This window comes from Pezoporus occidentalis, unplaced genomic scaffold (genome assembly GCF_034315485.1).
Source record: "Pezoporus occidentalis ecotype Australia unplaced genomic scaffold, CSIRO_AGI_Poc_V1 ctg214, whole genome shotgun sequence".
NCBI classification, from domain to species: domain Eukaryota; kingdom Metazoa; phylum Chordata; class Aves; order Psittaciformes; family Psittacidae; genus Pezoporus; species Pezoporus occidentalis.
Genome location: NW_026914007.1, coordinates 400,013 through 544,191, shown reverse-complemented (window position 1 = coordinate 544,191; position 144,179 = coordinate 400,013). Strand labels below are relative to the sequence as shown.

The 144,179-nt window shown below is 39.0% G+C and overlaps 2 protein-coding genes and 2 non-coding genes across 7 annotated transcripts; all 4 read right to left on the bottom strand.

Annotated features, from left to right (window-relative positions):
* Positions 1 to 76,506: 76,506 nt before the first annotated feature.
* TRIM66 (tripartite motif containing 66) lies at positions 76,507 to 133,168 on the bottom strand. Of its 4 annotated transcripts, none has more exons than XM_062619835.1 (19): positions 132,799 to 133,168; positions 115,140 to 115,243; positions 109,735 to 109,882; positions 104,729 to 104,861; positions 103,972 to 104,088; positions 102,244 to 102,358; positions 100,792 to 100,938; positions 100,536 to 100,653; positions 98,318 to 99,207; positions 97,125 to 97,283; positions 87,774 to 88,046; positions 87,334 to 87,562; positions 84,095 to 84,155; positions 83,208 to 83,382; positions 82,143 to 82,450; positions 80,463 to 80,586; positions 78,883 to 78,957; positions 77,524 to 77,676; positions 76,507 to 76,914 (listed from the first exon to the last, which is right to left on the bottom strand). In XM_062619835.1, exons 1-19 carry the CDS (start codon positions 132,962 to 132,964, stop codon positions 76,645 to 76,647), a joined length of 3,765 nt encoding a protein of 1,254 aa, XP_062475819.1. In that variant the 5' UTR covers positions 132,965 to 133,168; the 3' UTR covers positions 76,507 to 76,644. The 4 variants fall into 4 exon arrangements, with proteins under 4 accessions (XP_062475819.1, XP_062475820.1, XP_062475821.1 ...); XM_062619836.1 differs by having other exon boundaries at positions 104,729 to 104,819; XM_062619837.1 differs by lacking the exon at positions 132,799 to 133,168 and adding an exon at positions 130,945 to 131,011.
* Positions 133,169 to 138,768: 5,600 nt separating this feature from the next.
* RPL27A (ribosomal protein L27a) lies at positions 138,769 to 141,748 on the bottom strand. The gene is made up of 4 exons (XM_062619834.1): positions 141,628 to 141,748; positions 141,007 to 141,082; positions 140,053 to 140,227; positions 138,769 to 138,948 (listed from the first exon to the last, which is right to left on the bottom strand). The coding sequence occupies exons 1-4, from the start codon at positions 141,731 to 141,733 to the stop codon at positions 138,820 to 138,822; spliced, it is 486 nt and encodes a 161-aa protein (XP_062475818.1). The 5' UTR covers positions 141,734 to 141,748; the 3' UTR covers positions 138,769 to 138,819.
* Positions 139,600 to 139,726, bottom strand: LOC134164276 (small nucleolar RNA SNORA3/SNORA45 family). The gene has a single exon (XR_009965086.1). It is a non-coding gene; the product is annotated as a small nucleolar RNA SNORA3/SNORA45 family (small nucleolar RNA).
* On the bottom strand, positions 140,542 to 140,673 carry LOC134164275 (small nucleolar RNA SNORA3/SNORA45 family). The gene has a single exon (XR_009965085.1). It is a non-coding gene; the product is annotated as a small nucleolar RNA SNORA3/SNORA45 family (small nucleolar RNA).
* Positions 141,749 to 144,179: the final 2,431 nt, after the last annotated feature.

Here is a 144,179-nt window from a genome sequence, read left to right as displayed (position 1 = left end):
TGATTGTACCTATTAAAGTTTCATATGTGAAATGAGAAATAAATGGTGTTGCATTTTTAAAGGATCAGATTACTGTTGATTAAAGCTTTGTCTACACTTGAAATTTCCCAGTAGAACAGCTCTACTGGTGGTTGTAATAACAAGAGGACAAGCAGAGATAGGCTGCTAGCATCCGCTATTTAAATTACAATGTCATCCAGACCTGATCTGTAATGGGTTACAGAAGACTGTGGTTATAATGTGGCTGCAACAGTTAACACTGCCAACCTAGCTACTGTTACTGAGTGTGTAACAGAAAAAATTGGAACAAAAAAAGCCAGTATAGGTAGATGCCGTCAGAAAGTTGGTGTTTGTCTCTAAAGCTGAGATAGATTGGAGTACTTATCTGTAACATGGTACTCCAAATGCTACTCCGAATTTGCACCTTGCCTGAGGAGTTAAATATCAAGCAACAATAAATGAAGGGGAAGATGAAGGACAGATCAAGAGAGGGAAAGATGAGTAAAATTATTTGGAAGTAGAGGAAGGAAGCATTTGAGGATGGTAAACTTCATAGAAACAGGAGGGAAGAGAAACAGGCCTCTAGAGGAAAGGAGAAATAAGAAATTCCTATGCAATCTACTTTTAATTTTTCAGTAGCACTCCTTCAAGTAGCAAATACAGTGAAGAGACTAAAGTAAGCTCTGAGGGTTGAAAGGGAAACACAGAGAAAAGCCACATCAAAAGAAGAAACACAGAAGAGATTTGTGGAAGAAGAAAAAAAATCTTTTGACGAATGAAAAAAAAAAATCAACAGAGAAAATGTAGGTATTGAAAAGGAGTGAAAAAGGCATAAAGAAGGAAAAAAGGAGGATAAAAAAAGCAAAAGGAAAATTACATGCAGCTTTTTGTAAGAGCTCTGTTTTGCTTAACAAGAGGTTTAATGCTAGGGGTCACTGACTTTCCAGCCTTTGGGAAGATGATGTTCTACTCTTCAGCAATTCCAACACAATGTCAACTGCTTGGCACCTCCCTTCCACAATCAGGCAACATCGCCTTAGAAAAAAGTCCAGCCTGTATCCTAATTCCTCACCCTTTTCTTCCCTTGACACTACTCAGCTTTGGGCAAGAGGCAGTTTACAACCCATTGATCTGACAGGCTGCTGCCCTCTTTATATTGATGTGGACTATTGTACAGGGGGGTTGTACAAGGGGATTAGGTAAATTGTACAGGGGGGTTATACAAAGGGGTATTGCTTAAGTTACATAGCTTGCTTAACAGATACATCGCTCAGCAAACACCTATTGTGCTTTACCAGGCAGTACCAGAACATAACCTCCTAATAAGGAAAACAGTTACTTAAGTTTCAGCAAAAACCATTTGGACATAGACCAGACTCATCCAGGCTCCTAAAGAGCATGCGTGAGGACCAAGGATGGAAAGTTCAGGTCTGAGGAAGACTTGTTTACTTCATCTGAAGACCCCTACCCACGACCAGCAGGAGGCACTGCGCATGAGCAGAAGACCTTTGATACGAAGCTGGGATACTTTAATACGAAGCTGGGATAGGACATAAATATGTATAGGCATATTGTGTAACCTAATGCATACGTAGTACTTTAGAGGATAAATGTAGAGGAAAACAACCCTGAGGTGCGCATGTCTGTGGAGGAATATCCCCCATGCGCCTTCAGCTGAATAAACGCATACCTACTTTACAACTTTAACGAGTTGTGGAGTCTATTCCGACATCAGTGTGAGCTGCACAGCCCCCCACTGAACATCATCAAAATGCACTGATATGTCAGACAACTGGACACATGTGAGACTTCTGCAGGGCAACATAAGGCATACATCTGCTCTGTGCCAAAAATCATGAGGAGCTGTGAAAAGAGACATGCACCTAAGCAAAACAGAACAACATACAAAATAAATCCAGGAGCACAGAGGAAAGGAGAATGAAGTCAGAACAGGTGAGATCAAAGTCTAGTCTGTTAAGGAGCCAGCCACAAAAGGTGTGCTCTAACCAAAGTATCTTAAGATTGACAGGTGGGAAATGATTTAATATCTCAGGATAGGAAAATGCACCCATGACAAGTAAATAGCTCACTCTCTAAAGCTTAATTATACTTACTGTGTTATGTTACTGCTGTAAACCTTTGATGTGAAGTAGAGCATTTTCAAGCTTCCTTGCTTCAAAAGAGCAGGGGTGGTACAAAATGTCAGCATGTCTGCTGGGCTTCTAAAAATTCTATCTGTCTTACAAAAAAGCACATCTGAAAATAGAATACCAGCACCCCAACACTGTGCCCTGTCTGGGGAAGTTTACTGCTATGCAACTACAGTGACCAGGTGGGACTGCTGGGAGGCTGGCTAATGATGCAGTCACTGTTTTAATGGTAAATCCAAGTATGCCCTTCAAGCGACTGCCTCACTAAATGAAAAGAATGAGCAGTGTTGGTTAGTAGGCCTCAATCTGACCTAACATTTTGGTGTCATGAGAACCAGAAAGCAGTCTGGACTTAGTAAAAGATTTGAACCTCATCAAATAAAAAGAGCATAACTACTTGCTCGTATGTGAAGTAGACTACTGTACAAGTGCACAACAAAAAGAGAAAGAAAGGACAATTTCCTCCTTAAAGTGAAATTCTTACTGAATTCTGTCTGAAAAATATAGAAATCTGTGACTTTCTTACACTCACTGTGTTTTGTAGAGCACACCTACTGTGCCTCAACAGACTCGACTTTGATTTAACCTGAAAAACAGAAGCTAGAAGATTAACACTCCTCAAAAGGTGCCTGATTATACAGACAGCTATGTTCTTCAGTGAGAATGAGAGTGATATATTACCCTTTTAATACTATATGATGTCAAAAAGTTAGTTTACTGTAAATAAGATCTCTCCAGGTTTTCACATATGTACAGAGAAATATTTTGGACCTGTAATGGAAATACTTCACACCTAAATAAAATCAAGGCTGTAATGACTGTAAGAGGAATGTCAAGATTATTGTGGAAATCAGAATATATTTAAGTAGGTGGTGTCTCCTCAGACTGACATGCTCAACAGAATTGCTCGAATAAGCCATAAAACGAAATGCACATATATTTAAGGAAAAGTTTTCAAACAACCTGGAGTATTTTGCTCACATCATATGCCACAATGCCAGTTACTGCCAAGGCCTGTCCTTAGAGAATGGTTTTGTCTTTTGAACAGTAAATCACATTGCAATTTATACATATATGTAATAAACCTAAGCTTAATGGTAGCTCATCCTTTTTAAAATTAAGATTAATTAACTTGTAAAGGGCATTACTCTAACACATGTTCTATTTAAAGAATTCAATCAACACAGCAGAAATTCAGTAGCAAGAACCATAGCTATTCCATTGTACATAAAAATACATTTCCTATTCATCAAGCTTAAAACAAGTTCAGCTTAAAAAATAAGCAATTGGCGGCACCTAAAATAGCAGTAACAAATTCCATAGACTGAAGCACTTGTGCCATAATGCCTCAAGCAAATTTATAAGCAATTTCCTAGAATATTCTCAGAGTGTAAAGCATGCAGTTATCAGGAATCCCTGTTACAGATTCTGGCATCATTTCCCCCCCCCCCCCCCCCCCCCCCCCAAATGTTTTTGACAAAAGTAAAGAAAGTAAATGCAAGTGAAACACAGCAAAATGGATTTGTGAAAGCAAACTGCCTACCTGGCATGGTGCCTATTGTATAGAATAAATAAATTAGATACGTTTTTAGGCAATTCCATCGTTTTTACTCTGACAAAAAGACTATCAGCGGATGTCCTCTTACAGGTTAGGAGTTCACACTGCTGTTAGATTTTCTTCAGTGCTAAAGGAAAGCTAAAGCTTTCTGATTAATGCAATAGGAGAGTAGAGAGGCAAACACTTCAGGAAATACTTGCCTGTCTTAATACAGTCTGCTCATTTTGGCACAAGTAATAGTTGTTTACTCTTAAGTTCAAAGTTAATGGATGTCCTATGATTTCTTTATGGCTCTGAGTGAGACAGCAGATTTCAGGAGGGTTTTATTTCCCAGTTCCTGCGTGAAAGGCAGTAAGGTCTTGTCCAATTCTACCTCCTTTTCTTGGCAATCCTGATTCTGCTTTAAATTTTATACTGGAGATACTGACCTACCTGCAGGGGACTACAGTTTAAAAAAAAATGAAAATAAAGTGTACAACATTATAAACACACTCAAAAGGTGGGAACAACACACATAAAAAATGTAGTGCAACAGAGAACAAGTACAAAATATATTGTAGTGTAACTCTGCTGTACTCTATATGTAAATATGTAAAAATAAGCTCATACAGAAATAAAAGAGCTGCATTATAACAGATATTTGTAATAGAAAATCCCTCCTACAGTACACAGAAAAACTTCTTTTAAATTTTAAATCCAATCTTTCTGAAATAGAACTTTATTGCTTTAACAACTGTACATAACTATTTTCTTGATCTAAATCTTCACTAACTAAGCTTCTGGATCAAAATCACAGATAGTAACTCATCAAAATATTCAGACACAATCTAAAATTCTGTCTTCATATTGTAAAGATGATGCTTTTTTTTATCTCATTCTCTGGTCTGTTTTCATGCTTAAAATTCAGCCAAGATAGGACTAGTGGTCTTCAGTGGATGAAATTGAGCTTTTAGTAGAAGATTTATCCCTTCAGAAAACAAGACAAAACTAACAAAACAGCTGAATGTTCCTTGGTACAAATCTTTATTTGGTAAGAATCAGGGATTTTAGTAATAATCATAATAATGATTTATACCTGCTGAAAAGCCAAGCCCTTTACTTCAGTACAATGACAACAATTTCTTGACTTTCAAAAATACCGTTCTCTAAATGCTCCTGCTAAGACAAATAATATTCAGTACTAAGAGAAGCAGTCCAAAATTTTTAAAATGTAATATCACACTCCTCAATACACAGGGAGAACCCCAAGTATATAAAACTGGTCATCTCAAAAGGAAATACTAGTTCCTCTGCACTATTATTTCCTACCTGAACGTAAAATAGTACTATATGAGGGAATACAAACCAGGCAGTCTTTAATTACACATTGCTTTAGCTCTCAATTTAAACAAACTTTCAATAAAATGTTAACAATGGCACTCGATAAGGTACTCACAGCGCTAAGTCTTGAGGGTTGTATTATTCAAGTGTTGCATTTGGCAAAACAGTTGTGATACTTTTTTTTGTTGCCAATCCGTGAAACAAGACTGAAGAGACTGAAGCAATCAGTTGATACACTTTGGAGGCTTAAAAATCCCCTGGAGAACTAACACCCGTGAAGTAATTCTGAGCATGGCTCTATTCGGGAGAAAAGAGAAGTCCAGATGAGTGACTGTATGTTTATCAGTAAAACTCTTACACAGTTAAACTCCTGGAAATGTTCTAGCACACTTTTACCCATGGGCGAAGCCACCTTTTGTTTTCCCTTGTAGAACACAGAGAAACAGACTTCAGGAAAAAAAAAGGTGTGTGAAAATTGATCCAAAACAGGTCTATGAGAGGCTCAACTCGAACTGGCAGTTACAGTCAAAACTCAGGAAAGCAACCTTGGAGCCATCACTGAGGGCTGTCTAGCATCACTGATATGGAGAAGACCAGATTCATTTGACCTTGCTGAGATGGTATTGAGAAGATGACAACACATACCATTTCCCTAATATAAAAAACCTTCTTGCCTCTGCATCTTTAGCCCTGTACACAGTTCTGGTCACCACATCTCAAGAAGGACATAGTGGAGATAGAAAAGGTACAGAGAATGGCAGTTAAGATAATCAAAGTGGTAGAGCATTTGTATATGAGAAGAGATTAAGAAGTCTGGGACTCTTCAATTTGGTGAGAAGGTGACTGAGGAGGGAAATGACAGATTTTATTTAATAATGACTGTGAGGTGCTCACTGTATCCCTGCACTTGAAGAAGTAAGTGCCTTCTGATGAAAGTGCCTTCTTTAACACAGAAACAAAATTATTTCTTTACTCAGTAAATAGTGCATTTCTGAATCTTGCAGCCATGGGCAGCTGTAGAGGCAGATGGTATCAGCATATTCTAAAAGAAATCAGACATATTCACTGACAACAGGTCCATAATGAATACTAAAAGGATTATGTTGGGATGTATCTTCTAACAAACCTAAGGACAATTCTGGATGCCAGGGTACTACATGGGAGGAAATATCTAGGCTTGTATATTCTCCCTAAATAGTATTTCCTGTTGTCACTGTCAGAGTACTGAGACAGATAATCTCACCCAGTAAGTGATTTTTTACATTCTAGGATTTTGTCCTAGGATAGAGAAGAGATTCAGAGCAGCCCTGTGGAGAAAGACTTTGGGGTGTTGGTTGATGAACATGAGCTGGCTTCAGTGTGCACTTGCAGCCCAGAAAACCAACCATATCCTGGGCTGTATCAAAAGGAGCGTGACCAGCAGGTCGAAGGAGGTGATCCTGCCCCTCTACTCTGCTCTTGTGAGACCTCACTTGGAGTATTGTGTGCAGTTCTGGTGTCCTCAACATAAAAAGGACATGGAACTGTTGGAACAAGTGCAGAGGAGGGCCACGAGGATGATCAGGGGACTGGAGCACCTCCCGTATGAAGATAGGCTGAGGAAGTTGGGGCTGTTCAGCCTGGAGAAGAGAAGGCTGCGTGGAGACCTCATAGCAGCCTTCCAGTATCTGAAGGGGGGCTATAGGGATGCTGGGGAGGGACTCTTCATTAGAGACTGTAGTGATAGGACAAGGGGTAACAGGTTAAAACTTAAACAGGGGAAGTTTAGATTGCATATAAGGAGGAAATTCTTTCCTGTTAGGGTGGTGAGGCACTGGAATGGGTTGCCCAGGGAGGTTGTGAATGCTCCATCCCTGGCAGTGTTCAAGACCAGGTTGGACGAGGCCTTGGGTGACATAGTTTAGTGTGAGGTTTCCCTGCCCATGGCAGGGGGGTTAGAACTAGATGATCTTAAGGTCCCTTCCAACCCTAACTATTCTATGATTCTATGATCCTATTTTGCTATGATATGCTATTCAGCTATTTGGAAGAAAATGAATCTCCTGGGGTGGCAACCCATGTAAGCCTGCTAGGCATGGTGATCAACTGCCAACTTAGTAACAGGAGCTATCATCTCCATGCAACAGTATGGGAGTATGGGAAGGTTGGTTAGGGTTTTTCTCCCTACCACTATCTAAAATATTTGTGCAAAGTCCTATCTTTTCTCTTGTGTGGGAAAGAAGGAGGAAGAAAAGGGAAATAAAAGCAAATTCCATCACAGACATTGACACAAGTAATACATGTACATACATGGTCCATATGATGGAATACAAATCACAGCATTTGCACTTTATCTGTGGAAGAAGCACTGTGAGTGATAGTGATGAATGATGTGAAAGGAGATATGAAACTATAAGAAATTAAAGTCCTCCCTGAGAAAGGAACTGCCTGTGGGCAGCGTACTCAGAAAGAAGAGGAAATGGAAGTCTCCTGCAGCTCAAACTCCAAGCCTGTGCTAGCACAAAAAGGAGCAGTAGCACTACCATCACCACCTCTAATTCCTCAGGGCCCATTTCTGAGAAAGGGTAGTTCTCAATGTCTTTTATAAACTGTATCCTGTGGCACTCCAAAAATAGTCCCTAATCCAGTCCTTCAAAAGGGCCAAATGCCAAATATTTCTGGGCATGCTCAGCAAAGTCATTCATACTCATGGAGCCTGGAAGTAGGGATGGCAGTTTCCATATCTCCAGTTAGAGTGGCATGAGGCAGAATTTCTGGAACTTTGATTTTGGCATATAAAGTGTATTTATATCCTTTTTTGCGTATAGTCCTCACACTTCTAGTTCATACAAGAATATTCAGCTTTAATAAACATGCATTATTACACCATATCAAGTGCTCATCCTTTGCTAAGTAGCCTCCTTGAAAGCAGAAACCATCCAATGTAACAGTGATGCCTTCAGACTGCAGTACAGCAAGCTACCCCGTGGCTGATAAATTTGAGAGCCCTAGAGGACACAGCTAATGCAGGGTCCTTAGTATCTGCATTGTGGTTTTTCCTTGCATCAGCTGAAGGATCAAGAGAGGTATTATGAAAGCAAATTCAGGATCTTGAACAATCATCAGAAGAAATCAAGACTACCTTAAATGTTAAACTTTAGACTTCAGTATTAATTGGAGGCTTACAATTTTGCCATTTCTGTACATCTCCCTTTTTGCCCCTCTCCCTTGGAGATAGTGGCACAAGACGGCTGCTTACATTATTGAGAGAGTGTACGCACAAAAAATTGGCTATCTTGTGAAAAATTCCTCTTCAATGCCCCTACATATTGCTGTCTTAAGATCCTGTGTTTTTCTGCCACATTCCTCCTCCCCCCCTGCCATCCCATATATGCACATACTCCCTACACCTGAAGAGAATGAACAGGAGATGTTACCTGTTATGGGCTTGATATATGTCAAAACGGTTTCTTATAGCACACAGTACTTACGTGACAACTGTTTGGTGGAGAGTTCACCTTATATCCAAGTATTTGTTTCTTCTCTTACACTGCATTAGAATTTTTCAACAGATACCAGCAATTTTTCTCTGCACTAGTTCTCACTCCACATTTCATAATTCACTCTCAATTCAACTTATGATTTTCCTTGTTGTATTTTACAGCCTGTTTTGCTGATGTGGTGGATTTGTTGCCCCCATTCTGTTTCAATTTCTGCACCAAGTTCTGTGTTATGATTGTTACCGATAGAGCTTTCTTATACTTCACTGGTTTCATCCTGTTGACTTGTAGTTTCAGGGTTACTTGATTCTTCTTCTATACTGCATTCCTCACCAGCATCTAGATTATGATGCCATTCCTTCATTAATTCCAAAACTGGTTTTGGACAACTTGTGCTTCACCCTAGGTGTAAGAGTAAATTTCATTAAAGTTTTACTTCAACAAATGTAGGAACTATTATTAAAAAAAGAACACTAGAGCAATTCCCTGTTTGTTTTAAGCCTTGCACTTTAATCTACAGTCAGACCCCCCCCACCCCCACCCCCCCCCCCACAAAAAAAATAAAGTTTTCCAAACGCCGGTCTTCCCTTTGGCAAGCACTACTACTGCAAGTAGCAGTGCCCCTGCTTCTCCCCATTTCTGTATCCATCAGCATTTCTTTACATTACTGAGCAAATAAATGTGCCTGGACAACAGACCCATTTTACTTTGTCAAAACCAGAATGGGCAGTGCAACAATCTGTGTGTCCAGAAGGAACAATTTTCCTAAAACTGCTTGGGCTTCTGTCCTCTTAGCTCACACCGTATGATCTGAAATAATTTTGGTTTGCCTCCTTTGACCATTCAGTAAACTGGCACTTATGCATCTGGAAGTTTGGAGAGAAAGGACAGTGCATATTATATGCAAAGGTTATACACAGCTTTCCTGTTGCTTATTTTTAAGGAATAATATTTTGCATTAGTGTTGCCAATCTTCCGGTGCTCTTACAGCACTTCACTAACAGCAGGGATACTTTTCTAATAGTAATTAATGGTACGTAGTTACTAGGTAGTTTATCATTTGCACTGTACTGACTGGTAAACTGCAACATAGAAAATATGACTTTTTTCTGAAGTCACCCAAGAATCCAACAGAGGAAAGAGGTCACAGAAGAGACTGTTTTCTTAGAGCTCTTTCTCTCATCTTATTAGACTCTCAGTTTTTATTTCAAATTCCTATTTGGTTTTTTTGTGTGTGTGTGGGAGCTGGTACTTAGAAAGTATTTCCTTTGTTTGAAATGTGTAGCTATGTATGCAGACATACCAAATGATCAAGGCGTAAACACTCATATCCATCAGAAAGGTAAGTTTCAATTTTGCAAAACACCCTCATCTGTTGGAGATGAAGTTTTACATCTACAATTATGACAGCTATGGACATAACTGATGAGACGCATTTTAACTACCTCTTTTGCATGAACAATTATGTAGTTAAATATGTAGCTTGCAGTGATTGCACCTACAAAATCAGAGACTGAGTTTAGGCCTTTTTAAAAGATCTAGGCCTTACAAAGTGCCAGATAATTGTACACCACATAAAAGAGAGGAGGGAGTTTATTTCCTGACAGTTTTTAAGAAAATAAGGCCATTTAAGTTAATTATCCATGTTGGCTCATTTGAACACCTGTTGGGTTTAATTCACTAGCACCTGGTGCCAACTGCGGGTAGAAGGAGTGGAGGCTTACTAATTGACAGACTATGTTGTTTTTCTTCTGTTTCCGTTTCAACTTTTTTTTTTGTTCAGTTTTTAGGAAGCAAGCTTTAACAGTATTCGAGACAAAAATGAAGAGATATGCAACTACTTATGGAAAACACAATACAGTATTTTCTACATGAGCACATCTAACACAGTTTCAAGGCTGATGGGCACCTTTATTCTGTTAATCTCAGTGACACATACACCAATTGAAAAACACCAAGGAGAAGGACAGGTTGAAGTGATCATTTTCAAGAGCTCTTCAAAGCATCAGTCTGGAGTATTTTAGGGGACAAAAATTCACTTACCATACTGGAGAAAAAGAAGATTTTATGTAGCACCAGTAAGCTGAGAGCAGGAAATAGAATAGTTAAATATTTGATTCATTATCAGACATTAAGAATTCAGTGAGCATTCCACTGAAACTATTAAAATGATGCAGAGGTAAACAGAAGAACCGTCAAATTAGGTATGATACACAGTAAATGGAAGAACATGATGTCTGGAAATAGTAAAAACACTTCTGATACCATGGGGAAAGTTGACAGTCGGGGAAAAGCCTTGATGCATACAGGAAGGGCCAATGTAGCTACAGCCAAGGCAAAAAGGAGCAACTGTCTTGTCTTGATTTTTCTATACAGAAAAAAAAGCTAGAGACAATGCTTATGGTTTAGTTGAGAGAAATCATGAATATAACCATCAACTAAAAAAAGAGATTGATCAACAGAAATGGAGAATTTACACATAACTATAATGGAATAAACTTACATGGACAATGATAAACTGAGAAATAATTACACTAATATAAACAAAAGAGAAGTTGTGTATTAGAAAAATATCATGTAGTACAGCTGCCATTTATTTTCTTGAGATATGACAGCAGAATGAATTTCTTTGCTGGTAACAAAAATGCTGAGGTGGTTTCAAGGACCATATTTGTGCAGGGTGAAGGCATATGTGTCTTAAATCCACTTGTGTAGTATACATTCTAGGCCTTATCATTCTTGTCAAATGCCTGCTCTACAGAATCACAGAAAGTGATCCTCTCGCAAGCCATCCAGCCCAAATGTCATCACTTCAGTCAAGGGAAGAAACAGCAATGCCATGCTGTCACTCAGCACAAGCCTTTGCATCTAGGCAAGTTTATACTGTATATCCAATCTGGGTCTCCTGCATCTTCAGCAGGCAGTGTGACCACTAGGCTACCACACAAAAGGGTGGTATCTCTGTCAAGTTACTAAAAGACAGACACGATTTTTTTTACTGCATTCTGCCACTATCTTCTTTGGCTGTAACCTGTCTCTGAACTGGCAGAGGGAGGTCTAGATACACAAAAACATCCAACTCCAGAGAGATGAGAAAATTTACAATGGAATGTGAGAGGCTGCTTTGTTAATGAGAACTGTAAACGTATCTCATCTCAGAATCATTATGCATCCTTAGGCATCTCAGTCCTTCATTAGACCTAAATTTTCAAGTCCTTACACAACTTTTGAAACATGCTTAAATAATTTGCAGAACAGGAACACGTATATATATGCTTCTTACTGAACTGAGGTTGTAAGTCAGGCAAAAAAAGGATTTGGGCTTTAGGCATTTCATTTGCTTGTAAAAGCCAATATGCCCCCAAAAGAAACAAGAAATCTCGCATGCTGTACACATAAATTTTACATTTAAGGTCTTGCTTTTACTTTCCAGTCAAGCGTACTAATGTACCTGTAAATTTAATCAGAAATCACAGCAATGACACAGAATTATAAACTGGAGCTCACCTCAATGTGTGCAAAAGCTCTTCCAAAAAAAAAATCAGTAGAGGAGAGGAAAGAAGAAAAAAACACCTTCTGTTAGAACAGAGCTAAGAAAATACCAGATTCTCCTAGTGGGAAGTGAAGAAAATGAGGTAGAGTATTCTTAGAGTTAAAATATACCACAATCCGCACAATATATAATATTAGGTAGAAAAAATTAGAGCATACTTTTAAAATCTAGCTTAAAGTAATGGGAAATTACAGTATCAAACCAAAATATGTGTATCCATAAAAATATTTATTGCAAAAGAAGATTTACCCTATATTTCATGAATATTATACTTAGTATATAAGTAATACACTCCTACAGATTATGCAGAAACCGCACATAGTGGTGATACAATCTCTGTGTTTCTTAGAAACTTAAAAATATTCAGCTATCCTGTCTTTTTTTGCTCTCACTTTTTAGCAGATGTGAAAAGTTAAAATGTGTCTGGAGAAGTTCTAACCGGTATAAAGATCAGAATAATCAAAACTAGTAATAGAACTGCATTAATTAGTATTTCTGGTAAATGATTAATCATCAACCCTTTGCATAGCCCCTGGCCAAAACTATAAATGGTCTCAAACTGACAACACATGAACCTCCAGAGGTATCCACTAACTTGAGCTGAGCTTGAGGTAATTTGTTTAGCTGCAAGTACACAGTAACTTTTAAATTAAAAAATTTATTGTTAAAGTACTGGTCTGGAATATGAAATCGCCATGCCTGCGTTTGAAATGCCAGGTTTAATCACGCAGAATGACTTGTGGCTTCCTAAATTTTTGGTACAGATGGTAGGGATTTCCTGGTGGGAGACTGTGGTGCCAAATGCATTTACTCCTATGCAGAAGCTCATGTGTCACATGGTACCAAGGGGTTAATTTCTTTACACACAGAATTCTCTACATGATAATGCACTTTCATGTTCCCCATCTGGCTATTGTAAAATCACAAAGGCTGTGAAGGCACAAGCATGAAATAGAAACCACTGTCCTGATTTTCAATTGTACTGAGTGTCTGCAACTCCCACTGAAGTAAGATGGGAGCCACAGGTGCTCAGTGGTTCTGAAAACCAGGCCTTCTTGGGACATCTTAAGGAGCATTTGTTAAAGAATTCTGTATGGTGTCAACATGTCCCTGTTTTTTCTGTAAGGTTTTACTAGTGGTGGAAAAACATTTAACTGCCACTTCAAACACTGCAATATGTAATACATAAGAAAACAGTAAGCAGCATAGGAGAATGAAAATAAGATAACTGAGGGCTTCAAATGAAACATGCAGATGGAAGGTAGAAGATACAGACTCTCCTAGACAGTCTGCCTTCTGAAGCTAGACAATTATTTGCCACAAGTAAATTTTTACATGAGTTTAAAAATATTTGGACAAATCAGTGGAAAAAAGTCACCACTCTCTTCTGGTTCAGGAAACCCTGAGCAACAAATGACTGGAGGCTGGTATAATACTTCAGTACTGAATGCTTTTCCTGTTCTTATCCTCTAAACACCTAACAAAAATTATGTGTAATAAATAAATAGGGACTGCCATTACTGAACAGAGATGGGGATGTGTTTAGTAGTAAAAAAGCTAAACAGATCCATCAGCATTCAAGAAAACAGGCATATTATTTGAAACCATTTTTCAAGAAATTCAACAGAACTGCACCAAGACACTGGGCATCACATATACACAGTACAGGCCATGGAGCAAGTTCAACCAAGTACTGTCTGCGAGTAGAGCAGCTGCACACTGTGTTCACACACAACAGTTCCAAAGCATCTAATGCTGGAGCTACTGATCACAGGCAGATGGCTGCCAAAATCTCCCTTAGACCTGGAGGCACAGCAATCCAAGCCTTAAAACAGCACTGAAAGTGAGCTCATGCTAACATAGATATATTTAAGAGACTAAAATGCCTCTTTGCAGTTCTACTGTAATAGAAAACACTGACTGGTCACATACAGGAAAGGTTGAAGCACAGACAAGATCACTGTCTAAGCACTGTATCATCCAGAAAGCTTTCCCTTAAGGAAGCATCTAAAAACTGGTAGGAGTAGATCAGCTGGAGGAACAAATGGATTCAGTGTATTTCCAGATACACTGGAAATGGACTTCCTTTCTGATGGTATTTATTTCTGACTGAATAGTGTCTGCAGAAGCTGTCCATAAAAACAGATTTTGGAGCAAGATCCCTGGCATGAGGGAATTTTGTCATCAGTTTGCCATGGCCAACTCTCAACATTTAGAAAGATTCAAACATGATGAAAAAATATAAAATATAGTTCTACATTGAAAAGCCATAAGATCACATGGATGGTGATTCAGTTCCGTGAAGCAAGGACAGTATGGTACTCATAGTATTGCAGGGCAGAACCAGATGAAAATGGTCTCATTTTTCAGACCATTGTAGAATTACACATTTGCTTGTGGCTATCCTCTTACACACTCAAACTCTGGAAAAAAAGCTTCTTGTTCATCTCTACTCAATTAGCAGGAAGGAAGAAAGATGTACACTACTACAGACAGACTCTTTTGTAGATGAAGGTGTGAGGCAAAACCAGTGGTCCCTTTTGAATTAACTATTTCTCCTCCCACATACCAGAACATTTGCTAGTGATACACAGGTATTTCTCTTTGTATACGGCATTGAAGCCAGCTATGGAAGAAATTAGGGTTTGTTATCTTTAAGTTGCTGATATATCCGTTCCTTCTGCTGTAATTTCAACTACAAACTAGTGTAATTTTCATCAGACAGGTGAAAGTTCAGTATTCTCACAGCAGCGTGGCCTGCAAACCGGACAAGGAGCTGGGAGCTCACGTTTCCTTTCCAGCACTACAATTTGCTTGCCTTTGGAATGGCTAGATTTCCCTGTAGCTCAATATTCTGTTCCTAAAAAAAAATAATAAAAATAATCCCAAAACTTTTATTATAGTACCAGGAATGTTGTGAGAATTAATTAAACCTGATTTGAACCCATATTTCCATATTATGTCAAAATATATGGGGAACCAGGTAAAGTTGGTTTGGGTAAAGAACACGGTGTAAAGCTTCTCCTAGGCAACAGGCTCATCAGAAGACTATGAGATACAAGCAAAACATGTTAGTAGGGGTTGGGGGCTTTGGATAAGGCTCCTACAAGTTGGTTAGGTTGTGCTTTTTAAAATTTTCACCCTACAGGGTGGCACTGAGGCACTACAGCATCCTTATGTACCAAGCAAGAGTTAGAACACAAGGTGAAGAAATTATACTCTCCCAAAACTCACCGTTATCCACTGATAATCAAGTAATTAATTACCTGTGATTTGGTGAGCAGGATCAGTTTTCAGAGGTAGTTTTAATACTTGTTTTGCTAGGAAGAAAACCCCACAACTTGATACATCTCATTTCTGCTCACAACAACTTTTCAACTGAGTGCTTTAATTCAGCAGAGAGTATTTTACTTACCTATGAAATTATTTCATTGTATCGTTTGCATCTATTTATTTAACACCAATTTTGCTTTTCAGAAAATGTGTATTACTTAAAAGCGAAAAAAGGAAAACCAAGCTCAGAACTACTACATCTGTGGAATTTATTGTAATACAGTAAGCGTTTATTCTGTGAGAGCATTGTGTACTTACCAGCCTCACTAACTTTTCCAGACCAGATTTTTGAAGTACAGGTCTCTCTTTCTTACTAATTCAAAATGCTCTTCTTCTAAGCTTCTAAGAAAGTTAGGGTCAGTGAATGCATACCTACTGTTTTTCACTGGTGAGGCAAAAACTGTGAATTATGGGATCACTGTGAAATTAAAGGCTTGCAGGACTGGGAATGCTTCAGAAGAACTCAACAAAAGTGAATCAAGTTCTGGAAAATGCATGTCTCGGGTTTAAAGGGCAAAGGTTATTACGTTACAAGGTGATTTAGTCTTGGTCATTAGATATCCACATAAGGAAAAGATAATTGATATCCTATGGACTTTTAAAGTAACAGCCAAAGTTTTAACAAGATACAACTACTGAAGTAGAAGATAGAAAAAATTAAACTGAAAGTCTAGTATTCTGGTACTCTGTAACATAACCATCTGAATCACTTGGCTAACTGAAATCTAACCTATTGCCACCATGTGCAGTATTTCCACTGCAGAAGCTTTGTTTATTGCAAATACTTTATATTTACCATTTCCTTTCATTTCATATCAAAGTAATATTTTCCATTAAACAATTCAACAACTGAGTAATAAAAACCATCATTGATTCTTAGGCTGGTAAGCTAAAACTCCACTGAATTAATAACAGTCACAAGACCTGAAACAACAGCAACAAGACAAAAGAGACCCCTCAGTTTCAACCATGAAGTCCCAATCAGCTGCCTTTGAAAAGTAAAGCAAAAATATAAAAATTTGGATCAAACACAGGTCATTGACTCAGTATAAAAATTGAAAAAAAAATTTTATTCTGTAGTCTTATTTTATAGAAGGCAGTTTTGTCGTACTTATTAGCTGCTTGTATCCCTAAAGTCAAGTGTACTGCTGTTCAAAATGTGATCAACTCTATTCTGAATACTTACAATCTATGAAATGTGTTCAGTTCTGAGTCTAAGGTGCTATTCTTCATTGAACAGTAGTAAATTAAAGCAAGTGTGATTCACAGGAAAATATAGAAGTGTCTGATATCCTTTTGCTGCTACAACAGATGTCTTTTTCAGAACAAAAACATAAAGCAGAAAATACTATGGCAAAGCATCATTTTTAATTTTCACTTTGTGCTCTGATATCAGACTGCATCTTCTTTAGTTACCTAGTGTGAACCTTGCCTTATTTGGCCTCATCTAAACTGTTGCATCAGTACAAACAGGGTAATAAAAAATCAAAGAAATCAGAAATGTCAGAAAAATTTTAAGATGCACCTGTAAGTTCACATGTTGAGAGTACATAGGTTCATGTAAATATACCTTGGTTGCACTCTTATCCTGTATCTGTTTCTAGCAATTTTGAGTAAAATATGTGAATAAAAGCAGTATCCGCATGACTGTAAATTTAATTTGTTCTTTTTATATCATCTGCTTCCTTTATGCCACTTGCATTCTTAATGATGTGGTAACAATAAAAGAAAGTAATATACGTTAAACTAAAACAAATGCATTCCTAAAAATGATGTTTCTATCAAATCCAGTGTTAAATTTGCTTTGTATTTGGTTTCTGTGACTACTAGTGTTTACCAACAGAAGTATTAACCAGAAACATCAACTGTGAATGTTTATCAGAGAATGTACTTTGAAAGTAAATATTGATCTATGTTCTACTAATCACATAACAAGTGAAAAAACCTATCATGTGATCTCTGTTTTCAGTCAAAACTAACCAAGTCAAATTAAATTTCTAATAGATTTTACATCATACTGTTCATGCACAACTGACATGCAAAAATTACAAAGCAAGTACTTTTGAGAAATTAATACACCTATTTGTGGCCATTTAAAAAAAAAAAAAAACAAAAAACTAACTTCATGGAATAAATTATTTGCATCAAATTATGTTTTTAGTTCTAAGTTCTCCCAAAGTTCTAGTTCTAGTACTCCCAAAACACAGAAGTAGCTACTGAAAATGTAATTGTCACATCCTAGTGAAGGATGTCTGTCACTTTATATCAAAGTAAAATACCCTGGAGTTTCATTCACATGGCTTTAATTTTTAATTTTAAGGTAAAACATAAAATTAATATTTTAGTGCTTTTTCCCCAAAACTTTTAATCTCAAAACGTCTTCAACAAAAATTGCTGTTTTCTTTTATCCTCCAATTCTTGCTCCCAATATCCGTCAGGACTTAAATCCACATGGAACTCAATTTAAGGAACAGAAAATGGGAAAAATGCATTCATTTCAGGACACAATACACTAAGTGTTGGCTGGTGACAATGCCATTATTCTGTTATGCACAGATAGGACTAAATCCTCTCCAGACTAAGGCAGTCACAGGCAACAGATAACTTCAACTGAAGAAATCAAGTGAAGTAGGTGAAACTTTTCACATGAAACCTTGAAAATCTGTGCGGATATTTTCTGTGCCTTTAGAAAGGAGCAAAAATTACCACATTTTCTTAATAGGTTTCTTACTGCTGCAATGCAGGAAGTAATTTATTAGGCATCCTAGACTTCTTTAGTTGCAACAAAGGCTTTTGAGAACTATTGCAGGGGCCAGAGTCTCTGAGCACACTTGGAAGAATGAACAGGAAATCCAATAGCATAGATTGCGCAGGAGAAAGAAGCCCCTGACCCTTTACTATTAAAGAACAGCATATGGGCTGAACTCCCTGAGTGTAACAACCAGGAGGACACTTGCCAATCTTTCAATGTGCTGGCATACTTTTCTATTTTAATGGATTTTCTCTTTGTTGGTTACTATTGTGTATGCTTCTATTAGCATATGTTAAAATAGAAATGAAATGGGAAGTGTGAAGTACACCTCAGTTTAAATTACATATAAAAATCCATCACGCCGGCACTGCCCCATTATGCAGAGGCAACTCTGTACATTAACTTTCATGGAAACAGAGTTCGGGAGTCACCTCAGGGCTTATGCTCCCCATATAGGTAGTGACTGAGCCTGTCGTAGCAATGATACCCTTGGTACCAAGATGGAGCATGCCATCTGCACTGCAAAAAGAGCTCTGGCAGCTAGAAAATTACCAGGGAAGCATTAGCTGTAGCCTAGAAGGGTCAAAGTTGTGATGCCAATAATGCTGTAACAGTATCTTGAAGCCCATTAGAGGAGCACCAGGAACACAAGCTATTATTCAGGGTGGGAAGAAAAGTAATTTGCAAAACCAGAATTAAAATCAGAAGATGATCTTACGGGTTTTGTATTACTGTTTTCAAATTAAGCAATAAAAATGAGTGTGAATTGTATTCTATTAATTCGTACACAGTATTCTCATTCTTGTGTAGTCAACACAACAAGGGGTGAATTAATGTTACTTAGTTCTGACACTGTTGTGATTACAAAATGCTAATTTTAAAAAATATTTATATTGCTAATTAAGGAAGAAGGTCAGAAGTTCTAAGCTCTGGCTGCAATCAACACAGTTCACTGCTCTGAATTTCAGAAGTTCTAAGCTGTGAATTAGGCTGATTGCAGGCACCACTCTGGGTTCTTATTAACCAGTCAAAACATCCAATTTCTACCTGCCATTTTTAATATATTCTATTGTATTACATTGTGCAAATCCTACCACCATGATACAAACATTAATATCATGAAGTACAACGATAAAACTCATTTTGTACTAGCATAAAAAGTACATATGGATTTCAGAAATAATAAAAAAAAATAAAGGCAATAAAGCTATGAACACTTCATCATGCATGAGAAGAAAAGTGAGCTAGTTGTATAGAAAAGGTACTGAAGAACCAAAACAAAGTAGAAAGAAAGACCAAAGAAAGAAAATCCAAAAGAAAAGAGGTTATGAAACTGTGTGCCTATGTCTCCATGCTTATCTACAAAGTCTTAAAAACTCAGCTGAGCTGTGTGCAACAAACGTAAAACAATCACGGGACAGAAATAATAACAACAAATGCAACAGCACGTGGCGGTGGCCTGAAACACTTCCATTTAAAGCATCAGGTGGGAGCAACTGAGAGAAGATGATGACTGAAAGTATTTTTCATGGAAAAACCATATACAGTATGAAAGAAGAAGAGCCCGTGCCTACAGTGAGGCATTTTAGTTGCATCATATGAACAGTAATTTATGCACTTTACTACAATTTATTTTTAATTACTGGGGTATCTTTTTGTATTTTTTAGCTAGTATGGGCAGGATAAGATTTTTCAGAGAGGAATTATTATTTTGTAGCTAAGACAAATGTTATGCATGATGAAAGACTTCAACAAAAATATGCAAATACTCTTACAAGTGTAGAATTTCTTCCTCTACCCACAGCTGACTAATAAGCTTTCAAGGATAGAGATAACTTGTACAGGGAGACCTGGCAGCCCTCAAACACCTCAGTTACAGAATCACCACAGGTAGAGGTGGAAAAGAAAAGCCCCTATCCTGATTGCACGGCTTGTGCAACCCAGTTGAGGATTTGACCAATAATCTGTAAACCAATTACTCAGTTCTCATCTGTAGATCCAGCCAACAATTGGAAGAAGCCTAAATTTTCAGTTCAGTTTTATAGTGTTTCAACTGCAAAATTCTGTCATATTCTGTTATTTCAGGATTATAAAGAGGTTCATAAATACTCAAATTTTAATACTGAACTGCATCTTTTACTTTATTTTTCATAGGCATTTGTCATGTTTACATACAAGCAACTGTAAGAGTTCAGTCCTTTGTGAAGGTTTAACACATATTTTTTGTTTCAGTGCAAAATTGTAAGCACTTGTATTATAAATGGGCCTGTACATTTTATATTACTTTTACAAGCTACTTACAGCATGTACATAATGACACCTGTGCTCCAAATGTCACACTGTTGACTGTAGTCATAGGCACTGATAACTTCAGGGGCTGCCAACCAAGCAGAAAAAATAGTATTAATAATAGACAAAAAAAACTTTTAAATGCTTAAACACAAAGCATGAAGAATGTGCTGATGTGGTATAATTTATTCCCATATGTAAAGAGGAACCAGCAGCAGATGTTTAAATGAATAATGTACAGACCTTAACAATTCATGCTGAAGTGTCCTTACTTTTCTCGTTTAGCTGTTAAGGGGGTGGTGACATTGTGACATTAGCTGTATGATTAAACCTAGTAGTCTTTTTCTCCACAATAAGTTATTAAAGCAGTATTCATAACACACTGACTTAAAATACTGCAAGATACCATACAAACTTTTCTTTTTCTCCCACATGTATGTGTAGTACATAAGAACACAAGGGTTCTGCAAAACACCTCTCTTTGCACATATTAGCTTGAATACATCATACGATGAATGAGCAAAATCAATGCCAAAATGCTCTAACAGTTTTCAAACCTATTCATTTATATCCTAAATTAAAAATTCACAAATTGTAATCTGTTCACCAATCACTTTATATTATTTCAGTCACATATCAGAAAGATGATGCTGTGGGGCCATTTTAGCAATATTTTAAGTACTACATCATGGGAAATGTGGTTGTGAGTTCACAGCAAAATCTATGGTTTGCACGTTCAGAATCAATGGAGGTGACTTACTTAGGCCTTATAAGGCACAGAAGATAAAATGCTTCAAGCAATAGGAGATTGACACAGACTATTTTATTTGGGGTTGTCACACTGAATCAAAAAACTTGTTTAACTGTCATCTCAGGTTTTTATGTTTTAGGTAGGTACCAATCTTCTAATTATCATGTTAAGGAATGTAAAATGGTTAACCTAATGGCTTGATAATACTGCAGCAGGTAAAACAAGATTTTAAAGGAGATTCTTACCATTACTATTGGCAAATGGGGCAAAACCTACAGTATAATCTCATTTTTTAATGATTATTTTAAGAACATTTTAAACCAGCAGTAATTCAACCTATTAACGCCCTGGGAAAACTTACAGGCTCACATAACTTTATATCCCATTTGCATTTCTGACACAAAATAAAATGACTGAATCAGGAAGTTGCTATTGTTTTTATAATTATTTTTTTTCATTGCAATTGTGAATTTCTGCAAGTCTCACACACAAAAAGGGAGCATATGAAAGGTGGAAACAAGAAAAAAAGGAAAACATAAGCATTAAGGGGGAGAATCAGAATGGAAAAATGAGGAGCAACTAGCAAGGGATGTAACTGAAGATGAAATAATCTATACGTATGAGAGCAGTAGGAAGACAATGAATAAAGAGGCTGGTATTATAGTCAACCATGAACTCAATTGATAGATGATGCTCAGAAGCAAATGTACTTAATGTCGTCTTACATCAGTCTCAACCAAAATGTCAGCTGCAAGAGGTGGATAGCACAATCAATACCAATGACAAAGGGGCAAGACCTCAGTTTTCTACAGAGAAGCAAAAGGTTAGTGAGTACTTAGGCTGGAAACTTTAAAATTGGCTGTAATGGATAAAATTCATTCTAGAGTACTTTAAAAACTGACAAGACTTTTCAGAGCTATTAGCAGTTCAAGAACTGTTAGTGAAAGGCAGGTAAAATACCTGAAAACTGAAAAAGATAATCACTGTATCTATCCATAAGAGGGTGAAAAAGCTGGCATCAAAGAATTACAAATGCATCCCATTAATTTTAATTTCCAGGAAAATACCGGAAATAATAAGCACCTAGAAGGAAACAAAGTGGTAAGTAACAGACATTATGCACCTGTCAGGAACAAATCTCCATGCAGCAAAGGTTGACAGGCTTTGGGATTGGAGAAGGAACACTAAATATCATGCACCTCTGTTTTAGTAAGACTTTCGGTACTGTTTCATGTAACATTTTTATTACGATACTGTCTACATTAAAAACACAGGAATAATGCACACGTTTATAAGAAATGCTTCTCGAAAACTATCTGTAACTTGTTAATTGTCGAAGTGGGAGACTGCTCGCTGTAGGCAGAATTAGTGTAAAACTGCCACTCTGGCACAAAATCTCTTTGTGCACACATGCCTTTCATGAGGAGGCCAAGGCCAACGTTCCTCCCCTTCTCAGGAGTCACTTGTATTGTATACATAAGCCTAAGGTCTGCAGTGTGTACAAAACAATCCTTCTATTCAGCCTAGCACTGGTGAGGCTTCAACTAGATAGTGTGCTCAGTTTTGGATACTACTTTTGATATAAAAGGTACCAAATGGAGCATGGCAAATCAATCACAGAGATCAGAAATGCTGGGCAGGACTGAGAAAATTCATCCTGTTTAGTCTAAAGAACAAGATACCAAGGGAATAGTGTGATATCAGATTGCTGAAAATAGGAAAGTGGCTACCTGTTCTTCCTGATGGATAGTGCGATGAGTAATAGTCTGAAAATATGAAGTGGACTTCCACCCTTTTCCTTAGCCCCATGTACAGGCACGCACCACTTTCCTTACATCAACTCTAGCAATTATGTGGCTGCAGGTGAGTTCACTTTTCTCATTATATATTTTCGGTTATTAGAACATAGCCTGTAGGTGTAAGTTTAAGCTGATTGTCAAACTGAAGCTTCAGGGCAGAGAGGAGGAAAAATTTCTAGGCAGATAATAAAGCATCAGAATACTGTGCTTGGGAAGATTGTGGAATCTCCATTACTGGAGGTCTTTAAGCACAATTTACACAAATATTCATCAGAAATGACTTAAGTATAGCTGCCTCTTTCTTTGGACAGAGAAATAAATCAAATGACTTGAGAGCCCTTCCGGTGATGAGACTCTGTATTTCCGTCATGATTAGTAAATCGGAAAGTAATTTTATCCCATGCAACCCCCTCACTTAAAGAAGCATTTAATACTATTAGTATTTCATCAATCAAAATGTCAGAAGGTCTAATAATTTTCCTCTAAGAAGGGCTTTTGCTTCAGTGTATTATAAGCAAGCTGTGAAATGCATTGTTTGTATATACCATTGAGGAAAATAACTTTATAGATGTCCTAAAAAAATCTATGTTATATTGGATAATGAAGTATACTATAACATGTAGTGTAAGTCAGAAAGGGGTAAAAATCTTTGTATTATAGAATGCAAAGCATACATTCATTGCTGAAATAGGGAAATTAAAACTCTGAAAAGCATGTCCTTTGGACAGGCTATGTCATAATTACCTACTTTCATAGTTTTTTTCAACATCAAATAATAATCAGTGTCATACACTGGGACAGACACATTGTTTGGGTATAAATATTCTAAGAAAAAGAAATGGTTTAGAATTTAATCCCATTGTTTAGCTGGAGATTTCTGACAGTTTCTGCAGTAGGTCAGAAGTTACAGATCAGCTTTACTAACCAGAGGGAGGTACTTTGAGTCAGGTGTCACGGTTTGCTTCAAAATGCACAGTGACAGAGAAAAATCTGACCTTGTAACAGCAGAATATGTTCCTTGTACTGAAGTTCATTTATGAATAATATAAGGTAGACTGAGGCAGTTTGAAGAAAATATAATGTAGAATGGAAATGCAAAGTGAGTGTTGTCTGCACGGAGCACATGATAAAGGTTATGAGAAAATTAGAAGAAATTAGTACTGCATATTATCTAAGAGATTGTAATGAGTACCTGATGGGCTAGGGGAGCAAAGAAACAGCACAGAAGTGCCTGACAATGCACAGTACAGCATCATCAAGGAATACCGTCAGACAAGAACTGGGACTCCTCTACAGCAACATCTAAAATCTAATCTACCTTCTTTTATTGTAGTAGACATGGAGTTAACTTCGTGAAGCCTGTAGGTATTCATTATAAAGTGACTCCTTACATAACACAGTATGCCATTGCTTGCCCTCTAAAGTACAATCAGCTGGAATAACTGTCCTCGCTGTAAGGACCTGCTTGCTTGTCTCCTTTAGGAACTTGGTAGTGAGTGGAATGTGAGCAACCCCTCAGTTAGCTGACCCAAACTGCGATTTGCAGCAGTCCTCAGCTGGTGCGCAGTTGTACCTCTTTTCATAGGAGTAGTTGAAAAGTATGGAGTTCTTCCATCTTTTATGCAGAAAAGGATTTGAAAAGAACTACTTACCTTGCATTAAAAACAGTTCTTTGAATCTCTGATACCTTTGGCCACCAATGGAACACTAGCAGAACCCGTGTGCGCTTAATTTCAGATTCTTTAGTCAGTAATGTCTCCTGTCAACTTCGTCTAGGCTTTAAGTATCCATGAACATTCCAAGGTGGGCCTGAAGGATGGCACAACCTTAAATACTATTCAAGCTCTTAAGAAATGAAGGATTCTAAGGGTTTCAGACTTCCAGAATAGCAAGAGAAAGAAGGAACATGCGTAGACAAACATACCCCAGAGCTGATTTTAAATAAATCACAGTTTGTTTTCTTCACAGCCCCATTTATCTCCACTCCAGTTCACTGAACCAGGAGATACAGACAATAAAGCCCATGAGTATTAAAAGCAACCTTACAAAAAGGCGCTACTTGTCACCTGTCTCAGAAAAGGGGATATAAAGAGCCTATAGAGCTGTTCTGCTTATCTACCAGAAATATATACCTCAAAAGACTTATGAAGTCTGACTGAATAACAGCACAATGAAATACCATTATTTCCAAGAGATCTTAGGTAATCCCTAATGTTGTTTGACAGAGGCAGCATCCAAATTCAAATGGTGATTCCATACACTTTCAACAAAAGCTACAAATAGCTCGAGATGACTTTTTACTGTAGGACAAAATCTGAGCTTGCAAAGCATGTACCTTAGCTTCCTTTCCTTAGAGTAGAGCTCAGCAAAGGAAAATGAACTGTAACTGAAATTCAGAATGCACAAATATGAATTGAAACCTGCATATTGCTCTGTCTGTAGCCAACAGTGTAAAAGATAACTGCCAAATGAGCCCAGACCCATTTAAAGAAATTGGGGGGTAGGGAAGAGAAGACTATGCAGCTATTGATTAGGTCAATACTGTGAACAAATGCAGTGGTAATCTGTGGATTCACTGCTACATAGAAGCTATAACTTATAAAATAGACACATCAGAAACAGATGCTGTGAACATATACATTTATATAATGCAAAATGCATATGAAATGTAAATTCTTATAATGAAGGACAATTTATTCCAGAGCAGCTGCATAAGATCTGATGAGCCCCACTAAAAGGTAAACTAGATGTGTTGGGGGAGGGGGGCATCATTCCATCCCAACATACCCAGTCAGTTGCCAGCACCTATAATAAATGCCTGGAGCAACGTAGAGATATCCCAGCCGCTCCAGACAATGAGCCGGCTTCAGTTGGAGCTCGGCTCAGATGCCTCTATACAAATGCCCGTAGCATGGGGAACAAACAGGAGGAATTAGAGATGTGTGCACATCCACGGGGGTATGATATAATAGGCATCACAGAAACATGGTGGGATGGCTCCTACGACTGGAGTGTTGGAATGGAAGGTTACAGGCTCTTTAGGAAAGACAGGCCTGGCAGGCGGGGAGGGGGAGTTGCCCTTTATGTTAGGGATAGGCTGGAGAGTATGGAACTCTGTCTGGGGACAGGTGAGCAGTCCACAGAGAGTTTGTGGGTCAGGGTTAAAGGGAATATAGCTATGGGAGACATTACTGTGGGGATCCATTACAGACCGCCTGATCAATAGGACTCTGTGGATGAAGCACTCCATAGACAGATAGGAAAAGCCTCACGCTCGCAGGCCCTTGTTCTTATGGGGGACTTCAACCACCCTGATATCTGTTGGAAGGACGGTAGGGCCCGGCATAAGCAATCCAGGAGGTTCCTCGATTGTGTGGAAGACAACTTCCTTCTGCAAGGAATAGAGGAGCCGACAAGGAGAGGTGCCAAGCTTGACCTCGTGCTCACCAACAGGGAAGGGCTCGTTGGAAATGTGATGCTCCAGGGCAGCCTTGGATGCAGCGATCATGAGATGCTCGAATTTGAGATCCTCGGGACAGTGAGAAGAGCGTGCAGCAAGCTCACTGCCCTGGACTTCAAGGAAGCAGACTTTGGCCTCTTCAGGAGCCTGCTTAGTAAGGTTCCATGGGATACAGCCCTAGAGGGCAGAGGGGCCCAAGACTCTTGGTTGATATTCAAGGATCAGCTGCTGCAAGCTCAGGAGTGTTGCATCCCAACTAGAAGGAAGTGCAGCAGGAGGGCCAGGAGACCTCCTTGGATGGATAAGGAGCTGCTGAGGAAAATTCAAATGAAAAAAGAGGCTTATAATAAGTGGAAGCAAGGACAGGTGGCATGGGAAGACTACAGGGATGTTGTCCGAGAAGCTAGGGACTAGGTTAGGAAAGCTAAGGCTCAGTTAGAATTAAACTTAGCTAGAGGTATTAAAGATAACAGGAAGGGATTCTACAAGTACATAGCAAATATAAAACAGACTAGGGACAATGTGGGCCCCCTCAAGAAGCTCTCAGGAGAACTGGCTACACAGGATTTGGAGAAGGCTGAGGTTCTGAATGACTTCTTTGCCCCGGTCTTCACTGGCAAAGGCTCTGACTGCACCACCCAAGTCTTGGAAGGCAGATGCAGGGACTGTGAGAATGAAGACCTTGGGCCCACTGTAGGAGAGGAACTGGTTCGAGACCGTCTTAAAAATCCGAACGTGCACAAGTCCATGGGTCCTGATGAAATCCATCTGCAGGTCCTGAAGGAGATGGTGAATGAAGTTGTGAAGCCGCTGGCCATCATATTTGAGAAATCATGGCAGTCAGGTGAAGTTCCCGACGACTGGAAAAAGGGAAATATAACCCCCATGTTCAAGAAGGGGAAAATGGATGACCCGGGGAATTACAGACCAGTCAGTCTCACCTCTGTGCCTGGCAAAATCTTGGAGCAGGTTCTGCTGGAAGGCATGCTAAGGCACATGAAAATCAACAAGGTGCTTGGTGACAGCCAGCATGGCTTCACTAAGGGGAAATGCTGCCTGACCAATTTGGTGGCCTTCTATGATGGTGCTACAGAACTGATGGACAGGGGTAAAGCAGTTGATGTCATCTACCTGGACTTGTGTAAATCGTTCGACACTGTCCCACACGACATCCTTGTCTCTAAATTGGAGAGACATCAGTTTGATGGATGGACCACTCAGTGGATAAAGAACTGGCTGGATGGCTGTACACAGAATTGTCAATGGCTCAATGTCCAGCTGGAGACCAGTAACGAGTGGTGTCCCTCAGGGATTGGTGTTGAGGCTGGTCTTGTTCAGCATCTTTGCTGGTGACATGGACAGTGGGATTGAGTGCGCCTTCAGCAAGTTTGCTGATGACACCAAGCTGTGTGGTTCGGTTGATACCCTGGAGGGAAGGAATGCCATCCAGAGGGACCTTGACACCCTTGTGAGGTGGGCTGATGCCAACCTTATGAAGTTTAACCATGCCAAGTGCAAGGTCCTACACGTGGGTTGGAGCAATCCCAGGCACAGCTACAGGTTGGGCAGAGAAGAGATTCAGAGCAGCCCTGCGGAGAAGGACTTGGGGGTGTTGGTTGATGAGAAAATGAACATGGGCCGGCTTCAGTGTGCGCTTGCAGGCTAGAAAGCCAACCGTATCCTGGGCTGCATCAAAAGGAGCGTGACCAGCAGGTCGAAGGAGGTGATCCTGCCCCTCTACTCTGCTCTTGTGAGACCTCACTTGGAGTATTGTGTGCAGTTCTGGTGTCCTCAACATAAAAAGGACATGGAACTGTTGGAACAAGTCCAGAGAAGGGCCACGAGGATGATCAGGGGACTGGAGCACCTCCCGTATGAAGACAGGCTGAGGAAGTTGGGGCTGTTCAGCCTGGAGAAGAGAAGGCTGTGTGGAGACCTCATAGCAGCCTTCCAGTATCTGAAGGGGGCCTATAGGGATGCTGGAGAGAGACTTTTCATTAGGGACTGTAGTGACAGGACAAGGGGTAATGGGTTAAAACTTAAACAGGGGAAGTTTAGATTGGATATAAGGAGGAAATTCTTTCCTGTTAGGGTGGTGAGGCACTGGAATGGGTTGTCCAGGGAGGTTGTGGATGCTTCATCCCTGGCAGTGTTCAAGACCAGGTTGGATGAGGCCTTGGGTGATATGATTTAACTAAGGTGTCCCTGCCCATGGCAGGGGGGGTAGAACTAGATGATCTTAAGGTCCTTTCCAACCCTAACTATTCTATGATTCTATGAAAACATTGTTATCAGTCATAGCTGCGTCTTTCTCTGAAGTTGATACTTTGGGTCTTGGAGATAATTGCATGGGGTTAGAAATATAAGTAGTTTAAGCTAGTATGACAATTCCTGTGAGAAGAGAAAAAAAAAACAAGGGGCTTAAGGAGTCTATGACTCTTTATAATTTGCAAAGAATATAGTGAGTTGTAGCTCTTAAAAAGACCAAAGCCTTGAGTTTACCCATGTGTACAGGAATCCCACAGATTGACTGAAACATGTTTACACTACTGCCAGTTTTATGTACACCTAAATTGGTCAGCCACCTAGTAGAAAAAAATAGCGCTAAAACTAGCAAAAAGATGGACTTTATAGTGCTTTTGTTAAGTACAGAACTTGCTTTTTCGGATCAAATGTTAAAGTCTGAGCAAAAATAGTGAAAATGAGACTTCCGTATAATGATCTTCAGCTTCTTCCTCCCATATTCTTCCATAAAGATAACCAAGTTTGTGTCAAACACCACCATTTGTCCTGTAATTCCTTTGCTGCGCAATTTGTTCCACTACTAAAGTGTTTTTTTAAATGTAATATATTTTGCCTTGACATTCTAGCTCACATTAAACTAAGTATCCTCTAAGGACACAGGGCAAATCCCTGATAACCGATGTACATTTTCTGTGAATAAAGCAGGTTGGAAGGCCCAAGTACAGAAGATAGGAGATGCTACTTTGCTATGGGCAAGAAGGAACAGAGACAGAAGTTAAAAGCTCAAGATAAATAAAACCAAGTTGATGATAAATCAGAGTGCTGCTTGTGAAGAACCTGAAGGAAAAGCTAGACTGTCACATGAACATGGAAAACTCAACTGATGGTTATAGCGTACTTTCGGTGGATCCATTTCTCCTCACGACTGTTGGGACATGTAGCAGCAGGAAAGACAAATGTCTGGAAATGCACCTCCATCATCTCCACCAGAAAGAGATGATGTCTCAAACCCAACTAAGCAGTGGACCTTCCCCATTTGCCTTCAGGGCAACATTTCAGAGCCAGCCACTTAGTGCATCAGCAGCTTTGGAGCACTAAAATTTGCATCTCATATTATATTGCACAAATGCGTTTGTGCTTCTCCATTAGACTGATATTTATTGCACTGTCTCTCCAGCTATCTTTAAGAAGAAGAGGATGCAAAATGAAAATTCTACTTGCTTGAGGCAGTTTTTCACTTGTTGTTCTGTTGGTCTGAACCAGGCTTCAGAGCTCATCACCAGCTCCAACATTTAATGGAAGGTAATGGCTAGAAAACCTTAACTAAAACCAGAGTGTCACTTTGGTTTAAGATGAACCAAATTAATTTTAGTCAAATGGTAGTGAACAAATTAAGAATGAGACAGAGAATTTACCCACATTTAGAAATCTTCTCTTGTCCAGTTATAATCCTGAAACCTGGAATTCACTCAAACAGATGTTATTGCGTCCACTTTCTCCCATCCTTCAAAAAAAACCTTTATAGTAGGATTGCGGTTTGGTGTTTGGGTGTGTGTGTGATTTTGTTTTGTTGGGGAGGGTAAAACAAAGAACCAACCAAACCAAACAAACAAACAAACTAAACCAAAGCACTTGGCTTCTCCTTTTTGTTTTACCAATATCTACAGGTGAAAACTACTTCCCCAAGTTTACATTGGTTAACACATTACAAAAGAATAAGATGATTATATTTTGCTTCCTTGCCACTTCAAGCACCAAGTGTTTGAGTTAGCAGTGAAATGAAAGTGCAATAAATGTTGCCAAACTATGTCTCTAAAGGTTACCTGCAAGGAGACAAAGCTAGAAGTCTGTGTCTTTCAAGTAATTGTCATGCCATAAGGAACACAATATCAAAGTCCTGAAAGTAAGAAGCAAAGAAGCATTGACTTAAAATTCTAGAGTCATGGTGTACACATATATTGGTGAAACATTAAGCATTTCAGCACTCCAAGATACCACAATACAGCCACTGTACTTTTTTCGTTAACATGGAAAAAATGGAAGGCGGGAGGGTATTCTGTAGCACCCCCTTGCAGGTATTTTGGATGTCCTAGAATAGGTTGTGATTACCTAAACTTACTTCCTTCTTCCCTTTCCTTTCCAATGGGACAAAACCATAAGGAAGTCTGATATTCAAAAAGAGAAAACAAATAAAAAATCACCCACAGCATCTTTCACTCATAATACTACACATACCCACAAACAGCAAACTGGAAACCTGGTTCTTTGCTTTCTGAGGGTCACCTTTCCTTATTAAAAAAAAATTAAACTCTGCCTTCTTTGCTGCAAAAACTGGTAGCAGTTAGGCCCCATCTCTTGGCCTTTTACTTAAGGCTCCATGTGGGAAAGCATTTTAGAGGGTGTAAAGTAATGCTGGTTTTATTATTTTTAAGTAGATGAGGTTTTATCCTGGTAGTAAAACCTTATCTAGGTGTAATATTTATGTGAAGAAGCCAGTTTCTTCAGTATACTTTCATACTTTTCATCCCGAAGTCTGAGAGACCATACATATCTGAAGATGCTCCTATCTCTGAGTTTCGGAAGGAATATCATAATGCCTACAGGTGGCTTGAAACTGAAGGTGTATATACTTATAAACAAAATCATATCCAAACCCCATGCCAGTATGCACCTGTGCCGCATACTAGTGTATCATATGGAAGAATCTCTGTTCTTTCACAGATTATTCTCCCTGCATGTCCTGTCTAAAACCAGAACATCATAAAGATTCAGGAAGACTTTTTCACAGCCAATACAGGAGTGTATGAATCTGAGCCTCATTTTTAACATCAGCTGTCTCAAGCCTGAAAGGTCTGAAGCAGATAAATGTTTTTCTTACCTGTTTATCTATTTTCTGCTGGGTGATGGACCTCCCATTTCCTTTTATTGCACCTCGCCATACCAGCTTTAGGGTTTGCTTTCTTCTTTTCTGCTTCTTCCGTTAAAGTTATTCAAGAGTTATTCTCCTCTAAAATAAAAATAATAAGAAAAATGGGGAAAGATCTGTATTCATTCACAGAATGGAGGCCAGGAAAAATGCTCACACCTGGAAGGAGAGATGATGGAGTGTGATAGTTGCTATTCCAAATGGATACATAAAAAAGGGCCGTGAAACAAGAATAGCTGGCCATAGTGGTTTATATTGGTGGAAGTGGTGAACTACAAGAACCTGTTGACAGATTTATATCAATGTCTTTCCTAGCTCTAGCATTTGCAGGAAGAACAGTACGAACTGAAGGATAGAGTGAAATACAAAATTATGCTTTAAAACAAGTGTAATGTTATATGAAGATATGTAAGTTTTAAGAAGCACAGCAGACAGAGATCTGCACCCTGTCTTTCTCCCACCACAAATTACTGAGCTGTTCACACTCTTCAGGGTTTGAGACACTTTTCAAGATGGAGTTCTCTACTGAAGATAGTACATTCAAGATTCAATAATTCAGTTTTACAAGGCTGCTTTAGTAGATGCCTACATTTTCACAATAGCTACTACTAAACCAGCAAATCAGCAATGGATAATTAGCATATAATTTATTAAAAATCTAAGACTTTTTTTCAATAAAAAAAAGATGCAAGTACATGGCACATTGCATTTAGGTTGTAAATATTTATTAATATCAAAAGAATGCTATAATACATCTGGATTTCAATCAAGGCCCAGTCAAAATAGGCAGCTTTTTTTTTTCCTAACTGTCTAACAGATTTACATTAAATTGACAATATTCCTAACTCAAAACTTAATTACATCTCACAGCACCTGCCAGCTTCCTGCAACTAATGGCCTGGGGCTATGCTAATGTAGGTCTAGATGAACAAGGTGTAGTTCCTTTAAGGAATTTTTCTTTTTTTTTTTTTTTAATTGACGTAAAATTATACTTATCATAAAAAAAAAAAGTCCTTTTCAGCAGTGGCACTCAGCTTCCAAAATAATTCCTTTTCTCTAATAACACCATTTAGGAGCTCATTTCAAAAGCTGCTAAGAGGTATCAAAGTCAGGTCTCTCAGTAAAACCTGGATATTAAAACCAGTTCTTGAAGCAGAACTGCTACAATTGTCACCTTACCTTTATGTTTAATTTAATTTCATTTGCTTTATCGATGTCACTGCTTTTAACTAAAATGTTTTCCAGTTTTAGATCTCTCTGAGCAATATCTGCCAAGAGCAAGTAAGAAATAAAATGTTATCAGCTGCAGTGAAGATATTCTGACAGAAATGTTTTAAACTCTTTCACCTGAGTAATTTCTTTGAGCGGTTTCAGTGCATTTTACTCTGAACTATGGGAAGCCTGTAAAAGCGTCTTTCCCATTTCATCCAGGGAGTCATATAAGTTTTTCAGATTTTCAAATCTCATTCCTCCCCACAATCCTGTAATACAGGAAAAAGTTCATAGTGATTTAGTCTTTAATGTCACTAGATCATCTGATACCATCTAACAAAAAGTAGGCTTTATCTTCTATAATTATCAAATACGCACATATTTTCATACCTGCAGTATATTTTCATATCCAAAACTAGTAGAAGTTTTTTCCCTTTCAGTGACTACACAGAAGAAACAAGGCTCTAAACAAGGTACTATTCCATAAACCCATATATCTCTGTAGAAAATAGAAAAGGTGGATGAAGAATTCCTAGAAGTAGTAAGCTGTAACAGAGAGATTAAACATTTCTGTGTAAAAAACTACCAAATTATTCACAATTCTGAGCCATCTACCATTTCTGCAGTTTTGGATGGACAAGCTAACTGTTGTGGGCTGTGCAGAACTGTAATGCTTCCATGTGATGGATGAAAATGCTGATGTTTACTGAATCTAAGCACTGTTAAGAAGTATCAGAAACAATCAATTTCCACTTTTTAACCTCATATAATAGACTATACACTTAACTAAATTAAGTTAATGTAATCATGCAAAGCAGTTGCAACTGACAAAAACATAGCTGGTACAGAAAGAGAAATGAAAGTAAAATGGTAGCAGTTACTGCATCTGTAAGAAAAATTTCAAAAAAAGCATTCATGTAGTATATGTATTTTACTCTTTCTTAACTGGATTATTTTTATCCCATGAAATAAATAATTGGTAAAGAAAACAATCAGTAACTGCTGTTAAATGTATGAATACTGAAAATCAATGAACATATGGGAGAGACATGCACTATTGCTGAATCGGACTGTGAACAATGATGTGCCTTGTTTCAATTTCTGAGCAATGTCCTTCACTACCACAAAATTTTTCTTGTTCTCCATCCTCACACAACTCCATTACAAGATACATCTGCTAATACTAATAAAGAGAATGTAATGATTTTGTTATTTCTGATTTTACTTTCTTTTAACTTAATAATATATATAATTAATAGCAGTGCTCCTGCTGCAGTGGCAACCTGGAACCCCAGTACCTTTAGTATTTCAAGAACAGTAGGCAAAAAGACAATTGACTTGCCACAAATATTGCCAATATTTATTACAAAAAGCTTAAAGCCTCCTCCATTATCAATGCATTACCAATGGCTTTACTGAAAGCCTAAGAAAGCACCAATATTTAAAAAATATAAAATGCTACTTTTCAGCAGCTAGGAATGAAAACTATATGTTACTCAAATGAAACTTCTGACGAGTTCAATACCCCAAGAAAGAACCCTACAGTTACAGCTACAGCAAATGGTATTTTATGTGTGTTACTGCAATATTTATAATATGATGCTGTCATTATAAAGATTTCCACCATTCTTCAGTTTTATTACAACTTCTTAAAGAACAGACAGATAAAAAATTGGAAGAGTGCTTATGGGCTGATGTTTCCCCCTGTTAGAAATGCTATGGATACACAAGAGGACCTCTTTCCTTATAAAGCACTATGGGAAGGAAGCAGAGGAAAGAAACAACCCTGTAATGTTCATGCTGACTGTATTTAATTACCGTTGCAGTAGTTCTGAATGGTGTGGGGGAGAAGGTGGGTATGTGGGACAGAGAAGAAAAAGGAGAGAATTAGAAGAAGAAAGAAATGAAAACCTGGGCAGTGGTACTTGTCTCTACTTATCAGAGACTGGTAAACCAAGCAGGCTTGTTCAGGTATTTCCCTTGACATAAACAGGTTTTGTCCTCCATTGAACTGCTAGTTTCTGTTTCTGGCAGCAGTAACTTAGCAGGAATTTAGAGAAAAATGAGATAAAATTTTGTTAGAGGAATTATTAGAGGAAAATAAAATAAAATAAGAAATATTATGTTTCAAACAACAGCAATTTATTTTTAATAAAGCTGTAAGATGTATTAAAGAAATCAATGGGGTTTAGATTCAGAAATATGACAATGATGTAAATCCTAGTGTATTTCAGTACTGCTTCTATTGATCTAATAAATTTGGCCTTTAACTTCTTAAATTTTTAAATACACAATTCCATGAAATGTTCTGTAAGCTTTCCAGTTTGAGTAGTGTGAAATTAGTTGTGACTGTATGCAACTATTTTCAGACCATCCAAACACACTGCATAACTTTGAAACAAAAATTAAAAAGACTTTACTGAAATAGAATATGTGATATTTAGTAAGCATCTAAAATAAACACAAAAGAAAGAGGTTGGGGCAATGAAATTAAACAGAATGTAATTATTCACATTGGAAGCTGACAAGGTCTGTGGAGATAATACCAATGAGCTCACAAATACATGACAAGACCAAATGAGTAGAAAATTATTTGCAGGACACTAAGCATCCCAGTAGCCACTGACACCGTGGTGGATTTTGATGCAGTATCAATGAGATCAAATAATTCACTACATGATCTCTACATAAGTAGAGATCAAATAATTCACTACATGATCTCTACATAAGTAGAGATCAAATAATTCACTACATGAAGGTATTGCACTTGCACATAATCATGCTACTCAGTATTGCCACAGCTGCCATGTGCTAACAGTGACAGAATTGGAGAATTTCTCTAACCTGTTAAATAGACCAAAAGTTTAATTATCATTGACAACTTAGCAGTTTGAAAGGATTAGAATATCAAGAAGAACAAAACAACATATCTGAACTTTCTTTTCACCTGATAAGTTCCAAGTTCCAGGATTCAACGTGCAGTCACAAAACCTTAGGCATGAAGTTATACCGCTCTATTCATACTGACTTGTGAATGTAACGCTTGGTGTTCCTAATCTATACCTTACTTGATTTTTAAAAATTTAAATAAATACTTAAAAAAGAAACAGTTTTCAAATGCATATATTGTTTCATCAGATTTGTTAGTTTGGCATCTAATATGCACGCATCTGTTCAATCATTCTTTCATGAAGCCCTAAATTACAAGTTTAGGTGATACTGCCTGAGTATCTTAAAAACGTACACTGCTTCTAGTTTCCACTACATGGGCAATGACTAAAACACAAAATACCTGAAAAAGAGAAATCCTGCATCTAATATGATATCTTGGTGCTCAAACAGACTGGGAAAAAAAGAATCATCAGGTCGTAAGAAAGCTAAGAGTATTTTAAAGAAAACCACCCATCTACATGATATTTACTTTTTCTGTGACTTTTTTGATGACCCATTTTTTGCCAGTAGTTTTGCTTTTTACTTCAGTTACAACCCCTCAAAGGTGTCTTGTCCTAGTTTGCTTCCAAAAGAATAGATTTCATAAAGAAATGGATAATGATAAAAAATAGCTTTAAAAAAGTTTTAACATAATATACATATTATCCATGAATTTAAAGTAAACTAAACCTTGCAATCAAATGTTTAAAGATGTTTTACTAGCAGAGAAGCAACCTGATTTTTCAACAAAAATATTTACTGATTTTTGTACTGAATACATTTTGTCTTCATGCAGGCTTACTGTGAGTTTCAAGATCAGCAACTTGTAGACTTCAGTACGAGTTTTCTGTTTCACTTTGCAAAGTACCATGAGCTATCACCACACTAACCATGATCCCAGAGGAGTACCAGGTACAAAAAGATATGAAGAACAATGTGGTCAGTGTACAAAGAAATTGCTAGCGTAGTTTTGACCCGATACAGCAACATAAGTACAAACATGACTTCAGAAACAGCGTATTGATAAATTCTAATTTATGATAAGATTAAAGTTCAGAAATTTGCTTATTTGTGCAAATGCCTGTACACAGAGCATGCTGAGCACAATTTGGTGCCCATTGCAAACACTCCATGACTGCCGCTGGCAAGCAGACCCCTGCCAGGGTTAGGTGGAACCCCTGAATCCACCACCCAACCTCTCAGTCACCTCACTCATCTCTATGATCTCACCCCCCCCACCTGTTATTGCCTGGAATTCTGTCATTGCTATCTAGGAATTCCTCTCTATTTCCCATGAATTTCCCACATGCTTTCTGGGAAATACCCCTTCTGCTTTCTAGGAGGGCCCATCCTCAGCCCAAAATGTGCTTTGTAGGAATTTACCTCATTCTTTCTAGGAATGCACTCCACTGCTTTCCAAGAATACACGTCTGTTTTCTAGGCATTAACCTGCAGCTTTCTAGGAAATTTTCCACAGGTCCATAGCTTTGTATGTGTTTTCTGGGAATTCCCCTTTTGCTATGCAAGACTTACTAGTGTGCTTTCAGGGAATTCACAGGCCAGCTTTCCAGGAATTTCAAGTGTAGGTTTTAGGAATTCTCTCAGTGTTTTCTACTTTTGCAGATGTTCCCCCCACACACCCCACCATGCTCTCTTCCTTTCTCTACCTTCCACTTTTTAGGGTTCCCATCGTGCTTTCCACGATGCCTAAGGTCTTGGGAATAGCCATTAGGCAATTGCCATTGCCAAATTCTCAATTACTGCCTGTAATTGAGAATTTACATATTAAAACCAGTTCATAATAAAGTGGCACTCCCTGTATTTAATACTGAAAAAAAAACCAAGCATTTTTCCTATAAAAAGAGTGTCATTTAATCAAACTTTCTCATGCATTTTCATAAAACTCCTGCAAAATCTTGAGGTGGAGACTGTTTAGATACCAGCAGCCAAATAGCCAGCTAGAGAGTTACTACATGTTCGGTTGCTGGGGTAATAAGGGTGACTATCCAGTGTCATCGATTACTGTTCTTGCAGTAGTGACAAACGTCTGATCCTGCACATCTCTAACTTCCTGTTTGAGACTTTGTGTGTCTTCCTCCTAACCACATTTTCCTCATAATTCACAAAAGCAAACAATCGGTTGTATATTCTGATAGGACTAATTTAGGATGGTAGTTACTTTTTACCTATGTATATGTATGTGAATACGAAGTGGTGTATATGTAGAAATGTTACTTGAAAAGGGACCCATTTATGTTAATAGCCAGAATGATGGATTTTATTCTGAAATTTCAGTTTCAGCGTTTTTTTCAGTTTTCTTTTCAGATATACATAAAATACAAACTTCTCAAAAAAAAAGCTTTTAAAGTTTTCAACCAAGCAATTTTAAAGCCTACAATACTAAAGAATGCATTACAATACAAGATAAATATGTCTCGATCAATGTGTAAACTACTGCAGGAATGATAGGAAAAGAAACATTGTACATTGATAAGAATGAACTACAGAGAAAAATAAAGACAATCCACTTCAAAACCAATTTCTGTTTAATTTTTTGTGTACTATCATTTGTATAGTATTCCACTTAATATATAGTTTAAGAGTACCATATTTAGAAGACAACAAGGGTACAATTGGGTGGTAGGAAAACCAGAAAATTGGCCTCCACATGCAAACTCTGACTCCTAAAACAGAAGCTTGATTTTCAAAATATGATGAATGTGCAAATTTCAATAACTTTGACTGAATCTGTCCATTCCTCATATTTATCAAGTTAGTCGCACTTAGAATACTATTCAATAGAGCTGTAAAAGTATGTGACCTTAGAGGTCAATTGCCTGGGGGTTGAGGCAAGAAGCAATCCAAATTCAAAAAGGATTATGTATTCACTGAGCACGGGACAGATTAACTAATTGGGTGTCACCTGATTATTGCTGACATGGCTTTAATAGAGTTGTACTTACTACTTTATAGTTTTCCCTTCACAGTTGCCCAGACATAAGTCCTTGTACTAATTTACAACTTTAAAGCCTAAAACTATAACTTATGTTAGGCTACTTGTAGTAATAGTAAAACCTTTAGACTAGTGGTAAGAAAATACATCTACTGGGCGTGCAGGTAAACCTTCTGTATGAATTGACTCAAGAATTAAGGCATGATATCACCACACGAATATCACTAAAAACCATTAGATCATTTCAAAACATTATGTAATTCATCCCATTTATTATATTACTTAAATGTCTTTTAAAAAAAGTTTTTAAAAGTTTACTATTTAAAGTTAATTTATTCAAGACATTTTCCAGTGAAGGATTCTTCTAAGCAGTGAAAGGCCTTCTGCTGTGGAATTCCTGTCATGCCTACTTGGTGTAACTACTGCTCTGTTTTTCCATTAATTTCTTGGAAACCAGCACTTTCTATGACCATAGAAAGCAATGTCAAGTTGCCATTAGCGACAAGAGTTCAAAAACATTCTCTGTAAAAGAGATTTTACTCTATTATATGATACTTTAAAGAATTCATTGGGAAAGATAATCCTTGCTTTACTTCAGAGAAATAAACACTAGTAACTGTAGAATATTCTTGAAAACACGCCTCAAAAATACATAGCAAAGAAAGATCGATCCAATTCCAGTTTGCTTACCTCCTCTGCACAGTCTGGATCCTTTAAAAAGTGAGGCTATTTGCTGTATTCTCTGTCACTAGCTACTTGGCTGGATGCCTCTGCTAATGCACCTCCAAAACACATGTGATCATAGTTGCAATGGGGGCAAAAAAATACATTGCTTGGTTCAAATGAGGCTGAGTACTTGGTACATTTTAGGGTTTCCTTTCAGTTTCCAGCCATCTGTTCTGTCTTACGTAGGCCTTGCCCAAATTAAATAAAAGCACAGAAACTGTCCACTGCTTGAAGAAATAGGCTAAAACCTGAGAGACGAGGGGGCTGGTGGAACACAAAAGCCTTGTGTTCTAACTTCAGCTGTCTGCCACACTGAGGAGGAGGTAGATGGGCATAACACAGCATGCTGGTTTGGACAGCAGATCTGCAAAATGAAAGAAAAACAAGAAGTAGTCAAAAAATGATACTTTAGCTTGTCTAGCTACTGACTGCTAGATGCATTAGGAGATGGGAAAGAAACCAAAATATTTTCCACCAGAAAGCACAAAACTACAGTAGATTTTTTTCTTCAAAGCAAATGTTATACAACACATTTTTAGAGGATTTCAAAATGCTTCTTTAAAGCTGCATAGTTGTTGATCTGGAGTGTTCATATAAAAATTCATATAAAAATGAACTTTTGCTACTAACTAGCATCATGTGAGGACATACTTCAGCAATACTGCCAAAACAGTGATAATGAAAGTGAGTATTTCCAGCTACTCTTGCAATTCCCCTGGAGAGCTACTGATTTGTACACAGTTCCTCAATGTCTACATTTCTCAAAAAGAAGCTGTGCAAAAGGGCTCAGAGGGAGTTAAAACACGCTAAAGAAGGCATGCTTATCTAAACACTTTCAGGCAAGAAAGCTAGAGCTCAGTTCCTTCTCGGAGGAGAACTGAGAAGAGGACATATATGAAAGTGCTAGGGGATTAACTAGGGAACTATTAACTACCTTTAACTCTGGGAAAACCACAGAGTTGAAGATGTCCAGCTTTATAAAACAGTTATTTCCAGATCGCTAACCTGAGTGAGGCACTGAAAACTGCTTTTAAGTGCTGATACTGGTTCACCTCCTGCAGGAAAGGGACCTGAGTGCCTACATGTGATGTGCCAAGGATGATGGCATTTTAGAGACTGAGAGACAAAAATGAGTGAAAGAAGGATCCAGATTTCAAGAAAACAAAACACATTGGCTTAAGCTGAGAGTGTACAACCTGCACTTGTGCAGGAAACAAGGACTAAATTTGCAGTAGGCATTCTGCAAAATCCCTGCTCCAATACCTCTCATGCACAAAGAGAGAAACTCAGATGTCATTTGAACACATAAGCCCTTTGGTTCTTCCCTACCCTTTCATTTCCCAGATCTTGGACTTTTCTTTCTGAATGACAGATTTCTTATTAGAAAACAATAGTACAAAATCCTTACATGCAGGCAAAAACTACTTAAAAGAATGTTCTTCTCTCATATAGTGCTTTTATAATGAGAAATATCTTCTATTCTCAGTTGATAGCCTACATTTTGCAATTTATATTAGATGCGATTAATACCCCAATTTCCATATTTAAGTCTCTGAAAATATTAGTACTCTTATTCCTACAATCTAAGAAGATTTTAACTGTAATATAAAATTATTAGGATCTTTGATTCTCTGAAACTTATGAGGAAAAAAAAAAGTGATAGCTAGCACAAAGAAGACATAAGCTTAATGATATATAGAATTATTTTTTTATTTTTGAAAGATATTCCAAAAATACAGGAGAAGGCTGAAACCATGAATTTATTTTACATTTTGCTTCTGGGCAGAAGTTTTACATTAAAAAAATTCAGAACTCCATGAAGTCATCTGTTGACAAATCAATAAACTGAAGGGTATATTTTTTAAGTTATTATTAAGACTATGCCAGAAAAAGGAGGGATTACTTTTCCAGAAACCTTTGTGAGCCCTTTGTCTAGCCACAAGAAAGTACTACTAGTTCAAAATAAGTAACAAAACAAACAAGGGAGGGATCCATAGCTGCTTTAAATCAAACTACTGCTAATAAAAAAGAGAAAAACCTTATTCTACATTAGCTTTTGCTTGAGACTTCCTATTCTTGATACTTTAATCTCCTTATGAGAGTCATGTGGCCTTTTTCAGACTATTAAGGGTGTCAGTAACATAGGATAAGACCTCAGACAAAGCCTACCACAATGTCTCTCTGCATCTAGCAGATTATTTTATAAGGTTTATTAATCACTTAAACTAGAAACTATAACAACAGGTTTAATTAACCAATTAAGGAATGAACAGATAGCATGGCAAACACCCCTATGGATAAAACAGAGAGGAAGCCAGTGTACAGCAAGGAGAGACTACTCTGGAATACACAGTACAGTTGTTAAATATCTTTTGGTAATAAATATCCAGACTCTGAAATGCTCCAGCAGTGAATTATCTGCCTTAACAACTCTAGTTAACTATGACAAATGCACATTTTATACAATTAAAAGCTGCACAGGGGGAATAGACAATTATTAGCTTTGTTTTTAATAAATAGGGACAGTACAATATGCATGTGTTGCAAAGAGGGAAATAGCCGAGGAGGAGATGCTACATGACAGCTTTAGACAGCAAGAAACACTTCCCTATCATATTTGCAGCTTGCTTTCTTTTCCATTGTGAATTGACAATGTGATCAAAAAGCAATTTAAAGTTATTTTTCCTTCCCAGCCCAAATTTTTTTTTAGGTGCTTTTGATCAAAGTTAAAATGGTGAGGGATACAAAAGGAATGCAAGCTCACATCAATATATGTAGTTGCTACTGGTCAAGGCAGATACACTAATAGACATGGTATCTATTGTGAATAAAAAGTGGTCACACACTCAGAATTCACACTTCCAACTTTCTGGTGTTGAAAGGTAGGAGCTGCATGGCCTATACACTATAATCTAACATCACAAATCTTCTTTTATTTCAGTTCTTCAGTGATTTTTTGCATCTTCCATACCTGAACTTGATTAAAGGACAAAACAAACCAGCATGCTGGGTTTTAAGCCTTACTGATTGCTCATTTCTGCTTCTGGTATATCTGCTTCTAAACTAAGTCAGAAATGAAATCTTCTCTCAGATGTAGTTTCTCCTCTGAGAGCTAAGAAGTTACATCACCCTTCTTCTGCAATTTTCCTTATCTCCTAAATTAAGATAATGTCACTTACCACAACTAATGTTGTAAAATATTAATACATGAAAAATAATTTGTACAGGAAGACAGGTACTGCAAGAGCTATGATTTAATACTGTTGCCTCCTCCTGCAATTTTACTTACAAAAGAGCAACACCTAGAACACACAAAAGGGGGCCAGGACCTCATTGTAGCTGGCAATGTGTGCACACAAAGGTCACTGCCTACACATAGCTTGCTACAAACTGCTCTAATAAAGCAGTGAATATCTTTTCATGTTTTGTAGGTTTTCCCAAAATCTAACAGTGCACCTGAACTACCTGTCCTCTTGCCTCAAATATAAACTCTAAAATTAGTTGTACCAATTAGTTAATAAATTAACATGTAATGATTCATAAGAAGTATGGTTTTGCTTTAAGTTTAAATAAAAAAAAAAGTAATTCCCAGAAAATGAAAGGTGAATTCCAAGAAAGATTGTGATAAAATTCCTAGAAAGGAGTAATTTCTCAAAAATATGTAAAAAATGTCTAAAAAAAAAAAATAGTTAAAGTCTTAGAAAGCAGAGAGGAAATACCTTGAATTCACAGGAGAAAATATCTGGACAGCACAGAAAAAATTCCTACAGGGCAGAAGAGAATTCCTTCAGAGCACAAGGAAAATTTTCTGAAACACACAAGTTCCCTTGTTACATACACCTAGAAAGCAGAAGGTGGGGTTTTCTAGAAAGTGTAAATGCCTAGAAAGCTGAGGGGTGAATTTCTATAAAGAAAGCCAGGAATTCCTAGAAAGCACATGGAGACTTTCCCAGAGACTCACACAGTCAGGTCTTTCCTACACAGCAGCACAATCAAACTTTAACAATTGCATCAGTTTTTGTAGAGACCAAAGTGCTAGGTTACAGTGTCACCCGTTCCCCTCAGTGATAAAATAAGAAAAATAACTTGCCAGTGCAAACAAAGATAAAGCCTCGTTTAGCTCAAACTTCTGTAGAGACATTCTCTTCTAAGACCAATCTGTTTGTTTTCTTCTGCAGCCACTAAGGGTTAGACACACAAAGTAAATGAGGCAGAAGGTGGGGGTGACCTTCCCTACTGCATGTTGCAGGTGCTCAGAGTCTGAACATGCCTAAAATTCTGTTTTCACACATGCCCCCAGCTGCCCCTCTTGTGCCAGGGATAAAAACAGCTCAAAAGTTATCTTGCATCTCAATCCAAATCAGGTTTCCAGTGCAATCTGCCCTGGTGGCTGCTTGGCTACAGATGCTGAGAGAGCACCCAAAGCATTTCTGTAAGAGTGCTTTCACCCTTGGGAGCCCTGCACCCACAGCAGGCTGCTGTGCCCCGTACAGCCACACAGGCCACAGGGGAACAAGCTCCCTTATCACTGAAAGACTCAAGTGCACATCTTGCACTCTGAGGAGTGTGACATTCTAGGCTCATCGGGGATAAGGACAGCCTCTACCAGCTCTGCTCTTGTGACCTTATAGTGTGCATCATGCCTCCTCATTTGGCCACGTGTTAAAGGAAAGTGAAGATCTCCACAAATCTTTGAGGGAAATAGTTCAGGGCTGCCCTGCAGCTGAAACCCAGGGAACAAAAAGGACCAAAGACACATCCTTTCCTGCAGAGCAAACACTACTTTAAGACGTATCTTGCCTTAAAAACAGACTGAGATCTTAAGCTGTCCTCTATAACTTAAACACCTACAAGTACTGTGACATAGCACTGACCATGAATATACTTCAAATATTTTGTTGATCTAGCTCTAAATATACCAATGTTGCAGAGCTTTAGAAATATTTATAGATAACTACTTTCCTGTATCCATACCTTACTCATACCGGGGACAGATGTTCAATTAAACTGTATTACCACGTTAAACCAGGTACTTTTTGGTATAAAAATAAAGCCATACCCAGTTTTTTCATGCTTCTCCTTTCCTTTCCTATTGGTTTTGTTTGGCATTTCTGTATTATCTCTAAATTACACTGAGGATGCATAAAAGATAAAGTGGACTGATTTAGTAACAGTGCCCTGCTTTTGGTATGGATAGAATTAATTTTCTTCCTAGTAGCTGGTACAGTGTTGTCTTTGGCTTTAGTATGAGAACAATGGGATTAAAGCATGACACAGAGGTAACAGAATCTGTTTACTACTTACTTACTCACTTATTATGAGTAGCAGTCGATAGCTATTAACAAAGACATTCTCTGACTTTCATCAATTAGCACCTGACATTCAAAAATTTAAAATTCTGGAATAGGAGACTTTGAGAAGGACAAGTAACAGGCACAGGAGTCCCACTAATTTTCATTGGGCAGCAAAATAAAGGAGGAAAAATCCCACATTAGGCTCAACATCAAACTGGTTAACTGGTCTTATTACATTAAGAAAAATAAACCAAACCTACTGAAGGGTCTGCTGTGAAGAGTTCTGCTTACAGGTCTGAAAAGCAAGATTCCAGTGTTAAGAGAAAGTCTTCACTAAATAGGAAACATTCGTGTCTGTGCCACTGAAGACATCTGTGCTATAAAATCTGCTGTGAACAAGCTACATTTCTGTTCCGTACAATCCTGACAACTTAGTGCCTGCTACGAAGACAGATCTCTCCTTGACAGTATCGGAGGTGGAAAAATGACTGCAGGATTAGTTCATACATTTCAATAGTTTTCTTTTATGGCCACTTATCAAAAAGTATTCTAGAACATGCTCAATTACTCCATCCATACACAGACACTCAAACATATTCATATTGGTTTCAAACTGACTATAAAGTCAGTACTAAAGCTCATGGAAAAAGAGAAATTTTAGTGACAAGCCACAGGAGCCTTCAAGCGACTCAAACTGGCTGCAAGACAATAGAAAGTCAACTAGTGTGTGCATTTGGCACAATGCTGAGTCATTGGTACAACAAACACATGAACATATACATGACAACTTTAACAACTGGTCAGTGATAAATGTCATTTGAACAAGAAAGCTGTAACAAAGAGATGGAAAAAGTCATCCATACCTTCCTTTCTTTGGTGACTTCTGAAGATCCTATAGTGGAACCATAAATGCAATTAAATAAATGTGGATTTCATTTACACCAATATGTTTATGTTAATTCCCTGAAGTTACTCTGTATTTAGACTGAGGTCAGTGGGATCAGAATCAAACCCTAAGTGATTAAAATCACCTGAGCACATCATCTGCTGATAGTACTGCCCAAAATATTGCAATAAGCCTCAGGCACTCTACTATCACATTACGCGATTTCACTGTCAGGTTGATGAGTTTGAAAAGAAACTACAAACTGTGGAGGATTTAATTTTCACAGGCAAAGGATCCTTCTTTCAATTAAAAGGGCAGAACTGTGTTATTTCTTGTAGTTTTATTCATTTGTAAAATGCCAGACAGAAACATTCTTGCCCTGTATTTTAACAGAAGTATTTTTATCTGTGACTGGAATGTGCAGAATGAAAATTTCATTTCACTTAAGAATGTCACAGAGTGCTTACCACACAACACCATTAGAGATCACAAGACTGTTGATACCATGACATAACACTGTGAAGTGATTCTGCAAACAGCAGAAATAGTGACCACAAATTTACTAAGTTCTTTGTGATGCTAAGATGTAAAAACAGATTCATCCTTCCAAACTCAGAAGCTTGTCTCAATAAAGACTAATGGGATTACAAAAATTCTGGCTCAGGAAGCCTCTAAGAGATAAAGTTAGTTGATGCATTGTGGTATGAGCTCAGTACTTTCAGATGTCTGACAAAGATTTTTCCTCAACACTGCCAACACTGACATCTTTTTTTATGTTTTTAACCTTTTCATACTTGATTGCAATTACATTTCCACAATCATCATAAACACTTGCTCTGTGCGTTTCAGAGTGCTAGGATGTTCAGTTAATTACTCTGAGTTAGTAAAGTTGACCTGAAATTTCACAGCTTTCTAGCGAAAATGAAAAAAAGAAACCCAACAAATACGTGATCTTTATTAACTTGGAAAAAAACTTTTTTAGATTACTTGCAGTTACTACTTATGAAAATTAACAAAGCAGAGGTCAAGTCAGTAGCTCTTGGCAAAACAGTCCAGAAGCACAGACAAAAGGGGACTTGATTTTTTACAGCTGTGATTCAAGATTTCTGGCTACCTTTCTGCACTCACAGCTGTCCTACTCAAAGTCTGGCAGAAATACAGGGTGAATGTTCACACTCACCAAGTGCCAAGGCAGCCTGAGGTGCAGAAAGATCAGAACTGAAAGTCTTGTCAGCAAAAAGAATTTATTCTGGCTCCACCAAAACTGGACCAGCCATTAAGACCAAATTTAGTACCCACTACTGACTGCTACTGTTGAAACTATCATAGTATTCCAAATACACAGCTAAGCCGAAGGGGCTGGGAAACAACTGATGAAATACATGAGAAAATCTGAATGTTTGGCAGCCGATAACAAGAAAACAACAGCTCAGACAGGCAAAATGTAATTAATCATTGCCTGCTGAGGTGTGCTTTAAATTCCTTCCTGTACTCATAAACGAAAATGCCCAACCTGAAGCTGTGACTGAGAAATGTCTCAGTATTACTACCCACATGTCAGGTGATTCTGCTTGACATTGTAACATTCATATAATGTTAGGCAGTTATCAGCACACAAACCTGTAAAAAAAAGACATTCCATTAAATAATATTTTGGTTTTACCAGCATAGAAATCAAAAACTTGAAATAAGGCAGCCTATGCTAAGTTGTCGCAGTACATAGTAATCACCAGTGTTGTAGACAGCTACAGAAAACCTAGCATTTGTCATTTTTGGTGTATATGACTCAAACATGATTTTTAGACAAAAAAAAACACAAACAATGCCTAGGGTAACCATCAATATGCATACACAAGATGTACACACATACGTGTGAATGTATGTAATTGCAATCCAGTGTAAGTACTGTCACACTGCAGCTACATACTGTTCCCACTGGTTTTTGAGATTTTTTCAAAGTGATGCGTTTTGCAGCTGTCATACAGCATGTGACAGCTGTATAACTGCTGCTGCAATTTATCAGGTCCAGTTTTAACATTTTATGGAGCTGTGCACAACACTAGCTGATGATCATTTTGATTTCTCTGTATTTAACATTACTGAAAGACTGTGCAATAAATCACCTTTATTAATGAGAAAACACGAGTTTCTCCCAAATATTTTTTATAAGATACTTAAAAATAATTCTTCATTTTTATCTCAAAAAAATCAGTATAGATCTCGTCTCCTGAGATGGGATCCTACAGCTGCTGTCCAGGTAGAATTCTATTTGAAATGCACCATAATGCAAGAGGTAAATCCCGAAGTTCAAGGCCCTGGGAATGGCTTTGCTTAATACAATCAAATGCAAAGAAAGATCTGCATACAATAAATACGTCTGACTGCATGCACACAAAATTTCTCTGATAAATGCACTGCCAAAAAATATTTTATAACCTGCTTCAATGTGTTTGAGTTGTATTTTTATTTTACTATACATTAAAAAAAATACAGAATCCTAAATTACTTTTTCATCCTTCATTTTGTTCAAATGTTTCACAACTTAAGCCTATCATATTACAAGGCTCTTCAGGAGACTTAAATAGTATTAAAATACAATCTTCAATTTAAAGGGCAAAATACCTGGAAAATTAAGGTCACATAATGTTGCAAAACCTAATGGAGTATGGATTTCTGCTTGAAATACTTCAACCAGAAACCTCAGTAATCTTAAATCTGTCTCTCCTAGACATAAGTTTGAGAAGTTTGAATGAATTTTAGAGCACATTTTGTATACTGTGTAGTTTCTGAGCAGGGTGCAAAGTATTAAGTTCAGAATACTCAGCTGCCATAAGAAAGACAAATCTGTCAAAACAAAGGCACTCCTACAATACATTAGGAATAGACAGCTGCAGGAATATATATTTGAACCAGTAAATACTATGCTAATGTCTTGCATCATCAGTGTTTAAATATACATACACTCCATAGGGGTTATAAACAGAGCTTGGGATGCTTAAAAGATGTGCACAACCAGGTACAAAAGAGCTGCATCTGACAGTTATTACCAGAGTATTTACCTGGCTTCTTGAATTATTCTAATGCCACTGATATTTCCTAAAGGTACCCAAAGCAGTTAACTCTTCCGGTCAGTCTCAGCCAAGAAAAGCCACCACACTACCTTTCAGCACTCTGGAGAGACTGGAGATAGCACATTTGCCACCTACTGCAGCCCACTCAGTAGTTCATGATGATGCATGTGAGCAAGTAACAGATTTCAGAGCTGTGACCTTCTGCTAGTGTCCTGGGTTCAGCAGTAGCAGTCATTTTTCTCCTTCTAAGTAGCTGGTGCAGTGCTGTGTTTTGACTTCCAGCCTGGAACAGCACTGATAACACTGATGTTTTTAGTTGCTGCTCAATAATGTTTACTTTGACCAAGGACTTTCTGAATTTCATGCTCTGCCAGGGAGGAGGGGAAGCTGGGAGGAAGCAGAGACAGGACACCTGACCCAAACTGACCAAAAAGGTATTCCATACCACACCACGTCATGCCCACTATATAAACTGGGGGCAGTTACCCAGAAGGGCTAGATCACTGCTCGGTCATGCTGGGTATCAGTTGGCTGGTGGTGAGCAGTTGTATTCTCTTCCCTTGTTATTTCCCTTATCATTATTATTATTGGTGGTAGCAGCAGTGATTTGTGTCATACCTTAGTTACTGGACTGTTCTTATCTCAGCCCGTGGGAGTTACATTCTTTTGATTCTCCTCCCCATCCCTCTGGGAGTGGGGGGAGGAAGGGAGGGGAGTGAGCGAGGGGCTGCATGGTTCTGGGTTGCCAACTGGGCTTAAACCACGACAGTCAGAAATTCCACTATGTTTCCAGCTACCAAGTGATGAAGGTCTAACTCCATCTCTTACCTATACATAAAAGCAGTCCTTTATAAAGTAATCTGAAATGCCAGACATGGAGAAAGCAATTTCCAGCCATGACTTTCTCACTTGCACAGCAGAATTCCCATGTACGCTACTCAACTTGTCCATACAAAAGGAAGTAGACAAAAATTGCCTTTGCCTAATCTGAATCAAACTTAGTCGTGGAAAAGAAGAAACCTACATAGGAATTTACACATGTTACATTAACAGCTCTCCTGAAACCTACAGACAAACCAGCAAGAGCTGACTCCTAAACCAAAGGAACACCATGTTGCTCAGAAACACTTCAAATAAGCAGAAAGAACAAGTACTACATTTGGTTTAGTTGGAGCCAGGCTAAAGAAAGCAGCTTTAAAAGGCTGAGGCTGGAAATTTTTAGGCTTTCCTTTAGAGCATATCAAGTTTAGCAACCACCTTTCAAATAGATACTGATGTACACTTGATACATTTTAAACACAGTACAGTCTTAGACATAAAATCTCCAAGGTAACACAAAAAAACAACCTACTACTCTTTGAAAGAATGATTACAACAAGACTTCATTTGAAGACTGTGAGATGGAAATAACAGCAAAACGTTGTGGCCTCTTTCCAGGAAATGTCTGTCTAGCCATCTCCATGAAATATTAGAAGTGCTGTCACAAGACTCTGCTTTATCAGATTTAAAATCACTTGGTTGATCTTCATGTAAAATCACCTGATTCTTTTCCTTTGTGCACTGAGATTATAAACACATGAAGCTAATGAACTGTTACTTGTTTAGCACAGGTCTATTAGTCCATGGACCACTGAAAATGTAGAGTATTTATCTGACTAAGTTGAAAAGTATTTTGTCACGTATTTCTGGATATCTCCCTCTGAAATTTCGACAACATAAAACACAAAAAACAGCTGCTACGATAAAAATGCATTTACCAGTCAGATTACTGAGACCACTCAGGCTGTGTCCAAACTGAGGGGCCAGTACTCCCTGCTGTGCACCTGATTCTTTGGGGATTCACATCAGGAACTGGACTGTGTCATGGCTGCTTTCCAGTGCATACATCAGTTTTTTAAGGAAATGGGTGCTTCGGGGCAGCCTGAATCTTACTCTGAGCATGCTGGAACATGCAAAGGGGCAAAGCAGAAGGCAGAAACTCTGAAGCAGCCTTCTCCAGCTTAGACATTTTCATGGGGAGATAAGTACTTGTCTAGAGGCACATGAAGTGAATTCTCAGTTGCATGTGTAGCTTATCTTTGTTATTTGTAAAGATAAACCTTTTCCTCCTTGTACACCATCTTCTTGAAAAAACATAATGAAAGTGTTCTCATTAAAAGAAAACATGAACACCTAGAAGTTAAAAACCCCTGGACAAGTATAAGACATGTAATGCAAAGTGTGAAGGTAAGGGGCCATTTCCTAGCTAGATGAGTACCAAAGCTCAAACAGGATAGACAGCTCCACTAGAGGTTGGCTTCTGACTTGCAGCTGGCTTCCAGGACAACCTTACACCAGTCTGGATAACCCCCACCATCTTATTTCTAGCCACATCTAAGATATGGGTAACTCTGATGCTCTTCCACACGCATGTTCCCTCAATTAGCAACAACATGTAGATGATGCAGCCGGTACCTGGCTGGACTGTGGCATGTATACCGGGCATCACTACTGCCTTCAGTTGAGAGCTCTTGTAACTGACTCAGCCATAGTCTGCTGGTCTATATTTTTTAAGTACTGATACAGTTTCTCTCAATTGTGTTCCCTCCCACTTTCAGCAGTTATGAGAGGTCATTGCCACTGAATGAGGAAAAAGGACCATTGAAATAATGGCCTCAAAATCCAAAACACTATATATATAGACCTGGCCAAGGAAAGGTGATTCAAACCCACGGCACCAAGGTCTGTAGACAGCTTGTATTTCACCACCTGCTGTAAGAAATTTATGACATACAGCTAAGAAAGACAAATTAATATATGTAACATACTAATTCGGGTATGTAGTGAGAAGGATTCTAGCACAGGAACCTGAATGCATCACCGTTCTCTTTTCATACAGGGAATATCAACACAAAGCCATTAATTTTGGTTACTTACTCAGGTTAGGATGACAATATTAAAATTGTGCTTCAATACATTAAGAGCAGTACATGGACTTTGATGCCAAAATTGTGTGGTGATTAGGAGCATGAACAGAATTTACACTGTTTTATTTTTGGCAGTCATTTAACACACAAGTCTAGAATGGTCCATCTGCAGTTACTTAGGTAGTTCTTACAAAATTACCAAATGCAAACTCCAAAAGTAATTGTGGATGTTTAAGAAAATACAAGCTCAATTTCTAGCAACCAGACACAAATGCACAGAATCTGTTTGGTAAACAAGCATTTTGAATCATCTACTGCATCAGGTATTTCATCCACAAGGTGGGATCTTTATTCTTATTTCTTTTTCTTTAACAGCCTAGCTAGGACCAACCTATCTTTTCTAAAAAATACTGTAACCTCAGATTAAAAGTGAAGGCCCCCATCAAAGATACGTTAAAAAATATATTCCAAAATCTCTGATATTTCTTTCTTTAAGATCAAAAGTTTACCGATTTTACCACTGAGGTAGGAATCAATTTGCAAGTCATAGCATCCAGTTCAACATTTTTTCAATTCAATTTACTTACTAAATATAAAAGACAAATTGCTTTAGACATCACTGCAGAAAATCCCTTTGTGTTCTGTGTACTAATGCTTGGTATTCCCAATATTAAAGCTTTTAAAATGAAAACTCTATAAACATGTATACAGCTAGCTTAACCTGTAAACCTAGCCTTACACCTGTCTGACAGTGATCAAAACTGTTCAGTCATTCAATACTTACACCCACAGATCTTTGTTATGTAAAGTTTATTATTAAAAAGTAAAATCAAACATCATCTAAATATGTAACTGTAATACAAAAAAGTATTCTGTGCTGCATGAAGTTACATACTAGTACATATATTACATAGGTAAACAGCTATATCATTATGTACTTAAAATAAATTATAAAATTACAAGTAATTACAGATTTCACTGTGTCTGTGAAAATGCATTGAAGGTAGCACTAATTAAAAATTAATTGTAAATTACACAAAGATTTCTTGCATGGCAGTAAGTCAGATTTTAATGCAAGTTCACAAATAAAGTAATTACATTAAGAGGAAAAAGCTACGCAACCAAACATTACTTTCTCCCTAGAAGTTATGTTAACCCTTCAGTCTTGTTTTCATCACTGTTCTTTTGTGTTTGGTTTTCTGCCATAATGAAATGTATGCATTCCTTAATTCCATATTTTGTTATCATGATCTAGGAAGGTAACCGCTTTTCTTTTACATTAAATAAAACAGGTTACAGGAACACACATGGTTTTGTGTACACAAACACATGTTAAGCTAAATACTTTATGAAAAAAAATTCAAAATATCAACTATAATTTCAAAGATTGGCTCTCAAAGATTGGAAGGGGGAACAAAAAACCATTCCTAGGATCTCCCCAGGTATATAATATTCATGCATTTTACTTAGGTCTTTCTTGAAAATGAAAATTCAGTGATACTAAATTAAATGTCATTCATTTTTATACTGCCATCGACATGCAATTTGAGCAGTCATAAAAACCAGAAATCTATCAAAATTTAAGAATATAAACAGGGGAATGTGAATTATATGCACTGTTGTAATATCGTATTTACTGAATAGAAATCTCATGAGTAAAAGTTAATTCTTTACTTTGCCCATCCAATACAACTTCCTATATTTCTTCTTAAAGATTGCCTACCATTAAATTTAATGCACTTGTTCAAAACTGCTTCAGTCTGAAGATACGTAGAAGTAACAGTAACAACACAAACTATTTCAGAAGTTTCATACAAACTACAAGAATATTAAATAGTTTCCATAGTTAAAAAACTTGTATATGTGAAATAAAATATGGAAGAAAAAACCACCCTCTTACATAAATAATTGTCTTAGGCATTGGCCTATGGCAATGAGATAGCCTCCAATAAACTATATGCACCTGTTGTGGTGGTTTATTAAAGACTTGCTCCACTACAATTTCCTACCTTCCCTCTAAATTTCTGGCTTGGGCAGCAGCAGATGAAAAGACTAATGATGTCAAAGTAAACGTGTAACCTTTCTACATCTACATGTAAAAACATGTGAGAAATTACAGAAGCTCAAACCAAGATTTTGCAGGCTTGGAAGGAAGGTGAAAACACATATTGTTTCAGTGAAGAGCAGCTAAAAAGGAAACAAACAAAAAAAACCAAATTTAAAGTCCATATGATTGGTTTTTTTGGCAGCAGGTCAAGGAACATGAAAGAGTCAGCAGCCACCCTGTGACCTCATCAATAAGAACTTTAATTTATAATCTATTTCTTGGGGAAGATTTATTACAAAAAAAAAATAATACCTGTTAAATTTATGGGCTGGACTTTGTGCAGTTGTCCTGTGTGTCCAACTATGATCAACAGACTGTGTTATTTGGAAGAAGGAACTCTCTTGACTTTCTCTTGTTACTACACACAAGTTAAATTCCCAAACTATTTTAAGGTGGACTTGAAAACCTTCTACTACTGTAAAGGAAGGTGAGGCTTACAACGTGATGCATTTAGATGGCATAGATTAAGGAAAGATAAGGAATTAAGGCCCTTTGAAGCTGAAAGCAATCTTTTTGCCATAGAGATAAATAAAGAATTATAGTAAGGACACAAACAGGATAGTATGGTTTGAAAAATTAACCTATGTCAGAAATGTTTCTGGAAAAAGGAAATAAGGAAAAACTTATAACAAAATATTCCATATTTTACTGACATCAAACATGGTTAAAGGTAATAGTCCCCTCACCCCTGCATTGGAGCTTATACGTGGGACTGAATCAATTCCATGCAGTTGCAGGCAATCATACAAAGATTTCTTACTTTGAAAAAATACTCAAAACAGTCTAATCCACACGTTAAAAAATACCCCATAGGTCAGCCAACATTTTTCAGATCCCATGATAAATGGAGCAGCTTTTGTAGAAATTAACTAAATTAACCAAAACTATCAACTGTAATGGACCACAGGAGGCAATCAATATCCTGTGCTACTGCAACAACAAATTTTTTATTAAATAAAATGCCCTTTCCTACCGTTCTCCATTATGACTTCTACACCTTTCACTTTTCATATTGTGCTGGTTTTGGCTGGGGTAGTTAATTTCCTTCACGGTAGCCAGTACGGGCTATGTTTTGGAGACAGTGTTGGTACTGCAGTTTTTGTTACTGCTGAGCAGTGCTCATGCAAAGTCAAGGCATTTTCTGCCTCTCACCCCACCCCACCAGCGAGCAGGCTGACGGTGTACAGGGACTGGGAGGGAACACAGCCAGGACAGGCCCAACTGACCAAAGGGATGCTCCATACCACAGGATGCCATGCTCTTCCTTCCTCTTGCTCCATGGGGGGAGAGGAAGGAAGGGAAGGACATTGTGAGTGACAGTGTTTGTCTTCCCAAATAACTGTTACGTGTGATGGAGCCCTGCTGAACACCTGCCTGACCATGGGAAGTGGTGAAGGAATTCCTTGTTTTGCTTTGCTTGTGTGTGCCGCTTTTGCTTTGCCTATTAAACTGTCTGTATCTCATTCCATGAGATTTCTCACTTTTACCTTTCTGATTCTCTCCCCCATCCCACCCAGGCTGGAGTGAACAAGCAGCTGTGTGGGGCTTAGTTGCTGGCTGGGGTTAAACCACAACACGTATTTAAATCTATGCATAAATAAATTACTCTAATCAAAGCTGTATGCTATTTCAATGCCATTTGTGCATTTAGTATTTTGCTGAGAGCTTTTGGGGACAGACATCCCCAATCTCAGCAATGGATACAATTGCTTTTGGAGCTACTGGATACTCTTCTTAGTATTAATGCGTAACACCATCATTTGTTAGCAATTGTTAATTAGCACATGTAATGAAAAATACTAGATACAAAATATGCTGCTTCTTCAGATGAAAGTGTTTCAACATCTAGAGAAAATAAAAAATAAGAGGTGTACAAAACTTACAGCTTTTTCCTCCAAAATATGTGAATTATTAGGCCATCAATCAGGAATGCTTTTCCCACACTAAAGAAAAAATGACTAAATTCACCCTCTTCTTATGAAAATGAAAGCACAAAAGACATTACATAGAAGTTTCCATTTCTTTTTTGTTGAAGTATTAAAAAAAAAATCTTTTTTTTTTTTGACAATTATTTCTCACATCAGTAAAAGGAATGAAAAGCACAAGATTTCACACACCTCTGGATGAAATCTAACATGGAAAAAATAGGTTTGGAACATGAGAATATATCCTGACCATATTAAAGGTAACAATATTTGTGTGCCATTAAAATTATAGAACGGTAAAACATGTTTCTATTTTCCCCTCCTCTCAATACTGCTAAACAACATATAAAACATACACCTTGCTTGGAACTATATTAAGAAATTATAAAAAATTCTAATGTGCAATTCACTTGAGTATTTATTCATATCTAAAAGGATCACAAACATTCTCACCAGCAATTTTAATAAATAAGCGCCTTATTTTTATAAAGAAATATAAGACTTTTCCTAATTACAATGGCCTAAGTAGATGCAAAATTATAAGTATTTTAAAAAAACTAATAACAAGGTATGAAGATCTTTTTCAAGCTCAGCATACTGTTTCAATATGTAAACAATGGGAATCACTGATGTGATGAAAAGAAAGATAACTAAAATATTTCTTGATATTAAGCCGTTTTCATGAAACAGCATTATAAAAAAAGTCTGCTCTCTGAAGAACAGTGACATTTTCCACATGTAACAGATCAACTACTTTGGCTAACAACATGCAATAGTCAACAAATGTTAAATATTACATACTGTGTATTTATGACATTTGCCAATTAAATATGCTCAAATTGAGGGGAGAAAAGAACAATGATTTCAGTAAACTGCTAATTTCAGCAATACTTTCCTACAGAACCAGCAGACTCTCTTAGACTTGGGGGTGAAGCACACGATTGATTAATTTTTTAAAAAAAGTGATTTCTTAGCTTTAAGGTTATTTGTTACTTCCCTGTTGCATGACTGCAGTGCATTTTTTGACAAACAGAGAAGGATGGGGATGCACAGCCCAGTTCTGAAGTCCAGGTTCCGAGGTTCTTTTATTACCAGGGTTATTGATAGTTTAGTTGTGTTCTAACTTCACTTAGACTATCTTTTATTTTCAAGGTTTTCTCTAGACATACTCAGAAATCGTTCCAATTATCAGCCAAAATGGTTGTTGTCTGAAGGGGGCCTATAAGGATGCTGGAGAGGGTCTCTTCATTAGAGACTGTAGTGGTAGGACAAGGGGTAATGGGTTAAAACTTAAACAGGGGAAGTTTAGATTGGATATAAGGAAGAAATTCTTTCTTGTTAGGGTGGTGAGGCACTGGAATGGGTTGCCCAGGGAGGTTGTGAATGCTCCATCCCTGGCAGTGTTCAAGACCAGGTTGGACGAGGCCTTGGGTGACATGGTTTAGTGTGAGGTGTCCCTGCCCATGGCAGGGGGATTGAAGCTAGATGATCTTAAGGTCCTTTCCAACCCTAACTATTCTATGATTTAGAGGATGTGCTTGCTCTGGAAGAGTAGCAAACCACACATTCTTTCAAAAACCGTTATACATGAGTAGAGTTTAAATTTCATGTCACGTGATGTTGTAGTACAGCATATCTACAAAATACAGAAATGCTTTTCAGTTGCTAAGCCAATCGGGAGCAAAGATCCACTGTTTGAACCCTTGGTTAAAATTTTAGTTGACAGAAGAAACATGATATACAGGTGTGCATTTTAAATGTCACACTATGTTACTACAGTTTTATAAGAGTACTAATATATGAAATATATCATCTAGATATTTTTCTTTTCACTTGAGTATTAATTATCCCTTCACCTGACCAGTACCAGGCACTGCTCCAACAACTTTTTAGGATGTAAGAAGTTAAAAGCATTTGGTATATGGCAGCCTAATGGATATAAAATTAAGAATTGTATCCAATATAAAAGCTGAGGCATTAATAATAATATTGTATATATGTAAAAAAATAAAATTAAAAAATGATATCATAAAGAATATTCAAGTGTCTTCAAGAAGAAAATGCTTAATCTAATGAAAGCTTGGGTTGTATTTCTTCAGATAATGACTTATCATTTGAACCCCAGAAGCAACTAAATGGCCATATGCAAATTCTCTGAAGGCTTAGAGGATAGATTGCAACTTCAGACATGCAAACGCAATTTTCCTATTTATGCTTGCAGCTTGTCAGAAAATATGAAACAATAAATACTAAAACCAATTTAGGATTCCCACTAGTTCTGGTCATAATTTTCCTGTTTCAAATTACTGAAGACAATGAACCTGTTCTTAATTAACCAAACTTAAGGGGTTTTATTATAATTATGTGACCTGAAATTGTTCTCCAATGCAAACAGGCCTAACCTTACTACCATTACTGGCATCACAATCGTTCATGATAAGACCAGATTTCAGGCACTCTCCCACAGAAATCTAAGACGATCCTCTCCCAGATACAGTGGTATGGATGAAGAGATTTCAAATCCAACATGACAGAATTTACAGAGAACTTACAAATAATGAAAATCTCTTGGGTGTGAGAGATCATGTTTTCTCAGGCATTCCAAGAAAGGTAATTTATACCTTTTGATATGTCAGCAAAACAGGAAAGCCTAGAGAAAAAGTGCAAGACCTGATCCTTCTTTTAGCTGAGATGAATGATATTTATTTACCTGAAAAGACATTAAACTACAAAACTATAGAATACTAAAATCCTAATATTAGCAATATCTTGTGGGCTTGTGCTGCAGCTCAATCTACATTTAGCACAATAAACCATCAGTTTAGATTGGCATATTTCTACACGAACATTTTTTAATGTTAATAAAGACTAAACTGTCAAAGGAGATTTCGCACAACACAAAAGCATGCTTGTCCAGCATCCAGGGTTGCTCCAGAGTGTACCTGGCACAGCAAGTTGGAATTACACTAATAAGGGATTCAACATCAGGAATCTCAGGGACCTGTAATCTCAAAATTCTCATTCATCTACTGATCAAAAAAAAAAGTTTGGAATTTACTTTAGAGGAAATAGAGTTCCTACCAGTATTCAGAGAAACAATACTCCACTGTGTAGCCAGCAATATTTATAGAAATATGAACCAGGAAAAAACAATCTAACACATATTATTTGGAAGAGATCAGTATTTGTTGATTTTATACACAACTCGTTACTCTACTGCAAAGAGAAGAAGTATGGACAGGAATCAGCAGAGGCCCGTCCTTTAAAAGATATTCACATAAGAAATGGTAGTGGGAAAAACTTTACACTCCATCCCACTCCTGCCTCAACTATCTTATTCTACTAAGTCTATCAGCAAAGCTGCCAAGAGCAGACGCTAACACTGTAATTAATTCTCAAGACCCTTTTGTTTTACAATAGGGAAAGAACGTGAAATAGTTGGGCGAACTAAATTGAGCATCAAGTACATTCAGTTTGCTGATGGCAAATTGATTTTTTCACAGCAGGCTATCAGTACAATTTCAGACAAGCATTTCATTAAGATACAGCATACATAACTCCCTATAACTTTGAACAACCTTCAACACAACATTAGGATCAAGGAGCAATCAAGTCTTTAAGACTATTCTTAAAATAAAAAATCGGCATTTGACACCATGTTCTCCAGACAGAGTGAAATAAAAATCGAACTCAAAAAGTTTGCTTGTACTGCATTTAAGTTGCTAACAATATAAACATCATGAACTGTTGCATGACAATTTCTATACAGATTTCCCAGCGTTTTCTTTAAAATGTTTTAAACACCTGGTGTCAGTTCTAGATGAAAACCCACACAATCCCTGTGACTTTTGTTTCCAACTGGCTTGTCACAGCAGTGTTCCTCTGACTATTAGGCACAGAGAACAGCTGGCTTGGCACCACAACAGAACGTGGCAAAATAGTCACCTTAGTGTCTGATAGGCAGGTTGGTCATTCTTCTGCATCCTTATGGAGTTTGTAATGAGAATGGGAGCAGTAATAGAGAAATACCAAAAAAGACAACTCTGAGCAATGCTACCCAGACAGTCCAAACCCTACCCATTTTTTGCATCTCATCCCACCAGGATAGTCTTTTAGGTCCTTTTTTAGGTTGTCTTAGTCTTTTGTAAGTCTTCTGCGCCACCTGATTCAAAGCAGGAGGCTTGAAGGAATCTGGGCAGGATAAAAGAAGTGGGATTGACCTGGGAACTGCAGAAAACAGTATTACCCAAGACCAATATTGAATTTATTACCTTTAAGTAGAGGGTCAAACATGTCAGTTATTTGGTTACGTTCTAGTTTGGATTCAGCAGTGACTAAAGTTGTTCCAAATTAACAAAAAGTCAAAGTAACAAACAGTCTGTGTGGAATTCCTGTTCAAGAAAACAAAACAAAAAATACTCTAGTCAGTACTACCTCTAGGTTCAGTTCAATTAGCAGTACTTATATGAAAACCAGTGGGAAAAATGCTGTCTTGTTTGCTGTTTTTCTTCTAACATTTCAGATAGGGTTGCTGGGCCTCTACTTAACTTTTAGATGAAAGCTTAGCCTTGAAATGCTTTCCAGCTTGCTGCCAGAAATGATGCTGAACTCTGTACAGCAACAGGAACTACCAATTTATCTGCCTCCTCTGGTCGTTCCTGACAGACATTACTAACCCTTCTCTCCTTCTGTCCTACACATCCCATGTACTCTTGTCTTACCTGTGAGAAAACTTGCTCTCTAGTCCCTTCAAGCACTTCCTATTCCATCCTGCATTCTCACTCTGCCTTTCCTTCATCTCATCTAGTACTCAGCTGCTTCTTCACAGGCTCCAGACAGTCTTTCCAGTGATGTTTTTTCCCCAGGCTCCTTCCTTAGCTATCTCTGAGCCAGTTTTTCCCAGTTCTTCATTTCTATTTATTCCCTGTCACCTTTCTTGATATTCTTCTCTTGCCTCTATCAGAAAAGGCCTGAATCTCTCTAAAAGCACCCAAATTTCAATCCCAGTGGGAGATGTCAGAGGTATTGGTCATCCTTATTGTGCTAGTCTAAACCTGAACCTGCAGATGTTCAGTAGAGCTCACAGTCTCACACCAAACCTAGTGAAATAGTAGATACATTTTAAATGATCAGCTGGTGAAGAATATACTCACCACCACGCAATGGCAGAGTTGAATTCAGCTGTGAAATATTTGAAAGAGTCTTGTAAGTGAAACATAAGTTTTTAGCTTCAATGGCCTAAATTAGGGCAGAGTGCCAGATCACAATTGAACTTTTGCAATTGCGAGGATTTGTAATTTTTTTTCCACAGTTGATGTAAAAATATAATTGCAAACTAAGTTTTAGATGGCTTGTTTTGTTCATTTTAACTCATGCCAATTATTCTGTGTACTTGGATGCTTTTTAAAAATGTAAATTTGATGCACAAAATACGTGAATAAAGGGAAATTCATTCATTCTTCCATGCAAAGGAGTTTGGTAAAATATCTATTTTCATGTGAAAACTCAACGAACAAGCGTAGATAATAAATCACAACCAGAGCTTCCCCGGTTCTGTTACGCTTGCTTAAGATGATGAAACAAACCACTTTTTTTAATTGGTTGTTCCTTGTTGCGTTCTATACAGTGCTGCTTTCCCTGAGAGATTTAAAATGATAAGTAACTGGAAATTAGGAAGAGAATTAGTCCATTATCCTGTAGCAATGACACAATGATTAATTATATTAGTTTACTGCCCCTTCTGCTTTCAGACCCTGCAGTCATAAAATGAGTTTTGTTCAATATTCCAGAAGGGATATGAGAATTAAATTTATATAAATTAACAAATTCCTGCAGGAAAGCCATACTGCTCTAAGATAGTAGATGGATGAATCCTCTAATTTACAATAATATGCGGATGGCATACCCCTTACTGAGCAATGCACAGATAAGGAAGCTTCCCAGATGAACCAGAAAAAAAAGACCGTGAAGAGACACAGGTGGAAATAGATCAAGCAAGTCTGAGCTCGTGTGTCCTTCTGGAAAGCACTCAGAACTTTTTCCTGTAATTCTATTTATACCTAATAATTATTCTTCCTTCTACCTGGTTCTTTTTAAACCACCTTATCTTTAAATCACCTTGCTTTTTCTAAGCCATGCTGAACATGGAATAGATTAATGGCCACCAGGGTCTAGGGGAGGCAGATGGAGGTTTAAAATCACTGCCGTACCAACACAAATCCCCACACCTTCTATTCGTTGCTGGTAAATGATGTATTTTAGGAAAAGTATCTTACTTTTGAGGAGCAAGGTTTCTGCCAAATTGTCAATGTTGGAAAACACTCAAATGCAATCCTGCCTTCTTGCTGTGAGTCTTTTGCATTACTTTATTACATAAACAAAAATCTTTGCTTTTAATTAACTGACCTTCTTTTTTTTCTTTTTTTTTCTTTTTTTCTCCCTCCAGAATAATGAATAGCATCAGGGTTCCAGAAAATAAAAATACATACCTTAGACACAAAACAGCTATGGCAACAGAAGCAAGAGTCTGCAGCTAGTCTTTGTGCCTTAGCCCCAACAAGGGACACTGTTTACTGCTTTTAGAATACCGAAATAAACTGACTGCAAAGCATTACTTCCCTGTTTAAGTGAATAACGCAAAACAAAACAAAGTTTCTATGTGAAGAATGCAAGGACTTCATGGGATCGGGGTCTACACAATTATGAAGTTAAATTAATCACAGAATTTGAATATTTGTAATGCAATATAATTTGGACATTGTTACGTTACTGGGAAAGAGGAAAAAGTAGAAGGATGTATTTCTGTCTCTATTTAGTAAATTGACATTTCATATCACCAATATGCCGTATTTCAGTACAGTAACTCTTAGATGACCTTTCCTGTAATCTCTTGATAAACTGGATTATTATGGGCAAATAGAGAAAGTTAGCAATACATGTTACCTAAGAATACTTTTAATATTAAAATTAAACCCTGTGCTTTATCACAAATTCAGTTCATAATGAAAACAGACATAGTTAAATATGAAAGAATACCAAAGTCTTCATCTATTAAACCAGAAAAATCAAGAGTTAAAATTTACGCATTTTAAGATAAGTTATCTTTGTATTTTTCAACTCACTTAAAATAAATCACATGACACACATCTGTTGTGTTTGACACTTAAATAAACTGGGAGCCATACAAGAAATGCACCACTTCCTGCACGAGACTTGACAGGACCTGCAAGCTGCACGTGCTCACTCAGCAAGCACAGGGTGCCAGGACCCTTCAGAAGGGGGTGGCAGGAGCATGGGGGCTGGTCACGCAGGGAGGGAAGAAACGAAGGCGAGGGCCCTGCACAGCATCTCCCTGCACACAGGCAGCAGGGCTGGAGGTCCAGGTGTTTTTCCCTCATGGAGAGCATCCTTCTGCAGCTGACTACCTCCCTTGGATGTGTGTGAATTAATTTAGGTGCTGTACAGCAAGTATAGTTGAATTAGTACCTTTACGTCGTATTAAGGTCACCTTTTGCTGATATCTCGGCAACCCTAATTATTACACATGTAACCCTTTAGACATAAGCTGCTGATGAAGTCTGAGACTAAGATGGGACCTAGCTGCACCTCAGCACCAACAGGATTTTATAAAGCAAGGGGGTCTTGTTTTCCCTGACCCTCATGATTCAACAGGAAGGTCTCTCTTACACTACTGCATCTTTGATCCTTGTGTAAATCATCCTAGATCAACTCTAACTCAATATTCCTTTGTATGTTTCATCCATGTAGTAAGTAATTGAGGAAACCTTGCCACCTAATTTTGATTAGTCACACTTTTATGAATTCATGTTAAAACTACTCTTGCTAATACTTCCAGTGGTGGTCCTTGAATGACCCTAAACCACTCATTTGTAACAGGATGGCACCTTGGCAGTCATAGTCTGATATTTGGATGCAGAAGGGAGGTCTGGGCACCTTGACCAGCAGGTGAACGGGCAGAGGTCATTATAAGCCAGGGTGCTGTGTTTTCGCACGTGTGCTCTGCTGCCCCTTTGGCTCTGTACGTGCCTGCAGAAGGTGAGCATGTGAAAGCAATGAGAAGGTCTCACCTGGCAAGGACTGAAACACTCTCCTCCTAGATTTATTTAAGGGGTGGTGTAGTTAATTCAGGGGAGAAAAAATAAGAGAATGCTAACTCTCACAGTGCTTTTAAACCGCAGTCATTGCCATGCATATGCATAAATTCTGGTCTAATCATGAAATATTGTAGAAGTCTAACAGTAAGAGTTTCTGGCCTGCCTCTAAAAAAGAGCTTAATCCTTGGCATCAGATTAACTCAAACTGAGACAGGTTTATTTTAAGGAAAAAAAAAACAATAACAAAAACCAACAAAACAATATTGTTAAGCATAAGTATTTCTAATATATATAAATACTATTCTTAAATGTTAACATTCATTAGGAGCATCACATATAAGCATACTTCAACTAATTACACTTGTTTCCCCAAAGTTACTCACCACTGAAGAGAGAGTAAAGCCAGTGGGTGCACAATGTCATAGCAACACTTATGCCTGCAGTCATCTCACAGCTCAAGAGACAGCGCCTCTGGGGATTAGAACATTAAAAGCTATGTTCAAGCAGTAACTATACAATTTCTTTTCTGAATTTTCCAATATTCTTTCCATGCCAAAAATACTGTTATTTCACTTTCACAGATATTAATGTCTGAAGTACTGATTGAGATACATTTGATTTTCCAGTAAAAAACAAAGGAAAGAGGTTCTATTTTTAAAAAGTGCTTTTATTCTGCTCATTACACATTATGAAATACAAATCTGAAGTTGCTGCTGTTCCCTCAGGTACCACAGGGGACTCAGTTCAAGCTTGTGCTGAGTGGAAGTGGCTCACCTCAGCAGCCTCTCACGTTGTGGTAGGTGAGGAGGATCCGCGAACTCCTGGGGAGGTGGCATGCACCCCTGCTCACATTTCAGAGGACAGGAAAGCAAGCACAGAGGAGAAATACTAATTTATTAGTATTTATTCTAATACTAATAGTCCCTGGTGTGGGTACAGTTTCATGGCATTTCCAATAAAATTTGAGCTCATGTGTTGTCTTTTCTTTAGGGTTGTTGAGTTTTTCCTTGCATGGAGTAAGCCTTGGGGTGAAGTCTCCAGTTATAATCTTCCTTTAACATGGGCACAGCATCTCTAGCTCTGTTCCTACTGATGCTGTTGTGGTTTAAGCCCAGCCAGCAACCCAGAACCACACAGCCGCTTGCTCGCTCACTCCCCCCCTGCTACCTCCCCCTGCTTCCAGCTGCCATTGGACGCCTACATGCTAACTGTGACCAGGAGTACCACTGCTAAGAGAGGTTTCTCAATGAAAACAAGGCCTTCCAAACAAAAGATATCTTAAAAAAAGATATCTAAAAAAAAAAAAGAGAAATGGCTTACAAGTATATTTAAATTCCACAGTATTTACAGGAATTTGGGAAGAGTCCTATTAGTTAAGCCATCTCTCTCTTTTATCCTTTCAGGCATCCACAACAACTAGAGCCCAAAGTGACAGCAAGTGATTGAAGGACACCTAACAAAGGCCAAGTACATGCCAACTACAGAAGAAAAATTGCTTGTTTGACCACTGTGGCTTGTGAATCAAGAGCAACTCAGATCCCTCTAAGATACCTACATTGCAGATTCATGCTCCTATCCACAGTTGCCAAACAAGAGCATTATTTCTGCCACATTCACCCTTCCCCAAGAAAGCAGGCCAAGAGCTAGTTCACACCCAGCAGACACCTGAGATAAGAGCAAGAGGTTTACATACAGGGTGGGCGATGATTAAAGTATGTAGCCTAACCTAAAGCAGGGGTGTTTTTTGGGAGAGGTTTGCCTCATTGTCCCCAGCCAGCCGTCTGTCTGGTTAACTGCCATCTTGAGTCAATTAGAGCAGGATTGCTCTTCTGAAGTAATGGTACACATACAACGTGCAGACTCTTTTTATAACATCTATTCAGACCTGAGAGGTTTTAATATAACCTTTTCCAGCTCTTCTGGTGGTTACTCCCAGCCTGCCTGTGCTATAAGTTTCCTTCATTGTGTGTGGGTTGAACTGAACTGGCTTGTTCACAGTCTCTTATAGGTCCATTATTTGTTTATTCTCTTGGTACTGTACAGAGCAGACACACTGAATTGTCTGTGTGTTCCTTCCACTGAAAGGTTGAAGTTGAAATTGTCTGTGTATCTTGCCATAAACTTAAGAACAACAGAAGTAAAGAGTCCTGTCAAATAAAGGGCATCAGTTAATAAGAGAATAAGCATTCAGTATTACAAAAATACAAAAACAATACCGAGGCTAAGAGACAAAACACATCAAAGCCTCACACAGAAAATGATACTTTCTCATGTTACATTTCATTTTATAGTTCAAAATGTTAAGTAAGAGCCGCATATGAAGAAAGGAACCACTGTGAAGGCCGCTGCGCTCCTCTCAGTCAGTACAAGACAATCTTGACCTTCAGGCCATAATATTAAGCCAAAGTTCTTGAAAGCAGGCATTGTTTCAAAGCCAGACTTTTTTTCAAAGGTGAGAGATGCCTGCTAAAGACTAAGTTGAAAACCCCGAGGTCACGTTACTTTTGACATGTGACATCTAAACTTCTTTGTCTGAAAGGGGAATTTTAGAAAGCTCTCACTCCACTGTGCTACTTAGCTGTGCTTTGAACAGAATCCAGCGTAAGTGTGCACTAATGGAAAGTCCGTGGGAAAGCTTTAGATATCCTTGCTATTTATCTAAGTATTTACCTTCTGTATGAGTGTTCCCGATTCTATCCTTAGGGCCTGCAGAAAGTTATTTTTGTCTCCCATAGGTACGGCATTAATTTAACCAGCCACCCCCCCAGCAATAGCAACGCCAGAGGAAAGTTACCAGAGATGTAAAGTGATGTAGTGTATAGATGTAAAATACAGCAGTGTGGTTCTAGTAAAAGCCCATATACAGATGCACAGAAATTCTTACCTCCTTCACAGTACAATTAGCTTAAGTGCCAATACCTTTTACTAACTGCCAAGAGAGTGACAACATGACATTAACAGCAACGTCACTAACAATGGGTGAAATCTGGGAAGCATTATTTGGACTGAGATACACAGCAGGAAATACTTACTGAATTTTTATTCATTTCCTTTTTTATATAACATGACTTCCCAAATCTTGCAAAGCTGTCCACTTGCATTAATTTCTCAATGCAGGTTCATGGGGGGCAGGGGAGAGAAGAGGGAAAGAAGTGTCATAGCAAAGGGCGAATATTGGCAGCACACGAAAATGGCAAAATCTTGTCCTGCATTTCGGCATTTACCCACCCCCCCCCCCCCAAATCCCTGCTGTGTTTGGGGTCCTTTAGCTCCATCTGCCGGCACCAGGTACCCTGCGTCGTGCAGCCGAGAGCGACACTCGCCTGGAAACAGCGATCAACAGACAGTGCCAATCGCAGCTGGAATTGCAAGTTTTAAGTGGTCCTCTCTGGGAAACTGCTGCTGCAGGTTCAGAAGATCCTCTGCGAAGCGACAATTCCTCTTGGTCACCACGTTCAACCTTCTGACAGCTAAAGCGTCCTGTCTGCCAGCCTCATTGATCCATGCAAGGAGAAAGGCACACAGGTACATGACAAATGGAAAAATTGTTTATGAAACATTCGGGTAGGTACCTACAGGAGACACAGAGTGTCACTTTTCTGTAGAAAATCTCAAGTAGTGTCAAATGAGCTTGAAAATCACTGAGACTCCACAGTAACTTCCAAGTGCTGTGGGACATGAGGGTGTTTCAAAAGGAACTTAGGTTTATGTAACTTGGTTGCACCCAGATAAACAAATTCTTAAAAGTGTGCAATATAAAATATCCTAACACGAATGTCCCTAAAGCTGTTACCAATAAGAGGTAAAAACCCCATAAGCAGAGAGCTTCTCTTAATCCATTTTTTTTTCTTTGAGAGTGTCTCAAACCAGTCCTTTTTTTGCCAATAGAAACACAAATTTCAGAGTTGGTGCAACAGGCCTTCCACAATGGAAACTGGCCTTTCACAGCCCCCCACTGTAGTGTTCACCACTTCACCCCAGGTAAGGATCTAGTCAAATAATCACGTAACAGCCAGGCCATAACAGTAAGGCTCGTTTGTGTATCCTCTCAATGAGAGCTCAATTTACAGCTATTTACAAAGCTCTTTTTATATCCGACCGCATCGATGCAATATATGAGTGCATTTTTAAGAAATCACATGTGTTTGTTTATTCCTGATATCTATTTATATGGCCTCAGCTTTATTAGAAATGTGCCTCTTCTGTCTTTTCCATAACTGGTGCACAAGTTTTAGAGAGATTTTCAGAAAACTCTGCTGCCTTGACACTATCCATGCACAAATAAAGCTCCTTTGACAAACACTCTCAGCTGGGTTTTTCTCATGTATTTGAATTTCAACACTATCTTTTTCTAGAAAGAAAATAAAGGGGGAAAATAATTTCCCTCTTTCCCCATAATACCAGATTGAGAGAGAGCTATCAAGAGATATATAAGTGCTAACTGTTTTCTACTGGGTACTTAAGGGAAACAGATGGGTGTAATTATGTTTTTTTATGGAGGTCTTACCTAAAATGCTCATACTCAGCTGCCACATTACAGTTTGATTCTCAGTTATAAATACGTATATTAATCTTTGTAAAGGCCTGTACAGATTTTAAACTAAAGGGGAACATCCAGCTTTGAAGCTATTTCACAGGGAAAGAAACCACATTAACACCAGAAGGCACAAGCATACTGCGACCTCCAGGACCTAAAGGAGAGTGCTCGTTGCTTAAAACTAAAATCATGCCTCAAATCAGCAGAGGGAGCCAATTGACTTGTTTTAGAAGTAGCAGCTCTGCTTGCTAACCTCCGGTCAGTGTACCAGATCTTTACATTGCTTTACCACAGGGCTGTGAATCTCCCATTACCAGAGAGGATTAGTTTGCCTCGTTGTGTCATTTAGTCTAAAGGGAATATTAGGAAAACCTGAATTTTGCTGCCCCATTAAAGTTTACCTACCCATCCAAGTTGTGCCGCCACCTCTGGAAGTGGCTGGTACCTAAATGCTTTTGAGAAACCTGAGGAAAACCCCATTTGATTACAAAAGCGAACTGAGGGAGAAATAAAAGTTATCTTCATCTCCTCCCACTCCTATACAACTGTGTAATCCTTTCATCTTTTCATATATACTGTAAAAGCAGTTTTTCCCTAAGCAGTGCAGACATAACTTTTCTGACAAAACTAGCAATAACAATACTGCAGGAGTACCCTATAGTATTGCCCTTCTGTGTTTACTCACCTTTAACTTTTTTAGAAGAATTCTTCTGTTCCCATTTGAGACAGTGTAAAACAAAAGAAAAGCAGCTAATTATCATGATGCATTTTAAAATCTGAACAACAGTTTCAACAGGGAAAGCAACACAAAAACTAAAATCCAAGTGATATTGGATGTCCAGTTCCAGAACCATTTTTTCCCCCACAGGAATGACAAGAAAACACACACAAGCCACAATCTTCCTGCCCTCAGCTCAGAGAACCTTTTCCTCATAAAATCTCTTCCCCTTTGTTTCTCATCCTTTATAATGGTGAGTTTGAAGGCTAAACTGTCTCTGACTGACCTCAGTTAAATCAATCAGTCTTAAATGCGCCTGCACAGCTACTCTTGAGGGAACAATTTGATTAGTTAATCACTGAATTACAAACTGCTGAATTAATAATGCAGGAGAACTTAAAATGAGAAAAGCATTACAGGACTGACAGATGGGGAAGAAGTGATGCAAACAACGTAAATGCATTTGTAAAGTGAATGAACGTTATTTGGAAGCAGTTAAATCCAATAAATGAAAAATCAGACTACTTCTGCAGTTATCTTCCCTTTCCTAGTCAAAGGAGTAGAAGGCTGAATTCTGTGACTGTAAATATACTCAGATGTTTACAGTATTTCTGAATTAGAACCAGTGAAAGGAGGCAAATTATATATTCTCCTTCCATTAAATATCCTTCTGCTATAAAAGTACTCCAGATAGCAGTTGAAGGATGTGTTGGAGCAATTCTTTTCCCAGTTCAGAGGCTGAATGTCTCCAGGGTGCTCCCACTTCTCCAGCACATGTCCACAAACAGGCTGCCTTTCCCCTGCCCCTGGGGATTACAAGCCCCACAGTGCAGGACTCAGGCTGGCATGATGCAACACAACACAGCATAATACAGCACTAACAGTCTGAAAAGAACTTTGAACACGATGCAAGAGCTATGACTAAGTAGTGAGACTGCCACCTCAAAAGACCATTGCTGTGATTTCCTTGTCCATCAGACTCATGAGTGCTGGCACTGCAGAGATTTTTGTGGTACTTAAAAGATCAAAAATAAGGATGAAGACTTTCCTTTTCCTTGAATGGTATGGAATATTACTTCTGGAGAGCCTTTGTGAGGTTCATTCTCTGCAGAAAATACATCCTACTTGTAATATCCCTGAGACAATCTCACTCAGAGATTATCATTGTAGAACCCACATCGACCAGGCCATAGTGACTGCTCCAATGCTGCAAGGCAGCGGTAGGTTTGCAGCAGTGGAATCAGTGTATCCCCATTTCCCTTCCCTGGACAAAACTACCCTGTAGGTAAGAAAAGGTTTGTGTGATTCTCAGCACCACTCCAGGACTGGAGACGCTGACCTCGGGCACCATTTGCAGCATGCTGTCTGAAGTAAATCCCCTCCTCTGTAATGAATGGTTTTAGCAGTACATCCCAAACCTGAAATGTCTCACAATACTTTCATTTAACACTGCTAGATGATAATCCTCAGCCAGGACTGAGGGCTATGGTCAATTTCCATCTCTGCTGCTCACTTGTTTCATTAGCTTATCACACTCTTTTTCACACTTAAAAATAGGAAATATGTGTAAGAACATCACTGACATGTTTACCAGTGTTTCTAAAGCTCTCGGAGACCATGGGAAAGAAAAAGAGGAGTGTCCAGTGTTTGCTTAAAGGGCTGATTTTTTTTAATGTTATTTCTCGTAAGCTGAAGCCCACCTGTATGTGTTAATATATGGCACTGCGATGCCCAAGGTATTTACGATTATGTGTAAGATGCAGCACGGAGTTTGGATAGAACCTAAGGGTGAATTTTGAATTGATTTCACTTTATCTATGCTCCACATAGTTTCTTTTATTTATACTGTGGAATAAAATATCCTATAAGGTTTTTGTTGAATTTCTGTGATATAAAGAACACTTTTGCATAGTCTGCTGCTTACTGTGCTGGCTGCCAGCTGGGGTTAAACCACAACAGTTATATAGCTATCATCCCATTCTATTAATATTTTCATTATTAGAGATTAAGGATGTTTTCCATTTGCTGTTTGGCTGCAGGAGAGAAATCTTTGGCATGGCCCAGTGATCTGTAAATTCAGAAGTGCTGCACTATGCACCACAGACCACACAATATGGTATAGACATGTCAATAAACTGTTTCCCTGACTTGAATTTAGGTCTGTTTTAATACTGTTGAAAGAAACATTAAAAGTGTATCAAAAAGCAGAAATGCAATTATTTATAGAATGGACATGCTGATTTATAAATTACTGTCAATCCAGAAATAACTAGATGAAATATCCTACCTCTCTAATAGCCTAACTTCCCTACTGCAACACACTTTATCTTGTTTATTTTCAGTGCCTGAAGATAGCACTGTTCTGTTGTTTTTTAATGATCATTCTATGCTACACGTTTGCTGGGCCCAACATAAAACCAGATTAAGTTCTATGAGTTTCTACAAGCATAACTCAATATCTGAATTTTTATTAGGGCGCTGTGTTTATTCATTTACCTAGGAGAGAAGTCCAGCTCAGTACCAGCAGTTAGCACAAGACATAGCAACAAGTTAGGTCTGTAACATATATCCACAGGAGCAAATCCCACAGTTTCAGAGATGCAATCCAAACATGAGCTCTGGTTTGCATACGTTACGATGTTTTCACTGTAAATTTTGCATAAGGAATCTCATTACTTCTTTCTTTGTCCCATACCTGCACTACATCACCAATGAAATACCAGCAACACATTTTCCTAGAGCAGGATATCGTGGAATAATGAGCAAGCACTGAATTTATAAGAGGTGTGAAAACCATTCCTGTTCTTACTAACTTCATCAGAGGCAAGAGTAAGCTAATAAACAAAGAAGGAAAATTATTCAAGTATTCAATGTTTTATTTCCTGCCCAAATGTCCGTGTATAAATATAGGTTTGTTTATGGTCTTTTTCCATCTACAGTGAACTCACAACTGTTATTGAAAAACATTGTCAAGAAGTTATTCTAGTGTGGCAGCAATCAGATGCATCAGGTAAGGGAGGAACGTTGGAAAAAAGGACAGATGTGTCATCTCAGCACAGCCCATCTAGGAGCATAGCACCTATGTTATGCCTAAAATAATTAAGTGACATCTCTATCATCTGTACCGGAAACATGGATTTCCTCCACTGGCTTTCACAACAAATTTAAAATACATTGCTTCAGTGTCAAACTGCCTCTGGAACACCTCTGTACTGAAAAAAATTGTCCTAGGCACTACAATCAAGATCAAAAATTGTAACTTACAAACTTAACATCTACAGCACAACCATAAATGAGTGTTGTTGCTTCCATAAAACTGGTAAGAATCTCAAGCACTCTCCAAAAGCAGTAAAATACTCCCTGACCTTCAGACACTACCCTATTTGCTCTTGCAAAAACACTTGCTTGTTTTATCTTCTTAACCTAAAAAGGACTTTTCTACAGTGAGGATATACTGTGAGATAGAATTTATGGGGAATCGGCTACAAATTACATCTTATGAAGAAAGAAGTTATTTGAAAAGTGTCTTTCAAGAACCTCTTTTCAGACACTTGGAAAGAAAATGGAGAAAGTGAAGCTGAATACTTGACAACAGACTTGAATATTGCGATTTCTCCTCTTCACAGGAAGTATTCCCGCCTTTTCACAACAAAGCCACCAAAATACCATATTCCTACTGTTATATATCCTAATTTAAACTTCTATGAAAGTCTACTTAATAAACGAAATGCTACCAAACTACTAAATGCTCTCATGAAAACACACATAACTACACATTAATTAGCCCACTACTACTGGCTATCTTTATTTTCCCTCAGATTATCTTGTTGATATCTAATTAAAAGTCAGAGAAGCTCAGCTGGTATTTAACTTTGAAGTCTATTGCCTGTATTTTGCACTTGAAGGATCTGCATGCCCAGTTGTTTTTCTACATTTTCCTGCTTATACAATAAAAAGTTATCTTTATCTACAAATTCTCTCTTAATTATGTCTGAAGAGCAGCTCAGTTATAACCCTGAAATAAGGATCCCTTACCTCTCAAGCCAGTAGGCTTCCAGGTCACAAAGTTGCTGCTGATAGTTTTATATTCACATAAACCAAACCAAGAGGAACCATCAAAGATAGAAAAATATTTGTAATGTCTGTTTGACTCTTTGCCGACAGAGTATTTTTGTTCTATTCTTTTGTAAATTATTCTATAATTCTTCAATTTGTAACATTTTAATTTTTTTTTATTCATTCTGATTAAATACACTACAATAGTTTTCTGATCTCACTAGTAAGTGGTATGTTCATTAGCACCTCAATCTATACATACATTTAAGCTACAAATATTTGTTGCTTGTTTCATGCCATGTTTGATTCTCACTAACTTACTCTAATTGAAAGCTAAAAAGGCAGAATATCTATTTGGTATTGAAAATTCTAGCATAAATAGAAAGCTGATCTCATGTGTAACCACAGCTCTTTTTGTAATCATTCTGTTTTGCTATCAGTAGTTATCAACAACATAGATAATATATTATATATTATCCATATATTAAATTGAAAGCAGATGTACTAAAAAGTTTCAGACAGATGTGCAAAAATATATTTCATGTATTTTATTCAGCAAAACATATTACATAGATAAACATGCAGTCATTTGATAATCTGAACGGTTAAACACCTGTTTGTATTAACTCTAATGCCATTATTTTGTAATGATACTAGAAGACCTACGTCTTTCTTTGAAATTGTAGTGGAATGAAAGTCACATTTGTAGCTCTCATTTCTTCTTCAACAGACCTATTACTGAAATGTAATGAATCTCCAGCTGCTTAGGCTCAAAGAGGATTTTCCCATTCTACATGTAACCCATTACTAAAGATAAAAGGAAAAAATGCGCCCTTGGTTGCATTTGCAGGACCCTAGTGCATTTGCTGGGGTTTCTGCAGTCTTCCTAGCACTTGTTTCTGCTATACTTACTTCCAGCGCAAAACTTCAGGGGTTCCTCCTTGCTTCCTTTCCTACACATTCTGGATTGTGAAACGGGCTGTGTGACAGAAGGAGAAATAACTACATAACCTGTTATTTCTCTTCTGGGCCACACGGTCTGATAGATTTTAGGAGAGACCCTTCCTTTCGTATCTACCAGTGCTGTTATCAGTGTGAAATTGGACTTCAGCAGAGCAAATGACCCAAGAATTTACAGGCCCTTGTGGTATGGTGTTCAGCAGCAGGAACATCACAAGCCAGCAATTTTAAGGCAACATCTAAGATGAATAATGCTGTTCTTCCAACATGCAACATGTCCTGAAGTTGCTAACCTACAGATTTGTGCATGAAGTATGTATGAGTTAAGTTTTTGTTCTGCTTACCAACAACATGAAGTTAAAAATATTTTTAACTGTTACTGTGTCTTAGAGAAGTAACCAAAAACAAAGTTAGCCTTAAGAGTACTCACTTAAGAGTCCTGCCAGCACACATTCCAAAGGGTATCTTATATATGATGACAAACCTCTATTTTAAATAAAGGTATAATATACCCTGGATACATTTTATTAAAACAGGTGGTCTCCAAAACTAATGGTACAGTTAAACTTACAGGCTTTAAGAAAAAGAATGAGGCTGTTGTTAACTCTGCTCTTCCAGGAAAAAAGGAAGTCATCAATAGGCTCTCCCATTTCTACCTCTGTCCCTGGATGAAAGCTATACAGCATATCATTTTTGTGCTATTAATGGTAAAAGATGGGTCGTTGCTGGAGGAGTTAATTACCAACTGAGAAAAGGTGATACCTGTAGCACAGATAAGGGTGATTAATTCAGTTACAAACCTGCACTCATTTCCCTGTGCCGAGACACTTACTGTGTTGAGAATACGAGTTTGACAGAAAGCAAACACATAGGAATTCACATATAGAAAATGTAAAGGTTGTTCCTTCATCTCACAGTATTCCAGTCAGCTTATTATATCCAGATTTTCATTTCTTCAAAGAAAAGAAAACATTAGCTCACTACCAAGTTAACGGCAAACAGTAAGCCACAGAGATAGTAGAATATAACATTCACATCTTATTATTTCATATATAAACCTTTACTTTAAAGTGTTATCTAAAATAACATACATGGTTACCAGACCAAATAGCCCATGTAAACTATGCTGAAAATATCATCTTTACTTACAGGAACCCAATTAAAATTAACTAAGGACAAAGATGCCCCTCAGACACACAAAGAAAGCATTGGCCACTACTTCTGGTAGAGGTGGGAAACAGCTTGCAAACCATCACTCTCTGATTAGGTGTGATGTCTTGTTACCTATCCCACCCTGCAGGCTTTACAATTACATGCCACCCTTTCTTCAAATGAGCTCTAAAATTGCTTTTCCGGCCCTTGGTGGTGTTCTGGGAATACATTGTGGAATTTAGGGAAAAAAAAAGCCAAAACCAAACCAAAAACAAAACCAAACAACTTAGACATATAAGCATTATCATCTTCTAGCACTGTTGGTAATCGCAATTACAAGAAATAAGTAAAGAGAAAATCAGGAATATATGACATTAGTTTATAGGCACTTCTATAACCATGTAATGTGCTTCATAGTGAATTTACTGAATTCCAGTATCTGCTTTAAAGAAAACCAGCTGGCTTGGGTTATATAAAAATGCTACCTTTGAGACCCAAGAAATCCCACACTGCTTTACTGAGCATGAATTAGATACTGGAAGAATAATTGCTTGCAAACAGAGAATCTGGTATGTGCTCAGAAACAGTTCACACAAAGCCCTAGTATTAGACTTGTTATTTTGTGATTCAATGAAAACGCTCTGCTTCAAAAGAAATAGCTAATCATATAATTACCTTAGACTGTATGCCATAGGCCTTGAGCAGTCAAGCGCCCAGAAAAATCATTGAGTAAGACAATATACTGTTTTTACGACTATACATTGTATTTATCACAAAACATGGCCAATATTCACACTGAGATTGCAAAATTATTACATGGTTACCCGTGCTCTATAAAACAGATCACAAAACTGTTCTGCAGTATTAGATCTTATTAGCATGTTACTTTTATTATTAATCATCATTACCTATCACCAAAATATTAGTACTTCAGTGTAAACACTGCAAAACATATACACGATTTAACAGATTAAATATTGACAAACTGTAACACTTTGGATCTGTTATCTATTCACAAAATCTAGAAATAAGGCATATGGTCAGCAGATTAGGAGAGTTTAAATAAACAGCCCAAATGCTTTGCTTTCCTCCCACACACCTTAACTGTGTCAGTTATGCTGCTGGATTCCTCATAGCAAATCTCATATCTTGAGGAGGTCATACCTGAGGAAGGCTTTTATAGCTGGCTGAAACATCATTCTTTTAGTTTTTTTCACTTTCCTGTGTACAAAGGAAACAAACGGTGAATAGCTAGAGGGCTTAGTCTTTTTAAAAATCTTGACAGGGTTTTCTGCTAGGAATACAACTGTGTGGCCTGAGAGACTTCGTTTTTTCATGCTCACACATTTATACACAACTGACACTTTATTTCACTCAGAGGATCTTGACATAAAATTGTAGAACTGATCGCGTCTGTGATAGAAGCTTGACAGTTCTCCACACAGCCCTGTCAAAACTTCCTATCAGTAGCTGTAAACAGAATTAGCAGGGTGGCCACTTAGCAACCAAATGCTTCTGCTTTTGCAGTCTTACAGCATGGCGCCGTCTCCTTTTAGGCTGAATGTACTCCTGTCCGTATGATGGCCACTGAAAATCCTGGGGAGGCATTTTTCTATTCTGGCTCTCCACCTCTTCAGAATCAGAGTCTTCTTGTTGCACTGAAGGAAAATGTCTATCTGGATAAACCTCCTTTAGTTTGCCCTCAAAGAACACATTTAGGCGTCGTCCAGCCTCAGCAACCTCTGAATCTGGCTGCAAGAGAACGAATAACCATTCAGTGTTACCACATACAGAAATCATCAAGGATCAAAACCAAATAACTAACCTACCGTAATGTCTTGCCTTTGTTGTGTCTGCTACATCTCCATTAGCCTCCTGTGCACTTTCTATAGCCCATTAGTCCCACTGCGTTTACAATGTAAGCAAAAACTAGATGCTGCTATTAAGGAACACATTTCTGCTCCTCTAAGAAGAAAAGAGATGTGCAGTGAACTAGAAAAAATAGCAGTCATCATTGCATAGAAATTTCTGTGCATCTGAATTTTCCCTAGCTATTTTCCTGGCTGTGGCTGGCTTTTCACAGTAAATGCAGCATCATTCCAGATAGTTGTTTGCTAAGATGTCCCTCTCTAATTTTAGATCCATATGTATCTCAGGTTCTCAGGTCCATATGTATCTCCACTTCTATCATTAAAAACAAAGAGTTAGATCATTTCCAAAGAATAAAACTGATTAATACTTCTGTTTATCCTAAGCCCGTATTTGATGTCAATGGAACCAATAATTACAACACCATGACAGCTTGAAAGAGCAACCCTCTGGTTTATGTGCCCCCCCCCCCCATGCATGTTAGAAACCTACATAATTGAACTTTGCACAGTTCCAAAACATGAGACGCACGTCAGTCACAAGTTCCTCCGGTGCAGAATAGTGGGACTTGTCCTTTTTTTGCAGCTTGTTTCGTATGACTGACAAATCCATTGGCCTTTTTATGATCTGGTAATAATGCCGAGCCTGCAATGGGAATAAAACACAGTTATGTGACCTTTTTAATTAAAACATTTCCACTCCAGTCACTCCTATGCAAGTTTGGATGAAGTCACTGCAGAGGATTCCTTGCATCAAGGAAGAGAGCTCTAGTTTTTCAGTGCCTGTACTTGCACATCATCTTCCTGGGTGCTTTTTGTTTTGATTAAAAATATATTTGCTTGCAAGATTGATCTTGAATATAGCACACTTCAGTGACTACTCTATTTAACTATTCTATGATTCTATGAATATAGCACACTTCAGTGACTACCCTATTTGCATTTTCTAAAGTTTACCCCCAGATATAAATGTATAAATTTAACCATAGTCAATAATAAATGTATCATTGACAATTAGCTAACATTTCCCCTAAGCAGTTATAAAAATAATGTGTTGAGATACTGGCAGCTGATACGGTGGGAAGTAGTATGCCAAGAGTGATTAAAAATATGCTACTACACACTCTTTTTAAAGTTCAATGATAGTCTTCTTCAATGGGCACTAGCTACCAGGATATCCCACTCCTTAAATATTTCTGTGTTAAAACCTACTTTTTAGGTAAAGTGTTCCATAATTTCATTGCAAGCTATATTAGGTGGAATGTTTTTTATGTTGTTACTTGGGCTATTCCTTTACATAAAACTTTTTTTCGCCTCTCATTTTCCCCCTTCAACTTGTTTCACATTGTGCTCTATTATTACAATAGTATGAATCTACACTTTTCTTAAAATAGCCAGTTAATATTGTAAATGTTGAGTACATGGATGAAACAGCAGTCTTCCCCTGAATACAATCATATTACCAACTTTGTGCAAAGTACCAGAAAAAAGAGAGTCCAGATTTATTTCTAAAGCAGACCTTTCTTACGACAGTGCAACATTTTCCATGTATGCAGCAAGTCAACTTCCTTAATCAAAGAGGAAGCCCTCATATACCTTTAGTATATATGATACCTACCAGCATCTTAAATTGGCACACAAACGGCCTGAGACCACTGGCCAGCATTTACTTGCCTCTGACCTGGCATCTTCAAAGCACTTGCAAGAGAGGAACACCTACCCTTCCCTAGGAATCAATACTGTTCAGAAAAAAAAGTTAATTAATATATTTCAAGAAGACAAAGGAGAATCTTGAGAGGTGTGCCAGAACATCTCTTGGATTCCTTCTGACCCATCTTTGTGCGGTACTTACCAGGGGGCTGACAGGTTCATGGAATGGGAGGCTCATACTACTGCAGAACAGAGAAAGCACCAGCTTTTCACACTTCTGTAAAAGCCAAATTTGAAATGCTTTTTAATTCAAATCAAGCGAGTTTCATTCTTGCCCTTAGTTAATCAATCATTATAACAAGAAGGGGAGTTTTTCTGCCATCTGTACATTTCTGATGCAAAATGGCACACTTCATTCTGACCTGCGGGACATTTTGTCTCATGGCATTTTTATGGTTTTTAAAGTGAGGATAGTCAAGAAATGCCAAAAATTAAATATGTAAAAATTTTTTTTTGCATGTAAATATCCTAGAAACTCTTGGGAATTCAGCTCTATCGCTATTTCCTTCCTGCACTCCAGAGCTGTCCCTTGGCTCTTGACTAGAAGAACAGCAGCAACAGTGTGGGAACAGTTACATAGAAAATGTTTCACACTGTTCATATCCATTTATACAAATGGATATTAAATTATGTAGTTGGTAGGAATATATGAAAACAGTTCCATTTAACCATTGTTAGCTTGTAGAATACTTACACTTAATTCTTTCCACTAATGAAAAAAAAAAAAAAACCAAAAAAAGGGGCACTGCCAATACATAAGCCATGCCTGCTCACAAGCAAAGCAATTTCTAATCTACTCCATTTTCTAAATAGAACCTCACTAATCAAGATCCAAATCCCAACTATTCCTGGCCAGTTGTACCCAATCCAATAGAAACAGGGAACACAACAATGTCAAGAATTTATGTCCAGCTCTTTTTGGACAGAGTAGCTTAGATCTGGAAACAGCATGGATGAATTTGAGTAGTGCTGTGGCTGTGCTCATAGGCCTTTCCAAGGAGCCCAAGTGCTCTAAGAACCACTGCTGCTGTATTTATGTATGGTGTTCAGACTAGACCAGTGCCTTATTCTAAGCTTCATTTGTGCTCAACATCTGCTTCCCTCTCCAGCTGTCAACAGCATACACAGGATTTGTTTGGAACTTGTGGCTTCCAAGAACAAAGTTGACTTTAAGAAAGGCAATTTTTCATGGGAGGTTCCGTAGAGGAAACTGGTAATAGGGATGTAAAGAGATGAGTTTTTATATAGACTGAGTTACCAAGGCCTAAATGTCATCTTCAAGGGGATTAATGGTACTTATGAAGACCATATGAAGATTTCAATCCAACTGGAAGTCAAAAAGTGTCTACATCACAAAATGTCATTGCAGCTGGCCTAAGCAGATGTCTGAGAAGATGCAGTGGCAGAAAGCCAAGCAAAGGTGACTCAAGGAAGCTTGCTCTGCTTCTGAGTGTGACTTCCCTGTTCAAAGGAGAAAGGAATTCCAGATCTGCTTGCTTCATCTTTCTATAACATGTCATTCATTTTAAAATTGAACAACAATGTCTAGGTAGAAGAGAGTGATATAGCTGAATACTAACAATGCGATTGTTGTATTTACTACCCTCTGAAACATTCAAGTAGCAACCAAGTCAAAACAGTCATCTTTGCAATGAAGAGGCAAAGCCTCCTGCTGAGATGCTACGTCCTTTTCTAAATACTACAATATATAGTTATTCCCACCTTCTGGTCATAGCCATCAAGGCCATATTGTGTATTATTGCTGTGGCTGTAGCGAGTGTTTTCACAGTCATATTCTACCTCCGGCTTCATTGGATTACGGCAAAGCGTGCACACCCATTCTCCCCTGCAAAACAAGGAAACAAAAACTTCTGTCAAATTTTGTCAGCAACCTTGTCAAAAACAAACCTCAGGAATCACAGTTTTTGCAAACAAGTCTCATCCTTAACTAGCATTACAATAGCAGGCAATCTGAAACCTATTGTACCAGATGTTCTTCAAGAGATTTGAATCTGCTTAGGAGTGTAAAAATTTCAGATTCTACTCATTGCACTTTTTCTGACAAAAAGACAAAATGGTGTTTGAAATCATGTACCAGCAGTGTGCACAGCTGCATTGATTCAAGTTCTGTTTTTTTTGAAAAATATAAAGAAAAAATAGCCAACAGTTGGTTCATCAGACAAAATCAGATACATATGAAAATTTATATATTTATTATATATATTATATATATTTATCAATTGATATTGATAACTATAATGATATATTGATACCAATATAATATATATTGATATTATAATTAACGTATTTATCTAAGAAATCAACATTATCAGAAAAGGTCATCATGAGTGATAGTACACAGGTTCCCAAACAAAACAAGCGTAAGTATCCATGAGCATAAGTGTCCTTCCTAGAAGATCCATTTTCAGAAACCTCTTGAAGGTTTCTGAACTTCATGAATGCAGCAATGCAATTTCTGCAGTATTAGGGCCTGAATAGCTGCAGGTGAAGGTATATTAAAGAACTATGAATACAGAACTTTAGTTAAGGGGGTTAATTTACTTCATTGGAATTTAGCTTTGCCTAGGAAGTTTATTTTAAAAGAAAAACTTGGTTTTCATATTGTTTTGAAACTAGTGTTTTAGTAATGACTTGGCTGTTAGAGAAAAGAGATGGAAAATCCTGCTTTTTTAATAGAAAGAAAAAACAGGCTCTCCAAACTGATCTTTTACAACATATTTTTCTCAGCTTAGGCTTGGCACAAATGAAGTAGTCTCTGGTCCCACCTGGTAACAATTTCTAACAGAATTCAGAATTATACACCACCAGTAACACAAATTATTCAGCCTCATTTTTACAGTTTGGTATGTGGACATGTACCTAATTCTACCTCTATGCTGCATACAATTCATCTGTGATAAGTTGCCAGGGAATGTATGTCTTAGGGAAACCAATGCCCTAAGCATTTTTCCACAAAATTCCAAATAACCCTAAATTTCCCATAAAACTGGTTAGGAAACCAAATATGAACTCACTGATTGCTCTTTCCTTGCGCTAGTCACTGTTCTTGCAGACAAGAGATGAAGTCTACACCACAGACTTTACACATGCATTAGGTTTTTATTTTTCTCCAAAAAGTTGTGAGAATGTTTTAAAGCTCAGGTCTGCCATCTCTTTTGTTGTAGTGGCCAGCTAACTGCAGAAAGGGCATACATGGCTGGAAACACTTCTTGTTAGTAATTCATCTAGTTCTTAGTAAGATAATTCTTTCCTTTGCAAGAAAGGCAAGAAAGAGATGCAGTCCTTGCCGTTGTGTAAAGGTGACACATATATCCCTGAGGATATATTCTGCTCCAAGGCAGTGAGCAGAAGCTGAGCATATTAGCATAACGTCATACATACACTGGAAAGCTGAGCAGGGCTGGAACGTGGCAGGAGAGATGGAAGACCTTGGGGCAACGATCACAGCACAACAGCTCTCCTCCATTAAGACACACAGCACAGAAATCCTCATTTTCAATTGTATTGACTTCTTGAGTAATTGGAGATTTTTTTGTGGTGGAGACGCCATTGCTGAGCTTCTGGTCAACAGATGGAGTATCTACAGAAGGAGATTGTATCTGTCCTGCATCCTGGGGTATGAGAAATTTTCTGTCCTCTGAGTTCTCCTCTTTGGATTTCATTCCTTCAGGTGGACTATGTTTATTTATCTGGAAGGAAGAAAAATCTGGGATCACACAATCATAATTTTCATATATAAGCATTCAACAACAGCAGTTATCTGCACAAAAAATGGTTTCTCTGCAGTGAACTCTACTGGAGAGGGCACTGGGGTTCAGCAGGCCCACGCTCAGCTCCGTGTCTGCCAGTGGCTTGCCATGTCATCTTAGTCAAGTCATTCTCTCCACATACCACAATGTAATAGCACTGAGAGAGCTGTACAGATTTTATACCACAGATGATAGTAACAGGATACTTTACAGTCTTATTTGCAAATTTCAAAGTAAACAGCTCCAAAAAAATAAGAGTATAGTTTTTTGTTCCCACCAGAAATTCCCATTTCCTTCTTTGGAAAAAAATTCACACTCAAGATTCCAGTGAAGCAATAGAATACAAAGATTTTAAGAATCTACTATACTGTGATTTCTGGAATCTCAAATAAGCATTCAGGTCAGTTAAGCTATTTATCCTGTATTCGTAACTAGGCAGTACAGCCAGGTTGTTAGCTAGAATATAAAAACACTACAGCTATCCAATCCCAGGAACAGACTGCTCAGAAATGAAAGTATCAGGGAGCTACACAGCAAACTAAAAGCTGCATTCCTCATTACTTCAACCCATCACAGAAGTGTCTGATGGTAAAATGAATCAACATACTTAAGCATATGATAACTTTGAGAACCTGTGGGTATAAGCCAGTGGGATAAAGGGGAGAAAGCAGGTAAAACCTCAAGGAAATTCCACTACCTTTATAGCCATACTTGAAGATTGGGTCCCACATTCAATTATCAGAAGGAAATTGCCCTCCTGCTCATTGTCCTTTGGCTGGAGCTTAAACACTGGGAGTTCCCCCACTTCTGATGTACATATTTTTAAACGTTCCAGTCGCACATAGGGGTTTTTCTGCTCCTTGGAAGAAGGTCTACAATCAAAACGATGCATGGTTAAATTCACTCATATTCCACAAAATCCTATTCCCTACTAATTTTCAACATTTTTAAGGCACTGCTGTGTTGCTTTTCCTTTGTAACTGTGATTCTGGCCAAATGCTGAAAATCTGGATGTTTTTTCACATGCCAGTTCTTTAAGAAATGTGAATGCAATTGCTTTAAATTAATCATATGTGTAAACATTACTAAGTTCTGTGTTAAAATTTTGCCCTGCTCTGTATATTTTTCTTTTAATTTCAGTTTTAGTCATGCTTGATACTTTTCAGTATGGCTGGCTTCAAGCAGCAACACAGCACATCATTAACTTTCCTTTAAAATATATTATTAAGTAGTAGCTGGAAACAGAATTTTATAAAGTCGTTGAAAACATGTTAATCCTGTTCCCATTATATTTTTTAGGTTTAATTTGGGCTAAACAGTTTCTAATTGTTCATGTGAGATAAGTTGGAAAGATTTATTTATTCTGGAAAATTAAACAGAATAAGAGAAATACATGAACTCGCCACTTCTTTTAAATTGTCATTTTCAAGTTTAAGAGAATACTTTACAACATTCAGAATTTTTAACTATAAGGAGTCTTGCATTCTTTTAAGTTCTCTGTTACCATTAAGTATGTCAAATTTTCTAAATACACACATAAAATTTCATGGCCAGTGCTTTTGTATAAAAAAAAGACTCTGTTACCTGACATTCTGACTGCTTTTCATACCCATTTCAAAATGTTCCTTTTCACAGTTATTGGAATCTGGAACAGAAGATAAGAAAATGAATAAAATATTTATAATACCAGAGTCAGATTAGGGTAGAAAGTACTTCAATATTCATGTATTTTTGTCTGGTGTTTAATATGATATCATAAGTGAATTATGGAATCATTTCATCTGTATGAATAGAAAATATGTATGTTATTTTCTATTCTGGGATATAGTCTTTGACTTTCTCTCTGCTTTTAAACACAGCTTCTATACTGAATACAAGGAGTCTTTCCAAAATATTTTCTCAAAATGGTTACATCCTCAGGGAATAATATATGTACACAGCCATGCCACATTCATACATATGGAACAAGATAAGTAATCCTCTTTTCTATACAGCCTTCTCTTGAGAAAAACAGACCTACTGAGGTCTGAACTCCCGAGTTTCAAGAAGTCTCTGCAGTCTCTTGTTCCATGCTAACAAGGTTCTGGATAATTCTAGTTATTTGAAAACAGGAAGGAAGTTGTGTCTCCCATCTGGCACTGAGGAACCAAAATTACTCTGTATAATTCCTTTCTATCCTCCACCATATATATAACATATAAACATACAAACTGAAAAATATCTGTTATATAATCATGCAAGTAACTGTAGCTCTTAACTGATACTAGACACAAGAATAACAAAACAGCTTTGGAAAGACGGGATGGATAAGAGAAGAAGGCCCCAGTGGATGCCCTCATAAATACCAGTCCACTGACAAATCTCATAGTAACTCTTTCTTTTGCTAGGAATTAGTTTGACTAGACTATACTAAAAAGAAAACAAACCAAATATCACGACTATCTGGAAACAAGTGAGTGCCAGGAAAATGTGCCTTTTAAAGAAAACCTACCTTGGGTCAAAGGTACCTAATCCATGGCTTGAAAACCTCTAAGATATTCTGCTGTTATCAACCACAAGAAACAATAGAATCAACACTGACAAGGAAAGGTGCATTTAACATCATGAGTGTTACTCACTTATGATTGTTGTGCAGGGGAAGGGTGGTAGCCATGGTTCTGGCAGGAATTACTAAAGGGTGAGTGCACGCTGAGCTGAGGGGCTGCTCTCATTACACACTATCAACCCAGAGAATGTTCCAGTAGTGCTGGGCTCCTAATATTAATCAACATTTCCATTGCAACTCGGCTCATGAAAAACAGTACCTATAAAATTTGTGCAAAACACCAAACTAGAGGGGTTGCAAACACTGTGGAGATTGCTTATGATTAAAAAAATTTATCTTAAAGTATCAGAGAAAAAGAATCTTCTAAATCAGTAAGACTTAATCTCTTGATTAAGTACCTAAGTATTAGGCTTATGAAGGATCACATGAAGTAATCACACAGGAAAGTAACTAATTAGGGAATAGGTCTGTAGAAGGAACTGAGTCAGCATGGACTGTTCACTACATGTGAGTTGACCACATAATGCTGCTGCTGCTGCACAAAAGTCAGATGCCATTCTGCAGCATATCACCAGCAGTGAGGAATGTAAAACACAATGAGCTGATACCCTGGCTCTGCATGGCATCCCAGAGGCCTCATCTGTAGTAATGTGATTGTCTGTGGGCAGCACTCCTTAATTGCAGGGAGCCCAAAATAGTGCAATAGGAATGAGATGGTTTTAAAAAAATCACAGCTCTAACCTATGAGGAGAGACTGAAGCTATCAGATTTGTTTAGTCTCGGAAAGCGGAGGGGAGGAGAGGGTGTTTACACAAACCATGATTAGAATAAAAGTGGCTGTAAGAGGGAAAATTATGAAATATACATCTCTTGGGGCTGAGATAAGAAGCATTTTGTTGTAAATTAAACTTAAATGCTTAGATTTTATATTAGAAAATAATGAGTCACTGGAGGTATATACCAGAAGCGTATCGGAAGGTATTTGGCAGCACAGCACCGCTGAAGCCAGTAAATTCTACAGAGAGGCACCAGGAAAGATAACATTGCATTTGTAACAGTTATCTCTCTCCCTGGTGCACACCACATATGGTCACTCAATTTCTTCAGATCTTCCCTCAATGCACACCTTTAAACAGCAAGAGCAGGATGGGAATTGCTCGCTCCTAATCCTTCCTTGTGAAAAGGGAGCAGCACTGAATTCAACACTCAGGTGTTTTCATCCTCTTGCACAACAGGACCGGTGCTTTACACATTGAAGATTTGGAGCATATGTTATAGTGAAATTCTGTACGTTGCAGCTGCTTTCCTTGTGTAGCATCACAAGACCCAAACCAAATACTACAAAGCTGCTCCTCTCAGAGACACTTAAGCCTGACTGAGGCACAGATTTTTAGGGGTGCGCCCAATTCTTTCAACTCACACAAATGATTGTGGCATAATTGTCACAATCTGGCATAGTACATGTAAGAGAAGACAAATACATTTCCTTGGCTCACTGAGCTAGGCCTCCTTTGTACTAATTAGTATAAGTAAAAAACTGGCACAGAGAAAGAAATATTAATTCATCTTTTAGAGAGAAAGGCAGCCAAATATTGGCATGAGTCACAGGATAACAGCTTGATCCTTCAATCCCCTGCTTGCATGAATAGTCCCATTGACTTTTTGAGTTTGCAGGAGGGAGGATTTCCAGTGTAGCACAAGGATGCTGGCAATTTGCCCATGAAAAGAGTTAAGTAAGGTCTAATTCTCCATTAAGGCTGAGGAAACAGGCCTTGGTTGAAGGGAATGTTTCACTGTAGACAGAGCCAAGCAAAAGCACATACTGTGCAATATATCAATCTAACAAAAATTTGCTATGTTACTGATGTGAAGGACTTAGCAGAAAGCACATTACATTTCAGAAGTTTGTTTTTTTTTAATTGAATTTAGACTCTTCAAACCAGTTCTTCAGTATTCATAACTGCAGGGCTCATCAACAGGAGTGCTTCTACGAGAACTAATACTGCAGATACTTCATACAGACAGACTAGTTTCTGGTTCATAGGTGAAGGACATTACGAATTCAGGAAATATAATTTCCTTGGTTTTCCTCCACAAATGAGATCAATCATGCTTTTCCATTGAATTAAGTACTCTGGTAATATTTGAAGCTTGTTGGAAAAACATATTTATGTGTAAGTACACTAATAAGCATGCTGCTTTGCAATGCTTGCAATGCACAGTGTTAAGAAAGAAAGAAAGACCAAAACTCTAAATGAAATAATGAAAAGCCTGATACCTTCTTTGCTTATAAGTTCTCTCTTTCTGGCATTCATGGACAGGAAAGAAGTGTTACTGTGCTGTTCAGAAGGAGAAGTGCAATGTTGACATTTTTTGATCGAGAGATTGATAGGTTCTTCCAGCACTTTTTGTGTAGAAAGAGTTAATTCATTAACTACATCTTGCCCAGCAGCATCCAAGTTGCTTTCTAGCGGATGATCTACAATATTGAAGTCTTCATTTTCCAGCTTCACAAAACAAAAACAAAAAAATCACATTTTATTGTCAGTTTTCTTTCTTTCCATCTTAAAAAAAAATAAATAATTTTGTAACTAGTTTTCAAATACCACAAAAGGAAAACTTTACTTATGGAAATAGCTGCCTTTGACTGACTACAAAAACATGTGCTATCAATGAAAGTGGATTCCCTTTCAGTAGAGGAGTTCAAGAAATTCCTACCTTGCACTTAGCGCTGCCCTGGAGTGCATCACCTGGTGCATGGCCAGCGGCAGCCCCAGGGCTCAGGTCACTTGGAGCTCTGCCCAAAACCAAGGTGTAACTGGGCACTGACTCTGGTGGAGTATCACAATCACAAAGGGCTCTTGGGGATGGGTAAAGAGTTTCAGCAGCTGCAGCTTGCATATGTGGATCAGCCGAGCTAGGTAACCTCATTGAAGGTAGTTCCATTTCTAAACCGCTGGAAAAGCCCACAACGCTTAAGGATGCCAAATGCTGGGAAAAGTAAAAAGAAAAAACAAACAATATGTTAATAAGCTTTTCAGCAGCAAAATGTTACTGTTCTTTCTATAATGGATGACATAATCCATTTCAGCTATAGGTAATGAAGCAGCTGTATCATGTGTCTATTGTAATCTTACAAAATTTCCAAAAGCTTTAGAGTTTCCACTACTAAAACTGACAATTGGAAAAGGAGACACCTGGGTTACTTTTCTGTGATATACAAAAAACGTCTTCCTTTGATCAGTCCACAGGATCCTGATTTTTAACTTCCTACAACGAACGGGAAAAGTAGGCTTGTAGAACACGGTACTAAATCAATTCTTGATATATACCCTACTAACTACTGTTAAGTTGTTCCAGAACAAATAAGATTTAGATCAGACTTTTTATCACTTTATTCAAAAATCATCAGATTATTTTATTCAGAAGGAAGATTCAGAAGAAAAAAGATTCAGATCTGACACAGATAAAACACTTGTTACTATTAATAATGGTGAAAAGTTTATGCTAGTTAGTGAGTCTGTTCCATTAAAACCTATGCCACTTATGCTTTAAATATCATAGCATAAATCCAGAAACAACCTACATGTGCTAATGAGGAAAGGATGTAACATGTCCAGTTTCCAAAGAAAAGGAATTTTTACCAAAGTCTCTGAAATAGTTTCAGTAACATGCATTTTCTACTGTCATGATTTGCCACTGTCAAAACCACAGAAATGCTGCTATGCAAAACAAAACAAATCCACCCATATAGGTGACTTCCTTAAGCTGCCTTACATCCAGGAACGTGTGTCTGTGCTGAAATCAGTTCTCTCCTAGTGTGCATATGAAGCAAATATAAGTAGTCTTAAGAAGTATGGATATTTGTGTCATTTGAAAACATACTTTTCCATTTATTTCATCATAGTTCATTGGTGTACCACCCTTGATAACTGACTGAATAAATCTTTTCCATTTGACTACAATACTGTTTGTGCCATCTTCCATACAGTGCTCTAGTAAGTCTGTTCTAAACAGTCCTTTCATTTAGAAGGCACCCAGAGAGTGCTGAGTCTCTGCAGCCAGGGCATTGGCCATTTTCCTCCTATTGAGTCAAATCAATGCCCCTAAATCTAAGCTGCCTGAGCTATAATAACTTCTTGGAAGGAGATGGAACTAGTCAACCATGCACTTTCTACCTTACATTTAAGCTGAAAACTAGAACACAGTAAATGAGGAAATGCATTGGTGGAGGCACAGCTTTCTGTATGCTCTGTCTGATAGAGCATTCCTATGAGTGTTCATGTTTCAAACCAATTTTTAGTTCGGAAAGGAATCCAGCTTTCATGGTCATACATCCTAAGAAGTCCGCAAAGATCAAAAATGTTCATTTGCTGTTATAATGTTCTTGTGACAGGTTCCTGCACATGCAGTGACAAATGTCGTCTATCAAGAACACATTTTTCTTCCCATACCATCACTCTTTTTATCACAAGCCTTTTTCAGATGACAAAATAAACATGAGAATTGTTCTCATATACAGAAAACAAATAAGTAGAATTAATGCCTGAACTGAACAGATGGACATGATCCGCTTTGCCTTTCCCCCTTATTTCAAACCCCATTGTGAGTATTAATCAAGTCCCTGTGAGGCAGTTAAATATTTACTCTAGCCAGATTCTCAAAACCACAAAGCATCCACAAATTCCTGAGTTAACAGGAACTACCTAATGCTCCATTGGAAATGGGCATGCTGAGGCACACACGTGGTAGTTACACCACCCAAAGCTGCATAGAAAGTTAACTGAAGACCTTGTGGCTATTCACGTCTTCTAACCACACACATATTCCTTTACTTGTGTCACAAGAGTGTGCCACCATTTATTACATATTGAGACCTGACCCTGTGAAGACCCGTCAGTGTGTAACTGTATACACTGCAGACAAAATGTTAGCCCAAATAAGACAATGGTAGGCTTACTCCTGGCTTTAGTGAGACAACTTTACTTACTGGGAGTAGTCACTGGGACAACTCTTACTGCAGAAAAAAAGTAGACACACACACACATAAAACTTTGTAGTAACAAAAATTTTTTGAAAGGTGAAATTCAACAGCATTACATGGCTATATCTTTTTAGTCTTCTAGATAGCATCAGTTTCTTCAGAGGTCTTTTTAGATTATATAAGCCAATATAAAACCTTATGCTTGTTAAAAGGAAAAAAAGAATAATGAGGCCATCAAACTGCCATCTGTCTTTCCCTTGGGGCAAAAGTTAATTTTGTGGTTATTTTAATGATGAAGCAACATTATGATCTTTCAGTGCAAAATATTAAAACTCATAGTTAAGAACAGACAGATTCCATTCTGATCCATGGAGCTGCTGTCGAGTGTGAAGTGAACAATGCACTGGGAACAAGGCTCATTAATAGCCTATTAATTCACTCCCTAAAATAATAATTTCTTTTGCCATTAGCAAAAATTCCTCTTTTCCCTTGAGAGTTCAGCTAGTTTTTGCAAATGGGATGCCTTTAAAGAATTTATCTCAGTTTTATAAAAGCTCTGTTGTTTTTACATTGACCATTTGAAAACAACAGGCATTAATTATGCTCTTGGGTAGAGGTTGGCTTCAGCTGTAGGTTAATTTGGAAACTTTTGACATTTTAATGTACAACCTGGCACATTGAACTACATCTGTGTCATTATAAATGGAATTCTCATTGTCTCATAATTAATTTTGGTCTGATGATCCTTATATTATAATGGCAGCAGCATCACCACCCCAAAATGCCTTCTACCACAAATTTCATAGCTATGGTAGTGAAAGGTAAGAAGAAAGAACATGCAAAGTGCCTTCAGAGAACAAAAAATAAACATATTGTTCAAATATTTCTTTGATCACTGTTGCATTTAAAATGTCCAGTGTAAACATGCAGCACTAATACAGAAGAATTCTGAGAAGCAAATACTTACCTTGAAACACTGGAACTAGGATTTGTTAGGGTTGTTTTGGCAAAGTCTCAAGGCTGTTGACATTAAGTGTCACACATAAAGAAAGCCAAAACTAGGAACCGCCAATTCTCTTTGCTATAAGAGAAATAACATGCTGCAAATGGTTGCAGAGTAATGAACGGCTGCTATTAAGTAGAGCAATCCCCCTGGCAGCTCATTATGCTAGGAGGTTAAACAAATGTACTACTCCAATCCAGCTGCTTAACTCACCGCACACAGCAGCACTGATAACACAGTCTACACGTTTCCTATTCGTATTTCCCAATTTCGGAATAGGATTTCCTTTCAGGTTTTGTGAGAAAAAGAATCCAAATCTGCCTTAACATTCTGTCTGAATAAATTGGAGGTGACTTAAAGTGGAAGGAGGAAGAGATTGTATGGAGCAAGCAGCATCATGTTTTATTTATCCTTTTTTCCAGGTCAAAGGAAAAGGTTTTGTTAAATTTCCATTCTGAGAAATGCACCTAATTGCATTAAGCATGAGTGCATTTCTGCTTAATCAGCTCAATTCTTTAAAGTCAAAAAATACTCTGATACGTTAGGAATTGCAGGACACTAAATTCCAGGCTGTTATTATTTCTTTCACCTCTAATCCCCCTAAAATTAATAGTAGTTGGAAAAAAAAAACACATTGCAACAACAAACTTGCCTCAGTTCCAAGCTTGGACTCAAATTCCTAGGGATGGATATTAAATTATTCTTACTTTTGGTCACTAAGTACTCACAACATGCTCAGTGCAACAGTAAGAAAAGTAAAACCTGTGCTGTTACACCAAACCCCTCTTCCACAAATTTCACATGCTTTTAAAGATAAATAACTGATGACTTGCCACTAAGATGGAAGAGTTGTTATTAATAAAGTTTCAGACAAATGTGTTGGGGCAAAATACTCAAGAATGCCACCTACAGCAAACTAAGTTCAACTGCTCTGATAACCCTGTAGTAACAGCAGCACTGGCACATCAGAGCCTAGAATCCATCAAGTCCAGAAGATGCTAAGAGGCTGCAACATGCACTGTCACTGTGTTAGTCTTGCATGAAATGCCACCACTGCATATAATTGGAATAAACCAGAAGCCTCTCTCAGAGTGCTCTAAGAGTGCTCCTTGGATGACATGAAATATTTTCTAGGATTTCCCTGTTACAAGTACTTTATGATGCTTAAGGCAAACAGAGCTTTTGAACTAAGAATCTGGGACTTACTGTGAATTGAAAAGAACAATATAAAAAATAGTGTTATACCACTATACAAAGTTTCCATGTGCTTAAACCTTGCTTACTATTTCTGGTCACCCTGTCACAAAAAGGATTTATCAACAACACGAAACATAGGTGAAACAGCTGAATATATAAAGGAGCAAAGTATAGAATGGACTCTAGTAAAACAAAACCAAAACCAAACCAACAAAAACAAAAAACAAAGAACCACAAAAAACGACAAAAAACAAAACAAAACACACTAAAGACAAGCAACTAGAGAGATGAGTAATCACTTTTCAGCTTCAAAAAGAAATGTTTGAGAGGAAATTCAATATAAACCTACAGAATATGGATATTATGAAGGCAGTGAATACAGAATGATTATTCACTGGTTTTCCTAACAGAACAAGAAGGCATCCTACTGAATTATTAGGCGATAGACTGAAACCTGTGAAACCAAACCTGTGTTTGACAGACACTGGACTTGTTGGATAGAGTCCAGAGAAAGGCCACAAAGATCATCATAGGGCTGGGACACCTCTCCTATGAAGACAGGCCAAGAAAGCTGGGCTTGTTCAGCCTGGAGAAGAGAAGGTTCTGGGGAGGCCTTAGAGCAGCCTTCCAGTACCTAAATGGGACCTACAAGAAATCTGGAGAGGGGCTTTTTGCAAGGGAATGTAGTGATAGGACAAGCTGAAAAAGGGTAGATTTAGATTAGATATTAGGAAGAAATTCTTCATTATGAGGGTGGTGAGACACTAGAACAGGTTGCCCCAAGAAATTGCGGTGGCTCCATCCCTGGAAGTGTCCAAGGCCAGGCTGAATGGCGCTTTGAGCAACCTGATCCAGTGGAAGGTGTCGCTGCTATGGCTGTGGGATTGGAACTAGATGATGTTTAAGGTCCCTTCCAACAAAAAACATTCTGTGATTCTACTGTTCTGTGAATCTACTAACAACTGACAAGTGTCGCAGAAGAGAGAACCACGAGTGCCTAAGCCAGTTAGGTTTTTAGGATGAGTGGGGGTTGTACAGTGTTCCACTGCCCAGGACCTAACCCAGCAGCTGGACAAGACAAGGAACCCTCCCTCCACAAAGTAAAGGTCCTGCTCCTATCAAGAGAAAAGGGCTGCACTTACAGAGTCAGAGGAGAGATGTCCATCTGGCCCTACAACACCAATGTCTGTTCCAGCAGTAGCTGAGACTCAAGCTACAGATTTGTGCTATAGATGTACAGTAATTATGACATTTCTTCAAATGCTAGGTACAGCCTTTAGACCTCTTGCTCATCACAGCCACAAATGACAATTAGGTACATGTAAACAAAACAGGAATTGTATGCCCATTTTTACTCCTGAAAACACAATAGACCAAAAATATCTTATTATTGTCATGTTTGCTCCAGAAGAGATGACCTCTCCAGTCCTGTGCACAGATTAATAACTCAATATCATACTATGTAAAAGCAACAGGAATACCATACCATTGCAGACGGTTAGCAACCATTCCTACGAAATTGTTGATCTAATTAAGAACTCAGTCCTTCACACTGCAACTCAGCAATTCAATAGCTTGAATAAAATTTGTTTCCTAGAGCTTGCCAAGATTCCCCAGAGAAAAAGTTCAGGTATCACAAAAATTTTTCTCAACTTTGTCATCTGTCTTGCTGGCATTCTTACTGGAGAGGTTGGGTATTTGACAGGCATGGAAGCAGAACAACTTCACAATCCAAAACAGAAGTCCTGGCTGTATGAGTGAAGTATACTGACAGGGGAGTGTGAAGAGAAAATTATAACCATTTTGCACAGATAAAAATCTTCCATTTCTATTCCTCTATTCTTAAAAGTTGCTAATTAAGCCCAAAGTTAAGCTAAGTGCAGTACTCAAAAAATCAATGCTCTAAGTACAGAAACATTTATTCTGCACAAAATATTTGATTCACAGAGAAAGAATATTTAAAGGAAAACACAGGAAGACAGAAAGACTGATAAAATGTCACCACTGATGTTCAAATACAGTGAAACAAGCCTAGCCCACACATAACTGAAATGACATGTTTTAGAGACTATACTATACACATGCATACTGAGCAGGTGGGCACAGAGAGCAATTACTCCAGCCTTTAAGATAGCAGTAATCTTGATGTCATTGTTTCTGACCAAGCATTCCTTGAACTCAAAAGCACTCATATGGCATACAAGTGCCTCACACCATGGAGTAATGGCGGTATTAGCAGTTCTCTGGGATGACCTGAATAATGTACTTGTGGTTTCCCCATTTACGATTAATGTTGTGATCCCAACTATTAATAGCATCTGCTCCACATTGTTTCACACATAAGTATGATCCTATATGTAGACAATTCATCTAGTTATCAGTCAATGGTATCACATGCATGCCATAAACATGTTTTAAAATTAATGCACAGACGTTTAATTACATAAGCAAACAAGCCTTGCTCCCTCCAAAATAAAGGATACCACTGGATTAATGGAAGCTTTCATTTTTTGACAGATCTTGGTAAACATATCACTAAACAGTTAATTCTAAGTTTTGCTATGTCCTGGTTCACACTGCTTTCTCTTTAATGAAAGAATCTCAGCAGCCAGAGAATTACTCCACTAGGAAAGCTGCACACAATAGAGGCTTCAGAGTTCAGCAGAACTGCAATACAAGGCCAAGAAGTCCAGTACCAAATATTCTCCAAAGGCAGAATACAGTTCTTCTTCAGGTAGCAAAAGGTTTCTGTAGTTATTTTTTCAATGATATTTTCCAAGTGCATTCATGTTTTCCATGAACTCCAAGAATGTGAGAGAGATGAAATGTTCTGAATTTGGGCCATTGGAAAGTTAAATATACAAACACCTATACAGAATTTTTTGTCTGGAGATAAGCATGAAGACATTTAGTCAGGTGAAACATAGATAAGAATGCATAGACACATCCCCTTGTTCTTAAATAGGAATCAATCTAAGCCTAGATTTAATTTGATTGTCAGCAAAAGTAGTCAAGGCTTTTTTAAACAGCATTTACAAAGAATGTATTTCAAGGGCTTCCTTAGTGTACTGTTTCCCTTCACATTTCTAATTAGCCATTGCCAGAGCTGTCCGTACATTGTGACTTCACCCCAGATATATACAAGCAAAGATGGGGTACTGTAGCTGATGAATGTCCTAATTTCTTGCAGAGGTGCCAGGCAGAAGAGCATATGCTTCTCAGCACCATTAGAAAAAATTCTGTTTTGTTTTGGTTTCTTTTTCTCTTTTCTAGGAGTATCCTCCTCTTGCTGTCTTCTCAACTTGTGCAGCAACAAATCAGCCCTTCTTCCTTTTTTCTTCTCCTAATTTTTCCATCAGACTACACTAGTCTCTCTCTTGCACATCTGCTTCCATTTTCTTTCATCTTTCTGACTTTTCTTGTTTAAAATGTTGAGAATAACCTTCCTTTACAGGTCCAGAAGACAAAAGACAGCTTCTTCAATACGCATGTAGTAAAAGCCTCTAGATGGTTAGTTAGCTAGTTAGTCATTTTCACAAATAACTTTGAGGGTGTGTCTGCATTACAAGAAAAGTATGTGCTCTAGTTCATGGTCTTGTTCAGGCCTTAAATACACATCTTCAATTTTTACAGTCATATCCTAAAGTAAAGGTATCTTTATCCTAGAAAATTTGCATAGCTTTCCTCAGTCCTGTGCTCTATTGGAGGTCAAGGGAGATTTGGTACCACGTGTGAAAGTTCAGAGCTGAAGAGCATCATCTCAGAATGTTGTGATACCATCAGCTTGATCCAGAAATTCCATCACATTTACAGGGTTAAGTTAGTAATTGCAGACTTCTTTGTGGCTTCCAAATCTGATTCTCATGCTGTTTCTAGACTCTCAGTAATCACTACCTTTCCAAGTCTCTAAAATTCCCAGAAGGATCTCAAACATCTCTCTGATTGCATATTGCATCATAAATATGTTCGGTCAACAGAGCTACACACTGAAGAATAATAAAATAACTTCCTTTTGGGGGCTAGTTTGGAAAGATGAGTTCTTCCACAATATCCCACACACAAATACCAAGAAAAAAATATTCATGAAAGACTTCTACATGGTACACAACATGAGTCATCCACAGAAGTACCAGATTTGAGCAAACAGAATATGAAGTGCTGTTTGGGGTATTTTAAACAATCTGTAAAAAGCAGCTTCTCTGTCTCAAATGCACAGGTGATATCCAGAGCCAGCAAGGATCTACTGATAAAGATCAGCCCTCCTGGTTTTCTTTATGCTGTTTCTTCAATACTTAGGGCTTCCCAGTAGGTAGGAGGATTGAAGCATGGCTCTATTACGTGCTGAAGTATTGTAGAGATACAGAAACCTACGATTTTTTTGCTTCTACATGAACAAGAAGAAGGAGCATATCAGAATTATATCCCTTTCAGACACCACATCTTAAGTAATAATTAATGGTGTTATTTCCAGGGCAACTACTTTGAAGGATGTTCCTCAGGCCTGATTTCATTAGAATCTTTGACTTGTCCCCGCTCCCCAGTTCTCCCAGATTAACTGCTGCTAGTACGGTAGTTAGCAAGAGCTAGTTAGTTAATGCCCTAGAGATCAGGACTACACAGAATTTTCTCACTGAAGATATAGGTTTTCTACTTATCTACCAACTTCATACTTAAAAATCATGCCAGCCAGACCTAAACACTACTATTTGCTGGCTACAGCACAGTATAGCATAGGCTAGGCTATGACCGTCTTCCAATATCCAAAAGCCATTTTGTTCATGTTTACTATATTTTTTTTTCAACCTGATTGCAAGTTCCAAAGCCATACCATATTCAGTATTATCAAACTATGTTTTCCCTTTAAAATATATCTTTTAAAAAGTACCTTTCTCACTGGATGGAAAGATGATTGTTGCAATGTGGTCTCAGGGGAGTGACTGCTGACACTGGCTTCTTCCAGTGACTCTGACAGGGAGGGACTATCACTTTTGTCAAGAGGAATTACAGGTTTCTGGGCATCAAGTTCAGTGGAACTCTCACAGACCTAGAAATCACAATTAAGAATTTGTGTTTTCAAAATCTCAGAATGAAAAATGTTAATGAATTCACATCAACTCACAGCATACAAAATATTACAAGACTGGGAAGACTCTAAAACTAAAAAGATCTTCAAAGTAACCCTAAACAGAAAGATAAATGAACAGAGAAAGATTTTGAGATTTCTCTCAAAAAACAATGAATTTTTAAAAAAGAAATAAAATAAAATCAATAAAGATGCTGAAATGTACAGCTATTTCAAAAGCCTGAAGTCTGCCCCTAGAGGTAAACCTCTTTAAGAGCTATTCTCTACAGAATTTACACAACGTGAAGTCCCAGCCACCTTTCCACTGCAATTCCCACTGTTTTGAATGAGTTTCAAAGCCACTTTATTGTGGAACTATAGTGTTTTAAGCCCAGCCAGTAACTCAGAACCACGCAGCTGCTCTCTCACTATCCCCCTTCTTCTTCCACCTTGCAGTTTGGATGTAGCACTGTCCCTTTTTCAAAAGCAGGATTCTTAGCAACAGAGGAAAAAGGGAGAAATTAGCCCTGCTGACGAAACTTTAACCGTAACAGCATGCATGAATATTGATTAAAATCTGAAAGGTCATGATGCAGTAGCAAAAGCAGTTACCAGTAGAATAGTTCTTCAATCTCTTTCCACTAGTATTCAGAATCAAAAGGGAATCTATTTCAAGGGCTCAGGGATTAAAATTTCCAGAAAAAGGAGTATTAATGGAGAAACTACTGCAGTCCTCCAGTTACCTATTCAGAAAGGAGGAATGATGATGCTTTTATTCTCCCACCTGCTGCTCATGTTGGCTATTTAGAGATTAAGATCTTTGGGATCCTGGTTGTTTATGAACTTTAAAGCAAATTTTGGTTCAATCTGCATGAGGCATGGAGCCTCTGCTGAATACAAACATAGACAAGACAATAACAGAAAGTTCAACCACATACATGAAATCTCAAAGGCATCTCCCATTTCTGATCTTACATTGGCTAAATGCAATAGGAAAGAACTTTTTGAGAACTTACTTGTGCTTCCTCTTGGATTTGTTGCTGAACTGGGGCTGGCTGCCTCACTATGTAGTTGATTTGACCAACTATGGTCTGTTGAACATGCTGAGGTGGCTTAGCTTCGTTCAGCTGCAAGCTGGGCTGTCCTTGGGCCTGCAGAAGCAGCTCCAAATCCTTTTTCATCTCTTCCAGTTCAAACTGATGATGCATTATGTCCAGGCTCTGCTGGATTACTTGTTTGTGGGTGCTCTCATTCTGACCTGATGGTGGCGATGCTGGTGGCAGCTGCTGCTGCTGAGGTGGCTGCTGCAAGTGGTTAGATTTTATCTTCTGGAGATGACCAAGTTGCACTTGCGCACTTGATGTCTGCAAAGAAGCCTGAGTGCAACATGGCTGTGAATGGTTTGTGTGTACTTGCTGAGCTTCATGTGATACAACAGCATAACCCATGGGTGCAGTCTGCTGCAGCTGCTGGGATGGTAAGTGCTTTCTTATCCTCCCAGACGTATTCTCTTGCTCTGACTGTGACTGCTGTTCCAGCCCAGACTGTGTTAGCTTCACAGGCTGGGGGGCACCCCTTGGCTCTTTGTCATGTTGCTGCATGCTGTAGTGCAGAGGAAAGTGCTGCTGATGCAGTTCAGGAGGCTGCCGAAAATTTTGATGGCGGTTTATGTCTTGATAAGAAGGCAGAGCTTTGTTTGGGTGAGGTATGCTCAGGCAGTGCGGGCAGCACACAGATGTAGGACACTGAATGGCAGGTGGAAACTGATGTGGCTGGCTATTCACAGGCTCCAGCTGTGATCCTGGTGCACGATGCCCATGATACAAGGAGGTCTGTAACCCTTGCACATTTCCACAGAGTAGCACATCTGAGTGAGAAATGTCTCCACCTTCCATAGTGAAGCCCCCTGGAAAAAACAGCACATTTACTCCCTTCCATGATCTTGACAAATTTACACAATAAAAACTGCAAATGGTGGCTATCTCTTTGTCTTCATTTCAAATATAAAAGGTATTTAAATATCCTATGCAAACAGTCCTTCAACATACTTTCAAGACAAGTTTTCAAGACTTTTCAGGGATTTAAAATCATACAAAACTCTCACTGATACTAGTGGAACTCATAGTTGAATTACCAGCAAATGCTTTGAAAATCTGTCCTCAATTTATTTTATCGTAACTGATCGATACACCTTATACTTTCATTTTTTTCTTAAAGTATGGTTTACAAAAAGCATGGGTACAAAAGGCAACTTCCAGGGTGAAAGTGACAAAAATAAGATACTGTTATTATGCAGGTGAGAATCATAAAAGCTAGAAATAGAAGTGACCTATGAATGGATCTTGTCCATGCTTTCAGTCAAGAAAATATTATACCTTGTAATATTTTTGACAGGGTTTTACTCAGTCTAATTTTAAGTATCTTAAAATGGGAAGAGAACCAATCTTTTAGATCATTGATTGGACCACCACACTGAATTTACTGTAAAAACCCGCTGCTGTTGGGGAATTTAGAGCTAGTGGGTAACAAGTCACTATATGCACATTCATTATATAAATAGCATTGTAATTATTATTCGGCAGATGTCTTAAAGCCATCTTTGTGCCCATTAATTGTAAGTGTCTCAAGAACTGCTCAGGTCACTTGGACACTAAGGTACTAAAGGATCCAAGGAACATGGGTATGACTAAGCCCAGCTGCTCACGGGTAAGGAGAAATAGCACAAGATCCACTGCAGACACTCTACTGCAGGCAGGGTACTCCTTAAAGGACTGCCAGAGTGACAGTGTTGTACAGAGTTATTGCTTGCTGGGACAGAACTTAATTGCAAATATGCCAGGCAAAGTCAAGGCTGTTTTATAGCCGGTGATGCTACATTTTAAGTAATTTCAGTTAAAAGTTGATAGTACGGCACGGGGTTTCCACTAAACAAGCAGCTGTGTTCTTACATTGTGATTCTGTAAGACCACCAAAGATGATATTTATACAGTGTATTTCTAGATAATGTTTATAGAGCAGTATTTATATATGTCTTTTAATAGGTGGATTGATATAACTGAAGGGAAAACCCAGAAAGTTCAGCCACAGTAACTTTTTCTTCAGAACATGACAAGAGGTACAGAACTAGAAGACAAGACTAAAAAGGAGTGCACTTCAGGGAAAGTACTGTATTGTCTGTATCTGTCTTGTCTAGCTTTAGGCACATGCCTAATAAACAACAATATATTTTCTTACCAAAATTGGACAGTTGTTTAGTCCAGTAGGAAGAATCCCAAGTAAATCTGATCTTCAGAGGAGGGTCTGTGTCTGTATTACAATTTGTCTCTAACAAGCGCTGGATTTGAAATACAATCTGGTGACAAGTCAAAAGACAATTATTTTATTCCCAATTATAATATCATAAAAAAACATTTTATTTGAGAAACATTAAGTCCTTAAAGTTTTCACATTATTGCAGAATTTCAAATAAGAAAATAAGTATTGCTCTTACCAGTTCTTTACTGAAGAGAAATGGGATGCTGTTTTTACTGCACACTGCCCAGCTGATGAAGTTCTGCACACGTTCTACCTGTCTGCTTAAAAGCACAACACCTTGCAGTTGTTGCTCCAATTTCTGCTTCCTTTCACTGGTGATATTCTGTTCGTAATGTGAATCAGTGGAAGATGGCTGTCATTCTTCAGACACACATAATATACACAATCACTGGCGCTACATTATGCATTATTTAGAGATGCAAAGCACCTTAAACCATCAATCAAAAAAAAAAGAAAGCAAATCCTATTTAACAGACGTCTGAATTCAGGAAGATTGACTTTTCCAGGAGCAAGCAACCTACATCATTCTGGCTCTGGTTTAACAGAATGAGGTAACCCAAGAAAGCTATCTTGTCTGCTACAATACACAACAGAAGAGACCCAAGAAAATACATAAAAAGAGGGGAAGCATACAGCTGGTCCTCAGAAGAGTGTTCCAGTCTCCAGCAATTCATGACTTAGGGACCACAAAGACAGAGGCTATGTTAACATCCTCAGTGCATTTTTCTATGAATTTGCCTCATTAATTTTGAACCCATGCACACTTATTTACCACTTGTGTGAAGAACTATCTGCCCTTATTTGATTTGAAATCAGGACTTCCTGATTTCATTTAATACCCCTCCCTACACGCACTTCAATACAGCCCTATGTACATGTACTTTACGTGCGGGCATGGTTGTGTTGCAGTTATAGATAACTCAAACACTGAAATGTTGTCAAACCACATGAACCCTGAATTTACTTAATGTTCAATAATACAGAAATGAAAACATACATTTCTCTTTTTCATAAAGCTACTTAGCTGAATACCAATATTTGAATCAAATACGCAAATTCAAAGGCTGCCAGCAAGTGTTGAGTGCTTTGTCTTTGCAATACCTGCTAAAATTACCCAAGAATAACTGACAACTGGAAGTTCTGATCAGATCCAATAGCAATCACTGTACTCAGCACATTTCAAAATAAAATCATATGGACTTCAACTGGACATCCCAAAACTGAAGACTCAAAACTTCAGGTTCTGTTACAGAAAGTAGACCAAAGGATCATTTTTGAAACAGGATGTTAAATGTGCTGCTATTGATTCTACAAATGAATCATTAAAACCAGAAGCAGGCTTGGTTTGTAAGTACTCAAAAGCTGCACACATATTGTCTGTAATTGCATTAGAAAATGTGGTTAATTCATGATAATTAAACATTTTGATGCTTCATCCTGAATCTTTGTCAACCGTCGATTCCACATAAAATTCTGCAGGGAAAAAAATAAAACCAAAAAACAAACAAAAACAAACCCTAAGCAAAGGGACAATAACTCTCACAGTCCATATTCTTTCCATCAGCACTGGGATTAAATTCAATTTAGTTTAATTTCCCAAGTTATCAAAGGACATAGCCTTACTTACTTCAAGTTGTTCAAGAAGGTTGTTTGTTCGTTTATTGATTTCATTCATCAAAACCATCTTGGCCGCTTTTATCTGATTTCCTACCCTTTTGTATAAGTGTTTTACTTCAAGCAACCTATGGGTAAGAGATGCACATCTCTGGATGAGCCAACTGTATGTCATTTATTCAGAGCTTAGTAGTTGCTAGAAGAACTGATCTAACCATTGACAGAGAACTCCAGTGGAAGTCATAACATTTCCTTTACGTTTTCCCACACTTCAAACATAGAATAGTTTGGGTTAGAAGGGACCTTAAAAGGCCATCTAGTCCAACCCCCCTGCAATGAGCAGGGGCATCTTCAGCTAGAGCAGATTGGTCAGAGCCTCTTTCAACCTGACCTTGAATGTTTCCAGGGATGAGGCATCTACCACCTCCCTGGGTAACCTGTTCCACTTTTTCACCACCCTCACTGTAAAAATTTTCTTCCTCATAAATAGTTTAAATCTACCTTCTTTCAGTTTAAAACCATTATCCCCTGTCATATTGCAACACACCCTACTAAAAGTTTGTTCCCACCTTTCTTAGAAGCCCCCTCTAAGTATTGAAAGGCCACAATAAGGTTTCCCCAGAGCCTTCTTTTCTCCAGGCTAAACAAACCCAAATCTGCCAAACTGTCCTCATAGGAGAGGTGCTTTATCTCTCTGATCATATTTTGTGCGCCTCCTCTGGACCCCCTCCAGCAGATTCATGTCTTTTCCTGTGCTGAGGACTCCAGAGCTGAATGCAGAAGTAGGGTCTCACAGGAGCAGAGTAGAGTGTCAGAAACACCTCCCTTGACCTGCTGGCCACACTGCTTTTGATGCAGCCCAGGATATGGTTGGCTTTCTGGAACGGGCATGCACATTGCCGGTGAATGTCCAGTTTTTCATCTCCCAGTATCCCCAAGTCCTTCTCAACAAGGCTGTCCTCAATCCCTTCATCCCCCAGTCTGTACTGATACCAGAGATTGCCTCTACCCAAATGCAGGACTTTGCACTTGGCCTTGTTGAACCTCACGAGGTTCACGTGAGCCCACTTCTCAAGCTTGCCCAGGTCCCTTTGGATGGCATCCCATCCCTCAGGCTGTCACCCATACCACTCAGCAGTTGTCTGCAAACTTGCTGCAAATGCACTCTATCCCACTCTCTATGTTGTTGATGAAAATATTAAACAGTATTGGTCCCAAAACAGACCCCTGAGGTACACCACTTGTGATTTGTACTCTTTCAAGGTGTTTCAAATGGTTTTATTACTGCAGAAGAGAGATCCAACAGCCAACATATAATCAGTAGCTGAAATCCAGTTAATATAATGAAATATTTTCATTTTTATACTACTCTTGACTGGAATCGCAGCTTCTTTGGAGGTTTCTTGAAGAAAATAAGGTATTTTTAAATTAGTCTTTATTTATAATCTTTTCAAATTCTAGTTCAGGAATAGATTATACAAAGAAATGTTAACTCTGAAGATTTCAGCTCTCACATGCCTTGTAAAGACTGGAATCATGTATTACAATGTCATGACTTGTCAGTACCACTTAAATACGAATTTGACATTTCTAATCTTCCTATTATTTCATAGCCTCCAAGTAAAAAAAAAAAAAAAAAAGACCAACTAAAAAATCTGCATTTTCTTTTGTTAACCTGCATTTAGTGAAAATATTTTAACTGATCACTCACTTTCATGGAAAAATAATGCATAGCAATCACCTGTCTTCAATCTGTTTAGCTGAAACCTGAATCCCATTTTTTTTCTCTTCCACTTCAGTGATGACATTTTCCAGGATAACTCTCTGATTTTGCAAAGCTTCATCAAGATGCCTGAACCTGAGAAAGAAATGGAAATTCTCATGCTGTGGATTGTTTTTTTTTCTGTTGATAAGTAATGAACTGATCAGTTGATGAGTTTAAGGGACCAACTGCCCTAATACCTCTCTGGTCATGGTCTCTGCTTCTTTCCTACTACAAATCTTTTCTGCGACAGCTGAAATTTATCGTCCCTCACACAGGCAGGCTCATCTCACAAAAAGTGTCTCTATGTACAGACAATTCTGTACACGGCTTACACACTTCCACAGGCAAGCAGCATGCTCAAACTTTGGTAACTCTGGAGTTGTACAGTCATGATGTCTTTGATAAAGACAAACAGAAGTACTTGAACAGTGCAAAGCACTGAGTTAATTTTGAGCCTTTGAACAGAATCACAATGAATTATATGCATGCATAGATAACATCTGGGCAGACGATACAATCGGGAAGGTACACACTGCAGAGAGCAGTGAATGATTCTGTGAGGGCAGTAAGCCACATGTTACACTGCTTGGGCATAAGAGAACTGAACTGAGTTTGCTGCGGCTTTTAAGTTTGAACTAGCCTGCAAGCGTAGTTGGCAGGAAATGGACAGTCTTAAATCTAAACTAGCTACAGTTTTAGATAGCATTATGATTAAACAATCAATGTGTTGTACCTGTGTTCCTTATGCTCTATCAGAAGGCAGTTACGGCATGTGAGGGTATCGCAGGTCTCACAAAACAGCTTGAGTGGCTCTTGAGTGTGCACTGGACAAAATAAGGAAAGCTCACTTGCTTCATCGTCAGTTGCTGAGGAATATAAAGCAGTGTTGTCACTGACAAAAATTATTATTATAGATTAAAAAAAGACTTGTCAAACTCTCACAATCCTATTGAAAGTCTTGATGTTACTCTTAAAAGACCCATACCCTGGAACTATCTGATTATATTAGCAGGGTTTGCTTAAATTTTTTTTCCTGGCCTTATATATTCTACAAAGAGCATACCAAAGGGGTTCAGGAAGAAGTTGTCAAACCAAATTCCTATTTTTCTCTAAAGTCTCATGAGTTTTAAATATCTCTCATGATTTGGGGCACTTGTCTCACAACTTTGAATTACCTGGTTTGGCAAATCAGTTAACAAAGCTGTATTTTAAAATGTAGAAAACCAAATATATTGAAAAAAAATGTAGTCACAGCAGAAGCAAGACTATCCTTTGCTCTTGAATAGTCACATAAGCAACTGTTTTTCAAATGTGTGTTTGTTGTAAATGCACTACATAAACTTCAGCAGCTAGGGGATATTGATACCAGGCACTAAAGCCTGTTCCACTCCGAGTAATATGAGGAACAGTAAGAACAAACAGTGGATACATAAAGTGGAAGTATTGACATGCTCTAAAGAAAATATACCAAATTTCCTACTGTCTAGATTGCTGTCTACTCTAAATATTTCTGAGATAATAGAGTTACTCCCTCCAGTTCAACTGGCTTTCCCCTCTGCCTTCTTAACATAATGTGCAAGAAAATAATTTGTGATAGATTAGGCCAAGATCTTTATGCAACATCATGACATACTTCACATCGTCATAAATCATTTATTACAGTATTTATGCTTTATTGCAGTATTGCATGCTTTATTCTTCATGGAAGTTTATTGGTTTATATTATTATTGAATCAAATGCTAATAGGATTATTAAAAGAGGAAATTGAGCAGATGGGTTTTTCTTTCCCACTCCAATATTTTTTTCTATCAAGGTACAAATGAAACTCACCTCAACAGCCATTTTTTTATTATAGTACTGCAAATATGCACTTTTGCATTCAAACCTGCTGCTGCCAATGCAAATAATATGTAACCAAGCAGGTTGTCTAACCAATGTATAACCAAGGTGGATGTCAAAGATCATTTTTTCCTCCCCTATGGGGGTCAGATGTTGTATCTTAAAAGAAAAAGAAAAGGCCCATAATAACTCTCTCCATTTCCATGAGTTGGAAAAGCCCTTCTGAGTGTTTAGCACCTCCAGAGCATGCAAGCTGTTTTATTGAAAACTCGGGATCAAATTATCCATATTAAACTCCAATTTATAATGAGATGATGTCTTTAAGGTCCAAGTATAATGAAGCCTAGTCACAATCCTATATAATGATTTCACCATTTTTCTCTCTCTGAAGGGCTCTTTAGTGTTTGGGTGATTGGAATCACCCCAGAGAAATCAGTTGGTTTTTTTAGTACAGTGTCAGATTTAAGAAACAAGCAGATTTCAAATGCAAATTGAGGATAAAAATCAGTGATATCTAATTACAACATAGACCCACAGCCTCTGCCACATGTAATTCCCCGATTCAATTGACATATCAGTGAGAACTGCAACTAAGTCATGGTTTTCTCAACCTAATTTATACTCAGCCCAGAGCTACACTCTTCAGCTTTAAAATAAGCTGAATTCTTACCAATCAGATGCTAAACAAAGGCACAAGACTGCTTTTAATAGCAGATATCTTGACCACAGCTACCCCTGTTAATGTCTTTAAAAGAATCTCACTGAAGAACAGGGAAAATTCAGTAGTCCTAAATTCTGAATTAATATCATTTGAGTCACCATCTTCAACAGTATTTTCTTTATCTCGGGTGGATCTCTTGAATATCTGACAGAAAGTTTGAAATAACTGTTCCTATGATCAGTTGATGTAAACTTTGGAAAAGCAATCACATCTTAGCTAATAGAGTCCTCCCTCACCTTGTATAATTTGCAGTGACTCAAACTTTGATTTGATGAGTTCATACTCAACCTTGAGAGACTGAAAAAGATAGTATAGAAAAGAAAAAAATATTTCTTTTGTGCACTAGCCTATAAATAGCTGGTATATCAGCACCAGATCATTTACTTCTGACAAAGTTTTGGCAAAAGGATTGTTTCTACTCAGTTGCAAAGCACAAATTTCCACTTAACAAGGAAAGAGTCTGTACTAATACTGAATGTCCTTTTAAAAAAGTTTGGACTAAAGGAAGAAGTTCTGGGTTTATGACTTCAAGCAGCTTCATTGCTCTGCAGAACTTTGAAATTAACAAAGTTCACTAATTCCTACTGCTAATGCAGAGCTTATTCCTCCAAGGCTGCAGCTTAATCTGTCATAAAACTCTGGCACATGCCCTCAACACCTCAGCGCTCAGCAAATTCACTCCAAAAGCAGATTTCACTATTTTTGCATCTTGTGGTCACAGAGACAGAAAGTTTTCAGGAAGTTTTTTTTGTTGTCTTTAAAAAACAAAATAAAACAAACAAAAAAAAAAACCACAAACAAACACAAACTGTCAGGAAAAATTGGTGTCTGAAAACCTGTAAATAGTGAAGTTTAAATCACGTGTGAACCACATTTCAGCATCTCTTCATATTCATAACCAGCAGTAATAGTCTGGCACAAGAGAACTGGAATTTTTTGATAGTACCTCCAGAAGCGGTTCAGCTAGGAAGAATACACTAGAGCAACTATACAAGATCTAAATATTAGTGGGGAATTGGGGAAGGTGGGAAGAGATCAAAGTGATGTCCAGTTTGTGCTATTTGTCTGGTTTTATGCTTACAAAATAAGATCTGGCTTTAGATGTAGGAGTTCAGTAGCAGTTTTTAACTGAACTGTGACACAGACCATGCCCATAACTCCTCATTCTGGTTCTCAATAAGCATGTTCAAAATGCTGAAATCTTCTAACCAGCACAACCTTCCCCAAGCTACCAGATTCTACAGAACACAATGGAGGTGAATAAAATACAGCTGTTTCCAAACAAGCATGAAGCCATTTCCAGTAACAATGACACCTCACAGTGAATCCCCTACCAGTAGTATTCATTTTGTGGGCCTTTACTACAGACTCATCAAAGGATGAATCAGTAGGAAAAAGAAATCAAGATACTTAAAAACTGTTTGCTGTTTTTACAATATGGCATTTTCCTGTGCTAGCCTAGTCCTGCTCCTCTCCACACTCTCAATTTCTAAATATAAATTTGAATGAAGGCTAAAGGTCTCAACAAATCACAAGAACTTGGCACTCTGCTCTGCACCATGATCTCAGGAGTCACCAGGCTAAAGGTGCTGCCTGACAGTGAGCTCAGACATTCAGCTGTGTGAGCTGGGTCTCACCCAGTGGGCAGCAGATGGCCAGAAGCAAGAGGATGTGCAGAGCAAATGGATGGGGAACTGTGACAGAGCTGCAGGCTCTGCGTGGCAAGGGGGTGATCAGATGTGTTACACAGAGCACAGGTGCCACAGAGGAAAAAGTAAGAAAGGGGTCTCAGGGAAGCCAGGCTCTTTTAGTTCTGCCAGTCAAGGAAGGAATTGTTTATCAAAAGTAAAAGGAATAGGCAGGATTCAATGCATTTGGGGGGAGGGGGGGAGAGGCTAAATGAGAAAGCAGTTTGTGTGTGTGCAACTTTCTCTTTATACAGCACACAGAAACCCACAACTAAGCCATAGGTATATTTTCTTACCATTATTCATTAACAATGTGAGCTGGTAATCATACTCAAAGTGAAATTACTAACAGTTAGAGCCTCAAAACCAGACCTTATCTTGTGACCAACTTGAAAAGAAAACATATTTGTCCACCTAATCAGTGCATTTGATGGAGGACTTGGGGGAACTTGAGTTTATATTATTCTCTAGAAAACACCCATAAAAAAATTTAAATGTCATCTGTGCTTTGTTGTTATTGCTATTCTTACAGACCTTTTTTTTTGTTTACACTTTGGTAACAGCACATCATGTCTCAAGTGCCTCAAACTGTTTGATATGAACACCAAGGACTTAAAAGAACTCCGTCTATGGCAACATACAGGCTTCTACAAGCAAAATCCTAAAGAAAAAAAATAATATAAAAAAGTATAATCAGTGGGCTACAACTATGTTTATTCGTTGTTCTGTCCTCCATCTTCCTTATGAGGAATGATAGTGTAGCACAAACCCTATAGCACAAATAATGTCATATGTGAGCAAAGTGTAAACTTAACTAATTGTATAAAATTGAAAAACTCTTATTTTAGATTAAAAATCCTTATATAAGTTTAGGTTGGCATACTCCTCAGCAGATTTGGGGCATATAACTAAAGAAAATAATAAGCAGTAACAGAAAATCATAATCTTTTGTGTGGCTTATAACTTTATAGGGATGAGACATATTTGACAGGGGGCTTCATTTGTGCCTGCTGCTGTCAATATAGTGGTCATGCTTAGGAAACGTTTTTCACTCCAGGCTTAGAAAAAGAACATCCTATAGTGATCACAGCCTTTCACCGTTTGTTACACTCCCTCCTATACCTTGTCCATTTGCACAGGAATTGTCTTACCATAGTTTTCTCAAGGAATTTACTCAAAAGAGGACAAGAAGTACTGACAGGCAATGCCTGTTGCTTTTGTAGCCTACCAAACCATAGTCCATTACTCTGCAGACATAAAAGGCATGTGGAAACACATATATGCAAAACTTTTTAAACACTGTGGAATGCTGATTGTGGCAATGGCCCTGAAGTTGCAGAAAAATCACATAATCTCCATCAACATATACATATCCTTCCGAGTCACATGCAAAAAGCATGGTATCTATGACACAGAACCTGCAACTGCCCCTTTTTCAACTGAATAACTGATATGAGAAGAAACAAAATGTCAAAGTGCATCTTCAGTACCTGTGCAGCCCTTGAGGGATACAGACAGGAAGCGGACTCCAGTTTCCCTGCTATGTCTGTGTTCCTCTGTACATGAGCTGCACAACCACTTATTGCAGCTTGTACAGAGACTGTGAGCAGGTCTCTTCTCTTTACATGTGGAGCAGCTCTAAGGACAAAAGAGCAGTTACATTCAAGGATTACAAATCAGGCATACAAACTTAATAGAATCATAGAATCACAGAACAGTTATGGTTGGAAAGGACCTTAAGATCATTAAGTTTCAACCCCCCTGCCATGGACAGGGACACCACAAACTAGACCGTGTCACCCAAGACTGTGTCCAACCTGGCCTTGAACACTGCCAGGGATAGAGCACCCACAACTTCCTTGAGCAGCCTGTTCCAGGGCCTCGCCACCCTCACAGTAAAGAACTTCTTCTTTATACCTAACCTGAACTTCCCCTGTTTAAGTTTGAACTCACTAACCCTTGTCCTATCTCTACAGTCAGTGATAAAAAGTCCCTCTCCAGCATCCCTACAGACCCCCTTCAGATACTGGAAGGCTGCTATGAGGTCTCCACACAGCCTTCTCTTCTCCAGGCTGAACAGCCCCAACTTTCTCAGCCTGTCTTCATATGGGAGGTGCTCCGGTCCCCTGATCATCCTCGTGGCCCTCCTCTGGCCTTGCTCTAACAGCTCCATGTCCTTTTTATGCTGAGAACACCAGAACTGCACACAATACTCCAAGTGAGGTCTCACGAGAGCAGAGGAGAGGGGCAGGATCACCTCCTTCGACCTGATGGTCATGTTCCTTTTGATGCAGCCCAGGATACAGTTGGCTTTCTGGGCTGCGAGCACACACTGAAGACAACTCATGTTCATTTTCTCATTGACCAACACCCCCAAGTCCTTCTCTGCAGGGCTGCTCTGAATCTCTTCTTTGCCCAACCTGTAGCTGTGCCTGGGATTGCCTCGATGCAGGTGCAGGACCTTGCACTTGGCTTGGTTGAACTTCATGGGGTTGGCACTGGCCCACCTCTCAAGTGTGTCAAGGTCCCTCTGGACAGCATCCCTTCCCTTCAGTGTATCAACCGAACCACATAATTTAATGTCGTTGGCAAGCTTGCTGAGGGTCTTCCTCAGATTAATGCAAGTCAAAGAAGATTTTAAGAGTCTGGTTATTGTAAAAGGGAACAGGATAAAATTAAGGCTTGAAGTTCTTAAATCAGTTGTCCTTCTTTGCTCTAGCACAATCCAGTATAATTATGCTTGAATTATTCAGCAAAATTCTAGGGTCCATGTTACATGTGATGTCAGAAGAAATAATCATAATGACTTGTTTCTTGTCAATTGAAAAGCCATGAAGCAGAAATAAAACTTGTCTGATTTCAGTTAAGGATGGTTAGGTTCAAAGTTACTTTTGAAAATGAGTGGTATGCTTTGTAATCACTTTCTGTTAGTGTACTACTTACTGATAGCTTTAACACATCAAATGAGTGTACGCTTTACTTTTATATATATATATGTATATATATTTAGATAGGTAATTTCTACCTTAGAATAGATAGTCTAGGTTAGCAAGTAAATATGTGAAATGTTAGTCAAATATATCCCATGAAAAATGGTTCTGATCTAACTACCATTTCCTTTTTAATCACATTATCCAAAAGCATTTTACTATATCATTTCTTTGTCATTAATTTGTCTCTTACTAATTACTATTTTTCTGTTACTAATTATTTTATTATCTATTAGTTTATATTATTTATTATTATTATTTATATTATTTATTATTTAATTTAAAAAAATCTATAGAAGCCACTTCTGCTTTCATTTAGATGAACGCATATCAGAGCTACTTCGGCAGAGCTACTGTAAATCTACATTTTTTTATTTAAAATTAGAGCTTAATCTAAAGCTAGTTCCTTTAGCATTGCATGAACCACTCTGATACAGTGTAACTGTCAGAAAAAATACATAAAGCATGCCAGTGGTAAGGCAATTTAGAAAACAATATGGGGACACCCACATACTATTAATGAAAAACTTAGTTCACATTCTCTAAGGAGCTGACCAGAAATGAGCTCAATTTATACCTTGATATCACGTGGTGAACTGGAAAATATAAGACATGGGAACATGAGAAGAACTGTAAAACTTAATTAACTATCATCTCTATTGATTCAACAAGGAAATGCCCTTTGATATACAGACCATGCTGTCTGTAAGTGTCACTAAAGGAGAAATTAATAAAGCTGCACCTAAATGAAGCGGGTAACTTGATCTTTGATATCCAGACTGATCGTATTTCAAGATAGCTGTAATGATACTTCTTCTAAAAAGGATTTGTACTAGACTTAAAACCCCTTGTTTGAAAACTCCCAACTTTTATGTTTTTGACTTACCATAGCCACAAATAGGCACTAATGGGCAGACTGAATATAGTGATACAATTTTACCATCATAGAATCATAGAAGCTTTGCCACTTTATTGAACTCAAACATTTCCTATAGAGTTACAATATATCTACTGTACTTATACATAGTTCCTGAATATTGCTACTACTCAGAGTGACTCAAGCAACTAGTAGTAGATGATAAAATCAATTCCTAGGTGTCCTTTCTGTTGGGTATCAGCTTATCTGCCTTTCAGTTCGTTTATGATTGCATACCAGATGGGAAACATGAAGAGAAGGGCATAGCAGCATGCACTCAGTACATAAACCCTGAAGCAAGCCCTGGTGAAAATAATCTTCGTGGTGTCTCAGAGAATAGAAAGCCTGAGGAAAGAACAATCACAGCTCCTTGCTGGTTGTCTTAGTTTTAAATGATGGCTTTAACATTAAATAGAACATCTATATCCACCTAAACTCCAAGAGGCAAGTGAGTGGAATTCTAATTCACTGCAGCACAAAAAGAAAAATTTTTGTACTGCTGAAATTAAATTTTACCATTCCTTTCAGTGGGGCTGGAATTTCATAGCATTTTTCAAGAGTTTCAAAGTATTCCCAATCTTTTTAAAGAGATGGGGCAATTCTTGACAATAAGACAACAAAGCAAAATTTTAAATGTATTTGATTGTCAGGGCAGGGAAGTACTTGTATAAGCTGTTCTGCTGGATTAGCTATTTGCTTATCAACAATGTTTTTCCAAAGGTATGCATAATAATTTAAACCAAAAAGCCTAACATAACTTATATAACAAAAATGCAAGGGTATTTCTTTTGGGAAACAAGGCTTGTATATAAAACGACGTGTGTAATTTAAAACGTACCCTAGGGTACAGGTCAAAAGTTGAGGGATGCTCTGCCTTCTGCAATAATCAAAACTGCTTAATCACAGGTTTACCTGTACTGTTCCAGTGTCAATCTGACTAGAACTTATACTGGTGCTGTACTGTGTTAACATTACTTTTAAGTTCCAGAGCACAGTGTTCCCAGAGTTACGTTATTTATGATATGGAAATGGGCTTTTGGGCAAGAGATTCTGAACTGCATATTTTTGAAACTTCTGCTGCTGGTATATAGTACATTCTATCATCTATGCTTCACTATCTCACACTCTGAGAATCGTCTTGCTTCCAAACACTTTGTTACAAGCCTTGACAGATTCCCATTTGAACAGATTAGGTAAATTAAGAAAATTATGGCTGTTCAGCTGGTCTCAATTGGATGAGCTAGTGCTTCTCCTTTTGATACCACTGATGGGAAACTAGGGCTTTGCTTCTGGATGGGGATGGTGCTTAAAAGACAGTAAGTAAGTTTCACGGTTCCACAACTTGACTGTTAATAAAAAGGAAGTAAGCCAAAAACTATGAGGAAGGTTCATGTGTCCCTCTAGGGTACTCCTACACTTCAGTGAGAAATCTGCTTTACCAGGCTGCTCTTAGGAATCCCAAGGGACTACAGAAAAGAAAAACATTTTCAAGAAGGCTTGAAAAATAATCTAGTGCTTTTGAAGACATTAGATATTCCCATCTGATTTCCTTTCTACACAGATCCTCACTGAAAGGTAAATGATGTGATTCATGGTAATTAAGAAATCCCAGTATAAGTGCATTCTAAACATTTGCAATATCTTATCAATATTCTTATTCACTCTTAAGAGTGAATGTAAATAAACCTTTTCATGTTTTAGATGAAGTTATGTTGCACTCTCCAAGCACCTTACACCTGAAGACGTCAACATGCTTTTCTTGCATTAATTTTTTAACTTTCCCAGAGGACTCCATGGATTAGGTTACCCATTCTCTTCTTTTTAACAGTGGAAGAAAACAAAATACAGAAAGGATTGACAGGGAAGAAGTACATCCCTTCCATATGTTTTTGCAACGATACCACTGGGAAGCTACTTGCACAATTTAAAGCAGTCTCAACCCCTCTGTGTCGGGCAGAATGGACCCAAAAATTGTTGCTGCCCCTACAGGAGTTAAAAGGAGTGGAAAGACATATCCTCTCACCTACATTATGGAAGAAGTGTTTCCCTCCACCAAAAGGCCCTGAAATTGAATATCCAGCGTGGCTGGTTATTCAGTTTACTCAGGAATCGAAAGTGCAAAAGAGATAGTCTGAGGTCCAGAAGCTGATTCAGAAGGTGAAGTCCAGTATCCCTGCTCCTTTGTTATTCTTCCCTTGCTTTGAATCACACTTTGGATAAAGTAGTCAGCAGATTACAGAATAGTTTTGACAAGCTTTTACCCGTTTCAACTACCAGCTACATGTAATAGTATCACATTCTCAAATCAGTTTTACTATGCAAATAATACTGGTTTGTAACAAAAGAGGCAGAAATACACACCATTCTCCATCCTTTCTCACAACCCAAAATTGTAACTACTAAAAAACTGTGAGAATAGTCCTGCCTGTTAACTGGATATTTAACAGAAGGGAAATCAATCTATATACAGTGTTAATATAAGGCCAAAGTAGTAACCTATGCCTTTCAGTTACCCTTCAGATCCATTCCCCCATGGGAAACTGAAATAAGGTGTGACTATTTTTATCAGTAAAACAGGCAATCAGAAAATTATAATTGCCCACAGAATCTAATGGGTAATCTTGGTGTAACTGTTCAGCCAATAGCCTGCTTCTGTTGACTTTGTGTTGAGGGCAAGAAAGGAAACAACAAAGAATCCAAGAAATTCAGTACCTTCCTGATATATTGATTGTCACAGGTCCTATACCACTAGTATCAATATTTTTAATAGATTTAAAATGAAGTATATATAGTCAAACTCATTCTTCAAATATAGGTTAAAAAAGTACTAAAGAAGTCCATCTCTAGGAGTAAAGTAATTACAGTGCTGCATAAGTGAACTGTAGGAAAGTCTGTTGTTCAATGCAAAGTTTGCTCTGTTTTCAAACAGTGTTCATCTTGCAGTGTTTTCACAATGCACAAGGCATCCAACTTAGTGGTTTTCACTTACCTTTGCCATAGCTGAATTAGCAGTGGGAAAGTCCTTGAGAAAGAAATTTTCAACTACATCCCTTGCAAAGCAGGTCTGTTTGCACACAGGGCAAGAAAGGATACCTAAATTTTTAGAAAAAACCAAAACCAACACAAATAAAACAATGCACACAAGCCATGTGAACCCAGAAATTATATAAACCACCCTTCAGTATTGCTGGCTTTTTTACACCACACTGACACACAGTTCCAGGAAAATAAGTCATACTTCAAGCCAGAAGTTACATGTAGCTATATGTCGTGGTTTAAACCCAGTCAGGCAACTTGTTCACTCACTCCCAGTGAGTGGTGCCGGGCTGACAACAATCGAGGCCCCCCCCCCCCGGGGCTCTCCCCTTCCCCGCTCCCGGAGGAATGGGGAGGAGGATCGAAAGGGTGCAACTCGCACGGGTTGAGACAAGAACAGTCCAGCAACCAATGTACAACACAAATCACCACCGCTACCACCAATGACAACAATGATAAGAGAAAATAACAAGGGAAGAGAATACGATACCACCGGCCAAGAAACGAGTCCCACCCGGAAGCCCGTGTCCTTCCGGGTAACTCCCAGTTACCCCCCACCCTGGACATGACGTCCTGTGGTATGGAATACCTCTTTGGCTAGCCTGGGTCAGGCGCCCCATCTCTGCTTCCTCACAGCTTCCCCTCCTCCCTGGCAGAGCATGAGCCTCACAAAGACCTTGGTCAGGGTAAACATCACTTAGCAACAACCGAAAACATCGGTATCACCAGCACTGTCCCCAGGCTGTAAGTCAAAACACAGCACTGCACCAGCTACCACAAAGGAAAAACATGACTGCTACTGCTGAACCCAGGACATTATCCACCCCTTATTCCATACCATTCACGTCATGCTCAGATCCCACATTTTCAATACACCATCGCTCTCCCACATATATACATCCATATACATACAGACCAAGAGAAAAAGATCATTTTCTTAGTGCATGGACCAATCCCTATAATGCTGCAGAGTCCATTCGGTCCATGATGTCAGGTTCCATCTCTTGTAACAATCTTTCAGGGCAGGAAAGGCTGTGTGCAGTATTGGATCGTTGCCTGCTGATGCTGGTTGTTCCTTTACTGCGGAACTCATCTGGTTCTATCAAAGTTCGTTCTCTGTTAGGATGATGGTTGGAGGGAAGTCAGGGCCAGTCGCTGGTGACCTGGAGACATCTAGTTGATGGGCTATAAAAGTATTACACAGCAGGCAACAGCATACAATTGAGTTCACTGGCTGTTTTCCCCTAAAATCAAATCCCCTTGAGGTATACATCGGACTTCCCCATCTTCCCGCATTACCCACCAAGTATATCCAGGTCCCTGAGCAAAAGCAATCCTATGAGTGGGTTTGCCTTTACCTGAAGCAGGAATAACCCAGACTGTCTTTCCCAGCAAATTCTTCATACGCACCACGGGAACTTTGTCCCCCTCTACAATATGTAAAAGTTCTGACTGGGCTGGGCCAGCCCTGTTGGCAGATCCTCTGGTGTTGACCAACCAGGTGGCCTTTGGTAAGTGTGCCTCCCAATGCTTGAAAGTTCCCCCACCCATTGCTCTCAGTGTAGTTTTTAACAGCCCATTGTACCGTTCGATTTTCCCAGAGGCTGGTGCATGGTAGGGGATGTGATATACCCACTCAATGCCATGCTCTTTGGCCCAGATATCTATAAGGTTATTCCGGAAATGAGTCCCATTGTCTGACTCAATTCTCTCTGGGGTGCTGTGTCGCCACAAAATCTGTTTCTCAAGGCCCAGGATAGTGTTCCGGGCAGTGGCATGGGGCACAGCATATGTTTCCAGCCACCCGGTGGTTGCTTCCACCATGGTAAGCACATGGCGCTTGCCTTGATGGGTTGTCGGCAGTGTGATATAGTCAATCTGCCAGGCTTCCCCATATTTATACTTCAACCATCGTCCTCCATACCAAAGAGGCTTTAACCGCTTGGCCTGTTTAATTGCAGCACATGTTTCACACTCATGAATAACCTAGGCAATAGCGTCCATTGTTAAGTCCACCCCTCGATCACAGGCCCATCTGTATGTTGCGTCTCTGCCCTGATGGCCTGAAGTGTCATGGGCCCACCGGGCCAAAAATAATTCACCTTTACGTTGCAAATCTAAGTCCATCTGAGCCACTTCAATCTTAGCCACTTTATCCACTTGTTGGTTGTTCTGGTGTTCCTCAGTGGCCCGACTCTTGGGTACATGGGCATCTACATGACATACCTTCACCACCAGGTTCTGCACCCAGGCAGCAATATCTTTCCACAGTGCAGCAGCCCAGATGGGTTTACCTCTGTGTTGCCAGTTGCTCTGCTTCCATTGCTTCAACCACCCCCACAGGGCATTTGCAACCATCCATGAGTCAGTATAGAGGTAAAGTACTGGCCACTTTTCTCGTTCAGCAATGTCCAGGGCCAGCTGGATGGCTTTCACCTCGGCAAACTGACTCGATTCACCCTCTCCGTCAGCAGTTTCTGCAACTTGTCATCCAGGACTCCATACAGCTGCCTTCCATCTCCGATGCTTTCCCACAATACAGCAGGACCCATCAGTAAACAAGGCATACTGCTTTTCACTTTCTGACAGTTTATTATATGGTGGGGCCTCTTCAGCACGCATCACCTCCTTCTTTGGTGACATTCCGAAATCTTTGCCCTCTGGCCAGTCCATGATGACTTCTAGAATGCCTGGACGACTGAGATTTCCTATTCGAGTTTGTTATGTAATTAGTGCAGCCCATTTACTCCATGTAGCACCAGTTGCATGATGTGTAGAGGAGACCCTGCCTTTGAACATCCAGCCCAGCAAGGGCAACCGGGGTGCCAGGAGGAGCTGTGCTTCAGTGCCAATCACTTTCGAAGCAGCTCGAACCCTTCATAGGCTGCCAGTATCTCTTTCTCAGTTGGGGTATAGCTGGGCTCAGATCCTTTGTATCCCTGACTCCAAAAGCCAAGGGGTCAACCTCAAGTCTCCCCTGGAGCTTTCTGCCAGAGGCTCCAGGTAGGACCGTTCTCCCCAGCTGCAGTGTACAGTACAGTTTTTATATCTGGCCCGGTCCGGACTGGTCCAAGGACTACTGCATGAACTATCTCGCGTTTAATTTGCTCAAAGGCTTGTTGCTGCTCAGGGCCCCATTTAAAATCATTCTTCTTCTGGGTCACATGATAGAGAGGGCTTACAATCGAACTGTAATTTGGGATATGCATTCTCCAGAACCCCACAGCACCCAAGAAAGCTTGTGTGCCTTTCTTATTAGTTGGTGGAGACATTGCTGTTCTCTTGTTGATCACATCTGTGGGGATCTGTCTATGTCCATCTTGTCATTTTATTCCCAAAAATTGAATCTCCTGTGCAGGTCCCTTGACCTTACTCCGTTTTATGGCAAAACCGGCTTTCAGCAGGATTTGGATTATTTTCCTCCTTTTTCAAAAGCTTCTTCCGCTGTATCGCCCCACACAATAATGTCATCAATGTATTGCAGGTGTTCTGGAGCTTGCCCCTGTTCCAGTGCAGTCTGGATCAGTCCATGGCAAATGGTAGGGCTGTGTTTCCACCCCTGGGGCAGTCGGTTCCAAGTGAACTGGACACCCCTCCAAGTAAAAGCAAACTGTGGCCTGCACTCTGCTGCCAAAGGAATTGAGAAAAATGCATTGGCAATATCAATCGTGGCATACCACTTGGCTGCCTTTGACTCTAGTTCATACTGAAGTTCTAGCATGTCCGGTACGGCAGCACTCAATGGTGGTGTGACTTCATTCAGGCCACGATAGTCTACTGTTAGTCTCCATTCTCCATTAGACTTTCGCACTGGCCATATGGGGCTATTAAAGGGTGAGCGGGTCCTGCTGATCACCCCCTGACTCTCCAGTCTACGGATCAGCTGATGGATGGGAATCAGGGAGTCTCGGTTGGTGCGATATTGCCACCGGTGCACTGTTGTGGTCGCAATTGGCACTTGTTGTTCTTCGACTTTCAGCAACCCCACAGCAGAGGGATCTTCTGAGAGACCAGGCAAGGTGGACAGCTGCTCAATTTCCTCAGTCTCCAAAGCAGCAATACCAAAAGCCCACCGGTACCCTTTTGGGTCTTTGGAGTACCCTCTCTTGAGGTAGTCTATGCCGAGGATGCATGGAGCCTCTGGACCAGTCACAATAGGGTGCTTTTGCCATTCCCTCCCAGTCAGGCTGATTTCAGCCTCCAGCACAGTCAACTCTTGGGATCCTCCTGTCACTCCAGAAATATAGATAGGTTCCACTCCTTGATGGCATCAAGGTACACTGTGCACTGGTATCTACTAGAGCCTTATACTTCTGTGGGACTGATGTGCCAGGCCATCTGATCCACACAGTCCAGTAAATCTGATTGTCCCCTACCTCCACCTGGCTGGAGGCAGGGCCCCTCTAATGGTCTTCACAGCATTGGACACTTAAGTCATGGCAAAAGGGATTATTCTTTGTTATCACGGAGCTGGATTAAAATCAGCTCTTCCACTCCATCTGGGAAACTGCTCACCAGAGACTGAAGCCGTAGCTCTCATGGGATGATCAGTCTTGGCCCTTGCTCCCCTCTTCAATTCACTCACCCGTTCCTCCAAAGCTGAAGTAGGTTTTCCATCCCACTTTGTCATGTCTCCTCCGTGATCCCACAGGTAAAACCATAGGGTACTCCGTGGCATATACCTCCTGTATCTCCTCTCTCGAGCAAAAGGACGCCTTTTGTTAATAGCTGAGATGTGTGTTGGTACACGTGAGGAGCTGGATAAATCAGATAGATCGTCCCTCAATTGTTTGAGGTCCTGGGACAGTTTTTCCACAGCTGAGATGATGGAAGGGGTGAGATTGTCTTCGAACTCTCAGAGTTTATGAACCATTTCATCCACTGTTAGTGGTACTATGTCATTCCAGATTACTGTTGCCAGTGAATGGGCATATGATGACGGTGCATTCAGTGTAAGTTTTCGCCACATGGGACATGTACATTCAACTTCATCTGGATCCATGGGTATATCCCCGTTATTCGTCTTGATGTGATAGATCATCTCTACGATGGCTGATTCCCTCAGAGACTGGATGCCTTTGTCTATAGTAGTCCACTTGGCCAAACGACTCGTAACATCGTCAGTGTACGGAAACCTTTCTTTCACAGCTGCCAAGAGCCGCCTCCAAAGACTGAGGGACTTTTTCTCTCTTGCAATTGCTTTGTCAATTCCCCCTTCTCTAGCAAGTGATCCCAGCTGCTTGGCTTCTGTACCTTCTAGTTCGTGACCATCGGCCCCATTGTCCCAGCATCGGAGTAACCAGGTGATGATGTGCTCCCCTGGTTGACGGGTAAAATCTTTTCGCATATTCCACAGCTCAGTTGAGGTCCGAGGTCAAGAAGTTACCTCTTCTTCTTCGTCATGTGATGATGACTCCTGATCAGATTCTGGACCGAGTGGTGAATTCATTGTTTCTTCATCTCGCTTCACCCTTCTTGCCTCCTTTTTGCTTGTTCTCTTGTGTACAGGGGCAACCGATATTGGTACGAATTGGTCCTCTGGTTTGGCTGCAGTGATTATCACTGTGGTTTGAGTAGCAACTGTACTTGTTGCTGGGGGTGGTGCAGCTGCTGTGCTTGGAGCTGGGGTAACCGCGCTGTCACTGTCGAAGTTTGAGCAGCTGCTGTACTTGCCGCTGGGGTAGCTGCGCTGTTCATTGCAGCCAAAGTTTGAGTAGCGACTGTTGCTTTGCCCTCAGATCCGCTGACATTCTTTTCCTTTTGAAGGTGCTGGGTAGTGTTGAACAAGGCCCTGTAAGCATAGGCCAAGCCCCAGCACGTTGCCATGATTTGTCCATCTCTGGTATGGCCAGAATGACCACACACCTCATTTAAGTGTTTTACTGATTCTTCTGGATTTTGTAGTTGTTCAGTAGTGAAATTCCAAAGTACTGGAGGGGGCCACTGACCTAGATACTTGCCCATACTATCCCACACACCCTGCCACTCATGGCTGTCCAGCCTCAGGGAAAATCGCTTGGTCTTCCTACATCGTCATTTGACCCCAGACAAGACCCACACCTGACTCTGCTTAACTCTTGAAATCAGTCGTGGGCAAAACACACTCTGTATGCATGCTAGCATGGTGATTCCCATCACCATCAGCAAACAAGTCTCAACAGCATTAAAAGGCCATTCAAAAACTTCAAAACTCTCAAATGTAAATGGTCTGGGGGGACGACTTGGGAGGGTAAAAGGATGTCTCCTTCACAGGTTGAGCACCTGAGAAGGAGAAAAAAGATGTGTAATTGCTAAGCACTTCTATTATATACCTCCCACAGTATAAAGGTGGTGACCACACTGGGAACATGAGCCAGATCAGTTTCATGATCAATGATTCTATTGTATTACAAGTCATTACCATAAAGTACAATGAGACAAAAACCTTAGCTCAAGCCCCACACCTGAAAAACACCAATACAGCAAATAACAGATGGAAGTAAGATACGATATACTGAAACTGCGAGATCAAGAGGAACAACCTTGAGAGCCAATAAATCAGCATTGTGACGAGTGACTATTAATCCAGTCAGATCCGTCGTTATCTCAACCCCTCGTGCCCCACATTGGGCGCCAAAAAGAACTGTTGTGGTTTAAACCCAGTCAGGCAACTTGTTCACTCACTCCCAGTGAGTGGTGCTGAGCTGACAACAACCGAGGCCACCCACCCCCCACCCCCCCCCCCGGGGCTCTCCCCTTCCCCGCTCCCGGAGGAATGGGGAGGAGGATCGAAAGGGTGCAACTCCCACGGGATGAGACAAGAACAGTCCAGCAACCAACGTACAACACAAATCACCACCGCTACCGCCAACTACAACGATAAGAGAAAATAACAAGGGAAGAGAATACGATACCACCGGCCAAGAAACGAGTCCCACCCGGAAGCCCGTGTCCTTCCAGGTAACTCCCAGTTACCCCCCACCCCGGGCATGACGTCCTGTGGTATGAAATACCTCTTTGGTTAGCCTGGGTCAGGCGCCCTGTCTCTGCTTCCTCACAGCTTCCCCTCCTCCCTGGCAGAGCATGAGCCTCACAAAGTCCTTGGTCAGGGTAAACATCACTTAGCAACAACCAAAAACATCGGTTTCACCAACATTGCTCCCAGGCTGGAAATCAAAACACAGCACTGCACCAGCTACCACAAAGGAGAAACATGACTGCTACTGCTGAACCCAGGACACTATATCTAGTTCAATACATAGAAAGAAAAACAAAGCAACAAAATCCTTAGAAATACACTATAGTTCAGTTGCTTTATTTCACCATTTATCAATATCTGCATGTCCAAATTCCCATGAATTCATAAGGGCCTACAGCTTTGATAAAATCTGAGCCACACTTTAAATTGTTACGGATCTACTTGTGCTTTCTAATACTTGCTACAGTTCTTCTAGACCAGAGGTATATCAAAGCATAAAACACACATTGCACAGTTTTACATACACACATACTACTTTTACAGTGCAGCATGCTATTCAAGTGAAGTGAAAGAGGAGTAACATGCTGCTGGCAAAAGCAATGAATTAGAGTAAAGGTAAAGAATTAAAAAGTTTGATAAATAAAAGTCAGAATTGCAAACCAACTATTACAACAAATCCACAAGTGAGAAAACATGATCACCCCCAAAGCAAAGTGAAGCAAAGCAAATCAAGCAGTATGGCAGCAAAATCTGGCTTCACCTTCTGTAACCACTGAGCACAGGTGGAGTGAATCTTAGTGTTTGCCTGGGCTAAGAGCTTAAGAACTAACAGTTGAGGAAGGTGTCCATAACTGCATACCTGCATTTTTGCATGGCTATTTCATTCTTGGGCTAGGACTTAACATTTTTCTACAAGGTCTAGTACTTTTTTCTTTTTTTTAAAAAAAAAGGAATATGCATGTTTCTGACCACATTTCCGAAGCTACTGTAGATGAAGATGTGAATCCAGTCCTTTAGAGATGCTAGTGGTGTATCAGTCCATTTGTACCTTATCTTATCAATTCTTTTTTTAATCTAAGATTTTTCCATTCTGTTGAGACCAGAACTGCAGTGCTATGTTCGCCTTGTCAAGAGATCTCTTTATGATAACTAACAGCAGTATTTTCCACAGCAAAATGATACAAACTCATTTAAAGTAAGATTTTTAAAAGCAAAATTAATCACAGCTTTCTACTGGACTGTTCAATATGCTCTTTTCCTTAATTAAAATTAATTTTAAATAAGGAGAGTGGCCTGTAGATTAACTAAATCTTAAGATGTCTATTACTTCACATTAGACAGTTATTGGAGACACTCTCGTTTCACAGGTGCTTAGTATTACCTCTGCCTTGGGACATGGCTCCTGAAGTCCCTGGCCAGGTGCACAGTTCTAACCCTCAATGGCTGCCATTTTCAGACCTGGGCTACTGTTATTTTAACAGCAGCACTTTACATTGCCAGAGACACACAAGCCCCAAACCGTTCCTACGTTATCTATCTCTTCTGACAAATGCACTATGCAGTCAGATATCTGAATGCGTACACTTTCATCATGAATATTTTGCAGAAGCTTTGAGTTCTGTTACATCTCCTTTGAAAGGACATCTTACTAAAAAACACTTCCATGACATTTATGTCTTTTTTAGCTCAAAACTCATTATAAAAGCAAAAGTATATTGTTTATTATTTTTTGAGATTTTACATTTACAACAGATTTTACATTTACAACAGATCTGTGATTTGAGGGCCCAAGTGGCAGACTATGGCTTACTCACACTTGTTTAACAGTGCATTTCATACAACTCTGAGTGTTCATGTAGATGTGAGAGGGAACAGGCAGTATCAACAGGTGCCTGTGCTACTCAGCTACAAGACACCCCAAGGGAAAGGGCAATGCAAGCAATTGCCAGAGCTTTGCTCATCTTCTGGGCACGTAACTTGAGTCTTGTTTAAGTGTGTTCTGGTGACAGGAGTACAAAGAGGCTAAAAAATCATCTGATAAAGATGCCATGATGGCAGAAAGCTGTCGAAGTCTTTTAAACTCTTCCTCTACTTTGCATCCTTATTATAAGGAGCACAGCTGAAAAAGTCGTCTTATTTACCTACAGTATTTGTAGCTAATCACCTTCATATGTTATATCCTAGGACAATAGAATGCTTTTATATTAGTCACATGGAAAGCTCTCCATGATTTCCCAAATTATGGTTATGCATGTCTTTTAGAAATCCATTAACAGTGCAGTTCTCTAGAGAAATGTAAAAACAGTAGCTAAGACAAATCATGTTATACAGACAGTGCCCTCCTACTTCTTGTAAATGGAGCATACTACAAGCACCAGTGAATTATAGTGTTAATTCCTAGAAGGTAAAGTGGTTTTCAAGTTTCCCTGTGAACACCTTACAAAGCCATACAGTTATAAAAGCAGCACAAATAAAAAGACAGATACATTCTGACTGATAATCTAGCAAGCAAAATACTTACTTTGCAAGCAGTTTCTCAAATAAGTCTCATGGGACATGCTCTAGTTCCTAGTGCAGTCAATAGGAAACCATCTACTGACTTTACAAGGAATCGCCTCTAGCCCTTTGAGATTTCAAACCAGTTTCTTACTCTCATAACAGCACTGCCCAAGCAGTGCCATTCTTGATTTGCCTAACAGAGAGAGAAATCCTCCATACTGAGACTACATAATAACACTTCAAATTGACCAAAGGGTAAATTATTGAAAGGTTATATTCTGAAGTAAGAAATGCATGACTCAGTTATTTCTTCGCCTACTTGCTATATGGGTGAGCACACAGTCTTACACAAAATATTTCTGGGAACAGGGGCTTACAGGAGACAAAAGCAGTGCTCAGGACTTTGCCATAGCAATGACAACTTCTGTCTGCATACCACATAAGGTAAAAAAGTTACTATTACATTCTAACACTACTCAGTGCAGAATGTTAAATCAAATTATACCAATTGAATGATATTTAATGGAAACGTTCATGGCCTCAGGCAGGTTCATGTGAACTTTAAATTCTGCTAATTTGTTACAAACTAATGGAGTATAAAATTCATTGTATAAAGAATGCATTAATTTGACAACAGCAGAGATCATTGAATCATAGAATCATAGAATAGTTAGGGTTGGAAAGGACCTTAAGATTATCTCGTTCCAACCCCCCTGCCATGGGCAGGGACACCTCACACTAAGCCATGTCACCCTAAACTCCGCCCAACCTGGCCTTAAATGCTGCTAGGGATGGAGCATTCACAACGTCCTTGGGCAACCCATTCCAGTGCCTCACCACCCTCACAGTAAAGAACTTCTTTCTTATATCTAACCTAAATTTCCCATTTAATTTTAAACCCATTCTCCCTTGTCCTGTCATTATAGTCCCTAATGAAGAGTTCCTCTCCAGCATCCCTGTAGGCCCACTTCAGATAATGGAAGGCTGCTAAGTAACTGTGAATTATAATAGCTTTCAAACTGAAATGAACATAAGACATGTATAGCCTTCAGCTTAAAAAAAAAAAAATCCAAACAAAGAGCATAACAATTAATAGGAAAAATAATGGAGACACCACGGTAATATTGCATTGAAAGCAGTCCTCTGCTTGTAGGAGGACTGATCAGTAAGCACCCTCTCACCTGTCCTAATACTGAATTTTATATTTAAGACTTTATTAAAAGCACAGGAGATGGATTTGAATCTTGCTAAAAGAGGGATTCCCTGAATGTGGTAGCTTTGGAGATCATACTTGTTCAGCTAATTGGGCTTCTTAGTTGATTGTTTTCCATTTAACAAAAACCTCTGCTCCCTGGAAATTCCCAACCTTTTTCAATATAAATTCCCAAAAGAATCTAATGATACCTTGGCATAATAAATACACTACAGAATGGATTGTGAAGCAATTATGCTGAAATTAAGCAAAGCGTACATACACCTTTACAAATAGCCACAAGCAGTAACTAGGTCAACAATACAAAGCAAGCACACCATGCCATGCTCATGCTCAGAGTGCAAATCACCAATAAAGACAATGATATCCTCAAAGCTCCTTACCTGTCCTCTGGATAAAGTCAGAGAGCTACGCAGAGTCACTTGTGTCAGGGAGCGGGTGGTTATTAAGCAGACCAGCACACACGGCACACTTCCTGGATTCAGGCTTTGCTGTACTGCTGATTGAATTCTCTACACCTTTCCTGGACTATGTGGGGCTGCTCCCCTTTTTTAAGCCAGAAATGCTGACAAATCAGCAGCGCAGAAAGATGTACTGGACCACTATAAGGTGCACATTTTTTTGCACTTGCCTCTCAGATTCACTCAGGCTTGCATTAATTCGCCTTCGTTGTATTTTTCCTGAAGTGGTGGAATAAAAATTCCATAGTGGGAATGAATTGCAGCATCTTCCTTCTTGCCTTGGTCCTCTCTCAGTCTTCAGAATTACCTGCAGCAAGTGTGCCAAATGAAAGAGAAGCTTTTCCAGCTCCAGATAGCAGCAGGTCTTACAATGCTATTCTGTCCCACAGTACATTTTGCAGATGATTCCCTAAATATTTTTGTTGCCTTCCTACCTTACCACTGCCTCTAAACAGCATTGTTGATTGTTTTAAGATTGTGTATTTTGCAGACAGCTCATTTAAATATATCATTATAACACAGTGGGTGAAGGGAAGAGTAGTCAGAAGCCCTAGAGACTCTCTGTTTATACATATGAGAATGATGCAATTTCTGGTTCTAAATAGCAATTCAAGATGCAATTACAGGATTCAAACAACAGCTTACATGTTAAGAGATCAGGAGCCAAATTCAGCTATGGTGCAATCATGATGCCCAAATGAAGTCCATTCTTGCTATCAAAACCTCTACAAGTAGCAAAAAGCTAGCAGCTGTTAACATGCTCTATTTTTGTATGGAAATTATATTGGTAGGAAAGAGGTAGGAACATTTGCATAAATTATTTTTTAGAAGCTCATTACCCCCTGCTGTTTATCATTTGAAATCATTATTTATGACATCGCATTTCACTGCTAAAGAGATTACCATGAATTTAGAAAGGCTAGCAAGGGTCACAATATTGGATTTAAGCTCCATTTCATTGTAATAAACAGAATAAAATCCTATTTCAGAATTATATGCAGCATAAACCACATGTAAGCTAATCTCAGTGTATTTGAGTTATCAGCTAGTACTGAATAATCAGTGAAGACCACACTGTATTGAACAGACTCCCAGGAAGTTTCATCACATGAGGGATTTGGAGGAATAGTCCTACACTTACATCCTTCCAGGGTTCCACTACTCCTTTAACTGCCATCCATAATAGGCTAATAATGAACATGAGCACCACCACCAAAGCTACCAGCACCAGAAACTGACATGCATACAGAAATAGCTCTGTGTGTGTTATGTTTATATACACACATCTCTGAACCCTGAAAAGCTCCAGCAGCAGGTGTTTACTTTGCTGAATTGGTTTGCAGCTGTTTTTTATAAGACATATGTTTATACGTTTATTTCCACTCTCACACTCCCATCAGCAATAATAACTAGGCAGTGGGTTGGGGAAAATGGAAATTCAGAGGCAGTGGATCCAGTAGTCAGACACAGGCACCTAGTCTGCAACTCCACAGCTGGTATATCCAAAATCAACTTCCAGGAAAACAACAAGGTTCTGCCATATACTGTTCAAGCCCCAGTTCCCCACTGATCAGATCTCTCACATCCCACTGAACTTTCACTTCTGTTAATGAAAGTTAAGCCACACTGCATTGGACCCAGGGAACAGTAAGCAGATATCCAGGTAGTGACCCTCATACAGAGTATTACTTTGTAGAAGCACAAATCAAGAAAAATAAAATTTGAGTGCTCTCAAGTTTTATTCCACCTGTGTTGTAGCAATCTAATTTGTGAGTGACAGAGTTGTGGATATTTTGCAGCAATCATCTCTGAAAGCGCAAACTGTAACCTCACCACCAAGTATGGTATGAGTACAAAAACCTTCTGAACATCAAAAGCCACAGCTTGTAGGGTTTTTTTAAGGTGTTCCAGTCTAGTCAGGCTTAAACAGAAAGAATCCTCAAACTGGTTGTTTCAGAAATAAATCAATACAGATAATTAATCTATTCTTATAATGAGAATTGATTAGCATAAAGAAACAAACAGTGGAACTATTATACACACCACATTTATACTTGCTGTCCACATGTTGCACCTATTCCTCTGCTCTTTTTCCTCCAACAACCATTAGAATAATTATTCTCAGAGAGCATTGGCTGCAGCTCAAGCTGCAGGCATAATTTACACTTCCTTGGAGACCCAATTATAGGTTATAAGAAACAGTTCTGAAGACAACCTCCCACTCTACAGCTTCATATTTATATAACTAAACCCCCCATTGTTTCACTTGCCTTTTGGATCTGGCAGCAGAACAACAGAGTGAGAAGGGCTGATTAACTTTAAATCCATTTTAAGATTACTAAATACATACATCATGAGCAGTTTCCTCCTTTAGAATTACCTTTCTACTTCCCTTTTTAGAAATAAACCATGAATTTGGTGTTACGTGAATCTAATCAAAGCTAGTTAACATTCTTCCCCAGAATGAATCGATGCAATGCATTGCATCACTTGCCTGATATGATAGCATCAAAACAAGGTTATTTGGGTCCTGGAGATATAACAGTTCTAAGTGTTAATGGTGGCCAAATTGTATTCCACCATGAGCCTAAGTATGGTTGAAAAAGCTCTGTAGATGTGCAGTTGGGTTTTGTTGGTTTGTTGTGTTCATATAGACTTAGTACAAGTTAAGGCACTGTATGTTGATACCTGGAGTCTCCTTAAGCCAGGACACCATCCTACTTATGCCAAAAAAACATGCTGAAAATGAGCATAAAGCCAAAGGAGCACAATCTTTTTCTTGAAATAAATCCCTTTGCAGATATTTGAACCCACCAAATGCAAGTGTGACCAATGCTTGGCTGAGTTTTAGATGTGCCTCACTAACGAGCATTCACAACTAGGGATCCATGGTTATATGTAGTACTCACCTTACAAGCTGAGAAAAACTGTGTATTTTCAGCTGGAAATAAGATGCAGCAAATGGACATCTGCCAACAGCTGAAGTCACATTTGTTCTCTTTAAGTCTGTTTTTCTCTTAGTTTTATCAATTGCATTTCTCTGATATATAATCCTGCTGCATTTCTTGGCATTTAAGTGCAGATCTCACACCCCCTCTTGAACACGGGAAGCTAACATAACGCAAGCATGGACAGTTCTTGACAAATGCACAGCACATGGACGGCAATTTTGCAGTCGCTGTCCATGATTTTTGTTACCTAACTTAAAGAAGTAAAAAACGGCAAAGGTCTGTTTAAAAATAGAATTTCAGAAAAAAAAATATAGCTCAATATGCAATTTCAATACACCACCATGATACAATTAAATCCTTTCCTAAAGCAATTTACAAAGCTGAGCATCTACTAATCATGTTTTACAAATACCAAGTGCAACTTACCAGTTAAAAAAAGTTACACAGTTCAGTCACAAAATCTAAATAATACCAGGGCTTGGTATCAGTTAGCAGAAATGTGCAAGGTGTTACAACACATCTTTCCTGATCTGCCTTGTTCTCAGGGGTCTAAACTGTGACTGAGGAGTGATTACCTGTGATTTTATTTTTTTAAGCCTTGAGCTGAGACAGTCTTCCAAAAACATGAACTTCCCACAACAATGCACTTTCACTGGTCCTCATTCAGCTAGTTTTGAAATTAGTATGTTGGTGATATTTAAAGAACTAAAACGATTTACATGATTGAACAGCTTATGGAGAGGAAGATTTGCAGATAAAAAGTAATTTATTTTGGCAAACACCTCCAGTTCAGAAAGGAGGGATAAGCACAGGAACCGGAATGACTCTGGGTTTGAATGTATTCAGAACTCAGCGAGAAAGAGCCAGACCACAGAAGTCAAACCAGCAGATAAGCTGCAACATTGTACTGAGTAGCAATTCACACATGTAGATGACTGGGAAAGTCCTCAACTGAGAAATTTCCATCTCAGGAGATGGGGGAATCTCCTCACCCACTCTTTAAAGTTATTTCTTCCCATGTACTAAACAGGCTGGAAGCAAACAACACACAGATCTGAGGAGAAGAATGTGGATTCTCTGTTAACATGAAGAGAGGAAATAAAAAAAAAGGAAGCGATACTGGCCTGCAGAAAAAGAAAAGAAAGACTGAGAATCTTAAAGTTCCCTTCATACAAGCACATGTGGGAGCCAAAATCACAAAGATTATCTTTTTCCTGTCATATAACTTCCAAACTCTCAGTTTTCACAGCTTTGAATAAATTCTGAAGTATATGCAGCTTTTCCGTAAGACCTCAGCTTTCTCAGATCTTTCATTCATGAGCCATTTTAAACACATACAGGTATAAAAGTAATTTTCTAATATCAACCTCATGAAATATCAACATCGCTTACCTCCATTTTCTCAGCAATCTTAATACAAGAACAGTAAACCAGAAAAGAGCTTTAAGTTAGTACAGTACTATTTATAGTAAATCATACCAAACCCCACAAATTCAAGTATGTCTTTGCAGCAAATGTCAGATTGACTTCACTTGAAAATATATTCACTTTTTTCATTCTTATATTTTGCTTAAAGAATTCACAGCGAGCAGTGAACACATTTTTCTTACAGGCAGTATTTCATGTTTATTCAGCTAAAATGGTGCAGCACCTTAGAGTTTATCATTGGCACTTACATGTGATCATACTTAAAGATAACACTGAAAACTGAGTTAGTACTGTACTGCCTATAACTCAGCAATCCAACCCTAACAATTCTATGATTCTATGATTTAGCAGCCTACCATCACAACATTTCAGATTTATCCTGGCTGACCTACAGTGGTTGCAGTTTCCCTCATTGACTTTAAAAGATACAGATGTTTTGGGTTTCCTGCTCTTCTTGATCATATATTAACTGAGTCTACGCACCTGGTGTCTCGCTTCATTTACTGAGTCACCACCGTTCATTACTTTTCTTTAATCTTGCTCTTTCCCACAGAAGTCCCCTATGTACAAGAGAATCAAGAAGTAAATATAAACTTCAAGAATACAGAAATAGCCTAGTATTTGTTCTAATTTGCTATAGACAAATAATTCCTGATCCACTCAAGAGCTTGAAGAAATATCCAATGTTGAAAGATCCGAATTTAACAACTCATGAGAACCTCTAGCTGCACTTCATCCAAGATCACCAAATGATATAAATTCACTTTTCCACTTGGCAAACAGAAACAAAGAGGAGAGAGGAACGGTTTAGGTGTCAAATGAGGATACATAAAAAGTAATGGAGTGGTTGTCCTCAACAGTATCTTATCATAAAGTAGGTCCCCAGACTTTAAACCCACTCTTAAAATTTTTAAGGGGACTTTCACTTGAGATGACTTAGCTCTCTTTGTCTCCTACTTCTGTACCTTTTTTATTTCTGTACCCTAAGCATGAATACCCTTTCTCCTTTGTTATTAAGTTATTCATTTTTCCTTTATCTTTTGTGTTTTGCCAGCCTTTCAACGGTGATCTCTTAACACTGTTTCCATTTGTTCTTAAACCTGAACTTGTCTAGCTTATGTTACCTCATCAATTCAGATTACCATCACCTCAGGGAAGGTATCTTCTCTTCCTACATGTTTCTAAAATCTGCTGTGGAGGAGATAATAAATGAGGCCTCTTATTCATCTAAAGTTCAAAGCCTGTAAAAATACAAGTAATCTACATGCCTTTGCTCTTCTTATGAATTAGTAACGAGCCTGGAATGCTTCCCCATGGCAATTAAGACTCATTCAGTTAATATTACTGTATGCTGTCATCTAAGTCCTGTTTTATTCCAAAAGAAAGTTACATATTTTCTCTTAACATCACTACCAAAAACTGTACAAATAACTTCAGGATTTCAAAAGCCACAGCAACAAAACGCTTTTTGTCCTCACTAGTTTACTCAGCTTGTTAGGGTGAGTTACAGTATACCCTACAGTCAGGAGGGTTCAGATAGAGAGAAACCACACTGACAATGAGATAAAAGGAAGAGTTCCTATGCACCACAGTGTATGTATTCTAATAACAATTATTATGACCTCTGTTAGGAAGAAAGAAATGGATGGGTTTGTGTTGGTGTTGGGGGAGTGCTGAAGGGGAAGAAAAGGAAGAGTAAAACCATCACCAAAACTGGTAACATAGAAAGATTTAATATGTCAAAAAAATTGGATAAAGATGTAGCCTAGAAACTACCTTGTAGAATTTATTCATTTATTAAGCTAAAGCAATACAAATACTCATAATGTCACACTTAGTAACTGAAATCTAGTCTACTCTGGAAAAATGTTGAATGTTGCTTGTGTCATTTCTCTTCAGAACATTGCTGCTGTTGGATGAAAAACATAATGAAGGAAGCTTGTTCTAAATCCACCCTCTGCTTGTACAAATCTTGACTTTCCTAGTTTATTCTTTCAAAGTAGTGCTGTAAAGGAATGGGCTACAAAAAAGCACTTCTCAATTCATCTGGTTTTATAATACTGTAATACAATAAGCACAAGCCAGAGATTCTTAAATATTACCTTCATACCAGCCTTCATAGTCAGTGGGAATACAGCTATAGCCCTGAATCAAATCCAGAAGACAGACCTTATAGAAGGAATGAAGGCAAGGTAGCATCCTGGGGTCTCTATTCTGCAGGTCCCATTTGCACACCAAACAATTCCTCAACAGATCCAGGATCCCCATTTCTGTTGGCTGAGGTTTGACATCGAAAACATGAAGAGTCACAAAACAGCTCTTGACAACCCCTTCACTTAATAAAACACTTGATCACTCCAGCACAAACTAGAAGGCAACAGCAGGATGCATGTTCTCAAAAACTACATTTATTTAGTCCTCATGAAGAAAGAGGAAGTTCCTTGCAGATGAAAACCACAGACCTGCTTTACAAAAAAAAAAAAAAAAAAAAAAGAGTATTTTGCAGATTGTTGTGCAAGAAAGTTTTAAGGTTTACAAACCATAATCCCACTATCTATCTATAGTACTTGCAACTTTTGTAGAAACCGAAGTAATCTATCTATTGATCTGCTTACAAGGCTGTTACCAGCCTGAATTGTCACATGCTGTGCATTTTCTGCTAGAAATACTGAAACCATGCATTAAAAATTATTATGTTCTCTGATTGCTTTTACAATTTCACCTCATTATTTTATAGTTTTCAGGTAAAGCAAATCATAAGCCTAACTGATATGTCTATCATTTCAGCAATGCATGCTAGAAAGCTACTTTCATAACTGAGCATCTTCTGCCAATCTTCTTTATAGAAATTGAAGAGAATGCACTTTGCAGTAATCAAATTTTGACGGCCAAGATGACCACAGATCAAATTATAAACCAAACCTGACGTTCCCACAAGCTGAACAGTGCTCCTCCTGCCAACCGAAGCTCCCCAAGGTAAACAGAGAGTTTTGCAGTTCATGTTTTATCCTTGATTCTGAGACTTTGAGAGATGTTGATAAGATTACAGCCTGCAAAGAGAAACTTTTGCAAGTTGCATCAGAAAAGAAAAAGTAAATAAAGAGTCATCTACCCTGGAATCACACTTCCTGAAACTCCTGGGGCCAAATCCCCATGTAGTTGGGGATTGCTTTGGCATGGTGGCGTTGCTAACAGCAGTGTGTAACTTGTAGCTACAATCTTCAGATTTCCCCAGCACCAGCACAAAAGAGCAGCAGCTGTCATCTTAAGGCTGTGTATTCTCTTGCAGGATTCTGTCTCAGGGCAGATTCCAGTGAAAATGACTAGTAAGCAGTGTCTTTTCTTCTTATTATTTTTATTATAATGCAAACAAAATGATGAATGTCTCAGAAATTCACACGGATTTTTTTTCTAAGTGTTGCATCCTGAAGTCACTGCTATTTAAAATATTTTAGAGAAAACAGACCATATGCTAAAGTCTGCATTGTATTTCATACCCCAGACCCAGTCTAGGAACAAATAAAAATAGGTGGATATCCATCAACTTTATTGAATTCACTCAGACAAATCCAAACCTATCGCTAAAACTTAATGATTGTAACTTCAAAACTAGAGGTCCCCTCAGGAATTTGCTGTGGTAATTGTACCTGTGCTTTAACTAATAAACATGATATCAGCGATTATTATACCAGCTCACTTTCGACAGTGCATCTTCATCAACCTTCTTTCAGGGGCAAATGTCACTTGAGCAGCACAGCTTCTCAGCTGGCTCCATCTCTAATGTTTCTTGCAATTCCTGTTGCTAAGACAAACCAGCACCTACAAAAACATGTAATTTCTGCAGTAGGAAGTTGAGGTCTTCAACAGCCACACTGTTTACACAGAGAAACCACAACCCAGGACCAAAGCATCCGCGGACAGAGAATCAGTGCAAACAAAGCCCAATACCAGGAAATGATTTATCACCATATAGGCCAAACCTGTGACGGAATGAGCAGAAGCGGATTGCCGTACATTTTAATTTAGGCTTTTTGCATAACACGTGAAACTACATTCAAGGTTTTTGGTAGGAAGGGGAAGGATGAGGGTGATAAAAAGTGTTTGGATTTCCCCACAGAGACAGGTATACAAATCAGCAGTCAGGCAGCTACATTACCAGTGACTTGGCTACACTGATGGGAAACACCTAGGGCAACAGCAGTGATTACAAAGAAAACACCTAATTGCATTTTGGACAAGTGCGGTGAGGGTAATGAGGCAGGATGCAGGACAAAAGTGGATGAAGACTGGGAGAGCTGGGGAGGCAGCAGGAAGGCAACAGCCACCCTGACACCAATCAAAGGGAAGCATCCAGGATCACAGGACTGGGAATTCCAGTTAAGTGTCAATACATTTCATAGAAACACAGAATGGTTTGGGTTGGAAGAGACCTTAAAGCTCATCTAGTTCCAACCCCCTGCCACAGGCAGGGACACCTTCCACTAGACCAGGCTGCTCAGCTTGTTTCATACAGAAGTTTGCAGTGATACTCTCTCACGACTTCGTAATTTTTGTATTTTAGGGATAAACTCTCTATGCAATTCCCTCTTTCAATTCCCTCTGTTGCCTTTCAACTGAAATTGTCTCTCAATTTCCTGTTTCTTTTCCTCAGACTTAATCAGATTAGTTTGTTTTTAAATCTCCTGCCATTAAACGTGGATGTTGCTACACGAGACTCCTTACAGCATTTTAAAATGTTATAACATGAACTTTACCATTTTTTTCTGTAACTGCTTCATTAGCAGCCAAGAATTAGGAAAACATTGAGAAAAAATATCCTCATCTACCACAGAATGATGTTTAAAAAAAAAGGGGGGGGGGAGGACATAAAGAGATTTTACATTTAAGAAATTAGTTGGTCTTCACTAAACTTCCTCATTTATCTCGGTTTTTTGGTGTTTTTTTAATATAGAACAATCATTTGTTGGGACATGGTGGACAGCCCTCGCAGGAGCCTCGTTCAGCGGGTACGTGCAGCTCGGTTGCCATCACTCAGCCCTCTTACACCCCGGCGGCGCCCCCCGGCAGTATTTAACCCCAAGAGCCGGCGGGACGGGCAGCGGAGCCCGCCGGGCCCCTCGGCCTGCGCCGCCCGGTACCGCGCCAGGGCTCGCTCAGCCGCGCGCTGCCGGGGCCGGCGCGGGCTCTGAGGGGGCGCGAGAGCAGCCGCTACCGCGGCCCTCGCCTCGGCAACGGGCGCCCCCGCGCGCTCAACGGCCGCCGCACTCGCCCGGCCATGAGGGACGGCTGCGGGTCCCACCGGCGGGCTACGTCAGCGGAAGCAGCCTCCTCGAAGCGCGGGACGCCGTTGCCATGGCGAGGGGAGGCCGGGCCAGCGCCGCTCCCCCGAGCGCTCTGCAGGGCGGCCGCCACCAGCGCCTCCCGCACCTGCACGGCGCCGCCCCGGCCTGCCTGCCGGGAGCCTCAGTGGTGCCGGTGGCTGGATTGAGCGCAGGAGCGGCCGCAGCACTGCCGCCAGGAGTCAGCTGGGAAAATGGCGGCATGAAACACAACTGTTAAAAGCTCCACCCCAAACCCAACGTTCGATTTATGCCTTCGGACGGTTATTTCCGGCGTCCTGTGCCTGCCTCAGCGCGGGTATGTTATAAATGAGGCTCTGCTATGCTAAAACCCCAAAACTCACACAATAGCCAAGCTGGCCTTCGGCAGAGCAGACCGTAGCCAGTGACGCCTGCACGCTTCTCACACTACTTTTTGTACTCAAGACTACAAGATACGGAAGAATTACTTAAGACATTACATACTAAAGAACTGACAGTGGTGTCTATGTCACTTGTCTGCTGCCACGTGGGCACAAAGTACTTCAGCATAAAAAGAGCCTTTCACTGTTTTTATGACCTGGTTAGCATTAGGTTATTGACATCAGGGAGTAACTGCATTCCTTATTTTGCAGTATCATGCAATTTACCTCTGAGGATAAAAATACAGTTTAGCTTTGGCAATAGATAAATGGCACATATTGGGAAACAGTGGTCCCAGCAGCCAATGAAATAAAGTTCACATACTCTTACCTCAGTATTTTACAAACCGGCCATTTAAGTTACAGTTCTTCACAACAGGCAGTACCACTGGCTAAGATGCAATTCATGTCACCTTTACTGTAAAAGCCCTCTAAATTTCACTAGTGCCCAACACTGTTACTTCATTAACTAGGATCAAATCACACATACTAGAGGGGCAACTTGCAACCATCAGCAACAATTCAAAACTTACAGAAGTCAGCATAAAAAAAAATAAAAATGTGTCTATATGTTTTTGGTCTGGCGCTTAAAACAAGAGCTAGCTCACTAGGCTTTAAGTAATCACTTCATCTTTAGCACTAAAGATTCTGGCTTTGACTTGCAGGGTCAAGCCATTTGCAACTGAATTCCTATATTGATGTTCTAACTAAACAAGCAATACTTTATGTAGTGTTTTTCAGACAAATACATCAGAAATTCATGTAGTGCAGTTCTGGAGCTGTGCTGTTGCTTTCTATTAGCTGTAAGGAAGGCTGAAGCTAGCTGGCACCGCTTCTGTCCCACACATGGTAACTACAGTTGTGTACCCTACTTGAAGAAGATATTGACTGCAAGTTAATGAACACTTACTGTATTATTTTAGTCATTAGGAAACAGTTCCAGTACATTACTGCTGTTACGAATCCTTAAAAGCACACCAGCTTGGAATCGCCATCTGTCAGGCCATAAACAGTGACAAGAAGCTTTAACAGCTTTTAGCCTAAAGCAATCTATCCAGCTAGTGTGCCACATGGACACCACCCTCCTGCTACAATTGCTATGAATTAGCGACATTCAGAATTCATGCATGCAAGCCCAATTTCACCCTATCATGGAAGTCAGCCTAATCTCAAAGAAATCCGACATGTTCACAACCTGCAGTCTAGCAAAGAGTGTAACACTGTTCCTGCAATCTACCAACCAAGAGGCAACTTGCATCATGAGTGACTGAGCCTCATGTTTTGATAAGCAGTGTGCAAATTCCTCAGTTGGTACTCAACAACCACCAGTAGTTTCTAGAAAACAAATGGATTAAAATAGTCTGCATTTTGTATGTTGACTAAAACCAGAAGCTAGACAGCCATCATCCATCTAGCAGCAGCTGAAGCACTGGGGTGACAAATGCAAGTTGTAATTTAGAAAGACATTTCATTAACGCCACCATGAAAAAGCGAAAAAAAATGTAACCACATTGTTGAACCAAACCCAAAATACTTCTATGCATAACACTAATAAAAAAAAAAAACAAAACACAACATTGATCACTCTGTTGGAAGTCCAGCACTGCTCTGCTCCAAGGCTATTACTCAAGAGAAGTTGATGTACCAGGCAGAGCTTCAGTGCCTGCAGAAACCTGCTTCAAGTGCTTCTCATGACATAAACCTGGCAATAACACAGTAAAAAAAACTTCAATTGTTTCTTCAACCTATTTCAACTCTTCCCAAACTGTTCCCAGCGATTTCCCCTTCCTGCCCTCTTATACCCTACCTCAGTGGAAACAGGACTAGGATTGTTTCACTACCCCAAAAAGCAAAGCTTATCGACAGCAACTTAAGTCTTTCACACATCATTTTTTAGTTCACTGCTACCTACTTTGTACTGTTCCATTGCATTTCTTCCTCTGCACTCTTGCCACTACATTCCCAAAGACCATGTCAGTATCCCCCCAAGACTTCACCTGGATGTCACTCCAGTGTACAAAAATGCCCGTCAACAGAACATGACATTTCAGAGTCATGAACTTTCATGACAAGTTCAGAGACAACTGTAAAGAGGATCACCAACTGGAAGAGCTGCATGAATACAGGAAGAACCTATGTATTTTGCTACTCTGTAAGGACAAAACAATAAGGTATTCCTACCAAACGCTGGACACTGTAGCCAAGCAATCCGAAAAGACAGCGAGAAGTAGTCAAACCACTAATCAAAACTCCCAGAAATAAGGAGACAAGACTTAGATGTGAACACTGACAGGACAATTCAGGAAAAAAAAATCAAACTTGTGTACATCAGTGCATTTTACACACTGTCTTTATTCAAAAAATTTGAATAAAACAAAGGCTTTTATGCAACAAGAACACAGGCACCACCAACTTCTTTGATCTTCTCCTCTGCTCTCCTACTGAAGAACTTCGCTTTTACAATCACAGGCTGCTTGGGCAGCTTCCCTTTGCCCAGGACTTTGTAGTAGCCCTAGAAAGATTAAAAACCCCATTAAATGCTTGTAATCAGATTGAAGGCTCCCACATTCAGACCTATCTTTTAGAATGTACTAGTTAAAACCAAAACCATGACCAACATGACCTCATTCAGAGTCTGTCTCATATAAAAATTCTATGAATGAAAGAAAAATACCCTGCATGATTTAATGGAGTTGCACTTGTTCAGAGAAATAGTGGAAACTGTAGTAAACTGAACCTTGCTTGTAACTTAGAAGCTGGATTTTAATTTCCCATACTCCACATTACACAAATACATTGCATAGAAATCACCAACTTTTCACTGCTTTTCCAAAGGAAAGAGCAGTTGGCTGCACTTCCAAGACTATCCACTACCCAATGACTTCCAGTTGGTGATCTGTAAGACATCCTGGTACCACACAAAGAGGAGAGGACTCTTCTGCACATCTTAAACGCACAGCTGAAGCTTCTGCATGTTTTTACAGCAACAGCTGTCCTCTACCACTGTAATCCTCATTTTATTCCTGTCCTTTACACTAAAAGGACAATTGTAGTACAAGGTTCACTTATACTACAGCCCTTGAAGTCATCGCTTGCTAGAAGTGGCATAATTGTTCAAGTCTCTTCATTTAGGATGCAGAAAACACCCACTTGGCAGCCTAGTTTGTGTTGCTGATTCAGTGGCTGGCTGAGACACATCACAGCCAGTGAATAGAGATCAGGCATTCATGTCCGAGAGCTATAGCACACCAAGACAATCAAACATGTTCAGATGTGACTCTAGTCTCGATGTTAGAGAAGTGACTTCACACAAAAGAGCCTAGCTCTGCAATGCTTTTAAGAACACGTTCAGTAACATTTTTAACAAGTAATTTTTCACCACCTTCCAAAAAAGGGCAGTCCCTGTCCACAGTCACACTCAACTATGAGAAAAAGTTCTTACAGTAAGAAAAGGTAACAGCATTAAGTACCTGTGGTGGACTTATATGCCATGTAACTGTCCGGAGGAGATCACAAATATTCAAGCACAGTAATTTATTTGCAGTTCAACACTCTCCTATTTGGATACACACATATTGACCAGGAATTGCAGGTATGGCTATGAGCAGAAACTTACCGAGCGCACAACATCAATGACTGGAGCCAGTCCAGCCTCATTTTTGGCATAATTGAGCCTTGTCTGTTCACTGACCAGCGTCCATAGTTTATCCAAATTGACAGTAGGACAGAACTTTTGGTTTCTCTTCAAGTGATAGTGCCTCATGCCTACTTTGCCAAAGTAACCTGGGTGACTGTGAAAGAAATAGTGCTCAACAGATCATTCTTAATTCCTCCTGAGCAGGCAGCACTACAAACTAACACTGAAGCATCTTACTTATCAAAGTAATTAACATGTCATATTATACCTCTGTATTAATAACATGCAGTATTTAAGTATAATAATCATTAGTATTGAAACCAGGGAAAAATTATCCTCTCTAGAAATGTCTATTCCCTTGAACTCACAACTCAATCCCCCTCACTAGCGAGTCTGGTCCAGTCCTGTATCTCCCAAGCAGACGGAGATTGCCCAGGGAGGGCAGCTCTGCCTGAGGGGTTTCAGCGCCCCTGTCACTAACCTGGTGACTGACTGAGTCAAGAACAGAAACAGCCAGTGAATATAGATTAGTGGTTACTATCCGAGTACTCTAGCACACCAGGACAACAGGCAGTGTCCAGATGTGACTCTAGTCTCGGCGATAAGACAACATCCCTTACCTTTACAGCACGTAGCTAAATAGGATGCCGTTTGGGTTTAACGCAACATTTTGAATTTACACAACATTTTATGTGCGTATGGTTATTTACACTGTAACAGGCAAGTCTGGTTGAACTCCTAAAGCTTGGTTTAAGTGAAAAAGACTTTGATAGGAGGGTAAATGGGGACAGGAGCTGACTGTAGCTGTAAGCCCACGTTTTATGTTACAGCTAAAAACACACTGCAGGTAATTTAACCCATTCACATAAAAATGTTAGTTTATACTTCAGGAACATACATTTTACTACTGTATTATTTAAAACGTTAGCTTACTATTTGTCAAAGTTAATCCTGTGGTGGTGCATACCACCAGCATTACCACGTCCTCCAGGATGTTTCCTATGTTTGCCTAAAAAGAAAAAATTTAATTTGTTAAACTAAGATTACACATAATACCTGAACTTTAAGTATGTTTTTCATTTCAATGCAAGCTAATTATTCTATTCCCTCTTCTGAACTAATTTCAATTCAGGAAGACAAGCCAACTAAAAGCTAACACTACAGAAGGAAAAAAAAAAAACATCCACAGCATTCCTCTGGTTAGTTTACAGAGTACAAGACACCACCAGTGCTAGCAAAAGTGGGGTGACAAGAAACGGCAGAAATGGTCTTGGAAAGGAAACAGCCCTGCCCCATATGCTTCCGATGTCGCAGAGCCAGCAGCTATCACTTGAGCACTACTGAAATTAAGTTATAAATCCAGCGAAACCTAAAAGAACGTGCGTGATTTCTGCTCAGCCCATCAGGGTGGCATCTGCCCCACGGTGAGAGCACTACCCATATATACTGCACCCACCGGTGCTGCTCACCGGTACCCGCAGCGTGCGCGACCGCCTCACCACAGCAGCATCCCCTCAGCGCCGGGGCTGCGCCGGCGACAGCCTCCTCACTCACCAACGCGGCCGTGGCCGTGGCTAACATGTCCCCTCAGCTTCCGGGTCTTCCTTAGCCTGGAAGGCTGCGGGAAAGCGGGAGAACAGCTGTGAGCAAAAAAAAGCATCAAGAGGTAGCACCACCATCCGCCCGCCCTTGGGGCCAGCGCTGCTCCGGGTCTTCTGCCCCTCGGCAGCCACGCGCCATGGCGGCCCGGGCCCGCCGCGGGAAGGCCCACGCGGCCTCACCGCCCCACTCTCCTCCGCCACACTGCGGGCAGGCCGCGGGCTCTGAGAAGCGCTTTCCTCCACCCCCGCTGCTCCCTAACCACGTCCCGCCGCGGGAGCGAGGGACGACGGCCCCGCGGACCCCTGCCCGGTCAGGCCCAGCCCTTCCCCAGCAGCACCCACCATCTTTCCGGCGTGCGAGAAAGAAGAGAGAGAGGGCGGTGCTCGCGAGAACGGGGTAAAGCGCCGCAAGAGCGGAAGTGGAGCTGAGCTCTCGCGAGGTTTCGCTCAGGTGCTTGGGGTGGGGACAAAGATTCGCGAGAGCCGTGGTGTGGGTGTGGCGTCTGGGGCTTCGGTAGGGTTTGGGCCTGCGGGGATCTCTGAGGCTGGAGGAGCCTAGAAGCGCGGCTGTCTGCCGTGCCCCGTGGCGGCAGGGTTCCCCGGCCTCCGGGGTTGCCGCCGCTCTGCCCACGGAACGGGTGCAGCTCCGAAGAGCGGCCCTGCGAGTGGCCAAAGGTAGCGGGCAGGCAGCGCCAGGTACTGCTTGGTGTTACAGCCGCAGCGTGTGCTCTCTGCCCAGTGTGGTCTGTAGCGAAAGTAGGGTCTTAAACAGAGTTTGGGAACGTTTGCAAGCTTGGTCACTTTATTAAACATCCGTAACAATGGGGAAAAAAAAAAACTACCTCCCACACTAGAGTGACAATTCCTGGGAAGCATTATTAATTCTAAAGCTTGGTTTTATTTATGTATTTTATGCTGTGAGACTTTGCCTATTTAAAGGGCATTGGATCTGTTCTTTGTCACGATTTCCTGCTCAGTTCAGTGGTGTGCTAGTAATGCTCCATCCTGGGGAACACCACTGCTTTTAACAACTTTCAGAAGGCAAAGTAACACTTCATGGTTTTGGGTGATCTAACCCTTTCAAACACAGGCCTCTGGATCGCACTAGGCCTGGTTTATATTCTTGTACATCAGCATTCTGTGGCTTTTCCTTGCCTTTGTGGGAGCTCTTCACTGCTACACTTCTTCAGCCAAAGACAATCCTTTACCCATCACTTTCTTCAGAAGAATATGTATTTCCCCATGTATTGACTAGCAGATGTTTGTAAAATGGCCAGAATCCAGCCATACAAGTGAAGTTACTCCTTCCACTCTGAAGAACTACACTAGCATTCATTCTGGAACTTACAGCATATCTTACAGTGAAAGGAATGGAAATTAACATTGGATTACACTTCCACTGAATCAAAAGCATTGATATTTTACAGGCTCTTCATAGACACTTCAGCAGCTTTTGTACGTACACGAATGTGAGGGAAGTAAGAGAAAAAGGAAACGACTTCACCTTTTTAGTGAACAATCCCTCAATTTTGTTCTATGAGGCTGATAGCAAACCAGAACCACTGTCAGGTTAGGAACTGCGCAAGCCTCAAAGCCAGTGTAACTAAAGAAGCCGCACTGCAAATGAAGAAATTTAGTGCTTGGGGTTTTAAAAGGGATCCTTAGCTAGTTTTCATTAGCTGCTTCACTTGCAAATATATTCAAGTATTTGATATTTTCTTCAGACTAAGGGAAACATTGCACAATCTCCACAGGAGTTGTGTGACCAGATCAAAGATGAATGTGGTACTCGGACAGCATTCACAGCTGTGAAGGTGGTCATGGCAAGCTCAGCACTCCCATCAGGCTGAAGGGCCTCTGCTGAAACAGAACCACCACCTGAGCAGGCTGCAGTTAAGTGCAAAGGAAAAGCAGGCTCCTGTGAAATGTTAGTGATCAGCTCATTGGAAATCAAGGGAAGGCCTGTCTGCATCCAGCTGCTTGTATTCTACTTTGATCACCTAACCAAGGTAGCACAAGACCAACCTGAAAATACCACAGTTGAGGAGCAGCATATGTGATACAGTGACAAAAATAACTTGCTGCTAAACTATTCAAATAAAAAAAAGAGATGCTTCTGTTAGGGGTACAATTACCAGAACAGGGACGTAAAATGCCTTGTCTCAGTGCAATGGAAAACATCGAATTAAACTACACATCATGAAATAGCAAACCTACTACAAGACAGGTTCATAACCATTTTATATTTTAATTGCAAATTCATTAAAAATCACAGGGAAGTTACTGGTTTTGTAACCTGCTCAACATCAGAACTGCAGAGGTTTGCAATGAATATAAACAAACAGGTATATTTACAGAGTTTATTAGAAACCATACATACATACATTAGGAAAGGACGTACTGTACCTACTCGTCGCAGCTTGCATGTCAAAGAGCTGAGATCTCCTCAGGTTTAGCAGTCTTAGTGCAGAATCGATTACAAGTAGTTTACTGACCAGAGTTCAA

Coding starts and splice junctions, on each gene's coding strand:
- TRIM66 (XM_062619835.1), bottom strand. CDS start 132,964: ATGGGGATCCTGGATCTGTTGAGGAATTGTTTGGTGTGCAAATGGGAC. Junction 99,208..100,535: donor TAAACAACTGTCCAATTTTG/GTAAGAAAATAT, acceptor TGTTTTTTCCAG/GGGGCTTCACTATGGAAGGT. Junction 82,451..83,207: donor CTTCAAGTATGGCTATAAAG/GTAGTGGAATTT, acceptor TCTTCCTTCCAG/ATAAATAAACATAGTCCACC.
- RPL27A (XM_062619834.1), bottom strand. CDS start 141,733: ATGCTTTTTTTTGCTCACAGCTGTTCTCCCGCTTTCCCGCAGCCTTCC. Junction 141,083..141,627: donor CCACGGCCACGGCCGCGTTG/GTGAGTGAGGAG, acceptor TTTTCTTTTTAG/GCAAACATAGGAAACATCCT. Junction 138,949..140,052: donor TCATTGATGTTGTGCGCTCG/GTAAGTTTCTGC, acceptor TAATCTTTCTAG/GGCTACTACAAAGTCCTGGG.